Consider the following 144,179-nt stretch of genomic DNA (forward strand, 5'->3'; position numbering starts at 1 on the left):
ACTATAGCTTGTTGAAAAGGTATTTTTGCGCGCTATAATATAGTCCTTGACAGTGTTTTGTTTGGTTAAGTCGTTCGTGAGTTATAGTGTCGCAAATATGGAGCAAAATAAAGAGTTAATCCGACATATTTTACAGTACTACTATGACAAAGGTAAAAATGCATCTCAAGCTGCCAACAAAATTTGTGCAGTTTATGGACCCAATACAGTTTCCATTTCCACCGCACAACGATGGTTTCAATGTTTTCGTTCTGGTGTAGCGGTCGTCGAAGATGCGCCACGCTCCGGAAGGCCTGTCGTCGAAAATTGCGACAAAATCGCTGAATTAGCCGAGAAAGACCGGCATAGCAGCAGCCGTAGCATCGGCCAAGAGCTGGGGATAAGTCATCAAACCGTTATTATCCATTTGAAGAAGCTTGGATTCACAAAGAAGCTCGATATATGGGTGCCACACACGTTGACGCAAAAAACATCTTTGACCGTATCGACGCATATTAATCGCTGCTGAATCGCAACAAAATCGACCCGTTTCTGAAGCGGATGGTGACTGGCGATGAAAAGTGGGTCACTTACGACAACGTGAAGCACAAACGGTCGTGGTCGAAGCCCTCATTAACGGCCAGGAAGGTTCTGCTGTGTGTTTGGTGGGATTGTCAAAGAATAATCTATTATGAGCTGCTTCCCTATGGCCAAACGCTCAATTCGGACCTGTACTGCCAACAACTGGACCGCTTGAAGGTAGCACTCATGAAGAAGAGGCCATCTTTGATAAACAGAGGCCGCATTGTCTTCCATCAGGACAACGGCAGGCCACACACTTCTTTGGTGACGCGCCAGAAGCTCCGGGAGCACGGATGGGAGGTTCTTTTGCATCCGCCGTACAGTCCGGACCTTGCACCAAGTGACTACCACCTGTTTTTGTCCATGGCGAACGAGCTAGGTAGTCAGAAGTTAGCCACAAAAGAGGCCTGTGAAAATTGGCTATCCGAGTTTTTTGCCAATAAGGAAGCGAGCTTCTATAACAGGGATATTATGAAGTTGGCATCTCGTTGGGAACAAGTCATCCAACAAAACGGCGCATATTTGACTTAGCTATAATATAAGCTATAATATAGTCCTTGACAGTGTTTTGTTTGGTTAAGTCGTTCGTGAGTTATAGTGTCGCAAATATGGAGCAAAATAAAGAGTTAATCCGACATATTTTACAGTACTACTATGACAAAGGTAAAAATGCATCTCAAGCTGCCAACAAAATTTGTGCAGTTTATGGACCCGATACTTTTTCCATTTCCACCGCACAACGATGGTTTCAATGTTTTCGTTCTGGTGTAGCGGTCGTCGAAGATGCGCCACGCTCCGGAAGGCCTGTCGTCGAAAATTGCGACAAAATCGCTGAATTAGCCGAGAAAGACCGGCATAGCAGCAGCCGTAGCATCGGCCAAGAGCTGGGGATAAGTCATCAAACCGTTATTATCCATTTGAAGAAGCTTGGATTCACAAAGAAGCTCGATATATGGGTGCCACACACGTTGACGCAAAAAACATCTTTGACCGTATCGACGCATATGAATCGCTGCTGAATCGCAACAAAATCGACCCGTTTCTGAAGCGGATGGTGACTGGCGATGAAAAGTGGGTCACTTACGACAACGTGAAGCACAAACGGTCGTGGTCGAAGCCCTCATTAACGGCCAGGAAGGTTCTGCTGTGTGTTTGGTGGGATTGTCAAAGAATAATCTATTATGAGCTGCTTCCCTATGGCCAAACGCTCAATTCGGACCTGTACTGCCAACAACTGGACCGCTTGAAGGTAGCACTCATGAAGAAGAGGCCATCTTTGATAAACAGAGGCCGCATTGTCTTCCATCAGGACAACGGCAGGCCACACACTTCTTTGGTGACGCGCCAGAAGCTCCGGGAGCACGGATGGGAGGTTCTTTTGCATCCGCCGTACAGTCCGGACCTTGCACCAAGTGACTACCACCTGTTTTTGTCCATGGCGAACGAGCTAGGTAGTCAGAAGTTAGCCACAAAAGAGGCCTGTGAAAATTGGCTATCCGAGTTTTTTGCCAATAAGGAAGCGAGCTTCTATAACAGGGATATTATGAAGTTGGCATCTCGTTGGGAACAAGTCATCCAACAAAACGGCGCATATTTGACTTAAAACAGATGATTGTAACTAATTTTATGAACAAATGAAAATTCAAAAAAAACAGGAAGTGGGTTATATCTATGGTATAACCGCAAGGATGACGTAGGACTATCGTTGATTTAGAGATCATTTGTTTGAAGTTGAATCTGAATTAATTCTGAATGAATGAATATTTAGGGGACTTCGAAAACGAGAGCGTTACGTTGGAGTCACAAGGTTTTATGCATCCAATATTGGATACGGAAATATCCTACTGATGGGGAAGAATAATCTTCAGAAGCTATCCTGTTAATTGCGATTGATTGAAAAATCACAAAACCAAATGTATTTGGTCACAGTGTTACATGGATAGAAAACATTCAAATAAACTCTTTCACATGAATGTATTTTTAAATTCCCAGAGGAACTAGCAGATTGTTTTCCGGAGCTTTCTCGATGCTGAATGGCATCCAAACGGAAAGAATTCCGTGCGTGTATGTGTGTGTGTAGCGGCTGCTTCGATGGTCACCTTCTCTTCTCCTGAAGGATCGGCTTCTCTGTGCTCCCTCACAGTTTCAAACAAACTGCTTGCGTTTCAGGGCAGATATCTCGATCCTTCGCCGTCCAGCACCCTCAGCAACGATGTTGTCTTGTCGATGTCCTCACGAAAAATGAATGCGTCTCACTACCAGAATATCGCTTAAGTATGCTTTTTGTGCGTGATTGAATCGAGAGAAGGCGTGGTTTACAATGGCAATTTGAAAGGCAAACTAGAGGGGTATGAACTCTCTGAACTCGGAACTTTCGGCGACTGAGCAATAATCGATTGCGGGCGCATACAATATTGGATACGGAAATATCCTAATGATGGGGAAGAATAATCTTCAGAAGCTATTCGGTTAATTGCGATTGATTGAAAAATCACAAAACCAAATGTATTTGGTCACAGTGTTACATGGATAGAAAACATTAAAATAAACTCTTTCACATGAATGTAATTTTAAATTCCCAGAGGAACTGGCAGATTATTTTCAGTAACGATTAGATATTTCCACATTTTCCTCGATACTGGAAGCCCACCAGTGGTTAATGCTAACTCGATAACCATCTATTAATAGCACTTGATTGAAACATACTTGGTCACATTGTTACATGGATAGAAAACATTCAAATAAACTCTTTCACATGAATGTATTTTTAAATTCCCAGAGGAACTGGCAGATTATTTTCAGTAACGATTAGATATTTCCACATTTTCCTCGATACTGGAAACCCACCAGTGGTTAATGCTAACTCGATAACCATCTGTTAATAGCACTTGATTGAAACATATTTGGTCACAGTGTTACATGGATAGAAAACATTCAAATAAACTCTTTCACATGAATGTATTTTTAAATTCCCAGAGGAACTGGCAGATTATTTTCCGGATCTTTCTCGATGCTGAATGGCATCCAAACGGAAAGAATTCCGCGCGTGTATGTATGTGTGTGTAGCGGCTGCTTCAAGATCTTCCCGGGGAACCGTTTGTGGCATCACTATCCTCCTGATGGATTCATGTCTGGCCTAAGGTGCACAAACAGGTTCTTGGTGACACCGTTCATTCGCGCTTTCATGATAAACGAAGAGCTTCACCACAACAGCGACAACATGCTCCAATCGATGTTCAATTAGAACTGAGTGGATTTCCGAGCGGCACTCGCTGATATACCGATTAGTGATTTCAGTAGCCTGTTTTGAAAGCAATTTTAGGACTATTGAAACAAGTTTTTGGATCAGAAAGTAACAAGTATAGAACGCGTAGACATTTTATCTTTCGAATGAAGTGTTTATCATACCATTTCGTTCAGTTGTTTAGGAGCTATTAACGCTCAAAATCTCGGTCTCCGGCGTAACGCTTTCGTTTTCGAAACTTTGATTTTACACCCCGGTATAGAAATGAAAGACGTAGTCCTACGTCAAAACAACCGCAGGACTTTTTTGACAGCCTAATATCATCTTGTGCTAAACCTATGTTTTTAAGATGGTATTTACTCGGGCAGTGTCTTGTTACAAAACCAGTGAATGTGCTGAAGTCTTTCTTACTAAGGCTTAGTAGCTGTTGAGTAATTTTAATACTCAGCGTTATAATTTTTTTCGCCTTTTGAGTTTTGCAGCCATCCAATTAGCTGTACAGAAACATAGCCTATATTGCTTTGTTGTGTTGCTATTTGGTTAAGGTTAATAAAAAATGATGAAAAAAATTTTGATAATGGATTCTAGCTTTTTTATTTATTTATTTGTTTATTACTTAGACTCGATTCATGCATGCATATATTTCAAAATGTTGTGTGCTCTTCCATATCCGCACTAGCACAAAAATTACCCGTATGCACCTTCTTTGTCGTAGCACCATTCGCTAGAGAAGGCTTCCTTTTTTTTGTATTGAGCTGTGTGTGTATATGTGTGTGAAATCAGAATTAGGCATGAATGATATCGTTTCGTTGTGCTAAGCTTGCTGACTCGCTCGCAACTGTGGTTTCATGGCATTCCATTTTTGTTTTTCGTCTCTAGCTCTGAGAAGATCCCTTGTGGAAAGAAACTCTACTCCATACTCCTTCTTCATCTGGCTTGAGAATGACAATCCGCTCTCGCTCGGCACTTTCCGACGATGTTGCTTTGATGACCACCAAACGAGAAGTGGTGTGGCTTCAGGTTAGGTTAGGTTTTGTATTATAGAGACTTTAAACTATTTCAGTTCATTCGTCTCTAGCCTTGAGAAAGGCCCTTGGAAAACTTCACTATACTCCTGCACTACACCTCCACCCTCATTGCCTTGAGAAAGGTACTCGATCCCTCGTCGTCCAGCTCGTCCAGCAACAATGTTGTCCAGTCAGTGTCCACACAAAGAATGGTGTGGCTTCAAATCGCGGATGATGATGATGATGATGTTGAATTAAAGAGGCTTTAAACTTTTCAGTTCAATTGCCTCTAAGGAATCGCGGATGGCTTATTTATACCAAATATGTTGAAAACGTACAGAAGCGAATGTTTCAGTTACTCGTTGTTGACGGTACGGGCAGACTGTGATTAGTGAATTGTAATGTATAACATATCAAACAAATCTAAGAAAATTTTCGATTCCATTGTCTATCCACAGCTGCAAGTCCCTTGCTAAATCAAAAACTTCCTGGCAAATTTATCAGCGAAAACGAACCTTAATTTGCTGGTAACGTCTCCTCCAGCAGTGGTTTTATAGCATTTCAGTCCTGGGAGCTGTCCAAAATCCATCTTCATCGTCGGTTCGTAATCTATCAACATGCATCCTTCGTACTTCGTCAAAACCTTGTGGTAAAATTTTCGAGCGCGTTTTTGGTCACCAGATTTTGTATCAGCGTTCTGTTTGGTTGCTTGCAGGCACATAAATTATAACTTCTCACATATGGATTCTCCGGATGTTATTTGGGTTAGAGTTGTGTTTGTGGCGACGTCGTACTCCGAGAGTCCCGAGTTTGCGTTAATCATCTCAATATCTTCTACCTCAGCTTTCGATCGGCATCCATTCTGCAACACTTTTTCAAAACAAAACGAATCAACTGAAATTTTCTCCGTTGAAAGATACAGGTTTTCCAAACAATTTTCTGTCAAAATATTTTAGATACGCCTACTACGACCGCTGCTATAGAATGAACAGTGATTGTGGATTTTAATCGAATCAAACCTTAAGGGTAAAAAGATAAAATGACCGCCTGTACATTTTTATTCAGTACCATTGTTCAAGCCATATTGCAAAGCATGTAATGCAAAGATGCAAATTTCATATGAAAGTCCTGGTTATGGCTATGGTTTCAGACATGAGATTATAAACAGCTTATTCGCTATGCCCAATACATATATATATATATATTGTTTTTATGGGATATTTACCTACTCAGTGACCTTTGTTGAACCTGTGAGATTGACATGACACTATCAGTACCTATTCCGAGAAGATTTTCTTTACCATTGAAAGTGTGTACGTTATATCGAAGTTCCCCAGTACTTTGAAGGGAAGAATATCAGTATTGATGTATACTCCTGAATAAATTCCAGGAACTTTTTGATCATGGTAGTATGTCTCCCTTCTAATCTCGAGTCGACCGCGAGTAATCGGTTTCCTACTAATGAGCTTAGAAAACTGATTATATATAGTTAATGAAATCTAGTTCAGAATTTGGCTCTTTTAAACTTATGTAACTGAGCCTGTAAAAATAAACGAATTATAAAAAATAAAAAATGCATCAAATATAAAATATTTTTAGCGTTGTGTATTTCTCACGTAAGGAAAATGACAGATTCTCTTTCTAATACGAACAAAAATCGAAATATCTAGAAGAAGCGTAATAGTTTATCAGTTGTTGAATATTATACTATTTTTTATATTAGTTACACTTCTCTCAAATTATGACAATTTTTATTTCGCAGATTTTACATACTATATGCGTCTATTTTTTTGTGTGCTCCCTTGGCCGAGTGGTTAGCGTCATAACTAACATGCCGCGTGTTCGGGTTCGATTCCCGTTCTGGTCGGGGGAATTTTTCGTCAAAGAAATTTCCTCCAACTTGCACTGTGATCACGCGTATTCTAGAGCTTGCCACTCAGAATGCATTCAAGGCGTGTTATTTGGCATAGAAATCTCAACTAAGTACAAATAAAAATGACGCAAGTAATACTACGTTGAGACGGCGAAGTTCCTCTAGGAACGTTAGTGCCATTGAAGAAGAAGAAGAAGAAGATGCGTCTATTTTTATCACATGAATATCATATGAAAGAACATAGAATAATGTTCTTATTGACACCATCATAACGATTGGATAATGGGATGATCTTCGATACTATTTCCTAACGAATACTTGGGATGACCCTTATAATGATACGGGGTTCTGCGGTACAGTCCATTGTATACTTTATTATTTAGATTACCATAATTATGTGTTGTGGTTGGTTGCTGCTCTTCAACGCTATGACTGCGAATTTCGATGATATAGATTGGATAGTGTATTTCCGAAGTGCCCTGAAGCGTATCCGAGGCGAAAATATAACGCACTGGTTCTACTCGAGCAGTGTTAATCATGGCGACGAGAACAGCTAGGATGGGTACGAACTGTAATTTAGAAAAAAACATGTTCAATTCAATATTTTCACATGGCAATTATAACTAAGAACTATGTTCTGAACTTATGAACTATTATTACCTTCAACATATTGCTATGCCTAATATTTTTTTAAGAACAGATCTTGTCACTTCATTCAATTTTCAAACGAATGCATCGATGCTTGTTATCTGCGGGCCATCAGTTTGATATCTGACACGGTAATGAATTCCCGTTATATTATTTATAGAACGATGCTCACGGTGTATCAGATCATCATGGTCACCACAGATAAATTTGCCCCATTCGCAGATATTGAAAATGATTGACATAAACTCAACAATGTCAATGTCTCCGAGGAATTATCTTAGATTTTGCTTTCTGTACCACATATAATAAATGAAGCGCCATTACAACCCGTACGAACATGGTGAGGTGATTCGAAGAAGTAAGTTATTGGGGTGATATAATAATTACCTTATAAATTATTTGAACTTGAAACGGTGCACATATTTGTGCACCATGAGTTGTCTCTGCAATTGGTTTCATCAACAATATGTATCGCTTTTTTTCAAGGACGGCTATTTTGACGGAATCAAAATTGAAATTATTCAAAATAAGTAATTATTTATTTATGATGATGAAGCATTCACCTATCATTACTAAATGTATTCAATTTCATCAAGTTTATTATCTAGTAGCTCATAATTAGGTACATATTCAGTTCTCTTTCACACGTTTGTCTGTTTGATCCATCTTGATTGATTTACGGTGAATTCTTTCTGGACTATACAAGCACTACTCACCTGTTTTCTTGTTCCGTTACAAGAACAGGCCACATCCCCTCCTTTTCCTGAAGAAAATATGTCACCCTTCTCAACTCGAGTCGACCGCGAATAATCGGTTTCCTATATTATTAACATTAGAATTAAGGAAAAATGTATAACGGGTGTTAAATAAAAAATGAGAATTTTTTCAATACCTTTCAGTAACTCAAATAAAGAGCGTAAAATTTTCTTTCTCCAAGAAAATTGCTCTTTGGGCTCCCTAGAAACAGTAGGCGTGTTTGGTTTTGCTAGTTTGAATTTAGTCAAAGCAAAGATGGCGTCGAAACAGCACGTGCTCCGCGAACGCATTGTACGGTTCTACGAAACGCATTTCCAGCAAGGAAAAAAGTTCACGGTGGCACATTTGAAGGAAGAAAATGTACCTGTCAGTACGGTATATCGTATCCTGGGTTCCCTGAACGTAGAGCGGAAGGTCGGAAGTGGTCGTCCGGTGACGATAATGACGAAGCAGAGGAAGACATCGTTAAAGAAGCTGTTTGACAACCAGGACGCAACCAGCCTTCGTGACGCCGGTCGGAAATATGGCTGCTACCACGTATTGATCCATCGGACCCTCAAGATGGAAGGAATCGTCTGCAGGAAGAAGACGAGGTCGCCGGAGTACACGGAGGAACAGATTGAGACGGTTAAATCACAGTGTCGGTGGATGACCAAAAAATACCGCGAGACGTCTTTCGTTCTGGACGACGAAAGCTATTTTCCGCTGTCCAAAACGCATATTCCAGGAAATGATAATTACTACTCCAGCGACAAGTCATCCACACCGCCTGAAGTGAAATACAAGTTCAAGCACAAGTTTGAAAAAAAGGTTATGTTGTACATCGCCATTTCCGACCGGGGCATTTCAAAGCCTTGGTTTACGCCGAGCGGTCTGGCAAACAACCAATAAATCTATCGAGAAGAGTGCCTCGATAAAATCCTGCTGCCGTTCCTGAACGAGCATCACGCGGATGGTAAGTACGTCTTCCCATTACGCCAAGAAAACGCTGGCGTATCTTGAGGAGAAAAAGATACCGTTCGTGCCGAAAGATCGTAACCCAACAAACTTTCCCCAGTGCCGCCCAATAGAGGATTTCTTTGGCTCACTCAGTGCCCTAGTGTATAAAAACAATTGGAGGGCCAAGGACACGAAGCAACTGACTACAAGAATCCGGAATTGTATACGGAAAATGGACGTAAGTTCCGTACAACGTTCTTGTGAGAGCATCGCGACAAAGTTGCGTCGAACAGCAGACCACGGCCCTTACTCAAACATTCACTGACATTTTTTTGAAGAAAATACATTATGTTATTAATAAAAAATACTGAAACCGATGAAAAAAAAATTTTTTTATATGTGTTCAAACCATATTGGTGAATTTTACTTCCGGTATACGGTGCACGTGTTGCACACGCAAAAGATAAGTAGCGGACTGCCTCGTTGGATTGTCGTTGTCGAGAGATCATCGCACTCAAAAACCAGGTTGGTTCGTTCTGTGTTAGCTTAACAGGGCAATTGCAATGGAAAAATCAGAGATAGATAGAAAGTCGGGCGGAAAATCCGCCATTGAAAAAGGGTCAGATGAAAGGACCTCCATTGTCCAGAGTTGGGGAACCATGATAAGACGATCGATTTATAGAAGTAGCGAGTTTGTAGAAAATTTTGAATCGGAAAATAATGCGGGACAGGTTATGGTAAGGTTGGCTCGATTAGAGGAATTATTCATGGAATATCGCAATACGATTTTGGAGCTTCTACAATTAGTGCCGAATGCTAGGAAAGAACATGAGAAATCTCTCGATGAAATTGTGGAAATTTATTATAATTGCAAAACGTTTTTGAATGCAAACCTACCGACGCCAGCTGCAAGTGTACAACGAATAAATCAACCCACGACCCAAATTAATCACATTAAGTAGTTGTTGAAAGAGTTGAAATTACCTGATTTCAGTGGAAGGTTAGAAGAATGGCCGTTGTTTCGCGATTCATTGGACGCAGCTGTTCATTCGTGTGGGCAGTTGTTCTGAATAGGTTGCCTGAAAGGTTGCCTGAAAGGTGATGCGTCTCGAGTAATCGATTCGATAACTGTTACTTCCGAAAACTATGCATTGGCCTGGAAGACATTGATCAATCGGTACAACAATAAAATACTGTTAATTAAATGTCACATCAAAGGAATTTTTGACACCCCTGCGATGCGTCGAGAGTCTTCAGAGTCACTTCTCGTTCTGGTTGATAGTTTCGAGAGAAATATATTCGTGTTGAAACGACTTGGTGAACCAGCAGATCGCTGGAGTTCCATTATTGTGTACCAGCTTAGCCTTCGTTTGGATAATCGAACTCTCCGAGAATGGGAGAACTTTTCCTCGCAAAATACTGTCCGTGAAGATGCAGTTGTCATCGACAGAATGCCATCGTATGTTGAAATGATAAACTTCTTGCAGAATCATGCTCGGGTTCTCCAATCACTCGCACCGCAAATTGAGCCACGTGATACATCCCAACCTGTTGAATCGAAGAATAAATCGAAACCAATAACCTATCATGTAGTTGAGTCTAACCTCTCCGCCTCTCGCAAGTGTCAGCATTGTAGTCAAGATCACTTCCTCGGAAATTGCGGACAATTTCGCAAACTAACTCCACGTGGAAGTTTAGAATTTGCAATTCAAATCGATTGTGTCTAAACTGTCTAAAAACGGCATCCCATAGTTGCAAGGTGTGTCCGTCATCAAATTGTCGTGAATGTAATCGCAAGCACCACACACTTCTACATTTGCCACCTCTCGAGCGACCACATCCGTTGTCTCAGTCGTCGACTTACGTCAGTCAACAGCATCAACAATCAGCGTCGTCATCTCAAGAACTATCTCCAAACCACCTTGCCATTCCTGACCCTCGAACGTCATCACTTTCTCCTCCGATGAGATCATTGTTAACTGATCCCAACTCGTTTCGATCTGCGCACTTTGCAAACCCTGCTTCCAGTGACGAACTAACAAACAACCCACCTGAGACACTCACAACTCAATATTGTACCAACAAGGGTATTGTGTTCCTATGGACAGCGCTGGTCATCTTCGAAAATAAAAATGGAAATCCATTTCCCGTTCGCATCCTGCTGGATTGTGACTCACAATGCAGTATTATGAGCGAATCGTTACGTCGTCAACTGAAACTCGATACTATTATCTCGCCGATGAATGTAGCTGGAATTGGTTCCAGTACCACTAAGATCGAACATTCTGTAGTTACTGTCATCTCATCACGAACCTGTGCTTTGTATCGGAAGAAAATGTCGTTCTTCGTCCTGCCGTCGATATCTAGTGTAATGCCATCTCGTGTCGTCGATTGTTCTCAGTGAAATCTTCCCACCCACGCAACACTAGCGGATCCTACATTTAACATGCCAGGTCCTATTGATGCTATCCTCGGCAATGAAATCTTCTCCGAAATACTACGATACGGTAGAATAGTAGTCGGAAACGCATACCCAACTTTACAAAAAACTGTATTTGGATGGGTTGTGTCGGGGAAATGCGAAGAGAATATTGACTCCGTTCCTCATCACACATATCATATCAGTCGTCTCGATAATATCGACAATTAGTGAAAAATTCTGGGAAATTGAATCTTGCTCAACGGAAAACGCTTAGTCGCCATCAGAGCAGCAATGTGAAACACATTTCAAAAATAATTTCTCGCGGGACTCTAAAGGAAAATATGTTGTGAATCTTCCAAAAAGAAACGATTTATTACCACAACTGACTGATAACAAATTCAATGCTCGGCGTCGCTTTCTAGCACTAGAGCGGAAATTTGATTCAAAATTCTGAAATGAAACAACTATATAGTGGATTTATTCATGAATATGTCAACCTTGGGCATATGAGGGAAATTTTCCCCGAAGAAATCGATGATTCACCTCAATATTTCTTGCCGCACCATGCAATATTACGCCCGGAAAGCTCTACGACAAAATTGCGGACGGTATTCGATGCGTCCTGCAAATCTCAGTCAGGTGTTTCACTAAACGACGTTCTTCTTGCTGGACCGACTATCCAGAATACACTGATTGCGCTTGTCATGCGCTTTCGTATGCACGCCTATGTCATAAGCGCAGACATAGAAAAAATGTACCGCCAAATTTGGGTACACTACACAGATCAGCCTCTGCAGAGGATTTATTGGCGGGATGACAAAGAATCTCTGTTGAAAATGTTCCAGCTTCAAACAGTAACATATGGAACAAACAGTGCTCCGTTTCTCGCAACTCGGGTGCTACAGCAGCTCGCCGAAGATGAAGCTGAAAACTATCCTCTAGCTGCTCCTGTAGTTCGAACGAGTTTCTATATGGATGACTTGTTATTCGGCTGCAACAACATAGATACGCTGAAGAGTACATGCACACAAATCGTCGCTATGCTGCATTCGGCAGGATTCACGCTACGCAAATTTTCATCTAACTCGCAAAATGTTCTCGAAATATTCCCTGAGCAACTAAGGGAAACAAGAACCCTTCTCAATCTCGACGCTGACCAAACAGTTAAAACGCTGGGTCTGTTGTGGGAACCTTCTACAGATGTTCTCAGTTATAAAATACCAACTTGGTCTCCAGTTAGTAGATACACCAAAAGAATTATCGTGTCACAAATGTCAAGTCTGTTCGACCCACTTGGCTTATTGAGTCCAGTGATCGTCCTAGCAAAGATGGTTGTTCAAACATTATGGAAGCAAGATTACCCATGGGACTATTGTTTACCGCCTACTGTCCACCAAATGTGGCTAGATTATCAGCAGCATATTGCCTTCCTCAAGGATCTCCGTATTCCTCGTTTCATCTCATCGCTAAATAGTTTCGACAACATCGAGCTGCATGGTTTCAGCGACGCCTCCGAAAGAGCATATGGAGCTTGTATATACATGCGATCCATCGCTGAAAACGGTTCTTGTGTGGTTCATTTGATTGCGGCCAAATCTCGTATCGCTCCTCTCGAAGTAAAATCAATAGCTCGTCTGGAACTCTGCGCAGCTCTTCTTCTTTCACACCTCTTACAAATGGTGATAGAAAGCATCGGTCAGCATTTTATGGACAGATTGAACCATTGTCCTGCACTGGCTGGCCGCCACACCTTCGACTTGGCAGACGTTCGTGGCAAACAGGGTCGCGGAAATCCAGCGACTCACCTCGTGCGCAATATGGAGACACGTTCCTAGCGCAGAAAACCCTGCCGATTTAATTTCTAGAGGAGTTCAAGCATATGGCATCGTGGAAACTATCTGGCTATCGAATACCAATCAACGTTGGCCGGACAACATAATACCGTCGTATCCTCAAACAGATACAATTCTAGAAGCACGTAAAATTGCTCTACATCTCACCGTTTCAAACTGTAATCTTATTGAACGTTACTCCTCTTTTTCTAAATTACTACGCATCACTTCTCTCTGCCGGCGTTTCGTGCACAATTGCTCGTCGAAGGACTCTCCACGTATAGGTTCGATTACTAACGACGAAATCCATGGAGCAACATTATCACTAGTTCGTGTCGCTCAGCAAGAATATTTTCATCGCGAATTGGAAGCTTTAGCTAAAGGAAACCCAGTATCTCGTTCCTCACGCCTTCGTTATCTCAATCCGAAGTCAAGACGGCTTTACACGTGTTGGAGGGCGTCTACAACATGCTGACATACCGTATGATACAAAATATCCTCTAGTGTTACCTGACAAACACCCACTATCGCTTCTAATTGCTACCTCTTGCCCGGAAGGTCGTCCATAACTGTGTTATTTGTGCTAAAGCAAAACCTAGAAGTATTGAACAGCTAATGGGTCAACTGCCCCCTGCAAGAATATCACAAGCACATCCATTCAAATTTGTGGGAATCGACTATGCAGGTCCGATTTATTTAAAACCAAACAAGCGCAAAGGAGCCCCAGTGAAGGCTTACGTGGCAATATTTGTATGCCTAGTTGTCAAGGCGGCACACCTCGAGCTCGTATCTGACCTCAGTTCAGCGGCCTTCATAGCAGCACTACGTCGATTCGTCGCCCGCAGGGGAATCCCCAGCACCATTTATTGCGACAACGCAACAAATTTCACTGCAGATCAGCGTGAACTCCGAGATCTACGTCGATTATTTCTATCACAACAATATAAGCAAGCAGTGTACATGGAAGCTGCTGCTCTCAAGATTGAATTCCATTTCATCCCACATTCGGTGGTCTTTGGGAAGCGTGCGTCAAATCCTTCAAGCACCATATGCGCAGAATTGTGGGCAACAACCATTTGTCAGCCGAATCATTTACCACCGTTTTAGCCCAAATAGAGGTCTGTTCAAATTCACGTCCTATAACTCCGCTATCATCAGACCCAAATGATCTGCAAGCCTTAACGCCGGGACATTTCCTGATTTCCTGAAATTCCTGAGAATCGTCTCGACAACTGGCTGAAAATTCAGCGCATAACACAACATTTTTGGAAACGTTGGCACGAGGAGTATTTGTCCACCCTTCAAACTCGATATAAATGGACAACTTGTGCTGATACGCGGTCGGTGGGAAGAGTGATGGCCTTTCACCCAGGACAAGATGGACTAATACGTGTTGCTACCGTGAAGTTGCCAAACAGCACTCAACTCATTAGTAAAAAAAAAAATTGAATAAAAAATGAATTCTTGTAAACTAGATTGTAAATATTGAAAACACTTTTCAATATTTAGCGCACCACCCTAAAAAATTATTGCCTCAAATTGAACATACAATACGATAATCGATATCCAATCAATAGCCTTTGTCCAGCACTATCGAAATCTATAGTTCTTTGCCGCACTTGACCACCAGCCACAAAAGAAACAGGAAATATACGTTCACTTTGAACAAACCAGTTGAACCTATAACACGTTCTTTTTGCTTCTCGTCATATTTGGAAGAATACTGTCGGAATACGTGTCATTCTCGGTGTCGAATTTAGCCGCGAATTTTAGGCGCTTTTACGCAAACGTTGTCGCGATTAAGCTCACCGTAATCTCGTCTCGAACAATATGTGATTGAAAAAATTCTCATTTTTTATTTAACACCCGTTATATACTAGTAACAATACAGTAAGGAGTTCGGCTCCTTTATTACTTATGTAACTGAGCCTGTAAAAATAAACGATTTAAATAAGAACAGGCCAGGACTCGTGAAAATGGAGGATTCAGTGCTCTGGTTGTATTTCGGGCGAAGATATGAATATGCATCGTATCCTATTCTGGAAGTTTTACTAGCAAAGAATCGTTCAAATTGATAGATTACTTCCGGTGGTGATGTCCATTGAGGGTTTTATTGTGATCATCTATTAAAACAAACAAAGTGTGTCTACAACAAAACAACGATTCGCTACATGATGCAAAAGTGTTGAAATTCTACCTGGAAAGTGTTTACAGTACATTTAAATTTTTTATTTAAACGATTTTTTACCTTGCGTTTTTAGGTTTAAAAGTTAAGAATCTAGTGAACAGCTGCTCTGAAATGTTAACATAAAATTAATAGTTAAGAAGCATCCGGCTATACATCCTGTCAAATATATACCGGGGGAAAAATGCCACACCCATGTCCTGTCGCCAGTAACTATATTGGGCTGCTCGAAAAGAAATTGCCGATTTTTCCATAACAAATAAAATACATTTTTTGTACATAGAATGCACGCATAAAGATGAGATGTACATCATGTTAAAGCTCTCATGTTTTGGAATATTTAACGATTTTTTTCTTGGTGTGTGTAGATGTAGTGGACAAAAATATCGGTAAAAATTTAAAAAAAATGTTTTTCTCTGTTTTTTCAAAGATTTTGTGGACTAAAATATTTTTTTTACCAAATAATTCAAAAGCAAATCTAATTAGTCAGCGTCCAACGTTTTTTTCCCATAATATATATTTTATTAAGGCACATGTGACCATAGCCGGGAGCCGGGAGTCCAATATTTTGACAATTTTTGTCTTACAACTATGTTAGTAATATGTAACCGATTACTCGCGGTTGGCTCGAGGTTAGTATTACAAAGATTCTCATAATTGGGATGTTGCAGTCTCCAGTACTATGTATGTGTGGCCGACACGGGATACTTCCTATTGGGGTGCAACTGACCTTTGATCAACGACGCCTCCCTAGTCTGTACCTCATATCAATCGTGGTGCATCTCTCTTGACTCGAGGAATCCAGGGTAGAATGGTCACTGGGCGATACAATCTTCAGCTCGTGTAGAGTTGTCATGAGCGGTACAGCCTTTGGCTCTTGTTGAATGATCAACCTTCGACCTGTGTATCTGTAGAGAGTATGTGTATTTATTGCCGCGACTAAGTAAAAGTTTATCGATTGGATAGGAGGGATATTATACAGGGATACAACGGAAGCTTCCAAAGTTCCCGTAGGTTATTTCAATACAGATATGTTTTTGTTTGACTGAAAACTGTCCCCTTATCGCATCACAAATCGAAAGTCAGTTTTGAAAACTTTTTTGAAATCGATGTAACAAATTATCCTTGTACAGAGTTTATTGGAGGCTTGCCGGGGGGTTCGGGTTTGATTCCCGTTCTGGTCGGAGATTTTTCTTCAAATAAATTTCTTCCAATTTGCACTGTGTTTCCGTTTCCGTTTCCGGCTGCCTTACAAATGAAACATACATTTCTGCATAATTCAAGAACTATTCAAGCAAACTGAACCAAATTTTTAATGTGGAGGTTTTAGAGTGCAAGTAACATTTCTAAAGTGTTTCAACACTCCTCCCAGCCTTCCACGCCTCCCACTCCTATATCTTCTTCTATACCAATCAAAAAGTATCGCCGAATGTGTTGATAAGAGCAGAACTCGAGGAAGGGATTGTCCGATTTAGGGCTGCCTTTATTCTATAATATTTTCTGTATTCCAGGTAACGGAGAAACATGTTATTTGCAAGTGGTTGAAAAATCTTGAACGAGAATTGTGGGCCAATTTCCCCTATTCTGGTGTTATCAGGCATAAGAAATCTCAACTAGTATCACTAAATGACACAAGTTAATATCTACGTAGAGAGGACAATAAATTAATTGAAAATTATTAGAAATTCAACAACTGATATTCTGATATTATTTTAAAAGTCCGCTAGTAATATTCCTTGCATTTAGTCGAAATATTGGTAGTGGTCCCAGTTATAGGAAACAACGCCTCAACTAGATCTGATGTCACCATCCCATCTCATCACAATTTTAACTGTCAGTCTAGTGAATGTATAGAATGTATGTAAATATAACTTGTGACTTCTGCTTATCCTAAGTTTACAACCACTAATATGATAACCTTGAAAGGGATTCAATGTTTATGAAATTTGTCAAGTGGTTTTTGATGAGATCAGGATCAATGATTACTGAAAAACAAATACAATTATATACGATATACAATTTTTTTCTACGATGAAAATGATTGGAAAGATGTGAAAGAAAAGATCTATTTCGATCTAGATTTATCGGAGAGGAAAAGATCGAGCTTCTAAATATAGATCCAACCCGGACGCATTGCAAATGTTGACTGTGGCATATGGTGAAGCTACCTTGGACCGATGCAGCGTTTTTCTAACACGAAATTTTGTTCATCATTCATCACCAACAGATGAAAACATTGATGAAGTCAAGAAAATAATACAATCGTCGAATTACATAGAAAAGTGACTAAGACCCTAAACATATCGATTGGCTCGCGCCACTCGATTTTTGTGAATGATATGGACAAGAGACAGGTCTGCGCGATATACTTACCAAAATGACTTATTTTCGACCAAAAACTATCGTATTAACATTTCAAAGTAGCTTTGTACAACCAACTTACATATACGTAACCAGCGTGAATTCAACATTTGCGATTCTTTTTGATTCGATACCAGGTGTACTTATTTGGAGCCGGGGACACGTTTACTGTTCTTGAATGATTGAACATATTTTATTTAAAATAAGGTCCATTGGAAGATGCACATTTTTCCATATGTTTTATTAAACCCCATATACATTGTAATTTGTCGAGAGCATGCTCGTCATAAGATTCCATTAGAACTCTATCAATCAGAACCAGAAAAAGCTTTTTGTTTATTGTAAAAAATCCACCAATTTCAGTACAAACTAATTTGTGGCTACATGATTTTTCTGATATTTTGAATTGAATATTGTTGACAGATTTCAAAAACATGAAATATGACGATCAATATGACTTTAAACCTTTTACATCAGTTCGTGTAACTATTAGTATGTGAATAACGGCTCCAAATCTAGAGAAAATGGGAAAATTATCGACGGCTCACTTTTTGATGATAAATTTATATTAACAAAATAGAAACACATATATTATCAAAAATCACTTTATTGCCATCTACTTGTTCTCTGCATTACATATCTAGTGAAGAAACAATATGACCAACACTTTTCGGTGTCATCGAGCTAACAAGAACATATCGCAAATTTAATAACAAACACGACTTTAGGAATATCTTGAAAATCATCAGTGTTTCCACACCTTCGAGTGGCTTAAGGCATCATTGTCGTAGTAATCACCGCTGACATAAGCTCCAGCGTAGTTTCCGGAATGACCGTGAATGTTGTGCACTTCTGGATGATGAGCATGACCAACATTCTTAACCACAGCGTTGAATCCGTTGTGATCATCAGCAGTGTATTCTACGATACGAGTAGTTCCATCAGCTTCCTTGAACATGTATCCACCTGTGGAAAGGTGGAAAGATTCAATAATGAGAAATGTTTCGTTCGATAGTGGTACACAACATACCCTTGACAACATCACCATCGCGGGTTTCCCATTGCTTCTTGTGATCTCCGGTGTGATGATCATTTACTCCATATTCGAAGCTGTATTTAGGATAAGCGTAGTAATCGTGGTGATCCTTGGCGTATTCTCCTTTGTATCCTGTGTTGTATAAGTGGCCATGGTTTTCACCACCGTACAAAGCACTATGTCCGGAGTAAGCGAGCTCAGCTCCATGGTGGTTACCATGCAAATTGTGAGCCGCTACGTAAGTTGGATAGTGGACCTCTGGAACAGCATGGTGAGCATGTTCAACATGTGGATGCTGGGCCACGATGGAAAAATGCACTGGGTCTACATGACCGGCCTTGGCGGTCGCAGCGAGGATGGCGAGCACGGGCACAAACTGAAATTTTACGGCGATGAATTTATAAAATTACTTCACACTTGGTTCACATTTTCGTATCGATTAAACTCAAATATTACGGCTATTTCATCGTTTTCATTCACCAATTTAATAAAAGTCCTTCCAAATAACACAGAAAAGAAATTCTTTAGAAACCATTCGATGACACTCACTCTCAACATGTTGTTATTTCCACGTGTATTGCGATAGCACTGAAAATCTCCGTGAACACTCGAAACTATTAGTCAACACTGGAAACTCTTCACTAGATCGTGCCCCGTAAAGCAACAACGGATATCTGATGTCAATTAGTGCTTCTACCATGGTTTTTATACCACACCGCTCGAAACTTTTCCAGTTCCAATGACAGCATCATAATTGCTTGTCAACTTTTCTGTACACACAATAAACGAGTGACTATTCGTGGAGAAGTAAATGAATCATAGATTATTATCTTAAGGATATCAGACTTTTCTTGAAAGTATGAATAGGTAGAATTCGTTAGATTGATTTTTGTGACCGGGTGGCTAACGGCTCCTATCACGATCGTTTTTATCTTGGTGGAAGCTTCGAATTGGATTCTAGTTTATATCGAAGAATTTTTTCATAAATGATTATTCCTCCAATATGCGCTGATACCTGTGTGAGTGGGCCAATCAAAAATAAAACAAAACGTGTTATTACGTAATGGAATTTTAAAAAACACACTGGTCAACTATGTGAATAAAATTACGTTGACAATGTCAAATACCTTCAGAAAGTTGAATACCATTGATATATATGACGAATTTCATGTCAACTCGTCTTAGGAGTTGACAGCATCACCTTAGATAGCAGTGCAACGTTTTGGGTGCAAAGACATTGGTCATTTAACACGTTGAGTGCCACGCGGTTTTACAGCCACCGGTGACTGACGCGACCTGAATGGAAAGCTCGGTGTCAGTCACCGATGACTGACGTGGCAGTCAACACGTTAACCAATTTTGCATACTAAAAATATTCAAAGAAGGATTAAACTACTTTTTGAAGCAGACCAAAGTTTTTTTTTCTTTATTTTTTACAAAACCTACAAAATGTTGGTCAAATAATGAAATATAGGAAAAATATTTTTTTATTTTTTTATTTAAATGCAGTTTTCTCAAAAACGTATCTTTTTGCAATTCTCAAAAAAAAATATGGACAACACTTACAATTTTCATATTGACATATATCCATACATTGGAAGATGGGTATTTTTACAGGGGAAAAGTTTTTCTTACAACAACTTTCTCATGTTTTCTTTGAAAAAATACAACTAATTTCAATTTTCTTCAAAGTCAAGATAGCGTTATAGTGTGTTCGACAAAGTTTTAGATCTTCTTAAAATATGAACTTTTGATGTAGACGCCAACTTTCTATGTTTTATAGTTTTTGAAATATACGGCATTTTTATTGAGACTCCTGGAAACCTCCTCGTAATATTATTGTGTGTAAATTCTCGCGTTTGACATGTTGCATAATAGAATAAAACTAGCAGAATATGTCCATCGCGATAAGTGATTTTCTAAGAAATCATAAAAAAAAAGTTGTTGTTAAGAAAACATTTTCCCTATAGCAGTTCTCGTCTGCCGATGTGTAGGTGGCTTGTCGGTAATTATATAGGCTATTCATATAATTGTTATTTAGGATTTTAAAAAAAACATGTTCTTGAGAAAAAAAATATATTCAAAATAATGTTGTTTCAATTTAATTTCGTTTTTTTTTCATTTGTTCGATCTTTTTTTATTGATAACTTGAATAGCTCCCTACATTTCATTCTCTAACCGACAGAGTTAAGACTTTCATTCATTAAATCTCACTCAAAAGCTATTAGAGCTACAAAATGTTGGTTTAAGATTGAAATGTAGGAAATTATTTGTGTTTTATTAAAACATATCAAACAAATTTACCAAAAAAAAAAAATCATTGAACAGAAAAAAAAATTAAAGCTACAAACCAATTTTTCTTAAAAACAACTTTTTTTTTAAAATCTGAATAAAAATCACATGAATAGAATACAGGCAAACCTGTTTTTGTTCGGACGGTTTTTGCGCGATTCCCCATTTGTGTGACTCTTTTTGTGTGAGTTCATTATTTGTGCAAAGGGTTTGTTTGATTTAAGTACCGATTTGATAATAAAATCGCACAAACCATAAAACCATAAAAACCATCGGAAGAAAGTCACAACTACAGGGAAAGAGTTTTCCCAGCAACATCTTTTTCATGTTTTGTTTGAAAAAATACTACTAATATTTAAATCTAACTTTCTTATGTGTAAATTAAAGCAATTGACATGTTCCACTTTGCCAAATATGTCAATAACATGTTAAATGCGATAATTTGCACACAAAAATCTTACGAGTCAAAAATTTTTTTTCCAGGACTATCGATACGAAAATGCCATATATTCCTTTTAACAAGTGGTAGAATTGTTCTTTATCGCAAATATTAGACCTTTTTTTATTTTTGGAGACTATTTCCATTTTAAGGTGGTCCGAAAAATCTTTTTTTTTTCTCATTTTATTCAAAAACGATTTTTATCAAAAATTTATAACTTTTATACTACAGTACTTTATTTTTGAGTCATGATTTTTCAAAGTTGGTTGGTCGATGGTCTTTTTTCCACCACAAAAATTCATTACTCTTGATCTACTGCACCGATTCCAATCATCGATATAATAATTAAAGCCAATAAGTCTTTCTTGAAAATATTACGCGAAAAATACTGTATTTTGCTTTCGTAATTTTTGAATGTATTTGTTTTTTATAGTTTACATGGTTTGAAAACAGATATGCTATATTTTTTTTGTTTGAGTTATGTTTTTTTCAATGTCAACATGTTTTCAATCTTCGTTCAATATTAATATGCCACTAGATCTATGCAACCAGAATCCAAATTTTTATTTATTTAATTTTTTTTTTTTCAAGGAAGACTAGCCAATTGATTTAAATTTGATGTGTCGGTCATCTGAAAAAAAGTTCAAAGTTCTAAAGTTATGAATTTCTTAAAAATGACATTTTTAAAGAAATAGAGAAAAAAAGGATTTTCGTACCACCCTAAAATGGATTTGGTCACCCTAACGAATAAATAAAAAAAAAAATGGATCTTGTATTTTGCGATAAGAAACAAAACTAACACTTTTCACGAAAATACGAGAACCAGTATATGGGTTTGGCATAGAATGGCTGTAATAGAAGATAGAATGTTAACGTCTTCGATAAAAGTTCATATTTTATTTAAGATCCAAAGTTTTGTCGCATACACTATATCGCTATCTTGACATTTAATTTGAATTTGTTGGGATATTTTTCGAAGAAAACATGATTTTTTTTTTTCAGTTTTATTCCAACAAAAAATATTGGCGTTTTTCATAATACAGTGTATACGATTTCCTACATTGCATTCTTTGATCATCGTTTTGTAGATATAATAATATTTGAGAAATAAAATTAGGAAAAAAAACTTTGGCTCTTTTTCGAAAGTAGTCTATTTTTTAATATTTCAAGCATGCAAAGTTGCTTAAATGATCAATGTCTTTACACCCACAACGTTTCACTGTAATTTGAGATAATGCTGCCAATGGCCAGTCGAGTTGGTATGTCATTTGAATTCAGACCAATATCAAACCGCTTATCAAATCAAATTTTCATCACGGAGAATCACCATGTATTTCGAAAAACTATTTGGTTAGTGATAATCTCATTTGCAATAAGGATGCCGCTTAATATAACCGTTGATTCAAAAATAGGATCAAATCACATATTACATGTTCTTAGAAACTTAAATTCCAAAGTTTGTATTTTCACCACTAAACTCAGGTTTCTCTTTTGGTGAGCAAAACAATGAGCTTCGTTGGGATTTTTAGTATAAAAATGAATTTTATACAAAAATTCACGAAGAGTTTATTTTTCATATGCTAATCGTGATTTATTGATATTCATTTCACAATGTTCGTTGTTCGTTAAAAGATGGTTTTAATTTGTTGGTGAATTTCTTTCTTATGAGCCACATAATGCAACTCAATGAAATTCCTGACGATAAGAAGTCAAAAATATGCGGTACTTGTCAATTACAATGCAGATTTTTACCAAGGAGAAGATAATCGAGATCAATTAAGTTGAAAAATGCTTCACTTTGCTTTGAATTCGTATTATTGGATTATAAAAACAATTTATGGTCGAACATCGGGCATATAACTGCTACTTCCAACATAAACAATTATAAATGGTGTTATTTGAATGAATAATATTATACGCTTTAACGCTCCCAAACATCGGCTTTTCATTTGCAGGAAACAGAAGTGGTTGTAATTAAATGAAAATATCCTTTAATTTGGTGGCAACAGTTATTGTCCGTTTATGTATCGTCACCTGTCTATCGTATGTACAGGAAAGCGGCAAAGCAATAATTGGCGTTGACACTAACGTCGAAATGTTTTGATCATTGAAGTATAAAAACGATGGTGGAACCCCTGTTTGACATCAGATATCATTTGTTGCTTCTCGGCTCATGATCTTGTGAAGAATCAGTATCGACTAATAGTTTCGAGTGTTTTCGAGAGTTTCAGTGCTATCGTTGTACCAGTAAAAAAACAATATGTTGAAAGTAGGCGAAAGAATGTTTCACTAAAACAAATACAGCAATAGAAAAATGAATACATATATATTAAAACAAATTTTTCAGTTCGTGTCCGCCCTCGCCATATTCGCTGCCACCGCCAAGGCCGGTCATGTTCAGCCTGTGCAATATTCGATCGTAGCCCAGCATCCACATGCCGGTATTGTTCACCATGCTGTTCCAGAGGTGCACTATCCATCTCACGTTGATGTCTCCTACGATAGCCACCACCACCACCACCAAGTTGGACATGCCGTAGCATCTCACAGCCTGCTGAATAACCACCATGAACTCGCTTACTCCGGACACAGTGCTTTGTACGGTGGCGAGAACCATGGCCACTTGTACAACAAAGGTTATAAGGGAGAGTACGCCAAGGATCATCATGATTACTATGCGTATCCTAAATACAGCTTCGAATATGGCGTAAATGATCACCACACCGGAGATCACAAGAAGCAGTGGGAAACTCGCGATGGTGATGTTGTTAAGGGTATGCTGTGCGTTCTTGTCAAACGAAACGAATCTTAAAAGTAATTCTTTTCCTACAGGTGGATACATGTTCAAGGAAGCTGATGGAACTACTCGTATCGTAGAATACACCGCTGATGATCACAACGGATTCAATGCTGTGGTTAAGAATGTTGGTCATGCTCATCACCCAGAAGTCCACAACATTCACGGTCATTCCGGAAACTACGCTGGAGCTTATGCCAGCGGAGCTTATTACGATACAGATGCCTCCAGCTTCTCGAAGGTTTGGAAACACTGAGAATTTTCTAAATGTCAGCGAGAACATGTTTGGTTTTTTTTAAATTTGCGATAAGTTCTTGTTAGCTCGAAGACGGCGAAAAGTTTTAGTCATATTATTTCTTCACTAGATCACCAAACAGAATAAGTTGAATACAATAAATTGTTGTTTTGATAAACCAATATACTATTTATTTTACTTTGTTCTTATAATCATTCAAACTAGTTGGGAATGACAGTAGTGAACGTATTCACTTCGATTAATTTGTTCGCAGAGTTTTATTTTCACTTGAAACCTTTTCGACTCAGTATTAAATGTTCCTCATTCCATCAATCAAGTGTCTTATCGAATTAATAAAGGGTTAGTATGAAATTAATGCAAAACAATTGAATCCCTCTAAATTTTAATATATTGAATAAAATCGAACCAATTGTACAGGGAAATTATGGGAATGTTCTAGGCCATGTTTACATTAAATGAACTAAATGTGGGAATTTTTACGTAAAAGACTCAAGAGTTTTTTCCTCACCTTCTGTGAGAGTTTGTATATCCATATACTGTATAATTTTCTCATTTTTCTCCACTTCCTGTCAATTACATTATTCATATAACAGTTCGGCTGAAAAGTTCATACGGTTGTCGTCTAGGTGGCGCCTCTTGTAAAAATCTACTTGACTATCACAAAGCACCATCTTCCAATGGATACGTGTTAAAATTTGACAGCAATCGGTCGATTGGTTCGTGAGTCACAGCATTGAGGGTGAAGCAACTTTTGTTATTGTGAAAACAAAATGGAAAAATCCGAATTTCGTGTATTGATGGCAAAATTGCATGAATTGGGCTTCTAATTGCTTCCGCATCCACCGTATTCTCCAGATCTGGCCCCCAGCGACTGTTTTCTGTTCGCAGATCTGAAAAGAATGCTCGCTGGCAAGAAATTTAAAACCGATGGTGAAGTGATTACCGAAACTGAGGCCTATTTTGAGGAAAAACCGAAAGAGTACTATAAAAATGGTATCGAAAAGTGGCATGATCGCTATAATCGCTGTATCGCCCTCGAAGGCAATTATGTCGAATAATAAAATTGAATTTTGCAAAAATAGTTTTGCTGTGTTATCTTATAAACTTTTCGGCCGAACTGTTATGCTCCATTAGAAGCTTCACTTTTTTTTCATATATCATAAATGCATCGCAAAAAAATCGTGTTTTGTGCCAAACTAAACTTTGCGCCATTTTCCTACATTTTCACATGAATTAAGCGCTGTACAACGAGTGCGTATCCCATCGCATTTATCTCAATAGAGTAGCTCAACCGTTTTTCTGGCTCGTCTTGCTCGGTGTGACGGGGCATTGTCATCAATAAAACTCTCCCTGCGTTGCCTTTGGGAAGTTTCGGTCGTTTTTGGAGCAGAGCTCGGTTCAATTCGATCAATTGTTTTCCGTAACATTCACTTTTAACAGTTTGATCGGTTTTCGGTGTTTTCAAATACTTAAAACACATCAATGTTCCCACTATTAAACTTTTTAAACTAGCTCTGCTTTCAAGGAAAAATATAAAAAATATAGCGCCCTTAATTCGTTGACCAAATAAACTATGAAAAGCAAATACAATCATTAATAACGAAGGCAAAATCCTTTTTTTGCAAGTGTAATATTTTTTAAAGAAAACTAGTAAAGTGCATTAGTTATGAATTATTGGTAAAAGTAATTTTTGGGAAAAAAAAGAAAAAAAAAGATTTTTGAAGAAAACGGAAAAAACACCTCTCTGATTTTCGGGTATGCTATGCAAAAAAAAACCCAGCTTTCAATAAAAAATATTTAAAATGTAGCTCGCTTGATCCCTAAACTATGTAAACTACAGAAAGCAAATACAAACAATGATTACGAAAACAAAATCCATATTTTTTCATATCACGGTCATATTTTTGTAATATGTTTTCAAAGATTCCTAGCAAACTGGCTTTAATTTGATATGTTTATCATCCAGTTTATCATAATTTAAAATGAACCGATTAATCCAGTAATTTAAAAGTTATGAATTGTTGGAAGAAGTCATTTTTGAAAAACAAGGGGAAAAATGATTTTTCGGGCCACCCTAAATTGGGAATGGGTAATAGTAGTAGTAAATAGCAATAGCAATATAATTATCAAGTACCGCTAAGTTATTAGTAATAATAATAATAATACCGTCCAACGTATGCAACGTATGCAAACAGGGAAGGGGGACTAGTGTAGCGTCTGTTCTCCATGTTAGGAGCGGCCCACAACAGCGTCTGTATTCCAGGTTAGGAACGGCTGAGATACCGTCCTTCAGGCAGGTTGAGGACTCTAAGAAGCAACCTGTGCCAACCCGTGTTTTCCCGGGAAAAGGAAAACTACCAATAATGCAATTGAGAAATCGGAGAATTATAGTAATGCGATCGCCTGAGGAGGGCCCCCGGACTGGAGCTGGTCCTGGAACGGGCGTACATGCGAGCGGCCAGCGGCTAGAGGAAGTGGTGCAAGAGCGGACCCCTAGTCATCGGGCTCAGCCCGTAAACCGAACGCTAAACAGAACCCGCAGCACAAGAAATCACAATGGCAATGCTGCACCTGCAAATGATGCTGCGATTGGACGACGTCAGTCGCTCACATTGACAGGCCGCCAACGGCAACGAATCATGTGGACGAGAGAGATGAATGAATTCGTGATTCGTTGCTATTATGTCTGCACAAGATTGGAGACGGACATGTCCGGCAGACCAAGAATGCTGGAAATGTTCAACGAGCAGTTCCCACGATTTGCCGGCCAACTAGATCGGAATAAGCTCTACACACGGAGACGAGCGATTTTGTCACACAACATGCTGTCCTCGGCTGAAATAGAGGCCATCAAGTTGGAAGTGCAACGAGAACTGCGTAGAGAGAGTGGAAGATCGAGCGATATGTCGAGAAGGAGCTCTGCTAGGCTGAGTGCATCGTTCGCTAGTGAAAGGCGCGAATCTATTGCACCACCACCGGATCCAGTGGATGAGCCTAGAGGACAAGAGCCGGCAGAGGATCAACAACGAGGTCAATTAAAGAACGAATTGGCTTTCCACATGGATGCAGCAGTGACCCAGTTTTACGGAACGGACCCCTTAACCCGACACAAGATTCCGAAGTTGCAGTATTCCCACCGACTAACGAGTGCCGTCCAAGTACTCGACCAGGAAGTACTACCTGTGTACCTGGAAGTGGTAGAGAATCTAGAGGAGCTGCAATTTATCGTTTATTGTGGAACTGTAGCTGTTGTACGGACGTTAGGAATGCGCACCTTTCACCAAGACGATAGACAGAACCGCGTACTCTCCAAAAAACCGAAACCTGCTTGGATGAGACGCCTGGAAGGTCGTATCCAAACGCTCCGAGTAAAAATCGGTCGACTAACGCAGTACAAGAGGGGAAGTCGATCGCGAAAGCTGATTCGTGGAGTTGCTGAAATTGTGAAGCCGGCAGAGCTCTCTGATCTTAATGAAAACCGCATCATTGAGATCCTCGACACCCATGTACAACGGTTGAATGCTCTATCAAAAAGGTTAAGACGTTATACGGAATGTACGAAAAGGCATGCGGATAATCGTATGTTCAGTATGAACGAAAGGGAGTTCTACAGCCGCATCAAAAAGAAACGCAATAATTACGATGGTGGTCTTCCTGAGATTGACGAAGTTACCCAGTTTTGGTCAGGCTTATGGGAGAACCCTATTCAACACCGAAGTAACAGGATGTGGCTGGCAGAAGAAGAGGAATATGGAAACGGACTTGAAGCAATGCCTGCCGTTATGGTAACCGCCCATGATATCAACGAAGCCATTCGATATTCCAGGAATTGGGCTGCGCCAGGACCAGATTTCGTGCACAATTTCTGGTACAAAAAGTTTTCTTCAACTCATGGGCGAATGGCAGAGTGCTTCAATAAGGTATTAGAAAATCCCCAAACAACACCGGAGTTCGTGACCAGGGGAATTACTCATCTGATGCCAAAGGATCAAGACACAGCGAATGCGGCGAAGTACAGGCCAATAACATGTCTAACGAGCCTGTACAAGCTACTTACGTCGGTGATTAATAAAAAGATACAAAACCATTGCGAAGTTAACGAAATATTAACAGAAGAACAGAAAGGCTGTAAACAGAACACGCGGGGCTGCAAAGATCAAGTCGTTATCGATGCAGTCATCGTCGGACAAGCAAGCCGAAACAGAAGGAACCTGAGTATGGCGTACATTGACTATAAAAAAGCATACGACTCAGTACCGCATACGTACCTGATAAAGGTACTAAAAATGTACAAGATACATGATGGCGTCATCAGGTTTATGGAACACGCAATGGTAAACTGGAGTACCTCGCTTAGTATCACCGACGGAACAACTATGTTTAGATCCAGAACTCTCAATATTCGCAGGGGAATATTCCAAGGTGACACATTCAGTCCTTTGTGGTTTTGCCTTGCGATGAACCCCTTGAGCAGAGCACTCAACCGAAGCAGCCATGGCTACCATATCAACAGAACAACGACAATAAACCATACCTTCTATATGGACGACTTGAAACTGTTTGCGGAATCAACAGAAGCGCTACATAGTCTTCTACAGTGTGTTAGCGACTTTAGTTCCGATGTGCGGATGGAACTCGGAATCGAAAAGTGTAAGGCAGTACAGCTCCACCGTGGACGATTGGTGGAGACTGAAGGATTCCGCATTAACGAGAGTGAAGTGATTCAAGATTTGGTGGAAGGCGAATCCTATAAGTACCTGGGATTTCTGCAATTGAAAGGGATTTGTCACACAAAAATCAAGAAGGAACTCCAGGAACAATTCTTGATCAGAATCAACCAGGTTTTGAAAACAAACCTCTGCGGCGGCAAAAAAATCAAAGCCGTCAATACGTTTGCCGTTCCTTTACTCACGTACAGTTTCGGGGTGCTGAAGTGGACGAAAACCGATTTAGAAACAATAGAAAGAGCAATGAGAGTGACGTTCACAAAGCACCGTATGCACCATCCAAAGTCGTCCATAGAAAGATTCACCTTGCCACGTGTTGAAGGAGGAAGAGGTGTCACTGACATTAGAGCGCTTTGCAGTTCCCAGATCCAGCAGTTGCGGAGTTACTTCGTGGAAAGTCAGACCCGTCACGATATCTATCGCGCTGTCTGTGAAGCGGACCGTGGATTCAGTGCCCTGCATCTGGCGCAGGAGCAGTACGAACTTAGCTGCAATTTGCAGACCATAGAAGAAAAAACAACATCATGGAAGCAAAAGGAACTTCATGGGACACACCCCCATCGTTTAGAGCAAGCGCATATCGACAAAGTATTATCGAACACGTGGCTGGTGCGAGGTGAACTCTTTTCTGAAACAGAAGGGTTTATGGTAGCCATCCAGGACCGGATAATAGCGACCAAAAACTACCGGAAGTACATCTTGCACGAAAACGTTGTTGACTGTTGCAGAAAGTGCAATAAAGTAGGAGAGACGATAGAACACGTCATAGCCGGCTGTGGAGCGCTAGCCGAATCAGCTTATCTCAATCGTCACAACTCGGTTGCCAAGATTGTTCATCAACAGCTAGCATCAAAACGCAACTTGGTAAATCAGTTGGTACCCTACTACAAGTATATTCCGGATCCGGTTTTGGAAAATAGCTGCTACAAGTTGTACTGGGATCGCGAGATTATTACGGATGTCCGAATACCAGCTAATCGCCCTGATATTGTGGTCTACGATAAAAATAAGAAAGAAGTGCTGATAATAGACATTGCAGTACCGTTAGACCACAATCTACAATCTACGTTTGCTGCCAAGATAACCAAGTATCACGACTTGACAGAAGAACTAAAACAAATGTGGCATTTGAAAGGCATCCGTATTATACCAGTAGTGATCTCTGCTACTGGTTTAGTTCCACACTCTCTCACGCAGTCATTGGAGGAGCTGCAAGTAACAGAGCAGCTTGCGGTTATGCAGAAAGCGGTGATTCTTGGAACGTGTAACATAGTGCGACGGTTCCTGAATCACCATAATTAGAACACGATGATTGTGCAGACACTATTATAAAGAGAAAAAAAGAATAAAAAAAAAAAAAAAAAAAAAAAAAGGAGGTCCCAAGAATTGTTCCAGTCGTTCTCTCTGGAACTGGAATTGTCCCGAAGACACTTCTGGAAGCGCTAAAGGTGTTGAACATGGAGAAGGAATTGGCCGGCATCCAAAAGTCGGTCATCCTTAGCACCTGCGCGATTGTCCGACAATTTCTCGGTCAGGACTGAAACAGCACGAGCATGCAGATACGTGCATTCCGCAGAGCCTAGTCCCCCTTTGGCATTCAGAAGCCCGGGGGCAGGTGAAAATTCTGGCTAGGTTCGCCTAGTTAAGAAGTGAGATAAGTCTGCCAAAAAAAAATATATATATGCATATGGTTCTCATATGCATATGGTTCTCAAATGGGGATCAACACTAGGGTAGGAGCCTGCCCGTTGGTCTCAAATGTTCCTATCTCACGCCTCCACGAAGATCATATGACGACATTTTTAGATCGGGCGTGAACTGGAAACACACACCTGGTCTTGGCTCCGAGAACGGGTGTCGAAAGTGGCTAAGTGAGGGGGTGCGAGCGAGTCAGAGCGCTATATCTCTCCCGGGGAAGGCCTCCCGGGTCATGGAGGCCTTGCCAACCCGCTGTCTCCCGGGCAAAGGAGATACACCCAGAAAATGGAGCTACGTTCACGAAGAATACTTAGAATGCGATCGCCCGAGGAGGGTCCCCGAACTGGAGCTGGTCCTGGAACGGGAGTAAGAGCGAGCGGCCAGCGGCTGGAGGGCGAGGTGCAAGAGCGGGCCACCAGCCGGGTTCAACCCGAAGAGCTACCGCCACACGGAAACAGCAGCCATCGACATCACCAACGAAACGCTGCGCCTACGAGGCGTGTTGCGACTGCCAGACGACAGTCGTCCACACTTGTGGGTACCACTAGGCGCCGGATCATGTGGACACACGAAATGAATGAATTCGTGATCCGCGCCTATTACATCTGCACTGCTTTGGAGACGGACATGAGCGGTCGCCCTCGAATACTAACAATGTTCGAGGAAGCGTATCCAGAGTTCGTCGGGAGGCTTGATCAGAACGCGATGAACGCGAGGCGTAGAGCGATAGTACGCAACAACATGCTCTCCCAAACGCAAGTCGACGAGATCAAGCAGCAGGTGCAGAGAGAACTAAGCTCCAGAACAAGCAGAGCAAGCGATGTGTCGAGACGAAGTTCAGTACGGCTGAGCAATTCATTCGCGAGTGGGGCACGCGAATCAGCACCAGTGGAGGCCACAGTACAACAACCCCCTGAGCCGGAAGACCCACAGCCAGATCAACAACTACTACGCGATCTGGTCTTCCATTACGACGAGGCGATCTCACAGTTCCGCGACACGGACCCTTTGTCGCGCCCCAGGATCCCGAAGTTGCAGCATTCCCGCAGGCTGACAAGTGCAGTAAAGCTCATGAACGAGCACGTTCTTCCGCTGCACTTGGTTGATGCTGAGAACATGGAGGAGCTGCAACTGAAAGTTTACTGTGCTGCTGTGGCGACCGCCAAAAGTTTAGGATACCGTATTAGGCCAAGAGGCAGACTGCTCCAACATCTCCGTGAAAGGCGTGAGCCTCCATGGCGAAGGAGATTGGAGCAACGGATCCTAAACAAGCGCGCCGCAATTGGAAGACTGATGGCGTACAAAAGAGGCAGCAGATCGGCGAAATTATGTCGCCAAGTTGCTGTGATCGTGCGGCCTACTGAACTTCGCCAGCTGGGAGCTCACCAGCTGACGGAAAAACTCGACACACTGGTACAGCAATTGAGCGTCCTTACAAAACGGCTGAAACGTTACTCTGACTCTGCAAAGCGCCAGGAACAAAATCGGATGTTCAGAGATAACGAGAAAGCGTTCTACGACCACATTAGCGACGAGAAGCCCGACTACCGCGAAGGTTTGCCAGATATTAGCGATGTGACGAACTTCTGGGCTGGTATCTGGGAGACCCCAGTAGAACATCGCGACGGGCAAATGTGGTTAAGACGGGAGGAGGAGAGTTGTGGTGAAATTGGAGAGATGCCAGCTATCATCGTCGGAGAGAACGATGTCCGCGAAGCCTCGCGGTACCTGAGGAACTGGGCAGCACCGGGCCCCGATGGTGTCCAAAACTTTTGGCACAAGAAGCTGACCGTCGCACATCCAAAGATAGCTGAGTGCTTCAACAAGGTGCTACGTGACCCACACAACCTTCCTGAATTCGCCACCCGTGGCGTCACATTCCTCCTCCCGAAAGACAGCAACACATTGAACCCATCAAAGTACAGACCGATATCGTGCCTATCGAGTCTGTACAAAATACTGAGCAGCATAATTACCGCCAAAGTTTCTGCTCACTGCGAACAGCATCACATCATCGCAGAAGAGCAGAAAGGATGCAGGAAAAATACGCATGGCTGCACAGACCAGGCCATCATCGACGCAGCCATAGTCGGCCAGGCGGTATATAACCAGCGGAACCTAAGTATGGCCTACATCGATTACAGGAAGGCTTATGACTCCATACCTCACTCGTTTCTCGTCCGGGTATTGGAGCTATACAAGATTGATCCCGTCGTCGTTAGGTTCCTGCAGCATGCGATGAGGCAGTGGAGCACGTCTCTGCACCTCAGTGATGGGGAAAATGTGTTGCAGTCTAGAACGCTGCAGATAAAGAGGGGGATATTCCAAGGCGACTCTTTCAGCCCGCTTTGGTTTTGTCTGGCACTGAACCCCCTCAGTAGGACGCTCAATAGAAACGGTCATGGCTATAAAATAAGGTATGGCGACGGCGCCCACGAAGAAGTGACCCATACCTTCTACATGGATGATCTCAAGGTCTACGCTGATTCACGTCATCGTCTAGGTGTAGCTATCCGGGTTGTCGAAGACATAAGCAGGGACATCTGCATGGAGTTCGGCCTCGACAAGTGCCGCTGTGTCCATCTGCTGAAAGGGCAGCTTACCGAATCCGGAGGTTACGAGGTCTATGACGGCGAGTTCATAAGAGACATGGTTCGTGGCGAATCCTATAAATATCTTGGATTCCGACAGCTCACCGGGATTCGCCACTCCGACATCAAGACGGAGCTGCGAGACAAGTTCTTGAGTCGAGTGAACTGTGTCCTGAGGACTTTCCTCAACGCGGGGAACAAGGTACGCGCGATCAACACATTCGCGGTTCCCCTGCTGACCTTCAGTTTTGGTGTAGTCAAATGGAGCAAAACTGACCTAGAGGACCTTGAGAGGAGGATGAGGAAAGCATTCAAAGAGGCCGGAATGCACCATCCTCAATCGGCACTGGAGAGAGTTTCACTGCCACGCAAAGAAGGGGGACTTGGAATAGTCGACATATCTGCACTATGTGTTGCCCAGGTACGACAACTGCGCGAGTACTTCGCAGAACGCGCCAACCAAAACGCGCTATACCGGGCTGTCTGCGCCGCCGACAGAGGATACAGCGCTCTGCACTTGGCGCAAGCGGAGTACCAACTCAACTGCAATCTGCAGACAGTGGAGGAGAAGATTGCAGCTTGGAAGCAGAAGGCAGTGCATGGTGCCCACCCCCATCAACTGGACCGGCCACACGTCGACAAGGCCGCATCTAATCTGTGGCTAACGCGTGGTGAACTCTCTTCAGTAGTAGAAGCCGACATGATAGCCATCCAGGACAGGATAATGCCGACGAGAAACTGCAGGCGGTACGTCTGGCATCAAGACGTTGATGACATTTGCCGGATGTGCCATCAACCAGGTGAAAACATAGAGCACATTATGGGAGGCTGTCCCGTTTTGGCCAACGCAGCCTACACCGAGCGCCACAACAACGTGGCCCGTATTGTTCATCGACAACTGGCGCTCCAATGTGCTCTACTGGAAGACAACGTACCAAACTACCGGTACCTGCCTGCACCTGTCCTGGAAAATGACCGTTTCAAGCTATACTGGGATCGCACTGTTCTGACCGACCTCTCGATCCACCACAACCGCCCAGATATAATGGTTTACGACAAGAGCGACCGCAAAGTCACCATCATCGATGTCGCTATTCCACTGAACCAGAATCTGGAGGAGACCCACGGTCGCAAAATCTGCAAGTACCGACCATTGGCCGTGGAGCTCAAGGAACTGTGGGGGCTAAGGGAGGTCCCAAGAATTGTTCCAGTCGTTCTCTCTGGAACTGGAATTGTCCCGAAGACACTTCTGGAAGCGCTAAAGGTGTTGAACATGGAGAAGGAATTGGCCGGCATCCAAAAGTCGGTCATCCTTAGCACCTGCGCGATTGTCCGACAATTTCTCGGTCAGGACTGAAACAGCACGAGCATGCAGATACGTGCATTCCGCAGAGCCTAGTCCCCCTTTGGCATTCAGAAGCCCGGGGGCAGGTGAAAATTCTGGCTAGGTTCGCCTAGTTAAGAAGTGAGATAAGTCTGCCAAAAAAAAAAAGATACCACAGAGCCTAATCCCCCTTTGGCATTTAAGAAGCCCGGGGGTAGGTGAATATTCCAGCTCAATGCTGAGAAGTGCCATAACTCTATATAATAATATATATATATATATATATATATATATATATATATATATATATATATATATATATATATATATATATATATATATATATTATATTAAAAATTATCGGCCCTGCTATGTTGACTTTTTGCTTTGATCGGTTCTCTTCATCTGCTTTTTCATTCGATTATCACTCTCTTGCAGACAGATTTTGCGATTTTGCGTTTAGCCACATAGTTTGATAAACGAGGTTCTCTTTTACATCAGCGAGGTTCTCTCTCGCTGATCTACAATGCTAATTTGTCGCTGAGTTATTAACCACAGAGAATGTCGATGAAGAAGTTCGATCGATGCTGAAAGGTTCTATTGATAAATTATGCTAGATTACATTCTTTTGTATGGAATGCGTGAAGGTGGTAACGAATATTCTATTCAATACGGTACTATTTACGTTTGTATAATCCAATTCATACACGAAAACACACGTTCAGGATTAAGGTGACCAAATTGTATGAAATACTTTGTTTCTCTACTTACGTATTAATGCCACCGCAGCGCAATTTTTATTATAAGTTTATTTTTTGCATTCCATGTCAAACCGATATTGTGGTTCTCAGATTTTAGCAGAAAGTGGAAGTATTGTTCTTTATCGCAAAGTATTAGATCCAAATTTCTTTATTTTTTGATAAGAGTGCCCATTTCCATTCGAAAAATCAACTTTTTCCCCCTTATTTCAAGAAATAACTTTTTTTCATAACTATTGAACTACTGAAACGCTTTTATCGTAAGTCATAAATGTTATTTGTAAACTGTAAAATGTTAAGCGTTATCTAAACGCCCTAACTACCTCGTTTTGATTGGCCCGATTTACGGTTTTCCCAACACAGCAATCAAAACCAAGCAGCGTTGAAGAAATCGGCATTGCAAATACATGAAGGTTGGGGGCATTTTGTTCCGACTGAAATATGTTTCCCTAACAAAAACTTCTAATCCGTGGAGCGTGGGGAAATTAGCATTGCAAATTCATGCAAGTCGGAGGCATTGCAAATTATTGCAGGTCGGATGTATTTTTGTTCCGGCTGAAATGTGTTCCCCCAACACAGACTTTAAATCCATGGAGCGTGGGGAAATTGGAATTGCAAAAACATACAAACCGGGGGCATTTTTGTTCCGGCTGAAATGTGATTCCCTAACACAGACTTCAGAACCAAGGTGTCTGAGGAAATTGGCATTGCAAATTCATGCAGGTCGGGGATATTTTTGTTCCGACTGAAATGTGTTTCGCTAACACAGACTTTAAATCCATGGAGCGTGGGTAAATTGGCTTTGCAAATACATGTAAGTCGGGGGTATTTTTGTTCCGACTGAAATGTGTTTGCCTAACACAGACTTCAAAAACAAGATGAAATCGACTTAGCAAATAATTGCAAACTGCGAGTACTTCTGTAGACTACAATATGTTCCTTCAACACGGTCTCCTTAACTTAGAAATCTTAAATAACCGTGCAGACACTAGAGGCAAATGAACTTTCAAGTTTAAAGCTTCTATAGTATAAAAAGTAGAAGTTGAAGTTTTTGATTCATGCAAGCCAGAGGTACGTCTGTACCCGCAATTTTTTTTTGCACTCCGAAAAGTGCTTTTCATATCTTCAGCTCACTGAATTTCTACGCATACCATTTCATGATTAGGAAAAATGTTGATAACCATTTGCTGCGATAACGCCCATTGATTAAACAATATGCGTTCGACGTACATGTCAAAATCGAAATCGGGTGCCTGAAGTTCACCAAAACAAGTGAATTCGCGGTTCGAGATATAACACTATATATACACTTGAGATATGCAAACTTCAGAGGGAAATGTAAAATAAAATAAGTTTGATAATTCTTCCGTTCACATATTTTGTCCTAGGCATCATACCAAACGTAAAAGGATTGTCATTAAATTTACAATCAAAAATTTAATCAATACAAACAAATGATTGCTAAGCTAAGGTAGTCCTACATCAGCCTTGCGGTTATATCATTGATATAAGCCACCCATTTTTTATATTTCATCTTGCATGCTAAAATCAATTTACAGAATATATCCAAAAATCAGAGAGCGTTATTTTTTTGTTTTTGAGTTATGATTTTTCCAAAGTTAACCGGTCCTAGAAATAAATTTTTGAATAAAAAGAGAAAAGGTTGATTTTTCGAATCACCCTAGAACGAAAATGGACACCCTAATGAAAAAAAAAAATAAAAAATACGGGTTCAATATTTTGCAACAAGGAACAAAACTACTACTTTTCATGGAAATCTGAGAACCACTATATCTGTTTCGCATGGAATGGCTGGTATAGTCTAATTTGTGGATTATTGCTTTGGGAATAATGTTTTTGGGAAATATAATGTTGCTAGGAGGCCCTGAAAAACAACTTGGATATGCAGAATGTTGCGTGTTTAGATGTCGTTCTCAACAACGAGCAATTAACAGCGCATTTTAATCCTGAGTTAACAGCCCTTGGTCTCCTTCGGTTATCTTCGGTTATATTCCCGGTTATTCATCAATCTTTTTTTGTTCTTTTTTTTTTTGCTAATATTCATATTAAAAGCCACTAACTTGATATGTTTGAATATTATAGCTTGCCCTGTTTGTATGTTTGTATGTTTGTAACATGTCTGTAGCGCTGTCCCACAATAAAAGAAATTGAACCCCCTTCCTGTTGACCGATTGATCTGAAATTTGGAACACACCTTTATCTCTACAGTCGTTTTAAAACTACGTATTCCATGATTTTGAAAATCCAAGTTGGTGGCCGTTACAAAATGGCGGATCACATATTTCCTTAAAATCTCATCAATATTAATTTTACCAAAATCCCATCAATATGGCTATCAAAAAAAGAGCTTGACTAGTAGAACATAGCAGATCATGAAAAATCGAAATCCAAGATGGCCGAAGTCCCCAAATAACCAATTACTTTTTTAAATAGTTTCATTCAGCTTGACCTGTTTGTATGTATATTTGAATGTCATTAGGGTAGGTAGTATGTATTTTTCGCAATCTCCTCAATAAGTGTACTAAAAACTAGAAAATAAAATAAGTAAAAAAACTTTTTGAGCTACCGTTTAAAGCTTTGCGATTAAACATAATTATAATACAGATAATGTACTAAAAGCTAGAAAATAATTAGGCAAGTATCAGCTAGCAGTTATCATATCCCTTCCTTCATTAATCAAGGACATTGTTGCGACTAAATAAAATCATGGGGCACGTTGTATTTGCATTATCCACAGTTAATGGTCTCATCATATGCCCCGCGATTTTATTCTAGTCTCAACAATGTCCTTGATCAATGAAGGATAGGTTATAATAACTGCTCGCTGCTACTTGCCTAATTATTTTCTATTATTTTCTATTTTCTAAATTATCTGTATTATTATTATGTTTAATCACAAAGAAACCGTTTAACTTAAAAAGTTTTTTTTTCTTATTTTATTAATCGATGTTTTGAAAATAATCCCAATATTAAAAAAAAAACAACTCGAAAAAGGTTGTAGATTTGTGTCCGAGACATTAGGTGACATGATCGCCGTTAGTTGTTGACGTAGGATTACGTTACTATATTCATTGCATGTCGATTTTTAAAATATTTCAACAAGATGTACTGCAGTCGCAGTCGTCCACTTTTTGGGCAAACACGTTGCGGTCCACGCATATGTTTGGGAAAATGGGAGAATATTAGTTTGAGATTGATTGATTTTTTCTTTTCTCATAGAGGCTTCAAGTTACCAAATTCATTCGAATCCATCCTTGAAAAAAAAATCAATCAACAGAGGATCCTGCGATTGACCACGGTCGTTTGCTTTGTAGGCGAACGCTTATCCATTTAGGTTAACGAAATGAGAATGCTTTTTGTCATTTTAAATTACTTTAAAATTAGGAACAAAACCCGTTCGCAGCAAAAACAGGGATCAATAGTAAAACAATCTTATAAAAGCGCGTTTTCTGATTTGGTACCCTAAACTGAAGACGAAGTTCTACGTCAAAAAAGTAACATGGCATAGAGTGAAAATCGCGTTGTTCTTTTCTTAAATACTTTTTCAGTTTAACTAGAAAAGCGGTCAGTGGCATCGTAATTATTTGACGATCGTCCGATTTTGGCGAATCTACGGAATAATTGAGAATTGGACTCTATCACTTTCTAGGTGTATTATCAAATATATCAGAATCGATTAAGGCGAAATAGCTTTTCTCGTTTCACTTTTGTTTTGTGTGTTTCGTTAATTAGGCCCACAACGCAACATTATTTTTACTATACAGAATTGAATTGACCTCAAAAACAGTTAGTCCTAGGATAAAATGGGGATGGACCTTTTATACAACTGGCATGGCATAATGCAATAGAGAATTCATCAAAAAATATACAGACATAAAACATGACGAAGAACATCCAATAGAATAGTTCGTTGATGTAAATTAGATTAGACACAATGACCTATAAGAGTTTAATTAGCCATTTAAACCGTCTGATTTCGAACATTTTCCAACCAAGCTGTCAATAATAATTATTGATTGCATCCGACCAGGTGTTCCAATGAACTCAGCGAACATGTTATGTTTTTTTTTCTTTTTATTTTCCCGGGGCGGAATTCATTAACTGTTTCAAGTTCAACCAATCATTTTTTTATAACCCCAATTGGGTTATGGGTTGTCTTTTAGAGCAACCACGCGACTACCGTGAAGTAGTCGATCGTAATACACACACACACGCGTCTGGTGTGTATCGCTGTTTTCGCGGTGAAAACATCGTTTTTGAAAATCAGTTTTCATGGCTCTTCGCGTCGGTCTCTTTGTTAAATGACGGAAAACACAGGTGAAACCTATACGAGGATCACATAAGACAGCCCAAGTAACTATGTGCTGGCGATGAGTTCGGTGACGTATGTTACGGTATGGTACGGTTGGAAATTTAATTAAGAGGAAAAAAATTCTGCCTCTAATTCGTCACATATTTTTCGTGCGTACGAAAGACGAAGCAATCGCGTCATTGCTACATCTTGAAATTATTGGTCATTGGTGGTATAAAAACCATGGGCTGTGCCCAGATTGGCATCAGATATCCGTTGTCGTTTTACGGTTACCGATCTAGTGAAAAGATTCCAGTGTTGACTAATAGTTTCGAGCTTTTCGGAGATTTTCAGTGCTATCGCAGAACACGTGGAATAAGACAACATGTTGAAAGTGAGTGTCGCCAATAAGTGATACGAATATTTGGCTTTGTGCAAAATCGTTAACTGAATCCTATAAGGAATTCATAGAATTCAATTTGAATTGTTTCGGAAGTGTACAGAGGTTACCAATAGTTGGAGTTTCCATAAAAAATAAAAATATGTTATGTTGAAATTAAAACAGACAACTGATCATCAACGCCACATTTCAGTTTGTGTCCGCCATCGCCATTTTCGCCGCGACTGCCAAGGCCGGCCATGTGGAACCAGTACATTTTTCCATCGTATCTCAGCATCCACATGTCGGACATGGTCACCATGCTATTCATGCTGTTCCAGAGGTGCACTATCCAGCCTTCGTAGCAGCTCATGATCTGATTGAAAACCATCATGGAGCAGAGCTCGCTTACTCCGGACATAGTGCCCTGTACGGTGGCCAAAATCATGGTCACTTGTACAACTCTGGTTACAAAGGAGAATACGCCAAGGATCACCATGATTACTACGCTTATCCCAAATATAGCTTCGAGTATGGTGTTAATGATCATCATACCGGAGATCACAAGAAGCAGTGGGAAACCCGCGATGGTGATGTTGTCAAGGGTATGTTGTGTACCACTATCGAACGAAACATTTCTCATTAGTGAATCTTTCCACAGGTGGATACATGTTCAAGGAAGCCGATGGAACTACTCGTATCGTAGAATATACCGCTGATGACCACAACGGATTCAATGCCATCGTTAAGAATGTTGGTCATGCTCATCACTCAGAGGCCCACGACAACCATGGTTATACCGGAAACTATGCCGGAGCTTACTCCAGCGGTGATTACTACGGCAAAGGTGCCACCAGCTACTCAAAAGTGTTGAAACACTAAAGTGTCTGAAAGAGATGAGCGGCGGAATTCCAATAGCTCCGACATGTTTGTTAATGATTATGCGATAAGTACTTGTTAGGTCGACGAAGTCGAAAAGTTTTAGTCAGTTTGTCTCTTTTCATGGGTACAACTTTGTGCCTGTATGTTGACAGCAATAAAATGGATTTTGATCGAATGAAAAATTCATCTTTGTTTCACTACAGTGTCATTATGCTCACGAGGTGGGGCCATTTTATTCTAGGTATTGAGTTGTTTCTTGATAACTGGCAACTCTGCAGATTTACGTGTCTCTAGGAAAAAAGAATCTTTAGTTCTATGTAAGTTTAGTTTTGGACGTGGGCTACGTCTAACCAGAATATGTAAAATGAAAACCTAAACACAGAACATGAAGGAAAAACATTAAAGATTTTGAATGCTTATAACTCGAAAATTTCTCAATAGATCGGAAAGATGTTTGCATCAATTGATAGGAAATATTTCTACGCATCCATCACAATTAATAAAAAATTAATAAAATTTTTCCTGAGATAAGCAATTGAATAACAGTAAAATGGCAAACGCTACATAAACGCCCTAACTGCCCCGTTTTGATTGGCATGATTTACGGTTTCCCCAACACAGCTGTTTCATCAGGTTACAAATTATTACGGGCTTAAGAATTCGCATAATCACGACAGTTTGTAATTCAATAATTTAATTCACTAGTATATTTCCTTCAACAATTCCAAATTTATTTAAATAGGCGACCGGTTCGTCCACCATAATTCCTTTCACGAAGTAAAAGCTACGTGTACTTCCTTCGATTGTTCAAAGCCAAGAGAGCCTTTTTTATATTCAATGCTATAACAACTCTTTCTAAACTCAACTATAATCATACTCTTTTTCGATCATTACACGGTTTAACGTAAGACAGGCATAATATTCAGCGTTGCCAGACTTCTACCTTCCTACTTCTAACTATAACAACAGCCATCAAAACCAAGGAACCTGTGGAAATTGGCATTGCAAATACATGCAAGTGGAGGAACTTTTGCTCACACTGACATGTGCCCCCTAATACAACCATCAAAATCAAGGTGATTTACATTACAGGACGTTTGTTCAAAATCTTTACTTACACAGCAAATATGTTGAATACAATTGAATTCGAAAATCGTTTCGTTCAATCAATAATTTAATTAATACAAACGAATGATTCCTAAGCCAACGGTAGTCCCACGTCAACCTTGCGGTTATACCATATATATAACCCACCCATTTTTTTTTGACGTAGGATTACGTCTTTCGGGAACATATTGGGGTACAAATAGGAACATATTGGGGAAAATAGGAAGAAAAATCGAGCACATGTTGAAAATTGTCCAATTTCAAACGCGTATTTCTCAGTCATGGATTGATGGATTGATAAAGTTTTTGCGTCAATCGTTTTCGGCACTCCATAACAATTTTTTATATTGAATGAATAATATATGTCATGAAACTAACTATCGAACAATTGAAAAATCTCAACCCCTATTCTAACGGAAGTTCCCACATCTGATTGGTTGAAATTGACGACACATGCTGCTTCCTAACAGAGACATTAAAACCAAGCTGCCTGGGAGAAACTGGCATTGCAAATAAAGAAAAGTAGGGGAAGCTTTTGTTCCCACCGAAATGTGTTCACTAACAGAGACATCAAAATCAAGCTGCCTGCCGGAAATTGGCATTACGGTATATGCAAGTTGCGGGTATTTTTAATATTGCAAGGAAGGTTTGCTGTGATACGATTAATCACAGCAAATTAAATTTAAATTTGAAACATTAATGTTGGTTGCTTCGTGAAATTTCATATCGATGACCGATCGTGTATTGTTAAAAATTTAGCACAAGTGTAAGTGTAAAATTGTATATGGTGGCATTTGTGTTAAAAATGACTTGATATATGGAACGATTTCTTTCAATTTTCACAAATAGAAAGCTCGAGAACTTGTCGTTCGGTTGAAGCTGTCTGTTTTGTTGTGTTCATTTCCACCCAAGGAAAGTTCATACAGTGAGAAAAGTTGGAAAAGTGAAGAAATATTCGAAAAGTGATTTCCCATATGTTTTACATATAGTATTAGATGTTGTTAGTCCAATTAAAATTCACATTGGGTAGAATAAACAGTCAGAAAGTAAAAATTATAAAAGAAACGCAAACGAGTACAGGGTACTTTTGTACTCCCCAACACAGATTTTAAAACCATGGAGCCTGAGGAAATCGGTATTGGAAAATAAATGCAAGCTGCGGGTACTTTTGTGCTTGCTTGCGTTTCTGTAAATCGGAATGTTTCTCTAACACAGACTTCTAAACCATGGAGCCTGTGTAAATCGGCATAACAAATTAGATGCAAACCACGGGTACTTTTGTACTCGCTTGCATTTTTGCAAACCGGAATATGTTTTCCCAATACAGATTCCCAAACAAAGGAGTTGGGAAAATCGGAATTGCAGATACATTCAAGTCGGTAATATTTTTATACCCCTAAGCATTTTTACACTCCGGAATTCGTTTTGCAATCACGGTCTACAAAAATGGGGCTCGATTATTCAAGACTGCATTGGAAGTCATCTCTTCATGTTGCCATCTCACCGAACTTTTACGCATACCGATTGATGATTAGGCAAAATGTTGGTAACTATTTGCTGCGATAACCACTACCATAAAGCTTAAATTGGGATTTGTTTGCAATTGAATTCGTAAATAGTTTCATCCATTCACTAGTTTTTTCAATAATTTAATCAATACATACAAAATATAGCTTTGCGCAGCATATCGTACCCAATGAGGAATATCCGAGGTGGGATTATTGCTAATTGAAGTACAATTGATTACTAAGCCAACGGCAGTCCCACGTCAACCTTGCGGTTATATCATATATACATATATAACCCACCCATTTTTTTTTTTGTTGTGATTTCGAAAAAAAGTAGAAATCGATCTGTGGGGATTTGTTATCCTGTATTCAGGGCGAAGGCAAAGGCTGGATGAGAAGTGCATATTTGAGAATAATTCAGAAACTCGTAAATGATCTCACCAGTGGGAGGAAATTGATATAAAAGGAAGGATGCCAGAGTCGCAACTGAAACCAGTGTTGGTCTTTTTTATATTAGGTTTATATTAGAGGAAAAAGAAATCCATTATTTTTGCGTGAAATTCAAAACTTTATTTAAGATGCTTCGGATTTTCCGGTTTTGGTCAAATATGCACCGTTTTGTTTTATAATTTGTTGTCATTTTGAGGGTAGCCTCAAAATGCCTCTCTTAATGCCGAACTATACGGTGAATGCATTAAGACCTCCCAACTAAGCTCCTGAAGTTTCTGGTGAGTCGCTATAGATGTGTGTGGCCTTGCGTTGTCCTGATGGAACATAACACCTTTTCTGTTTGGCCAATCGCTATTTACGTATGGTCCAGTTGTTGACAGTAGAGATTCGAATTTAGTGTTCAGCCATACGGAAGCAACTCATAATAAAATATTCCTTTCAAGTTCAAATACACAGTAAAACCATCCTGGCTGGTCGTTTGTGCTGCTCCACCGCGTTTTGACAATGATCGCTTTCGCACAATATTGTCGTACGTGATCCATTTCTCATCCCCAGTCACCATCCGTCTAAGAAATGTGTCGATTTCATTCCGTTTGGCTAAGACTTCGCAGACGGAAATCTGATACAATCGACCCCTAAGCCAAATTTCTTTTAAAATTTTAGCTTTTTTTTATTCATACAAAATATTTACCAATTTAAATACTTTGGTAAAATTGACATCATTTTCTCATATAAAAATAGATATAAAATGCATTAAATAATGATTAGGGGCTGTCCACATATCGCATGTGCACCCGTGGCCGAGTGGTTAGCGTCTCACATTATCATGCCGGGTGTTCGGGTTCGATTCCCGTTCTGGCCGAGGGATTTTTCGTCAAACAAATTTCCTTCGACTTGAACTGTGGTCACGCGTATTGAAGAGCTTGCCCCTCTGAATACATTCAAGGCGTGTTATTTGGCTTAAGAAATCTCAAACATGTATTGATAAATGACGCTAGTTAATGCATACGTTGAGACGGCAAAAGTTCCACAAGGGAACGTTAACGCCATTCAAGAAGAAGACATATCACGTGGACAACTTTAGGGGGAGGGTAGGGGATATAAAATGTCCACGCTTGTCCACGATGAGGGAGAATGGGGTATAGATAATGTCCATTAAATAGAACAATTCCAAAAAATCACAACTATATTAAAAAATGAAAGACATTTGTTCTACATTTCTAATAATTTTTAAACTTTCCGCCCATTTTGAGTATGTATTCCGTGTTTATGATTGAAAAGATTAGAGTGCTGTCCAGTCGAAGATCCATATTTTTTTCACATCGTTGAACTTTACTGAAATATGTATTCCTAAAGGAATGCACATAAATTGAGAGCGATCGATTTCATTAGCAGTAGAGCATCATTCATTCCGCCAGGGTAAAGACACCAATAAAAAATGTTGATCAGCTAGTTTTGTGAAAATAAACGAATTGAAGTCGGGTTTTGATTTAGCTCAATCTGTGGAGAAGTGTTTGTAGAGATTCCTTTTTTTCTCATTGGAATGTTTTTTTTTGTAAAATTATACTTCCCATGAATTTAGAAATTGTACAGAAAGATAATCGGTAGACGGAACCTCAATCCCGTTGATACTGTAGGTAAATTGTTTCACCAGGTTCCTTGTAGCCGCCAGATACTACCCAAACAAGTTTTGCGTTCTGTAGAGACCGGAGACCATAATCAATGCTCAGTTGAACTGTTTTCGGTGGTAGTATTAAATATGCTTTGATCTTACTATCTGCGCTGATATTACGAGACATCCTGTCATTCATTCGTTCTAGAAGGCGCATTTGGCCCTCATACAAAGTCTTAGAAATATTTGCGATCGAAATGATATTCAGGGTGTCGATAATGAATTGAGGGAGGTCCGAAACCTGGATTTTACTGATCTCACTGTAACAAGGGGCTTCTGGTGTAAAATTGTATTACGAAAAGTTGTGACAATTATTTCTCTTGACTCTAATTGAGAAAAATTATTTTAACAATTCTGATTCTGCCGCATTTCTTAGCAACCGTTGAACAGTTGTTTCCAGAATACAAACTGAAAAGTATAACGAGAACACAACCTATGCGAGGAATTTTAGCTTTCAAAAATTATGGAAACATGCATAAAGAAAAGTCAAAATTTAAAACAAAAGCATAATATTTCAATGTATGATCAAAAAACAGGATAAACAAAATTAACAATGCTACTTACAGACACTGTCACTTTATATGGTTTTTTTTTGCTAATATAAACAATATTGAAAAAAAAGAAAAATCGATCCTCCAGCTTTTTCCAGTTTTTTTTAATTTGTCCAGCTATTTCAAAAATTTCGTTGGTATCTCTGGTTGTCAAAATCGTATTCTAGAAAGTACCAAAGACAGGATTGTTTGTAGTGTAGCGCAATTTTACAAATGTTGCAATAAGTATTAATGTTAGTAGACAAATTTTAAATATGGTGGATACCAAAAACTCCAGCGAAAATTTATCCATTTTTCTTAGCTGATCCGTCAAAGTTTCTAGTTAATTAGAGGAGTACTTCAACGCAAACTTTATCAGAGGTACAAGCGCCATGCGTATCCTTGGATTAGATGATTCGTAACTTTGGTTTTCATGCGTTTATTGGTATGGGAATTGCAAGCAGTGAAGACACTCACACATATACATACGTACACCCGCGTATACACATACTATCTAAATTTTCTGAAACAATGAAAAACCAGTTTTTGACTATTTAAAAAAATCGGAGAAGAAAAATTCCTTTTTTTTCGCGTTTCGTTTTGCGGTGTTGAAATATTCATCAACAAAAAAAATTAAAAAATATTCATCAACAAAGACGAAAGGTTAGTTATTTATTCCATCAAAATTTCTCTGCTGTGAAAGAGGTTACTAGATCATTCTAAAAATCTTAACTGACTTGACTTGGTTAGAACATTATTCTGTTAGTTCACAAAAGCTAAGGAAACATAGAAAGAAATCGATTTTTCTATTCCTTTCCGATATTTTTTTCCACTACACCTACACACATCGAGATGAGAATGTGTACTTAAGTGTATCAAAATTTGACAGTTGAAAGTTTAAAAATATGTGTATCCCATATTCATACAATGATTTTTTATAAAGTTACATCATTCCAAAAATCAACCGAAAATTTTGACTTTCTACTCTGTTCCTCTAGTTTTGTTGTCGGGTGTACAATGATTAACAAGGTGGACACATGAATTTTAGTACCTACTGCTTATAAGATTTAAGAATTATTTTCTTGAATTTCTTTTATTATTTTGAATTGACATATGTTGTGCTTTTTCGGTCCACGTGGTATATGGACAACCCCTTGTAATTAATAATTATTAATACGAATTACAAATATAATACTTCTATCTTATATTAGTCAAGTTAGTTCACGTAAGACAACTTATACAGCATCTTAAAAGTTCTAAATAAGAATTTGTGTTAATTAATAGAGGTCGATTTTTAGATCTCGTCAACCCCCAAAATCAGTTGTTGTTTTCGTCGACCCCTGGGAAACCAATATCGACCCCAAGGGGTCGATATCGACCACTTTCAGAACCCTTGATCTAGAACATAAAAAAAAATGAATGGAATCGACAAAATCAAAATTGCACGTAATCAACTGTTACAGAATCGGCACCATAAACACCATTCACAATTTCAACGGCCTGGCTTGCATTTTCACCTTTATCAAAGAAAAACTGTTAACTGTACCAAATTTTCTCCTTGTTGACTTCCATTGCTAACACCCTTTAACTCACAACTGAATGGAACAAACATAAACAGCAAGAGATTTTTTTTAGTATGAAATATCACCTTTACAACGAGCATAAATTTGACATCGTGTGATCGATACTATACGAGATATCGATCACTACAGTCATCTACCGAGAAAATAATATATTTTTCATTTTCCCAAATCATCCTGATTTCTTTTTTACGCGATTTTTTTCACGCGATTTTTTTTTGATAATTTTCTTGAAATTACGCGGTTTTCCTCGTTCCTCGTTGGAAAAGGAAATCCTGCGAGTGCGTGTGCGAATGTGGTTGTGACTAGGGCGCGTCGATAAATCTGTTTTTTCGTGATTCATTCGAAATATCGCGATTTGTTCAAAAATATTCATGTGTATTCATAGCCTAGAGTGTCTTCGTTTACGCATTTTCTGTGTGTGTCCTGAACTCATCGAAAACGGTTCGCATAAAGAAAACGCACCTGCCCCTGTATCATTGGGTGCGGGTGTTTGGCTAAAAAATTGATCCCAACATTATTCCAACCATCCTATAGTTCTGTATTTGCCAACTTTTTTATGTTCTTGGTAATACATAAATAACAATAAATAATCGAGGTGCGGAGGATTGGCGAAGCTTCAGCCATGCCTGAAAATATTACATGAGCTTAAAAGTCCCCGGATTTTGAATTAAAACAATCGGATTTTGGGCAAAGCTGTATATATATATATATATATATATATATATATATATATATATATATATATCCTCAACATAGTAGCAATATACTTGGAATAGCGAGTTTCCAACATATCGATTCCCTTTCTGTAGAAACGAAACGAAACGAAACTTCGAAATATACCTCAGTGCCACTCTGCAGCCTGCCTATTGGACTCAGAAGTGTGGTAATGGATCCATGTTTCATCCATTGTCACAAAACGTCGAAAGAAATCAACTCAATTACGCTTCAACAACGCCAAACCGGCTGTTGAATCATCATCGCGTCACTGTTTTTGGTCGATGGTCAGCAAACGCGGCGCGCGTTGCATCTGCAGTGCTTGTACGGTCCATTATAAATTCACTAAACCACCGAAAAACTGTTGTTCTCGAAGGAGCAGAAGTGGAATAACATCTCGTCAACCATTGCAGTGATTGTTCAGGACTTTTTCCCATCAAAAATTATGTTTGATCGAAATACGATATTTCTCTTTTTCCATTTTCTAGACGAATGCTCAGGTAGTGACACTTAAACGACTGTAGTTTGTGAACAAATAAACGAAATGGTATGAAACATCACTCATAAGCTAGAGACAGATGAACCTCTCGAAAAGAATCATGTTCATTTTTTAGTGGCGCCATTTGTTGAAAAGCTTGAAGAAGAAATTTATGTTATTATAGGTTGGATGGATCCTATACTTTAAGCTTGTACATATTTATTGTTGTACTCTTTAATTGACTACAAATTAACTAAATCATTTCTTATTATTAACTAGGAATTACTTCCAATCTGCATTTGGCACGCTTCGTCCACAGCCTATTGACACGCTAAGAAGCGCTTAATTTTTCTTCCAAATTTTCGAATAACTTGTCGCACCATTCTTGTAGTAATCACCACTGGCATAGGCTCCAGCATAGTTCTTCAAATCTCCATAGCCACCACTTTGTTCGTTCGTTCGTGCCTCCAGCTTGTGTCCGCCCGTATGGTGCGCGTGTCCGATGTTCTTGACAACCGCATTGAAACCGTGTTCATCATCCGCAGTGTACTCCACGATCCGGATGGTACCGTCGGCCTCCTTCATCGTGTATCCACCTGTATGAAGGAATATACTATATTCTATTTGCAGAGAAGGAAATCTGTGTTGGACCCTTACCCTTTACCACATCACCGTTACGCGTTTCCCACTGCTGCTTGTGATCACCGGTGTGGAAATCGTTCACACCGTATTCAAAGTTATACTTGGGATGATTAGAGTAGTCTTTATAAGCATTGGCATACCCCCTGTGATGGGCGTCATCGTATAATCCATGATCGTATTTATCGTTGTATACATTGCTATGTCCACCATGATGGGTTTCTTCGTATAGTCCATGGTTTTCGTGCCCATGATGCGCGGAGTTTCCTGTATGTCCATGGGAAAAAGCCAGATTATCGGTATGAGGTTCAGCGAACTTTCCAAAATAGACTTGTTCACCCAGCTGATCGGGCAAGTGATTGGGCAGCGGGTGATATTGGTTGGTGTTAAAGTCATCATGTGTGTACACGATTCTTTGTCTTCCGAAATATCCATCATCGCCATGATATGAATTATGATCGCCATTTCGCTCATTACGATCGACGAAGTACACTGATTCATGATTGTTATTCAACTGAAGATATTTTGGCAACCTATCCAAGAAATGTTCGTCATAGTTCTCGAGCACGTAGATCGGATAGTACTCGTCCGGTGCAATCTGTCGTGCCCGTTTGGGATACGAATGTTGAACAACATTTGAATAGTGCATGGATGTGGCAGCAGCTGTCGCAGCGAGGATAGCAAACGCTGATACAAACTACGAAAAAAAGATAGTTGAATAATCAGTAACATTGGGTCAAATTGATAGTTTTGTTCATCTCAATTTTACTATCAGTTCATATGCAAGATACTCACTTGAATCATTTTTCGTACAAACTGAACTGCGACAGGGCCACCGATGTTGGATACAACCTTCACGTATAAGTCAAGCTGAATAATGCTCGCTAATGTGTTAACCGTAGAATTTCAAATCGATATCTGATGCCGTTATGGATGATGATTTCAGTTTTTATACAATAACCAAAACCCGTTGCTTTCAAAGTTGTTCGCAGCTATCATGGTTCCCTCGAATTAGAACTGTCATTGAGCACCACAATGTCAGGCATGGACCCGACGGAAAATTTGTCATTTTGATTTTCCGTTCTATGTCGTTTACTCAGTTATTTCTTCCTCAGTGCCACGGTTTAATTTTACTTTTTCTCGGACACACAAAACAGTTCAAGAGAAAGACTTGCGGAAAAATGGGTGGAATGACAACGTGATTATAATTGCTTCATACAGCGAGAATGATGCATTTTTTAGCGCCAGTCCCGAACGGTGTTCTCGTAATGGAATATCGGAATTTCATGGTTACAATCGAAATGGTTAAAGTAACAATGTCAAAATGAGGAATAACTGGTTCCCAAACAGTTCTGTGCAGCTTTTGTGTAGGCTGTGTTAACTTTTTGTTAAGAATAACATACAAGAGATTATAGAGTCCATAGGGTTATAGTTTTCATTGAGAGTCACATCATTCTACAATCGATTAACTACCATTTTGTATTTCGAAGAAACTCATTTAATAATAAAAAATAGAATATAAATGATTATTGTAGTTTTAACCCTTTGAGGTCGTATTGAATTTGGGCATGGGTGTAGAACTGGTCGCATTTATTTTTCCTTGAAAAAGCAGTGATACATGCAAGATTTTGAAAAATAAACATTTTTTTATTTATATTATTTTTTGTGAGCTATATACAGCCATTCCATGTTGAACCGATATAATGGTTCTCAGATTTTCGTCGAAATTGGTGATTTTGTTCTTTATCGGACACAAGACCCGTATTTTATATTTTTTCGTTAGGGTGACCATTTCCATTCTAGGGTGGCCCGAAAAATTTTTTTTTTGTTTTTTTCCAAAAATTACTTTTTTTTAAAAATTCTCAACTTTTGAACCACTGAACCGATTCAGATAATCAACATATCACATTTGAAGGCAATGAGTAAGCCTTTTGTTAAAATATATTGAACTTGCAAAAAAATGGATTCCATTTTTGTTATTATGTAAATAATGATGTCTTTGGACTATAGGGGGTTATATATTTTTATATTTTTTCTTGAAAGCTGAGGATTTTTTAAATAACATATCTCGATACCAGAGATGCTTTTTTTCGTTTTGAGATATGATTTTGTAAAGTTAGCCGATAGTTCAAAAAAACAATGTTTTCCCATTTTTTCCACTACAAAAATTCATAACTTTTTAACTACTGCACCGGTTCAGATGATCGATATATCAAATTGAAGCTTATGAGTTAATTTTCTTTGAAAAAATATTACTTCTGCGAAAAATATGGATTTTCGTTTTTGTATTTATTGATTGAGTTAGTTTTTCATAGTTTTCTCGATTAAAGATAAAAGTCGCTATATATTTTTTATATTTTTCGTGGAAAGCTAATGTTTTTTTACATAATATATCCGGAAATCATAGATGTATTAATTTTGTTTTTTTTGCAAATTTAACATGTTTTAAGTCTTCGTTAAATATTCATTTGTGACTAGACTAGACCTATGCGACTAGATTCCGGTCTTCCCGCAAGTGTATTATTTAAAAGAAGGTTAGCTTATTGGGTTCAATTTAAAATCTCGATCATCTAAATCGCTTCAGTAGTTCAAATATTATGATTTTTTGCAAAGTCATTATTGGATGAAAAGGCAAAAATAATTTTTCGGACCACCCATCAACTTTGAAAAATCATATCTTAAAAAAGAAAAAATAGTATCTCTGATATCGAGATATGTTATGTAAAATATCCTCAGCTTTCCAGAATAATATAAAAAATATAGACCCCTGAAAACCAGCCCAAAGCCATGAAAACAAAACAAAAAGGTTACATTCAATAATTACGAGCTCATTGGCTTCAATTTGATATGTCGATCATCTAAATCGGTTCAATGGTACAAAGGTTATGATTTTTTGAAAAAAGTCATTTTTGGAAAAAAGAGGAAAAAGTTGATTTTTTGGACCACCCTAAAATGGAAATGGGCACCCTAACGAAAAAAATAAAAAAATAAGGGTCTAATGTTTTACGATAAAGAACAACCGATTCAGATAATCGACATATCAAATTATAGCCAATCATCTGGTCTTTTTTGAAAAAATACTACACCTGAAGAAAATTCGAATTCTGTTCTCGTTATTATTGATTGTATTCGTTTTTGATTGTTTTCATAGTCTCGGGACCAAGGGCGCTATATTTTTTTATATTTTTTCTGAAAAGCTGAGGATTTTTTACATAACGTATCTCGAAACCAGAGAGGCGTTTTTTTTTGTTTTTGAATTATGATTTTTCAAAGTTAACCGATGGTCCAAAAAATCATTTCTCACTTTTTTCAAAAATGACTTTGTTCAAAAACTTATTACTTTTGAACTACTGAACCGATTCAGATGATCGATGTATCAAATTAAAGCCAATTAGCTAGCTTTTTTTGAAAAAAATAAACATTTGCCAAAATTTAGTCGCATAGAAATATTGAACGAAGACTGAAAACATGTTAACTTTGAAAAATCATGACTTAAAAACGAAAAATAACACATCTGTGATTTTTGGATATGTTATGTTAAAAACCCTCAGCTTTCAAGAAAAATATAGCTTCCTTGGTCCCGAAACCATGTAAACTATAAAAAGCTATTGCAATAAATAATTACTAAATCAAAATCCTTTTCTTTTTTCGGAAGTCTAATATTTAAAAAAAAAGACTATCTAATTGGCTTTAATTTTATGTGTCGATCATCTGAATCGGTTCAGTAGATCAAAAGTTATGAATGTTTGTGTTGGAAAAAATAGGAAAAAAATTATTTTCCGAACCATCCGTTAATTTTGAAAAACCATAACTCAGAAATGAAGAAAAAACACCTCTCTGGTTTCGCCATATGTTATGTGAAAAATCCTCAGCTTTCCAGGAAAAATATAAAAAAATATAGCGACTTCGGTCCCGAGACTATGAAAACAATAAAAAACGAATACAATCAATAATAACGAGAGCAGAATTCAAATTTTCTGCAGGTATAGTATTTTTTAAAGGCCTAGCGATTGGCTTTAATTTGATATGTCGATCATCAGAATCGGTCTAGTAGTTCGAAAGTTATTAATTTAAAAAAAAAAGTCATTTTTGGAAAAAAGAGAAAAAAAGTTGATTTGATGATGAAAATGATCTAATGTTTTGCGATATAGAACAAAACTACCAATTTTCACGAAAGTCTGAGAACCACTATATCGGTTTGGCATGGAATGGTCGTATATAGGTATTAACTTAATAATGTATTTTAATGTGATGTTTTTATTTTAAAAATATTTTGTAATTTGAGACACTTATGCTATTATTCCAATAACATGAGACATTTATGCAATCAGTAGTTCTTAGTATACTTATGAACAATCTTTTTCATCACACCAAAATGTTACAATGGCTGAAATCTGCTGTTATGATTGTTGTCCCACGTTCCTATGCATTCAACGCACTATGTATTGTATTGTGTGGATGACTACTTTGTTTGATACTAAGTACCGTTATTTTTCACTCATAAGAGCAACATGTCTAGTGAACCTGTTCACGAATCAAAACAGGTTCACTAGACATCAAGCTTCGTTTAGGAAAAGCTTAAACTGATACTTGGTTGAATAAAATATGAGATCAGCAAGAAAAAATATATTGCATATCATATTTTTTAGCTCTAGCTGACCCGGCAAACGTTGTTCAGTCATATAAATTACATCTAGTAAATAATAATTTTATTATTATTCCACATATGATATTTATATATGTTTCGATTCTATGCAATTTCGGACTCGATTATCTTCTTCTTCTTCAATGGCACTAACGTTCCTAGAGGAACTTCGCCGTCTCAACGTAGTATTACTTGCGTCATTTTTATTAGTACTTAGTTGAGATTTCTATGCCAAATAACACGCCTTGAATGCATTCTGAGTGGCAAGCTCTAGAATACGCGTGATCACAGTGCAAGTCGGAGGAAATTTCTTTGACGAAAAATTCCCCCGACCAGAACGGGAATCGAACCCGAACACCCGGCATGTTAGTTATGACGCTAACCACTCGGCCAAGGGAGCACATCGGACTCGATTATACACAATTTGAAGAAAAAAAAAAACCTGACCTATTTTCTGATTTGGCAAACAACTTGTCATTTCAAGAAAAAATGTATTATTTCAACGTTGAGGTGAAATTTAATTGGCTATTATAAATATAGTGGAGCATTTTTTTATGATTTTGATTGAATTCTCACCAGGAATCTTTATAACGATATTACAATGAAATTAAGAAAGATAGCAGTTGGGTGTCGAAGAACAAATTGTAGAGCGGTTAGAGAGCTTCAATTTGGTGGATAGAAACAATCAAATTTATTATGAAGTTTTGGGACAAAATTAAGAATAACACCTTCAAAACCAGAAACTAATCAGTAAATCACTTCCAGAATGTTATATAAATCCACCAATTCAGATGTTTCACAACTATATCCTGTACTAAATTTTCTTATCTTTCAAGTGGAAGCAACAGAATCGTCCTTCATAGAGTACTTTTTGAAGTAGAGCCTATTAAAGTCTGACAGATCCCGGATCATTAAAGAAGTTCAACAACTCTGTCATTGTTGGAATTCGACCATATGCGTAGAAGGATTTTTTTCATCATATATGATCCTCTATCATCTCCAGAAAGACTCTGGATATTTTTTTTCACGTGAGAAAGGCATTTTCTGACTTTAAAGGGATGAATTAAAAATCAAATTCTTCTTTCATATTAAAAAAACAAGAAGTATATGTAGAGGCAAACCTGTTTTTGTGCGATGGCATTTTATGCAATTCATCATTTGTGTGACTGTTAACGTGCAATATTATTGTTTGTGCTTTTGGTTTGTGTGTACAAAAACAGATTTGCCTGCATAAATACAAATATTTTTTTTTTCGACTTGACTATCTACAGGATACGGCGAAAGGAAATCGGAGACTGTATATAATGAAGGCCATCCTGTATTTTATATTTTTATTTTGAGATGCGCTTTTTTGGAACGTGGTGACGAAAGTGTTAATAGAAATTTGACTCCCTTCCTGTTGACCGATTGATCTGAAATTTGCAGCACACCTTTATGTCTGCCAGCATCATAAAACTGCGCATTTCATGATGTTGAAAATCGAAAACATTGTCAAAAAATGGATTTTTTTCTCATGCTACTCCCACATATGGGTATCAAATGAAAAAACCTCTTTCTTTTGATTATTTGCTCTTATATTCAGTACACAACTTTTTTATATTGTCATTATAATTATGCGTATACCATAATATAAAAAAATCTCAAAACAATTTATTTAATGAATGGACTTGACTTAGTGAGCACACTATTTTATGAACAACATAGATCCAAAAAGGTAACCGACACAAAATGTTTGACTTTGTATATTTTGAAACCCCCTCAATATTGGTATCAAATGAATTGATTTGACTAATACAGTAATACAGTACGCTTTGGAAACAGTACGCCATAAAAAATCGTTTCGTTGTAGAGAAATATAAATCTAAGCAATAATTAGGCAAGTAGCAGTTAACAGGTATCACAACCCTTCCTTCAATAATCTAGGGCATTGATTAGTTCTAATTTCAAAAGCAAAGTGTGATCGGTTTTCAACACCAACTGGGGAACGGCTATTTTTTATTTATCATAATTTATCCCTTTTGAATACTGATAATGAATTAATGTTATGAGTTAATATTAATTTAATTTAGAAAAAAAAATCTGGCATAATAGTAGACAAACTTCATTTTTAGGTTTGAGAGAATGATATTAATGAACTATTTTGTTATATTTATCTGGTGTTAATAAGAAAATTTTGTGGTGTTAATAAGTATATTTTTCTACAATGAAGCCATTCAAAAATTTATAAGATATTAGAAAGTAATTTCGCAATAATCAATCACTAATTCACTGTGTACGTATCTTCCGATGAAAATTATTTCTACATACATTCTAAGTCACGGAATTAACACAATTGTCATTTTCTTTTTTTTTTTCGTTTTTACGAATGCTTTTTCCCTCTATTTTCCAAACAGCATATTTTTAGATAATTTCTAATAACGATTCTTCTGTTGTGAGAGAGAAATAATGTTGAACGGTTTGCATTCGAAATAACTTCCGCTGTTGGGCGTGAAAAGAGGTACGACATATGGAAAGGCTGTTTGCAAGAACCTTGAAAACGCATATATTTACAAGCGAGCCGTCCAGTCTGTTCGATTTCCGCAATTAGGTAATTAACTGTCAAGAGAGAAAATCTTTGTTGAAATAGGTGAGACAATAACTTTCTCATTTGATACACACGTTTATTAATTGATTTTCATGTACTGATAATATCAGGGATGCAGCAATCGCATTCTATTATTTACGAATATTACAGTATAAATTTATGTTTCCATCTCAGCATGATATCAGATGTTTGAAGGAAGCGACAGTGTTAAAACATCTTGATATCGGTCGCACACGCATTACTCCTAATTTTAGGGAAAATGATGAGTGTAAGTATTTATAAAGTACTAATATGTTGTCTCCAACAATTTAACCAAACATATTTAACAGATTTTGCCAGCTTTCGTCATACTGGCGGTGGCAGTTTATTTGATCCCAGTCACTTATTCCACCGAAATTCACCACACTCAACAGCAACACAGCCAACGTAATCTACCTCATCCAATTGGAAGCATAAAACCTCGAGTTAGCAAACAACAATTAAATCACTATAAAAGAGCGCACATGCATGGAAGGACCCCTTCATGGAACTCAACGATAAAGGGCAACCAGAAGCGACATGGTTATACCCATAATAAGATCAATCACAACAGAGACAGGAATAAGGATAAACAATTCTACTCTCGGACCAAAAGCAAAAGTCACATCCGACGCTTTGGAAATAATGCCACTAAACCTATTTTTTCCAAGTTGTGGCAATAACATTGGTGTATTCAAATTTTGCATTCTGTAATAATAAATTGTATTTTATTAAAAATTATTAGAAACATAAGTTTTATTTATTCCCTCCAAATTTTTATATGTCTCGTTTTCCGATAGGTGAATATTTCTTCGAATCTCGCAGAATTTTGTATAGAGACATAAAATTTGGAATATTTGATCAAGCTCTGTATAAACAAAACAAAGAATTTCACACTTCATATAATCCATTGTGTCATTATTTGTTTATCAACCTTTTAAAAGTATATAAATACAGTCATTCCATGCCAAACCGATATAGTGGTTCTTTGGTTCGTGGTTAGATTTTCGTGGAAAGTGTTAATTTTGTTCTTTATCGCAAAACATTTGAACCTTTTTTTTGAATTTTTTTCTTTAGGTGCATTCTCATTTTAGGGTGGACCGAAAAATCATTTTTTTCCACATTTTTCCAAGAAAGACTTTTTTTACAAATTCATAACTTTTGAACCTCTGAACCGATTTAAATGATCGACTTATCAAATTGAAGCCAATGAGCTAGCTTATTAGGCTCAATTCAATATGTCGACCATCTAAATCGGTTCAGTTCAAATGTTATCAATTTTTGCAAAAAGTAATTTTTGGATAAAAGTGGGAAAATTTGTTTTTTCGGACCATTGGTTAACCTTGAAATATCATATCTCAAAAACGAAAAAAATCCTCTGTGATATCGAACTATGTTATGTAAAAATCCTCAGCTTTAAAGAAAATATATTTTAAAACATATAGCACCCTTTTGTCCAAAGCCATGAAAACAATAATAAAACAACTACAGGTCAGACTCGATTATCCGGGATTCGATTATCCCGAATTTTAGACTCGATTATCCGGAGTATTTTATTTTTGATTTTCGGAAATTTTGAATAATTTGTATAATAATTCTATATTGAATGGCTAATATGGGTATCAAAAGAAAGGGCTTGACTAGTAGAACACAGTTATTTATGAAAAATGCAAACCTAAGATGGCGGCCACTACAAAATGGTGGATTACTTATTTTCTCAGAACCCCATCAATATGGGTATCAAATGAAAAAGCTTGACTAGTAGAACACAGTTATTTATGAAAAATGCCCAAAAATGTATCAAAAGAAAGTTCTCGACTTGTAGAACATAGTAGATAAAGAAAAATCAAATTTCAAGATGGCCGCAGTCCCCAAACAACTAATTACTTTTTGAATGGTTTCATTCAGCTTGACCTGTTACAATGTATGTTTGAATGTTTGTTGGGTGGTCCCACATTAATAGAAAATTGACCCCGTTCCTGTTGAATGATTGATCTGAAATTTGGAACATACATTTAATTCTACTGTCATTATAAAACTGCGTATTCCATGATCTTGAAAAATTTGGCCGCAGAAAAATGGCTGAATGGCTTGATTTGGAGAATACACTACTCTATGAACAACATTAAATCGAAAAGGTCGCCGCCACAAAATGGTCGACTATGTATTTTTTGCAATCCCCTCAATATTGGTATCAAATGAAATGAGTTGACTAATAGAATACAGTACAGGTCGGACTCGATTATATACAGACTCGATAATATGTGATTCGATTATATACAATTTTGGACTCGATTATATTCAGTTTGGACAGAAATATTTTTTTTATATTTCAAATATGACTTATTTCAGAAGAAATGTACCCTTTCAACATTAAGGTGAAGTTCAAGTGCCTACTACATGTACAGTGGGGAAACAATCGTGATTTTTGCTTGAATTTTCACCAGGAATTGTTTATATCGATATTGCAGTCAAATTAAGAATGATAGAAGTTGTGTGTCAAAGAACAACTTGTGGAGCGGTTAACGAACTTCATTTTAATTGATAGGAACAATCTAGTTTAATATAAATTTTTAGGATAAAATTAATAATAACACATTGAAAATTATTAACTTTTAAGTGTTTCACTTCAAAATGTTATTAAAATTTACTAAATTAGTTGTTCCACTACTATTTCCAGTACTAAATTTTCTCATCTTTCAAATGAAAGCATCAGAGTCGTCTTCCGTAGCGTACTTTTTAATGTAGAGCCAGTTTGAAACAACAGACTCCGAAACGAAATAAAAGTTCTGTAACTCTGTCATTGTTGAAATTCGAACATATGCGTAAGAGGATTTTTTTTCTTCAAATATGATCGGCTATCATCTCCTGAGAGAATCTGGATAAATTATTTTTTTCATGTGAGAAAGGTGTTTTCTGACTTTAAGGGAATTAATCAAAAATCAAGTTCCTCTTTTATTTTCAATAAACGAAAAACACATGCAAAAAACAAATAAAGAAAAAAAAGTGTTTTGACTCGATTATCCGGAGTGAGAAAAAAATCAATACTCCGGATAATCGAGTTCGACCTGTACAATCAATAATTACGATCCATTTTTTTTGCAGGTTCAATATTTTTTTTAATAAAAGACTAGCTCATTGGCTTCAATCTTTTTATGTCAATCAGTGGTTCAAAAGTTATGAATTTTTGAAAAAAACTCGTTGATGGTAAAATTTGATTTTTCGGACCACCCTAATAAAACAATTAAAAAATGCGGGTCCAATGTTTTGCGATAAAGTACAAATTACCCCTTCTGACGAAAATCTGAGAATCACTATCTCAGTTTGGCATGGGATGGCTGATAATCAAACGAAAATTAAAATTAAAAATTGAATAATGATCAAGCTGTTAAAGAAAAGGTTCCAAGAAACAATACCATGGCGTACCAGATTCCAACTCTGCTGAAAATCTAAAACTTATTCTTACTTAGTAAGGATTCCGCGGCGGTATGAATCTTGGACAAAAAAAAAGTTCATACAAAATGGTGGCCGCCTTAAAAATATAAATATATATTTTTTTCTAAATAGTTAAATTAGATAAATAGATTTAGGTTATTTTAGGCTATAGAGAGTTGTGTAAAGTTGTGTTTATATTATGTTTTAAATAAATCGGCTCATTTAAAATTGAGGTATTGCTTCTTTCTTCAGTCAGAGCCATTTTCGATTGGTTCAGAATATCGGTTATTCAGATTCGTCAACACGTTAAGCCCCAAAATTTTCTTGACTTTGACAAATCATAAGTTAAATACCAAAAAAAAATTACATCTCTGATTTTTGGATATGTTGTGAAAAAAAACCTCAACTTTCAAGAAAAAATATAAACAATATAGCGCCTTCTAGTTCAAAGCCATGAAAACAACAGAAAACAAATACAATCGATAATAACAAACAAAACCCAAATTATTAGCCAACGTAATATTTTCCAGAAAAGACTAAGTAATTGACTATATTAATTTGATATATAGATCATCTGAATCGGTTCAGTAGTTCAAAAGTTATGAATTTTCGAAAAAAAAACCATATTAAAGAAAAAGGCGTAAAATGGATTTTTCGGACCACCTTAAAATGAAAATGGGCACCCTAATGAAAAAATGAAAAAATACGGGTCTAATATTTTACTATAAAGAACAAAACTACAATTTTTCACGAAAATCGGAGAACAACTATATCGGTTTGGCATGGAATGGTTGTATATATAGATACAGATATGCTGAAATAATAATTTAGGACGACCATTGTACTATATAGACCCCACTCACATGAACTACGTATAATGTTCACTTTTTCCTATAAAACTGACTCTGACAGTTACTTTATGGTATTATGTTCACTACTGTCACACCGTTCTCCTCGTTGTGGCTTAATTCCAAGTATGGCAGTGAATGTTATTTTTTTCGGATTTTTTGTTAATTTAAAAAAAAATCTTCCGACTAGCACTGCGGTCACGTGTATTCCAGAGCTTGCCACCTAGAATATATTCAAGTCGTATTATTTTCAAACAAATACTTAGCAAACATGAAATCGTAGAGATGTTTAAGAAATTGATGAAAGCAATGATGTTAATTATGTTATTTATGGAGACAAAAAACCGTCGCCCTAGCTCGAAAATTGTTATAAAAAGGGAAAGGTTATTTTGTTTTAGGATAATTTGAGGCTTGTAGTTAAAAATTTCCATAGCTTCTAATGAAGGTATCAGGAACGATTCAACATAGCGGATTTTGAAGTAAAAATTAGTTTAAAACAACAATTCCTCAAAACTTGATCATATGCGTAAAGGAAATATGATCTCCTATTAAGTTTTAAGAGATTTTCAATAAACTACGTCAAACTATAACCACTAAAACACTAGAAGAATTAATGAACAAACAATTCAATCATAAAATACAAAATGAATCAATTTACAACAAATTACAATGATGCGAGCTAAACGTCAAACGAATCGAAGAATGACGACCCGGCCCGTTTGAAGACAAAAAGGAACTTTTAAGTAGCTGGGTTACATAGTAGTAGCATCAAAAATTTTCAGAATTTTACTATTTGACAAAAAATAATAAAACGTCATAAAATCGTGCTAATTTTTTTTTTCATACTTTACAACTGCCACCAGTTTTGCTAAAAACATGTTTTGGTTTGTTCGATGCTCGTACTGCCCATGTTTGCATAGAGGACGTAATCACCAACACCATTAGTGTTGGGAAAACGCGATTTTGTTGTTTTTTTGCCTACAAGCGTAACCATGCAAATTTCCAATGAAATAATCTGGCCAGTTGATGAATATTATCGACAAAACGAGGGCCTAGGAGATTTTACGGATGAAAACCTTTTTTTTTTCCATTTGGAAAACGCTTACGTCTATTTATACGGACAATCAATCTTTTCAATGAACATTTGTTCGCATAGCTAGACGTAATCACCAGGTTGCTCTGTCTGTAGCGTTAGTATTCACATTTCCGATAATAGTCAAAACCGCTCCGTTGGCAGTTTCAGTTGTTATCGGAAAAAATCAAAAAGGTTTGGAAGAAATTTAGTGAAATGTCTGGAAAAGGTGCTCTTGGTTTGTTGCGTGTCTATGATAGTACTTTTTTCCTGATTACTCTGCGATATGATAAGAATAGCAGGTTTCAATTAATTGAATTTGTAAAGGCAATCTGCAATGTTGGTAATGTTAGCAACATGATTTACCGCCATCATGATCAATCGCATAAAGATAGTGGAGTGACTTATTATGCTAAGAACCAATATTATTTTAATTTTACCACTGATCTGATTGTTTCATTATCTACTTGAAGATTCAAATGAAGAAATTTATGTAATTATAACATTCAAAAACACAATTACTTCTCTTTGTTCATCACAGTGCAGTGTACCGAAAATAGTAATTGTATGAGCAGCGTTTCAATAGTTTCTTATATTCATCTATTAGGAAACACTAAGTGATAAGACGCTATCGTGACAGTTATGTTTGGACTCTACAGAGAATGTGATTCAAATGTAGATTTAGCTTATAGCACATAATACTTACAATTGTTGATTTTCGAACGATATATGAAAACTGTATGGAACTACGTCTGTTATGCGAACAAACAGTGATTTTTCGGAAAGGTATTTTCAAAATTGCTCAAATGTTTTCGAACAAAAAATGTTTGTTTGCATGTTGAGCAAACGTATTACATTGCGTAGAATGCATAACGGCGAAAAAGTCGATTTTGTTCATTTTGTCGTTTACGTCTCCTATACAAACATGGGCAGCATACCATAGTGGCGTTTTTGCTGATTTTTTTTTCTATTGTTTTTTTCTCCGGATAACTAGATGGACAAATATCGTATACACCATGGTACCGGCTTTTTGAACCTCTCCACTCCCCACATTTTTCCCGTCTAATTATGTTGGTGTTCTTAAAAGATGAATGAACACAAAAATGAAAATTAAAAATACCATTTGTTTTATTTGTTCAAAACTTGAAAAAAGCCATATTCTACTGTGAGACATCGAGGTTGATGTAATGAAATGCACAGAGCATTCATTCTACCCTATTAGAAGTCATATGAGTTTACTTTCTTTATCGAAGTATCACCATCACATACTCCCATTCTCATTTCTTATATGTTTTTTGTTCTATTTTCAAATCATTATCTTTATTTATTTTATTTATTCTATTCTCAAATCTTTCCACGGATACACAGAATGCATTGATATTCACTAGGTTCATATAGTTCAATCAATATTAGTAGTGCTGATGAATGTTGGCATAACTTTCTCCGTGATGAGGATGATGGGCATGTCCTTTGCGCTCAACGTGCGATTGGAATCCGTCCTTGTAATCTGAAGTATAATCAACAATACGATGTGTTCCATCGGCCTCATCCAGTGTGTACTGTCCCTTCACATGATCTCCATCACGATGCTCCCATTGGCTCTTATGATCGTGGGTATGGGAATCCTTGACCCCATATTCGAACTTGTACTTAGGATAACTATGATAATCCTCGTAAGCGGCTACAGCCATAACAAGGCAGACAGCGAAAACTATTATCTGTAAATGGAGTGGTCAAATTATATGCTGCTGTCGATTTTGTTTTGTGACAAACCTTAAACATTCTGGATTTGATTGGAAATATTCAGATAGAACACTGCAACTCAACTGATATCGAGCAAGTGCACAAGTAGAATATTTATACTAATCAATTTTAAACCAAGCTAACACGCTATCTGTGAAGGGTACTTTCGATTGTTATTGCAGCATGAGCTCGGAGAAAAATTTACCATAATTGTTTGTCAAGAAATAATTCTATGGGCACACGCATGAGCTCATTAATGGATTAAAATTGATCGATCAGAAGTGATATGCGTTCTTCGTTCATACCACAGAGACTGATAAACGAACCGCGAAAATAACTTAACACGACATGCAGCAATGCATATATTCAGAAATGCACTTCTAACTATTTTATTCGGCACCTAACAAAAAGTAAAACTGTTATAATTACTAATTGACAAGCTGAAGGCGGCGATTGTAAGTGTCGTTTAGTATAAATATTTTGAATTACTATCAAGTTCATCAGTCTCGGAACAGCATTGGTTTACTACTGTTTGTGGTTCAACACTTTACAACAATGATCAAGGTAAGTTAAAGCAAAGCAAACTGAAAACATTTTGTTAATTCGTTGTTATATTCCAACAGATTATCGCGCTTGTTGCTTGTTTCTTAGTTCTGTCTTCGGCTTACGAAGATTATCACAGTTATCCTAAGTATAAGTTCGAATATGGAGTCAAGGATTCCCATACCCATGACCATAAGGGTCAATGGGAGCATCGTGATGGAGACCATGTGAAGGGACAATACACTCTGGATGAGGCCGATGGTACACATCGTATTGTTGATTATACTTCCGATCATAAGGGCGGATTCCAACCTCTCGTTGAGCGCAAAGGACATGCTCATCATCCTCACCATGGAGAAAGTTATGCCAATATTCATCAGTATTACTGAAGCTAATTTTATGCTAGAAATGTTGTCCATGGTTCAGAATAAACAAAAATACTCATTTTGGAAAGTTATTTGAATTTATTTAGTTTTATGATGTTGTTAATTTTAGTTATACAGGTCGAACTAGATTATCCGGAGTATTGATTTTTTTTTACACTCCGGTTAATCGAGTCGAAACATTTTTTTATTTGTTTTTTTTCCATGTATTTTTCGTTTTTTGAAAATAAAAGAGGAATTTGATTTTTGATTCATCCCCTTAAAAAAATAAGGGGATATATTCGACATATAATCGAATCACATATAATCGAATCTTAATATAATCGAGTCCGACCTGTACTGTATTCTATTAGTCAAATCATTTCATTTGATACCAATATTGAGGGGATTGCAAAAATACATAGTCGACCATTTTGTGGAGGCGACCTTATCGAATTTATGTTGTTCATAGAGTAGTGTATTCTCCAAATCAAGCCATTCAGCCATTTTTTTGCGGCGGCCAAATCGAATTTTTCATGATCATGGAATACGCAGTTTTATGATGACAGTAGAATTAAATGTATGTTCCAAATTTTAGATTAATCATTCAACAGGAACGGGGTCAATTTTCTATTAATGTGGGACCACCCAACAAACATTCAAACATACATTGTAACAGGTCAAGCTGAATGAAACCATTCAAAAAGTAATAAGTTGTTTGGAAACTGCGGCCATCTTGAAATTGGATTTTCTAATATCTACTATATTCTACTAGTCGAGAACTTCCTTTTGATACATTTTTGTGCATTTTGCATAAATAACTGTGTTCTACTAGTCAAGCCTTTTCATTTGATACCCATATTGATGGAGTTCTGAGAAAATAGGTAATCTGCCATTTTGTAGTGGCCGCCATCTTAGATTTGCATTTTTAATAAATAACTGTATTATATTAGTCAAGCCCTTTCATTTGATACCCATATTGATGGGGTTCTGAGAAAATATGTAATCCGCCATTTTGTAATGGCCGCCATCTTAGATATGCATTTTTCATGAATAACTGTTTTCTACTAGCCAATCCCTTTCATTTGATATCCATATTGATGGGATTGTGAAAAAATATATATGGCGCCATCTTGCGCTGGTGGCCATCTTGGATTTGCATTTTTCATAAATAACTGTGTTCTACTAGTCAAGCCCTTTCATTTGATACCCATATTGATGGGATTCTGAGAATATATGTAATTCGCCATTTTGTAGTGGCCGTCATCTTGGATATGCATTTTTCATAAATAAATGCATTCTACTAGTCAAGCCCTTTCTTTTGATACCCATATTAGCTAGTCAATATAGAATTATAATAATTTTTATTAAATAAATTATTAAATAAAATACTCCGCTTTGAACTCATCGATAATTCGTGTTCTGGGAAGCAATAAGAAAGTCAACAGTGGCGAGTGGCTAGCGTCACAGCACATCATGCCGGGGGTTACGAGTTCAATTCTCGTTCTGCACTGGAACACGCGTATTCTCGAATTTTGTCACTCTAAATACATAAATACAATCAAGGTGTGTTGTTTGACATAGAAATCTCAACTAAATACTAATAGAAATGACGTTAGTAATACATTGTATGTTGAGGCCTCTAGAAAAGTTACTGTGACCGAAGAAAAAGAAGAAGAAGAAGCAAAATGTCAATAAAATTCCATACCGAGGAAAATACTGAAAATGTTTCCCTGGATATACAGAACATGACCGATTATCACCCGAAATTAGGCAATAGGTTAATAAAACAATTTAAATATGTCAAATGCCACCGGTTGCATCTGAATAAGCTCAGTTTTCATTGCCTATCTCGGACTTTTCCGAACGTGCATATAATAAATCTGCTTAACCTCCTTTTGTCGCATTTGCGAGTGGGATCGACGAACTTTCTCGATATGACGAAGATATTAATCAATCACACATGCTGTTCTAAAAAAATAAATTTATTTTACCAATACTTTCCTATTATTCATAACAAAATTGTGAATCATTTAGTGTTGCTGCCAGATTTTTGAATAGCTAGTTGCTCCTTCGCTCCGATGATTCTCCGAGGGATTCCATTGACTTGCATAATGATGATGATGATGATGATGACTCTGTACAATTGCGCCAGTCTGATGTCTCGACTTATGGTTATAAACCGGATTATGACCCAGTGGGTGGTGATAAGGCTGACCGATTTTCTTGACCACAGCATTGAATCCTTTATGTTTATCTGCTGTATATTCTACAACGCGAATCGTACCGTCGGCTTCCTTCAACGAATATCCTCCTGGGTAGAAAGAAAAACAGTTTTATCTAATAACAGATTAACTAAAAATGAATTCCATACCTTTCACAACATCACCATCTCGGGTTTCCCACTGCTTCTTATGGTCTCCAGTATGAGGATTTTCTACACCGTACTTGAAGTCGTATTTGGGGTAAGCGTAGTAATTTTTATAATTCTTAGCATACCCTCCATGGTTTTCTCCACCATATAAATGGCTTTGTTTGACTGGAGCACTATAAACGAGCTTTTGATGGGTGTTTAGCTTAGGGAAAACAACTTTCGTCAGACTTTGAGGTTGTTTGTAGACATGATTTATATGATGGGTTTTGATTGCATATACGGGCTGCTCGTGAATTATATTCTGAGAGTATCTGGAATACGGATGCTGGTCTACGGTGGAATAAGTATTCGGTGTAGCTTCGATGATCATCACCAGAAATGCAAGCGCTGATACAAACTGAAACAAAGTTTTAGAAGTGATTTCATCTTAGCTAATCTACATTCAACTAACTTTCAACATTTTGTTGCACGAACTAGGTTTGCCACTGCCTTTTTATAAACTGTTGTTTCTAACACTGATTGATGTTTGATACTACTCCACATATCGCTTGCTGCTTTTATATCATTCTGTTTCGAAAATGAAAATAATGTTTGACATTTTCCTATCCATTTTCATTATTTCTAGAACGTACTATGTAAAAGACAAAATGAATCTAATTTCAATGTCAATCTGATCGATTGAAAGCACAAATTGGTGTCCTTCGGACAACTTCAATCTTCTACTTCCACTAGGCCGGAGAAAAGCGGAGAGAGGACGACTGACGAATGTCAGTAAACTAATCATATTCATAATTTCAATTTAATCGTTGATCGTATAGTTATCGTTAACGTTCCCTATATTTTTAAAGACACACATTTTTAATTGGAATTCTGCGAAGATAATTCTGTTGAACAACAAATATATTTCACGGATTTTTTTTAATCCCACTCACTAAGCATCAATTTTATTTGATTCTGCCACTGGGTCATAATCCGGTTTATAACCATAACTCACGGCATCAGAATGGGCCAATTATATCATCACTCTAACAATCAATGGAATCCCTCGAAGAATCATCACAGCAAAGGAGCAACTAGCTATTCAAACAATTAGCAGCAACACTAAATGGTTCCCAACTTCGTTCCTTTTGGTATGTAGGGGTTTTTGGGATCGGGGAAGGTTCTTATGATAGTTCGAGACCTCTCCCCCCTCTCTAAGGAGGGACTTCCATACAAATGAAACACAAATTTCTGCATTCCTCGAGAATTAATCAAGCAAATGCAACCAAATTAAATGGCCCTAACGTTCCTAGGGGAACTTCGCCGTCTCAACGTAAGTAGTATTACTTGCGTCATTTCATAAGTATTTAGTTGAGATTTCTATGCCAAATAACACGCCTTGAATGTATTCTGAGTGGCAAGTTCTAGAATACGCGTGACCACAGTGCAAGACGGAGGAAATTTCTTTTGCCATACAAATCAAGCATACATTTCTGCATAATTCAAGAACTAACTAAGCAAACGGAACCAAATTTGACATGTGGAGGTTTTAGAAGGCAAGAAACATTTCTAAGGTGGTTCAACACTCCTCCCACTTTTCTAAGAAGGGACTGCCATAGAAATGCAAAACTAATTTCTGCATAACTCGAGAACTAATCAAGCAAACGGAACCAAATTTGGCAAATGGGGGTTTCAGGGAGCAATAAATGTTTTTATGGTGGTTTGACGCTCTTTTCCCCGCTCTTCATATAGAGGTGAACGAGAATTGTGTCTGAAAATAATCTGATATTATAATGACGAGTTTTGGTAGAAGTACTAAAATTTTATAGTAAAAGGTCATTTTAAAGGGTACATTGGTACTCTGCGATTGGACCCATGAACGTGCGCTTAGTAAGAAAACGTGAATGTGATAACGAAAAATAAATTTTGGGCGGGACGAAGTTTGCCGGGTCAGCTAGTTACATACAAACAAAAGGGTTTAGTACACGTGAGATGTGGGGGAGTAGTCTGATACACGCAAAATGGACTCTACATACTAGGTACGAAACAATAACATCAAGAATACTATTTAAGACGCTTTCATGTCGGAGTAGAGCCAGTCGAAACAGCCACTAATGAGGTTTATGGGATCATTCAAATATTCAAATAATACGGAACGCACTCAAGAATGGAGGAGGGATGGCTTGTGGAAACATGTTTAGAAATAAGTCCAACAAAATCTAAACATTTTTATTCGAATGACCATTTGTTACATATTAAAGGGTGTGTCACATCAAATTGCATCACGGAAAAAACGCTGTAGAAATTTAATTTTTAGGAATTATATCTTCAGCTTTCGCTTATAATCAGATAAGAGTGTACAGATCACGTTGGCCATGCTTCACTGTCAATTTTTCGTAAATTTGGAAAAATGTCGTCGAACGAAAAAGAGCGTCGTGAATTAATCCTGTGCACTCATTTCGAGAATCCGGAGTTGTCACATCGGGACATCGGTAAGATGCTGGGAATCGTCCAATCCACGGTCAGCAGAGTACTAAAACGATACTTCGAGAACCTAAGCATCGACCGGAAGGTGAGGAACGGCAAAAATGGATGCTCCGTCAGTGAAAAAGATCACAAGCGCGTAGTTAAGCAGTTTAGACGTAATACGAGAAGTTCGGTCCGGGATGTCGCCAATAAGCTGAATGTGTCAAGTTCATTCGTCCAACGGACCAATCAGCGGGAGGGCCTGCGTACATACAAGGTTCAGAAGGCTCCTAACCGCGACGAAAGGCAAAACATGGTGGGGAAGACGCGAGCCCGGAAGCTGTACACCGAAATGCTGACGAAGCCGCATTGCCTGGTAATGGACGACGAAACCTACGTCAAAGCGGACTTTCGTCAGCTGCCGGGCCTGTTGTTCTTCTCCGCAGAGGACAAATTCAGCGTTCCGGAGGAGATTCGCAAGCAGAAACTATCCAGGTTTGCCAAAAAGTACATGGTGTGGCAAGCGATCTGCTCTTGCGGAAAGCGGAGCGCCCCCTTCGTGATGACCGGCACGGTAAACGGGCAGGTTTACCTTAAGGAGTGCCTACAGAAGCGCTTACTACCACTATTGAAGCAGCACAAGGTCCCGACCATCTTCTGGTCGGATCTCGCTTCGTGCCACTATTCAAAGGACGTGTTGGAGTGGTACGAAGCCAACGGGGTCACCTTCGTGCCAAAGGAAATGAACCCGCCCAACGCGCCGGAGCTTCGCCCAATAGAGAAATATTGGGCGATTATGAAGCAGGCCCTCCGGAAGAACCCAAAAGTTGTCATTCTAGAGGCGAATGAACTGAAAAGTTTAAACCCTCTTAAAGCCAAAAAGAAGAAGAAGAAGAAAAGTTGTCAAATCGGAGGCGGACTTCAAGAGAAAATGGATTTCTGTTCAAAAAAAACTACAACCTGACGTTGTACAGAACCTTATGGACGGGGTAAAGAGGAAGGTGCGAGCATACGGGCTTGGGCTCGAAGTATGAATAAAAAGAAAATGCCAAAAGTTGTTTAAGGGGGTATTCTAGTGTAGAGACACGAATTTCGGACGTTTTTTCGAACTCCGTAAAAATAAAACAAAGAATATTTTTACCATCCATTATATCATTATTCGTTTATCTATCTTTCAACAATAAAACAAAAATAGGACGGAAAAAAAATATTCATAATTAGAATAGTTACATGCTGGTGAAGTGAGGGTGTTCAAAAAAAAGTTGTGCCATGGCGTACACGATTCCAGTCCTTCTGGTTATCTGAAACAAAAAAATCGAACAGATTCTGAATCAGTAAAGATGTCGCTATGGCATGAACCTCGGACAAGTCAAAAACATGGGTTTTAACAAAATGGCGGCCGTTTGAAAACAAAAATGCTGTTTAAAACGTTTTTTTTTTTGCGTTTACCGATTTTTTAAAAATAGTAAAATTAAAAAGTTATAATTTTTTATGTTCATGCGATAGAGAGATGTATGCAGATTATTTTCATATAAATTTGACATAAATCGGTTCAGTAGAACTTGAGATATCGTGTACGCCAGTTAGAAAAAAACTAGTTCCGAGAGAAACGCGTTTGAAGTTCATTGTGATGGCCGTAACAGGTTAGATACCACATCACTAAGATGGCTCTAACTAGGTAAATAATAGGATTTTCGATAAGTCCTTTCTAGAGTATATTCTTGAATGCCTAAACTACAGAAATATTGTAAAAAAAAATTTCGATTTTTTCAGATTTCTAGACTAGAATACCCCCTTAATAGTTTTTATTTTACTGTCTAAAATTTTCAAAAGGATCGGTCTACTGGGCGAATTTCTACAGCGTTTTTTTCCGTGATGCAATTTGTTGTGACACACCCTTTATGTAGAGAAGAGGGAGTCTAATATAGTAAAAAAAAATTGCGTTACGTAATATTAGGTTGGGGAAAAAGTAATCCGTTATATTTGGGTGAAATTCAAACCTAGTTATAATATGCTTCGAATTGTTCGATTTGGGTCAAATATACACCGTTTTGTTGGAAAATTTGTTGTCATTCTAAAGGTAGCTTTATGATTTCTCTATCATAGAGGTTTCGGTTCCTATTATCGAAAAACCATAGCAATAGATTTTTACAATCTTCTTTGATCCCAATTTCTTATCACTCTGGAAATTTTCCAATGTGAGACAAAGGTGATAATCGTTTGATGCCAGATCCGAACTATAAGGTGGATGCATTAAAACATCCCAATCAAGCTCTCGGAATGGTGTGGCCTAGCGTTGTCCTGATGGAACAGAACACCTTTTCTGTTGGACAATTCTGAACGTTCCTGATCAATCTCTAGCTTCAAACGGTCCATTTGTTGACAGTAGAGATCATAATTTAGTGTATTTCAACGAATAAAAAATATGTTTTAAACTTAGAAATTAAAAAAAATTAAAATTTGAAAATAAATAAATTTGCGCATATTTTACTGTTGCAGTATCGGTATTATGAACATCAATCACAATTTCAGCGGCCTTGCATTTTCACATTTATAAAATAAAAAGTGTAAAATGTACCGAATTTTCTCAATGGAGATCAATCTCCATTGTTAACATCCTGTAACTCACAACTGAATGAAACAAACAAAAAACAACAAAAGATTTTTTTAATGTAAAATGTCACCTTTACAACGAGCCTTAAATTGTATGGTCAATATTACGCGAGATATTGATCACTAAAGCCACCCAACGAGAAAATAATGGATAAATTTTTCCCAACCTAATATTTGAACGACCCCTAGTTGCAAAATTAATAAATTTGACTTGTGTCGTGTCTGTGTATTCATAAATTAAGTAGAATATACTGAGAAACGAAATATAAATGATTCTTTTGAAGTAGGACTACGTCTAACCTTTCAATATAGGGGCCCATATCAATATTTCGGTGTGAAAAAGTGTTCAGTTTTTGAACGCTAATACCTCCTCAATTAATGAATGGATTTTGGTTCCAAATACACACATTGATAGGAAATATCCTCAGCAATTGTTTATATGCTACACATTACGGGTTTTCAGCTCATATAAAGTTCAAATTGATGAAAAATTGGAAGAAACAATTCCCTACTTTCCCATACATTTTGTCTGCGCCCCGCAGCAAACAGCTATTCATTACAAGCAACCACGGGTACGAGCGAAACGTATGAACAAGGTGAAGAAGGGAGACAAAAAAGAGATTAGAAATAAATATAGGCGATCGCTACAACCTTAACTATATGGCTATATAAAGTGAGCGATGGCGGTGCTTGGCCACATTCTGTCATCGGACGCCAAGCAGGAAAGACGCTATCTTGAAATTGAGTTTCAGCATAAGAGATATCGCTGCATTCGCCGGGGATGTATGCGGTGCGATACCGCAAGAGTGAAATACAGGAGTTTCATTGGGATGTGGAGCAGGAGAGCCTATCGAAGTGTGTTAAAAGCGGTGGAAGCGTCGCGCCGGGTGAATGAGTGGCTAATCGCGCTCGATTTGATAGAATGCTGGAGTTTTTAAACGGTTTTATTTAGCTGTGACATATTTCTATGTTTGTATGTAACATGTTTGTCTATAGCGCTGTACCACATCAATTGAAATTTGACCCCTTTCCTGTTGACCGGTTGATCTGAAATTTGGGACACACCTATATCTCTGCAGTCATTATAAAACTGCGTATTTCATGATCTTGAAAATCCATGATGGCGACCGCTACAAAATGGCGGTTTACATATTTTCTCAAAGTCCCATCAATATGGGTATCAAATGAAAGGGATTGACTAGTAGAACACAGTTGTTTATGAAACATGTAAATCCAAAATGGCCGCCACCACAATTGGCGGGTTACATATTTTCTCTAAACCCCTTCAATATGGGTATCAAACTAAGGACTTTACTAGTAGCATACAGTTATTCATGAGGAGTGCAAAGCCCAATTATATCACGATTCGTTGCCGGCTGACAACATTTGCACCGCACGACAAATTTTGATATTTTCGTATTTGAATCTAAATGTTTAAGTGTTTGCTGAGTGCTGAGGTTTTATTTTATCCTTTGATTTTTTTCTGTAATTTTGTACATGAAAAGTTGGTCATTCTGGGATCTGTGCTCCATGATATTCGAAAAATGGACACCCCTTGGTGTAGTCCTACGTCTCTCCGGTTATATCCCCGACATTACCCACCCGTCTATTTTTTTTCAATTTATCATCATTCATTCATACTCACCGACAAATAACGTCCGGCATCTGCAGCAATGTTTATAAAATAGTCGATTTTTACTGGTTTCAGCTTACCTCAGGGTTGAAAAAAAACATGGAGTGAGTTTAAATGCCCAGAGCAATACGGAAAAAGATTTTCCAGTTTAGTTTTTAAAATCACTACACTTGATTATCCCTTTTTGATTACCTGATGTGCAATTCTGGCGATATTTTTGAAAAAAATCAGTGTTTTCGGACCGATTCTGTCAGCGCGCAAAAATGTTTGTTTTGCTTTCACGGAACAAGCAAAAGTAAACAATGGTGCGTATTGCGATAAAGCATTCCAATATTCTGGTAATGGATGTCATGAGGTGAGTTGAAAGATAAGGTTTACTATATATACATTTTTATCACATCAATTCACCATCATATGTAAAAGTTGTGATTTCCGTTTTAACTTACCCCGAATTTCAACTTGCCCCGGTATACCTTACAATTTTCTTCGTCTTTTCTTTCGGAGGCACTAACGTTCCTAGTGAAACTGCTCCGCCTCAACGTGGAATTAATTATTAGCGTCATTTTTATTAGAACTTAGTTGAGATTTATATGCCAAATAATATGCCTGACAGTATTTTGAGTAGTAAATTCGAGAATATGAGTGTTTCAGTGCAGATGGGAAGAGATTCAACGAAAAATTCCCCGGTCAGAACGGGAATTGAACCCGTAACCCCTGGCAATATGTGTTATGATGCTCACCCGTGTTCCAGTGGTGCCACTATTGACATTCAGATTGGTTAAAAAACAACTAGAATGATCTACGAGTTCAAAGCTGGCCGAAGAGTACGATGTCTGTAAAGATATTTTTGTTAGAATGAATAATAAAATCTCAAGACGGGTCATACTGAGTGGCCATCCTATTTTTATGGAAGTGCAGTTCATTTCGTAGTCAATTATAGCAATTGTCATAATATCTCCTCATCGATGCATTCAATAGCTATAACTACACTATCAACTAATGTTTCAAATAGCTTTCCTATATGAGTACTATTGTTTATTCAATAACATGGACAAAATTTCTTGTATAAAATTAGTTTTAGTAGTACTGATGAATGTTGGCATAACTTTCTCCGTGATGAGGATGATGGGCATGTCCCTTGCGTTCAACGTGAGGTTGGAATCCGCCCTTATGATCTGAAGCATAGTCAACGATACGATGCGTTCCATCAGCCTCATCTAAAGTATATTTTCCCTTCACATGGTCTCCATCGCGCTGCTCCCATTGGCTCTTATGATCGTGGGTATGGGAATCCTTGACTCCATATTCGAACTTGTATTTAGGATAACTGTGATAATCTTCGTATGCCGAAGCCAGAACTAAGAAACAAGTAACAAGTGCGATAATCTGTTGGAACAACAACGACTTAACAAAATGTTTTCAGTTTGCTTTGCTTCAACTTACCTTGATCATTGTTGTAAAGTGTAGTAGTTTTGAACCACAAACAGGTTTAAACCAATGCTGTTCCGAGACTGATGAACTTGATAGTAATTCAAAATATTTATACTAAACAACAATTACATCCACTGCCTAACACACATTCATCTTGTCAATCAGCAATTATCACAGGTTTACTTCTTGTCAGGTGCCGAAAAAAAATAGTTAGAAGTACATTTCTCAATACATGCATTGCTGCATGTCGTGTCCGGTATCTAAAATTTCACGGTTCGTTTATCAACCTCTGTGGTACGAGCGAAGAATGCATATCACTTCGGATCGATTAATTTTTAATCGATTAATGAGCCGTAAGCTCATGCGTGCAACCATAGAACTATTGCTTGACAAACAATCATGGTAAATTTTTCGCCGGATTACTGTAATAACAATCGAAAGTACCATTCACAGATAGCGTGTTCATTTGGTTTGATTTGTATAAATATTCTACTTGTGCATATGCTCGATATCAGTTGAGTTGCAGTGTTCTGTGTGAACGGTTCCAATCAAATCCAGAATGTTTAAGGTTTGTTAGAAACAAAAATCGACAGCAGCATATAATTTGACCATTCCATTTTCAGATAATAGCTCTTGCTGTCTACCTTCTTATGGTTGTGGCCGCTTACGAGGATTATCACAGTTATCCTAAGTACAAGTTCGAATATGGCGTCAAAGATTCCCACACCCACGATCATAAGAGCCAATGGGAGCACCGTGATGGGGACCATGTGAAGGGACAATATACTCTGGATGAGGCTGATGGAACGCATCGAATTGTTGATTATACTTCAGATCATAAGGGCGGATTCCAACCTCACGTTGAGCGCAAAGGACATGCCCATCATCCTCATCACGGAGAAAGTTTTGCCAACATTCATCAGTACTACTAAGTTAGAATCGACTGCTTGATCCTAAGTGATCATCAATGCACTTTGTGTATCTGTGGAAAAAATTATAAATAAAATAAAAAGTATCAAACAAATAAGAATGGGAGTATGTAATTTTATAACAATCGTCATTTAACTTGGTGTGGTGATTCAAAATAAGGTTTGTATCTGCAGTTATTTGGACACTCACAAATTGTGATAAAACAGCCATGAAGCATTACATGTCTTTCAGCAGAACTCTCTACATCAGAACCTGATATCTTTGGATTGGACGCAGCTAAGAACATTTGGGAGAGTAGACGATTCTATGTTCGACATAAAAAAATTAGAGGAACAGAGTGCGAAGTCGAAATTTTTAGGTGATTTTTGAAATGCTGTAACTTCGTGAAAAATAATCGCACGAAGACGGGATGTATATTATTTCTGTTTCTGTTTCTGCTTCACCTTTCAAGTTTTGGAATATTTCACAAGCACATTTTCATCTCGGTGTGTGTAGATATAGTGGATAAACATATGAGGAAACATATCGCATCGTGAATAATATTCAATTTCAAACACTTATTGCTCAGTCATTTCATAAGCGATTAATGATATTTTTGCGTCAATCGATTCCGACACTCCATAACAATTCATTCCATTGAATAAAATAATATATGTCATGGAACTAAATATCGAACAAATGAAAAATCTCAACCGTTAACCAAATGGAAATAACGCATTCTGATTGGTCGAAATCGAAGATACAAGCTTCCTCTCGTACTCACAATTATTGCCCAGTCATTTTCTGATAGATTAATGAGAATTTTGCATCAATCATTTTGGGCACTCCATAACGATTCATTGCAGTGAAAATGAATGAAATAAAATATAGGGTTGGGGAAAAAGAAATGTCGTATTTCTGATCGAAATTTGACGCTTTATTCAACATACTTAAAATTATCCAATTTAAGTCAAATATGCCCTGTTTTGTTCGCAAACTTGTTGCCATTTAGAAGGCAACTTCATTATCCCCCCTCCTTTTAAAACCCCCCTCCTTATTTTCAAAAAACTCAGACAGCCAGGAGCCTTGGAGGACTTGGAGCCAGGTCCGGACTATACGGTGGGTGCAATAGGACATCCCATCCGAGCTCCCGTAGCTTCTGGCGGATCATCAAAGATGTGTGAGTCCGAGCGTTGTCCTGGTGGAAAACAACACCATTCCTATTGATCATTTCTGGCCGCTTCTGGTCAGTCGTCTGCTTCAAACGGTTCAAGTTGCTCACAGTAGAGAACCGAGTTGAGGGTCTGGCCTTAGTTGAGCAGCTCATAGTGGATGATTCCCTTCCAATCTCACCAAACACACAGCAAAACCTTCCTGGCCGTCAATCCGAGCTTGGCGATGGTTTGGGCCGGCTCACCGCGCTTCGACCACGACTTTAGGTTGTCGTACGTGATCCACTTTTCATCACCAGTCACCATCTTTTTCAGGCGTCAGACGTTCATTCGGTCTAAAAGATTTTTTTGCGTCAACTCGTGTGGCACCCATACATAGAGCTTTTTTGGAATCCAATCTTCTGCAAATGGTTCCAAACGGTTTTATGGTCTATGCCCAATGTACTGGAAAAAAGGTAATGAAGATGGTAGAGTTTCGAGCGACATAGCATGCGCTGCCATAACTATTTCTCAAATAGTGACGTCAGTCGTTGTGTTTATCTTTGATTGCCCACCGTAATTCATCAATTAAAAACGTCAATTTTTCTAGTGTTTCCGCTGAATATAAGGCTAATGTGATAGCGTGCAGTAAACATTTGTGAAATCACGTCGGAAAAGACGGATAAAAGTGATATTTCCTTGCGGCATTTTCACTCCCCCACGTTCATAGAAACAAACGAAGTTTCATTATTTTACCGTTATGAAGTTGATTTTTCGAAGGCTCTCAGTGTCGGTGTGTATGTTGTGAGATAATAATCGCTAATTAATCAAAACTTCACCGAAAATGTTACTGTTTTCGAGAACTAAGCATAGCAGTCGTATGGACCTTTATACCATATGAATAATTGAAATAAGCCACGATATAGTTGTCATCTGTTAAAAAACAACCAGTTGAATGATTTCATGAGAATTTTGGCTCAAATTATCATGCAACCGTGAGTAGTTTCAACATTGTTTTGTATCTTCCATATAAATTTCATATTGAATGCAAACAATTACGACACGATATTTTGCTTGCGAATACAGAATATATGACATTTCTTTTTCCTCAACCCAATATTTTATGAAACTACAAACTTCAAAGCCCAGGTACCTGGGGAAATCGGCATTGCCAATATATGTAAGTCAAGGGCATTTTTCTATTGCAAATAAAATTTGAATTTGGAGTTTTAACTATTTATGGTCGTTTGTCTGCGCTCAGCCACCACAGCAAGAAACCATGCTAATTTTCTATTTTACTCAACCAAGTATCAGTTTATGCTTTTCCTAAACGAAGTTCGATGTCTAGTGAATCTGTTCACGAATCAAAACGACGTTCCTATGAGTAATACATAACGGTACTCACTATCAAACAAAGTAGTCACCCACACAAGACAACACAAAGTGCGTTGAATGCATAGAAATGTGGATCATAACAGCAGAATTTAGCCATTGTAACACTTTGGTGTGATGAATAAGATTCTTCATCGGAACCACTGTTTGCATAAATGTCTCATGTTATTTGAATAATCACACAAGCGTCTCGGAGGCGATCTGGCGTAGTGGTAACATCCATACCTCTCACGCTGAAGGTCACGAGTTCAATTCTCACTCCCGACATTCTTCCAAAAATGGAAGCAAAGTGACGAACCAGCCAAATGAGTTTGAAAGTCACTAAAATACAGATAAAAAAATATGTTGTGGTGAAGCTCTTCGTTTATCATGAAAGCGCGGATGAACGGTGTCACCTGTTTGTGCACCCTAGGCCAGAAGGGAATCCATCAGGAGGAGAGTGATGCCAAAACGGTTTCTCGGGAAGACATCGCTACACACACATACACGCGCGGAATTCTTTCCGTTTGGCTTTCCATTCAGCATCGAGAAAGTTCCGGAAAGATCTAATCATTTCTGGAAAATAATCTGCCAGTTCCTCTGGGAATTTAAAAATACATTCACGTGAAAGAGTTTATTTTAATGCTTTCTAACCATATAACACAGCGATCAAATACATTTAATTTTGTAATTTTTCAACCAAGTGTAATTAGCAGGAAAGCTGCTGAAGATTATTCTTCCCCATCAGTAGGATATTTCCGTATCCAATATTGTATGCGTACGCAATCGATTATTGCTCAGTCGCCGAAAGTTTCGAGCTCAGAGAGTTCACAACATCGTTGCCTAACGTGCTGGAGGAGGTGGACGGCGAAGGATCGACACATACACGCGCAGAATTCATTCCGTTTGGATGCCATGCAGCATCGAGAAAGTTCCGGAAAGATCTAATCATTGCTGGAAAATAATCTGCCAGTTCCTCTGGGAATTTAAAAATACATTCATGTGAAAGAGTTTATTTGAATGTTTGCTATCCATGTAACACTGTGACCAAATATGTTTCAATCAAGTGCTATTAACAGATGGTTATCGAATTAGCATTAACCACTGGTAGGCTTCCAGTATCGAGGAAAATGTGGAAATATCTAATCGTTACTGAAAATAATCTGCCAGTTCCCCTTGGAATTGAAAATTACATTCAAGCGAAAGAGTTTATTTTAATGTTTTCTATCCATAAAATATCCATATAATACATTTGGGTTTGTGATTTGTCAATCAAGTACAGTTAGCAGGAAAGCTTCTGAAGATTATTCTTCAGAACAAGGTTTTTCGTATCCTATATTGGATGCATAAAACCTTGTGCCTCCAACGTAACGCTCTTGTTTTCGAAGTCCCCCAAATATTCATTTATTCAATCATTCAGAATGGATTTAGATTAAACTTCAAACAAATGATCTCTAAATCAACGATAGTCCTACGTCACCCTTGCGGTTATACCATAGATATAACCCACTTCCTGTTTTATTTATTTATTTTGGTTTAACGTCTTTACAACATGATTCACAATTTTTCTCCCACTAACTCGGTTCGTGGCTATCTCTCTCCAATTCCGCGGGCACCCCGTGCTCACCATGTCACGCTCCACTTGGGCTAACCACCTTGCTCGTTGCGCTCGTCGTCGTCTCGTACCAGCCGGATTCCCGATGAACACCATTTTTGCAGGATTATTGTCAGACAATATTGCCACATGTCCTGTCCAGCGTATCCTTCCAGCTTTGATCACTTTCTGGATACTGGGTTCGCCGGTGAGTTGCGTGAGCTCGTGGTTCATCCTTCGCCGACATACGCCGTTCTCCTGTACACTGCCGAAGATGGTTCTTAACACCCGTCGTCATTCCCTGTCACCCTGTCACCCTGTCCCATTATAATTACAACTAAATGTATTTCCGGACAGGCACCGACAATAGTCTGATTTCAAAGTAATTTTTATGCTATCGAAACAATTTGTCGGTTCAATAACTAGCAAACATATAACGTTGGGGGTCGCCGTAGCCACATTGGTTGCGCGTTCGCTTAGAAAGCGATCGACCGTGAGTTCAAAACTCAGGGCCCTCATTGACCATCTTTGTGTTGTTACAGAATAACTAAGTCCACGCAACAATCATCAGCGATGGTGATCGACCCACGGTCGAAATAAGATCGATTCATTCATACAACTGCTCTGCTCTGCAAGACACATCGGGCTGTTGTTCTATAAATAACTCAACAATGATCAATTAACTGTCTTCGCTGTCCGGAAGTTGTTAAGAGTTTTCCTTCTGTTCTTCCATTATCCAGTTATAATGGAAGAACAGAAGGAAAACTCTTACGCCTAAATGGCTACTGTGTAAATGTGTACCATATGCAATGGTGTAGAAGGGAATACTCTAACGCCGAAAAATGGCAACTGTGTAATGTGCTAATTATAGATATCATAAACATGTGACATGTACACGATTAAAATTCGGCTCTGTTACAGCTAAAATGCTAATGAGCCTAAAATAAACAAAAAGGGATAAAAAAACATATAACGTTTTATCGTTCGAATAAAATGAACACCACACCACTTCATTAAGCCGGAAAAGAACTATTAACGCTCAAAAGAGGAATCGATTCCTTCCCGGGAATACCAAATCATCCGTTTAGCTGACGAAGTGGTATTAATGTCCAAAACCGTGCACTCCAAGCGTAACGCTCTCGTTTTCGAAATTTTTTACACCCCGGCACAGAAATGAAAGGAGCAGTCCTACGTCAAAAACGGTTTCATGTGCATATAGCTGGTAGATGCATTGCATGTTATTTGTGTCTCGAAACAATGGTGTAGAAAATTGTGAAAATTGTCATACATCACATCAGAAATTCACTTAATAGTAATGAGTCGAATTCAAAAAATCATGTTTTGCATGGCTCTCTTCCAATAATAATTAGTGTTTATTCTATTGCTCTGATAAAAACTTCAGACATCGAATCAATTTCAGTAGTACTGATGGATGTTAGCGTAACTCTCGCCATGATGAGGATGATGAGCATGTCCCTTGCGCTCAACGTGAGGTTGGAATCCACCCTTATGATCTGAGATATAGTCAACAATACGATGTGTTCCATCGGCCTCATCCAGGGTATATTGTCCCTTCACATGATCTCCATCACGATGTTCCCATTGACTCTTATGATCGTGGGTATGGGAATCCTTGACCCCATATTCGAACTTGTACTTAGGATAACTGTGATAATCTTCGTAAGCCGAAGCCAGAACTAAGAAACAAGAGACAAGTACGATAATCTGTTGAAATATAATTATGAGTGAATAAATCGTTTGCACTTTGCTTCTGTTTAAAGTTACCTTAAACATTGTTTTAGTGGCGAAGTTGTTATGATTCGCAAACATTAGTGAATCAACGCTGTTCCTATACTGATGTGAGTTTAATGTTGATTCAAAATATTTATACTAAACGGCAGTTACATTCGCCGTTAACATGCACCTTGCTACTTAGCTATTTTAACTAATTTACTCCTCGTCAGGTGCCAAACAGAATGATTGGAAGTACTTTTCCCAATACTAACCTTGCTGTTCTTTGCGTTGGGCGGTTTGAGTTTCACGGTTCATTTGGTCAACGATTTGGCTATAAGTGAATAAGTCATATCACCATCCCCGATCGATCAATGCTAATCAATGAAACCGCTAGCTCATGAGTGTAACCGGACAATTATTGCATGACAAACGACCGAAGTAATTTTTTCTCTGGCGGTGTGGTCATACTTTTATAAAAATCGAAAGCACCCTTCGCAGGGTGCATGTTAAATTGTTTTGCTTTGTATAAATATCCTACCGCTGCATTAGCTCCATATCAGTTCTGTTTTAGTTTTCCATCTTAACAGATCCTGTACAAAATGATTAAGGTTTGTTAGGAGCAAAAATTTATTCTACAAAAATAAACATTCAGATCTTTCCTTTCACAGACAATAGTGTTTGTTGTTTGCCTCGCTGTGGCGGTGGCAGCTTTCGAAGATTATCATAGCCATCCCAAGTATAAGTTCGAGTATGGCGTCAAAGATTCTCATACCCACGATCATAAGAGTCAATGGGAGCACCGTGATGGGGATCATGTGAAGGGACAATACACACTGGATGAGGCCGATGGAACGCATCGTATTGTTGATTATACTTCAGATCATAAGGGCGGATTCCAACCTCACGTCGAACGCAAGGGACATGCTCATCATCCACACCACGGAGAAAGTTATGCCAACATTCATCAGTACTACTAGATTTGAAACGGCTATATGAACTTAGGGTGTACTAATTCATCACGTGTATTGTTGGAAAAAAATTAAAATAAAACAAAAAGCTAAATTTGAACAATAATGATGCGATACGATGGAAAATGTATATGCCATTCTGTGGTTTCTACTAAGTTATAGCTGCCTCTGGAAAAAAATCCTCGTGTGTTTTAACATATCGTGTTGGCATGGAAGTTTGTGGAGCGCCGATTCGGTAGAGTTACCCTATAGAGCGAAGAATACAGCTCGCAATTTAGTCTAGAATCAGAAGAACTTATTAATAAACGGAAATCCAAAAATTGCAACTTTTTGGAACTGTTTGATAAGGAAAATTTACTTTTCGGGAAAATCCATCTTAGTTTAAATATGAGAGACAGTATTTCTGGAGTGAACAAGTTATGATTCGTAACAAAAGTTTCAGTTTAAAAGTTTCAAAAATCTCAAAATGGCCATGGAGTTATTTTTTTCAGTTGTGTTTCGAAGGCAGACATTGCGTTCAACTGATTCCGGTAATCCAATCGATGTTCCACACGTTTATTGTTTTCCATTTTGATTGACGAACTTCAATGTAACCAATTTAACAAAATTCTCTCTCGCGTATTTCTCCGGGCTAGTGAAAGCGGAAGAACAAAATTGTCTGAAGGATACATTTTTATGTACTCAATCGATCACAATGACATTGAAATTTGATTCATTCTGTCTTCTTATATGGTACGCTATTGAAGCGGAAATGAATGAAAGAGAATCAGAAAGTGTCAAATATTATTTTCACTTTCGAAACAGGGTGATATAAAAGCAGCATCCGATATACGAAGCAGTATCAAACACAAGCCATAATCTGAAAAAGCAGTTTAAAAACCGCAGCGGCAACACTAACTCGTGTAACAAAATGTTGGAAGTAAGTTCAGCGTTTATAATCTGTGATAAAAGTTTATTTGAAAATTGATTTTTTAGTTTGTTTCAGTGCTCGCGTTCCTGTTGGTGACCATTGAAGCTACGCGGGATACTTATCCCGTCGTAGTTCAGCTTGCGCATCCGAATACAGTGCACAAGGATTCCGTATATGCAATTAAAACCTACCATATAAATCAAGTCAACAAACAACCCCAAAATCAAAATAAAGTTGTTTTCCACAACTCAAATACCCATCAAACGCAGAGCGGTCTCGTGCACAGTACCCCAATCAAACAGATTAATATATATGATGCAGCAACTCACGGAGGGTATGCTAAGAACTATAAAGATTACTACGCTTACCCCAAATATGACTTCAAGTACGGTGTGGATAATCCTCACACTGGAGATCATAAGAAACAGTGGGAAACCCGCGATGGTGATGTTGTGAAAGGTTCGGTATTATATACGAGTATTAATTTATCTTCAACTAAAAGAACTTTTTTTCCTATCCAGGAGGATATTCGTTGAAAGAAGCTGACGGTACGATTCGCGTTGTAGAATATACAGCAGATAAGCACAGGGGATTCAACGCTGTGGTTAAGAAAATCGGTCAGGCTCATCACCACTCACTGGGTTATAATCCGGTTTATAACCATATCTCAAGGCATCAAACTGGCGCACATATCCAGCAACATCATTATAGTAATCAAAACTATTACCTTGGAAATCCCTCGTCGAATTATCACAGCAAAGGAGCAACTAGCTATTCAAAAATCTGGCAGCAAAACTGAACGAATTACAATTGTAGTATGGTTCGAAGTAATATTACTAAAATAAATTTGTTGAAATATTAATATACAATTTGAAAATAGATATTTTTGTAATATTGAGTTCATACATCCGTGTTTTCGACATAATTGAGTCACCAAGTGTATTCTGCAACATTTTAAACGTTTCGGCACATGAAATTTTGTTTGCAACACAAAATTTCACACAATATCTTTAACTAATAGATTTTTTATTATCCCATTTGTTTATTTATTTAGGCTCATTAGCATTTTAGCTGTAACAGAGCCGGATTTTATTCGTTTACATGTTACATATTTTAGAATATCTATTCATTGTACATTACACAGTAGCCATTTCTAGGCGTTAGAATGTTCCTTCTGTTCTTCCATTGTTCAGTTAGACCACCAAACATTATCCATATCGAAAAAAGCAGAGCAGAGAAAATATTTTACTTCTTCTTAATGACGCAGATCGCATTCAAAATTTACATTAAGACAACTGACCAACTTAAAAATATTGAAAAATATTCAGCACGAAGATTTAAAATTACAAATTCCGGTATATGATTGTATAACACCAAGAATAAACTTAACGCTTGCGATGCTTACTCATTAGTTTCGTGCTTGTCGTTTTATACTCATGAAATAAAGAATGAATTGTGGCTTGAGGGGGTATTCTAGTGTAGAAACATGAATTTCAGACATTTTTTCGAACTCCGTAAAAATAAAACAAAGAGTATTTTTACCATCCATTATATCATTATATGTTCATCTATCTTTAACGGAGAACAAATATTCATAACTAGAATAGTTAAGAGCTGAAGTGAGAGGATTGAAAAAAAGTTCTGCAATGGCGTACACGATTCCAACCCTTCTGGTTATCTGAAGCAAAAAAATCGTACAGATTCTGAATCAATAAAGATGCCGCTATCGCATGAACTTCGAACAAGTCAAAAACATCTTTTTGACAAAATGGCGGCCGTTTGAAGAAAAAAAAGCGGTTTAAATTTTTTTTCACTTCTCCCCATTTAAAAAAAGTAGAAATAAAAAATATCATTTTTTTATTGGTTCATGCGATAGAGAGATGCATGTAGATTGTGTTCATATCAATTCGACATAAATCGGTTCAGTAGAACTTGAGATATCGTGTACACCTGTTTGAAAAAACTTGTTTCGAGAAAAACGCGTTTGAAGTTCATTGTAATGGCCGTACCAGGATAGATACCACATCACTAAAATGGCTTTGGCTCGGTGAATAATAGGATTTTCGAAAAGTCCTTTCTAGGATATATCCTTAAATGCCTAAGCTTCAGAAATATGGAGATTATGTTTTTGTAAATTTTTTTTTCAAATATCTAGACTAGAGTACAATTTTAACAATCTTCAGTTGATTCTACAAAAACATGATTCTTTCCACACCATTAAAACCTTCTACTAAAGAGTTACACATGATTCTTTTTCACGCAATTGATACGCCCGTGCAGAAATCGTTTAATTTTGAACAAATCGTTTAAAAAAGTATTTTATTATTTAGGTAAAAATTTAACCCATCATCCGCTGATCTAGCTAATCGCAAAAATATCCATATTTTGGGGTTATAGTTGGATACGTCATGTCATATCTTGGTTCCATACAAAATACTTCTCATATAACAAATCTCATTATTCATTCAAATCGCCTATCAAAAATCGTATGAAACAATCACGCGAAAAAGTCGCGTATCTAGTTTATTTCGAAAATTTCATAATATGTAAAGAAAAGAGAGGAATAGATAAAATAACTTCGTAGTCCTACGGAACGGATCTACGAGCGATCCAAACATTACAAAAATATCTATGTTCAAATTGTATGTTAATATTTTAACAAATTTATTTTAGTAATATTACTTCGAACCATACTACAATTGTAATTCGTTCAGTGTTGCTGCCGGATTTTTGATTAGCTAGTTGCTCCTTTGCTGTGATAATTCGACGAGGGATTTCCAAGGTAATAGTTTTGATTACTATAATGATGTTGCTGGATATGTGCGCCAGTTTGATGCCTTGAGATATGGTTATAAACCGGATTATAACCCAGTGAGTGGTGATGAGCCTGACCGATTTTCTTAACCACAGCGTTGAATCCCCTGTGCTTATCTGCTGTATATTCTACAACGCGAATCGTACCGTCAGCTTCTTTCAGCGAATATCCTCCTGGATAGGAAAAAAAAGTTCTTTTAGTTGAAGATAAATTAATACTCGTATATAATACCGAACCTTTCACAACATCACCATCGCGGGTTTCCCACTGTTTCTTATGATCTCCAGTGTGAGGATTATCCACACCGTACTTGAAGTCATATTTGGGGTAAGCGTAGTAATCTTTATAGTTCTTAGCATACCCTCCGTGAGTTGCTGCATCATATATATTAATCTGTTTGATTGGGGTACTGTGCACGAGACCGCTCTGCGTTTGATGGGTATTTGAGTTGTGGAAAACAACTATATTTTGATTTTGGGGTTGTTTGTTGACTTGATTTTTATGAAGGGTTTTGATTGCATATACGGGATCCTTGTGCACTGTATTTGGATGCGCAAGCTGAACTACGACGGGATAAGTATTCCGCGTAGCTTCAATGATCACCAACAGGAACGCGAGCACTGAAACAAACTAAAAAATCAATTTTCAAATAAACTTTTATCACAGATTATAAATGTTGAACTTACTTTCAACATTTTGTTACACGAGTAAGAATCGCCGCTGCGGTTTTTAAACTGCTTTTTCAGATTATGGCTTGTGTTTGATTCTACTACGCATATCGGATGCTGCTTTTATATCATCCTGTTTCGAAAGTGAAAATAATATTTGACACTTTCTGATTCTCTTTCATTCATTTCCGCGTACCATATAAGAAGACAGAATGAATCAAATTTCAATGTCATTGTGATCGATTGAGTACATAAAAATGTATCCTTCAGACACTTTTGTTCTTCCGCTTTCACTAGACCGAAGAAATACGCGAGAGAGAATTGGTTACATTGAAATTCGTCAATCAAAATGGAAAACAATAAACGTGTGGAACATCGATTGGATTACCGGAATCAGTTGAACGCAATGTCTGCCTTCGAAACGCAACTGAAAAAAATAACTCCATGGCCATTTTGAGATTTTTGAAACTTTTAAACTTAAACTTTGATGAAACTTTTGGAACGAATCATAACTTGTTCACTCCAGAAATACTGTCTCTCAAATTTAAAATAAGATGGATTTTGAGAAAAATGATTACGATTTTCGTAACAATCCTGAAAAGTAAATTTGCTCACTGAATTTCGACGCATACCATTTGATGATTAGGCAAAATGTTGATAACCATTTGCTGTGATAACGCCTAGTGATTAAACAATATGCGTTCGAAATATATGGCAAAATCGAGATGGAGTGCCTGAAGTTCATCAAATCAAGCAAATTCGCGGTTCGAGAAGTACGTACACTTGAGAAATGCAAACTTCAGAGGGAAATGTAGAATAAAATAATCGTTTGATAATTCTTCCGTTCACATATTTTGTCCTAGGCATCATACTAAACATAAAAGGACTGTTATTAAATTTACTTGTTACGAAGAAAATAATCTATCACAATGCATGAATTGACCTCACATGGCATTTGTGCAATCTCACAAAGTAAATATATTAAATTCAATTGAATTCGGGAGCTGTTTCATTCAATCCAAAATTTAATCAATACAAACAAATGATTGCTTAGCTAAAGTAGTTCCAAGTCAACCTTGCGGTTATATCATAGATATAATTCACCCATTTTTTCCTTTCCAGAGGCAGCTATAACTTAATAGAAACCACAGAATGACATATACATTTTCCATCGTATCTCATCATTATTGTTCTAATTTAGCTCTTTGTTTTATTTTAATTTTTTTCCAACAATACACGTGACGAATTAGTACACCCTAAGTTCATATAGCCGTTTCAAATCTAGTAGTACTGATGAATGTTGGCATAACTTTCTCCGTGGTGTGGATGATGAGCATGTCCCTTGCGTTCGACGTGAGGTTGGAATCCGCCCTTATGATCTGAAGTATAATCAACAATACGATGCGTTCCATCGGCCTCATCCAGTGTGTATTGTCCCTTCACATGATCCCCATCACGGTGCTCCCATTGACTCTTATGATCGTGGGTATGAGAATCTTTGACGCCATACTCGAACTTATACTTGGGATGGCTATGATAATCTTCGAAAGCTGCCACCGCCACAGCGAGGCAAACAACAAACACTATTGTCTGTAAAAGGAAAGATCTGAATGTTTATTTTTGTCGAATCAATTTTTGCTCCTAACAAACCTTAATCATTTTGCACAGAATCTGTTAAGATGGAAAACTAAAACTGAACTGATATGGAGCTAAAGCAGCGGTAGGATATTTATACAAAGCAAAACAATTTAACATGCACCCTGCGAAGGGTGCTTTCGATTTTTATAAAAGTATGACCACACAGCCAAAGAAAAAATTCCTTCGGTCGTTTGTCATGCAATAATTGTCCGGTTACACTCATGAGCTAGCGGTTTCATTGATTAGCATTGATCGATCGGGGATGGTGATATTACTTATTCACTTATAGCCCAATCGTTGACCAAATGAACCGTGAAACTTAAACCGCCCAGCGCAAAGAACAGCAAGGTTAGTATTGGGAAAAGTACTTCCAATCATTCTGTGTGGCACCTGACTAGGAGTAAATTAGTAAAAATTGCTAAGTAGCAAGGTACATGTTAACGGCGAATGTAACTGCCATTCAGTATAAATATTTTGAATCAACATCAAACTCATATCAGTACCAGAACAGCGTTGATTTACTAATGTTTTCGAATCATAACAACTTCGCCACTAAAACAATGTTCAAGGTAACTTTAAACAGAAGCAAAGTGCAAACGATTTATTCACTCTTAATTATACTTCAACAGATTATCGTACTTGTCGCTTGTTCCTTAGTTCTGGCTTCGGCTTACGAAGATTATCACAGTTATCCTAAGTACAAGTTCGAATATGGGGTCAAGGATTCCCATACCCACGATCATAAGAGTCAATGGGAACATCGTGATGGAGATCATGTGAAGGGACAATATACCCTGGATGAGGCCGATGGAACACATCGTATTGTTGACTATATCTCAGATCATAAGGGTGGATTCCAACCTCACGTTGAGCGCAAGGGACATGCTCATCACCCTCATCATGGCGAGAGTTACGCAAACATTCATCAGTACTACTGAGATTGATTCGATGCTTGGAGTTTTTATCAGAGTAATAGAATAAATACAAATTATTCTTAGAAGAGAGCCATGCAAAACATGAATTTATTAATTTGACTCATTACTATTAAGTGAATTTATGATGTGATGTAATGCCAATACTATTAACTAACATCTTCCTTCACCATTGGCTTGAGACACAAATTACAGGCACTGCATCTACCAGATATATGTACATGCAACCGTTTTATTGACGTAGGACTAAGTCTTTGATTTCTGTACCGGAGAGTAAGTTCAAAGTTTCGAAAACGAGATTGTTACACTTGGAGTGCAAGGTTATGAACGTTAATACCTCTTCGCCAGCTGAACGGATGATTTGGTTTTTCCGAGCAGGAATCTATTCCTCTTTTAAACGTTAATAATTCTCTTCCGGCTCAATGAAATGATAATCAATCAATGATCAATAGCATACGAATAACTTTGAAGACAAGCTGTTGAAATCACACCAATCTGTATATAAGCCAGAGTCCGTTCGGAAATCCATTTAGTTGTAATTGCAGACGAACTGAAAAATGGTCTCGCTCGTTCGTTTGCCTTAACACCTAAACACTAAACAGACAGCTGAAATCGGGCGATTCGTTCGTGAGCGAAAAAAAATTTAAAAAAATACCTTCATATTTCTGTAGTTTAGGCACTCTAGAAAGAATTAATCGAAAATCCTATTATTTACCGAGTTGGAGCCATTTTAGTGATGCGGTATCTAACATGTTACGGCCACAACAATGAACTTCGAACTCGTTTTTCTCAAAACTAGTTTTTTCAAACTGGCGTACACGATATCTCAAGTTCTACTAAACCGAATAATGTCGAAATTATATGGATACAATTTGCAGGCATATCTCTATCGCATGAAAATAGTATAATATTTCTAAAAAAATTACTATTTTTAAAAATCGGGAAACCTAAGAAAAAACTTTTTTTTACTGCATTTTGTTTTTCAAACGGCCGTCATTTTGCGAAAAAAAAACATATTTTTGACTTGTCCGATGTTCATGCGATAGCGACATCTTCACTGATTCAGAATCTGTTCGATTTTTTTTTCAAATAACCAGAAGGGCTGGAATCGTGTACGCCATGGCACAACTTTTTTTTGAACCCTCTCACTTCATCAGCTCTTAACTATTAAAGTTATGAATATTTTTTCTCCGTTCAATTTTTGTTTTATTGTTAAAAGATAGATGAACAAATAATGATTTAATGGATACTAAAAATATTCTTTGTTTAATTTTTGCGGAGCTCGAAAAAACGTCTGAAATTCGTGTCCCTACACTAGAATACCCCCTTAAGGAGAGCTGTGCAAAGAGGTCAAAGTTTGAGCTTTTTGAAAATCGAAAAATTAAAAAAATCGAATTTCCCCCTAGTGGGGAATTTGGTCATTAAAAGGGGGGAATTGTGCAAGGGAATATTGCATATTTATTTCGCTTTGAAGATGACAATGATTAGCAAAAATTGACACAAAAACATTACTGGATACGCTTAAATTTGCGATCTAAATCAGACATGTAATGTTCATTCTGTTCAATTTTTTTTTTTCGAAAACAGTGGCTGTATCCTGGATACCACTCCCTATATTTTTCCTATACCAACACCAAAACGTTTCCGGATCATTTTTGTTTTATTAAATTTATCCTAAAATACTCTGAATTAATATAATCCAACCATCTGTGTAGGAAATTCAGCTTTTATACCGAGAGTATATGTAATGTTTCATTCAGATAGAAGTTGGTCGAGTGGGATTCCGGTTGCTCTCAGGTTGGAATCTCTTAGTAATAATGAACACCATTACTAGACTTATGTTTCAAATAGTTTTGTTTATTCATTCCATGATTCAGATCAAAATTTCGTGCATGAGATCAGTTTCAATAGTGCTGATGGATGTTAGCATAGCTTTCTCCGTGATGGGGAGCATGTCCCTTGCGCTGAACGTGAGGTTGGAATCCACCCTTATGATCTGAGATATAGTCGACAATTCGATGAGTTCCATCGGCCTCATCCAGACTGTATTGTCCCTTCACATGGTCTCCATCACGATGCTCCCATTGATCCTTGTGATCGTGTGTATGGGAATCCTTCACCCCATATTAGAATTTGTACTTAGGATAACTATGATAATCATCGTAAGCCGAAACTACCACAGCAAGACAAACCGCAACAGCTATAATCTGCAAAAGGAATGTTTAGATTGTATGCTTCTATCGAAGCAATTTTTTCCGTAACAAACCTTAAACATTTTTGATTGAAAAGGATGTTTTCGGATAGAACACTGAAACTGAACTGATATCGATCTCGGAACAGCATTTGCTTACCACTGTTTGCGGATCAAAATTACTACGTCACTACAAAAATGTTCAAGGTAAATTTGAACCGGAGCAAAGTGTAAACGATTTGTTCCCTCTTTATTAAAGGGTATGTCACATCAAATTGCATCACGGAAAAAACGCTGTAGAAATTCGCCCAGTAGACCGATCCTTTTGAAAATTTTAGACAGTAAAATAAAAACTATTAAACAACTTTTGGCATTTTCTTTTTATTCATACTTCGAGCCCAAGCCCGTATGCTCGCACCTTCCTTTTTAACCCGTCCATAAGGTTCTGTACAACGTCAGGTTGTAGTTTTTTTTGAACAGAAATCCATTTTTTCTTGAAGTCTGCCTCCGATTTCACAACTTTTGGGTTCTTCCGGAGGGCCTGCTTCATAATCGCTCAATATTTCTCTATTGGGCGAAGCTCCGGCGCGTTGGGCGGGTTAATTTCCTTTGGCACGAAGGTGACCCCGTTGGCTTCGTACCACTCCAACACGTCCTTTGAATAGTGGCACGAAGCGAGATCCGGCCAGAAGATGGTCGGGCTCTCGTGCTGCTTCAATAGTGGTAGTAAGCGCTTCTGTAGACACTCCTTAAGGTGCCCGTTTACCGTGCCGGTCATCACGAAGGGGGCGCTCCGCTTTCCGCAAGAGCAGATAGCTTGCCACACCATGTACTTTTTGGCAAACTTGGATAGTTTCTGCTTGCGAATCTCCTCCGGAACGCTGAATTTGTCCTCTGCGGAGAAGAACAACAGGCCCGGCAGCTGACGAAAGTCCGCTTTGACGTAGGTTTCGTCGTCCATTACCAGGCAATGCGGCTTCGTCAGCATTTCGGTGTACAGCTTCCGGGCTCGCGTCTTCTCCACCATGTTTTGCCTTTCGTCGCGGTTAGAAGCCTTCTGAACCTTGTATGTACGCAGGCCCTCCCGCTGTTTGGTCCGCTGGACGAATGAACTTGACAAATTCAGCTTATTGGCGACATCCCGGACCGAACTTCTAGGATCACGTCTAAACTGCTTAACTACGCGCTTGTGATCTTTTTCACTGACGGAGCATCCATTTTTGCCGTTCTTCACCTTCCGGTCGATGGTTAGGTCCTCGAAGTATAGTTTTAGTACTCTGCTGACCGTGGATTGGACGATTCCCAGCATCTTACCGATGTCCCGATGTGACAACTCCGGATTCTCGAAATGAGTGCACAGGATTAATTCACGACGCTCTTTTTCGTTCGACGACATTTTTCCAAATTTACGAAAAATTGACAGTGAAGCATGGCCAACGTGATCTATACACTCTTATCTGATTATCTGATTATAAGCTGAAGATATAATTCCTAAAAATTAAATTTCTACAGCGTTTTTTCCGTGATGCAATTTGATGTGACACACCCTTTATGTGCCAACAGATTTTTGCGTTCGTTGCGTGTTCCTTAGTGGTGGCTTCGGCTTACGAGGATTATCACAGTTATCCTAAGTACAAGTCCGAATATGGAGTTAAGGATTCCCATACCCATGATCACAAGAGTCAATGGGAGCATCGTGATGGGGACTATGTGAAGGGACAATACACTCTGGACGAGACTGATGGAACACATCGAATTGTCGACTATATCTCAGATCATAAGGGTGGATTCCAACCTCATGTTCAGCGCAAGGGACATGCTCACCATCCCCATCAAGGAGAAAGTTATGATAACATTCATCAGTACTATTAAAATTGATACCGTGCCCGAAATTTTTATCAGAGTTATTGAATAAACAAAATTACTCAAAGAGAAAAGTCATACTAATCATTGCTTGGAAAAATCGTTGTTGCTGAATTCATAATTTGATGTGATGAAAATTGTATTTGCCATCTGAACCGAATACGAATCAAACTGTTACACATCTTTTAAAATACAATGAACAGTCGACTACTAGATGTCACCTCCTCGCCATCTTGTTTCACTACTGGACACGGTAAAATCCATGGGTGGATACTTCTTTAGCATAAACATGTGGATTGCATCTAGTCGCTTTGTATAAGTCAACATACATAAATTTTAATTCTTTAATTTCGAATATTTTTGAACAAAAGACGCCGCAGTCGCAGCCAACCATGTGTTAGGGAAACGTCTTGCGATCTACACAAATGAATGGGAAATTAGTAGCTCTCATGTTCCTTTATTGCTTGAAAAACACATTCATTACAATAATGAAATGTATAAATACCTTATTCAAAGCATTGACCATCGCTAATCACCACTTTTCCCCATCTTCCTGGAAATTCACGAATTTCATCGCGAATTGCTCATCTTTTGAAACCAAGAATGAATCCAGCAAATTTCGGATACCGTGTTCTGAAGTAAAACGATACCGTGTTCCACACAAAGCGTTCTACATGGATCGCACCAAATGGTAATCATAAGGGACAAGGTCAGGGTTATAGGATGGGTGAAATATGATGAAATAATATCGACTCATGTTTGGTCGCATAATCTGTACGTTTTTCGGCAATAGCTCGCTTTGAACGGATCAACTGTTGCCGGTAGAAGTTTGATCGTTTGACCAGGTTTAAGCAGCCTACCAAATACAGATATTCGGCTTTATGTTTATGTTCCTGTTTGGCCAGACTTCACAAGCGTTTTTTTTGCGTTTTGAATTGTCGCAATGCATCCATTTTCCGTTCCCAGTAAAGATTGAATGCAATAAAAGACTTTTTTGTGCCGTCCAAATATTTCAGACACGCGAAATCGCCGTTTGACATCTCTCGCTTTCAATTCGTGTGGACCATAATTTCTATGCTTTTGGAGATATTCTGCGGCTTTAGGTCATGTAGAAATATTATGTCGTGTTATTCCGAGCGATTATGCAAGTTTGCGTTTGACACGACTTTTGATCGCGTAATGTCTCTAATTCTTCGTCTTTTTCGGTTGACCAGAACGCTTTTTGGTCCTCAACACTAAAACCACCACCTTTAAATCGTCCAAACCAGGGAACGGAAAAATTCAGCCGCACTTTTCTTCCGATGGAAACAGAAAATCAACGCTTTCAACGCAGTAAAAACTGAACTTGTTGTGCAAAACTCAAAACTTTATGATTCAACAAAAATCAGCTAAAATTGGACAACTTTTGGGACGCGTCCGATATTTCAGTTTTTCAGTTTTTATTCTAAATATGTTTTCGAAAGACGTAATTCTACACGAAAAAAGAAGCACGGTATTCAAGATACGACCGCATTCCTCAAGTAGGGCCGATATAATAAATGCTTCCACTGAACGGGCGCGAACGATTAACGCAAAGCACCAAATCAATCATAGACCTATTCGTAATTGTAAAATCAACTACAGTATTCGATCGCTAGCTTGGTCTACTTCAAATGGTCTACTTTTCAACAGGGCTTCCTTAAACTAGGCTGCAGTCCATTCATGTATCAATAACAGGCGTCATAATCAATTTGTAGTTTCGCTTTAAGGTGTCGTGCAGAAATTACGTAACGCTAAAAATCCAGATTTTGGACCTCCTCCCTCCCCCTACGTAACGCAATTTTCTATCTCTAATACACAGAAAGTAACGCAAACCACCTCCCCCCCCCCCTTTATCACGTTACGTAATTTGAGCATGACGCCTAACGAGCGGAATTCGATAACTGTGTTGAATTTTCAGCCCAGCTAGCGAACCAGTACTGTATCAACATTAACGTTGTGTTCTCGCTGTCTTGAGCGACACTGGAGGACTGAAATCACGGAAAAAAGCTATGTTACTTGCTCGTTTTGGACGGCAAAACTAAAGAATCAAAGATTGGACCAATAGAAACGTGGGATTTAGCACGTATGGATATTTCTTGACTTTTTATAATTATTCAATAATTTATTTCAAAATTCAAAATATATTTTTTTATTGCGATAGACGCGTAAAAATATTATCAATCGACAATCGGTTGCAGATCTAAATATTCTATGATTTGGACATCTTTAAAAACATTTTCATCGGATTTATACCACAGTGACTAAAATACAGAATAGTTTCAGTTGACTTGTTATTAACTTATCATCGTGCATAGTTGTTACCTTAATTTCGAAGAGCACAGTCAAGATTATGTTGAAATTAATGTTATAAATCTCAACAGATTACTTGAAATTTATTGTCATTCTTAGGGAACTTCTCTAGTTTCAACAACTTCTCTAGTTTGACTAGCCAATTTCAAACATTGAGGTGACTAGCGGATACTGGAGATGTTCCGCATTTTCAAGGGACATGTTTAATGATACATTTCTCTATCGCTTGTAATTTTCCTATTATCAGATTATTACATTATTGTTGTTTCCAGCACATAAAATTTATGTCACGTTTTCCGCCATACGCACTAGAGAGAGAGAGAGAGAGACAAACTGCTGTGTGTGGTTTTGCTCGCCTCTTTGTGGGCGTTGTTCATGCTAAGTGTGTTTTCGTTTGCTAACGATGAAGGTCGCGGAACGGAGTTTTCTCCGAGAGCGCGTCTTTTGGATGCTTGGATCCGAACTCGGAGGTTGTCATCATTGATAATCGTGTAAGGGACGCTGAGCACCGTGTCGGTCCCTACGGACCGACAATGAGTTTTTCGTTAGAAAAATGTTGATCACTGGGACTGACAGATTCAAAAAAAGGAAATATAAAGAAACATTGTTTGTTTTCGGATGTTTTACGATATGACTACTTTCTATTCGAATTTCTGAATTTCTTATACAAAAAATATCTTTGGGAGCGAGGATCGACACTGATATTACAATGCTCCAATCCTCTTGATGCAGGCTGAATGAAAAGCGTAAACAATATTTTCATCATCATATCATCAAAGACTCAGATACAGATTTCAGATAGAGAATCTGTATATAGAATAACAGATTTTCAGCAAAAATACAGAATTTACAGATTTTTTTTAGTGCAATATTTAAAATATTGAATTTATTGCAGCGCATACATAGATAGATTGATTTATAAAAAAGTTGAACGCAACGAAACGAGATGGCTTTTGTTGGAGGCTTAAGCTGTTAAGCGAAATCCTGAGCGATTTGAAGAGCTTAAACTATTCCTTTCGTTCCAAGTTGAAGGAATGTTGGGAGTGAGAATTGAACTCGTGACCTTTAGCGTGAGAGGTACGGAAGTGTACCACAACGTCAGATTGCCACCTACGAAGAACAAAGTTTAGGAACAGCATAATCGGTTTAGTCACAGGATCGTTCAAATGAGTCAACCTACGATTGGCGAATTGATTATGATTCCCCCTCTTAGAGAGGGGGAGGAGTGTCTAACCACCATAGAAACATTTATTGCACCCTAAAACCTCCATATGCCTAATTTGGTTTCATTTGCTTGAATAATTCTCGAGTAATGCAGAAATTTGTGTTTAATTTGTATGACAGCAACCCCCCCCCCCCCTAAAGAGGGGGGAGGAGTGTCTAACCATCATAGAAAGATTTATTGCACCTCAAAACCTTCATATGCCTAAATTGGTTTCATTTGCTTGATTAATTCTCTAGCAATGCAGAAATTTGTGTTTCATTTTTATAGCAGTCCCCTCTTAAAGAGGAGGGAGGAGTATCTAACCACCATAGAAACATTTATTACATCCCGAAACCTCCATATGCCTAATTTGGTTTCATTTGCTTCATTAATTCTCGAGTAATGCAGAAATTTGTGTTTCATTTGCAGCTTAGTCTGGTTGGGATCACTTATTAGTAAGAGAAACCAAACTTATGTTCGAAATATATCAATTTATTCATTCATTCCATAAATCTGATCAAAAGTTCGTGCATGATATCAGTTTCAGTAGTGCTGATGAATATTAGCATAGCTTTCTCCGTGATGGGGATGATGAGCATGTCCTTTGCGCTGAACATGAGGTTGGAATCCACCCTTATGATCTGAGATATAGTCGACAATACGATGCGTTCCATCGGCCTCATCCAGAGAGTATTGTCCCTTCACGTGGTCTCCATCACGATGTTCCCATTGGTCCTTGTGATCATGTGTATGAGAATCCTTGACCCCATATTCGAACTTGTACTTGGGATAACTGTCATAGTCCTCATAAGCTGAAACTACTATGGCAAGGCAAACCGCAAAAGCTATTATCTGCAAAATGAGTGTTCAGATTATTTGCTGGTCTCGACGCAGTCTTTGCTTTATACAAACCTTAAACATTTTTGATTTATTGGAATCTATCCGGACGGAACACTAAAACTTGACTGATGTCGATCAAATGCAACTGAAGAATATTTATACACGCCAAACCAACCTCTTTTAGTTTGAAGGGTACTTTCAATTGTTAGAACGGTGTGACCACACAATCCGCAGAAAATTTTCCTCGGCTGTTTGTCAAGCAATAATTTTTTTTTTTGGGAAACTCAAGTTGCACTCATGTGATCATGTAACGAACCATTCATAATTAATTATCAGTTTTCGACCACAGGTGATATGTGAATTTTCCGTTCGTAGCATAAACATTGTTAAATGAACCGTGTAATTTTAGCTGCTTAACACGACACACAGCATAGTTGGTGTTGGAAAATGTAGTTATAGTTGAACTGTTTGGTACTTGGCCAGGCGGAAAATGGTTAATTGACAAAGTAAATTTCTAATTGACGCGTTCTAGACAGTGGAAGCTTCTTCCGTTTAGTATAAATATTCTGATTTCAATCTAGGTCTCGAAACAGTGTTTGTCTTACAACTGTTTGTCTTTCAAAGACTTTCCACACAACGACAATGTTCAAGCTAATTATAGGATCAGCAAAGTGCATACATTCTTTTACCAACATGTTGGCTGACCAGACGTACCGTTTTTTCGACCAATTCTGATTGTCTCGTCTTTTTGTCAATCTGTACCGTATTTGAGTATAAAATATAGAATAAAAATATTTATTACAATGTCATTATTTTCAACACTTTTTTTCGAATGAAAATATGATTATAATTTAGATTTAAAATTATCTTCAGTGTTTTCGTATTCATGTAGAACAATTGAAAAGTTTTTGTGATTTCATCGGCGAATATTATACAAAACTGGCTGAGCATAATAACACAAGATTTTTTCTCTCTCTGACCTTCTATCGAGAGGCTTAATATTTTTGACGGATGGCAATTCATTTTTATTTTCACAGGATAAATGTGTTGTCGTACTACGCGATCTATTTGGAAACCCGTGGCTTTTTTAACAAGAAACCTTTCGATTATTTATTGGCATTGTTGAGGGAGAATGTTGCTGGAGTTGCGGTTAATTTTTCATTAATGTGTTAGAATTCTAAGCATAGGGAGGATGAAGTATTTTTGACCAGCGAGGAGTAAACTATTTTTAAAATACTAGTTAGTGCAAGTAAATATAGGAGACAAAATTTCTTGAAACTGAGGATTTTTACGTTTTACGTTACGTTACACTGAAAAATTATTTTTATGCTATTTTAAGAGAAACAGTAGAATACACTGGATTTTTTTTTACGCGAAAGATGCGTGCACGCAAAAAAACGCGTAAATAATAGCGTAATTTCGAGCAAATCGCTTTAAATCGTAATTTTCGTAATTTCGAGCAAATCGCTTTAAAAAGAAATTTTCGTAAAAAGAATCACGCAAATGTTAATGGATTTTATTCAAGTCCATTCCGGAATGGTCTGAGATTCAAAGTAACGTTAGTAAAAAACTTACTGTTATAGATGTAAACATTGGATGCAAACATTTCGTTTGGTGAGTGAAAAATGATAGAGGAATTAAATTTGATTAGATAAACAGGTGGAGTAAAGATGCCGTGCCAATTATGAGTCATCAGGCGCAAATATTTTCAGAACTGGAAAACAAATTTCTAGAGTGTCAGAAATTCGTGAAACTGACTGATTATATTTTGTGTCTTCCTGGTGATACCGCACCAGTTAAAATGATTTTTTCTATGAGAAACAACACGTGGACAACGAAAAAGTAACGATTCAATATTGGAGCCGTTAAAGCTATGATAACTGTCATACGGAAAATGGATCTGGAATGTGACAAATTCTATGAAAATATTTCCAAAAATCATAATCTTCTTTACACAGTCGCTTCGTCATCGAAAGAATCTTCATTATAGAGAACAAAATTAGTACATATAAGAATGCCTAATTGTTTGGTTTTATTCTTGATATCATTTACTCAATAAAATTCTTCAAAAATATTATAATCAATATACATAAAAATAAATCACCAAATAAGTTCAAATCTCGAGAACGGTTTGTCCGATTAAATTTGTTTCATTTTGTTGTGTTCGTCTCTGCCCGTAGGTGCTAAGGCGAAAAGATTGGAAAACTTTGAAGGAAAATGGAAAAATTTTGAAAAAAAAAATTATATGATGTTTTTAGTTCAATTGAAATTCGCGGAATTTAAATTCCTGTAACGTTGCTATGAGACGGATATATTAATGCATCATCAAGTGGAATAACACATTCCTTTCTATTTACTTTTATAGAGACTTTAAATACAACGTTCATTCGTTGAATTCCAGAACTATTCAATGACTGACGAACAATCGCTTAGCGGGAAACGTAAATGTTCAAATATATGCATATAAAAAATCATGTTTGGGCGGGACGAAGTTCGCCGTAACCGTAATTAACATTTTTTTTTTGGCTAACGTGTCCCGTTTTCAGTCATGAACTATTTGGTCAGTCTCCCAATATGTTTTGCTTTGTCTGCGTCATATTTGAAAAACACTAAAGCTCCCGCAATGTGCATTATTGATTACATGTAGGGGAAGAGGTGAAAAAATTAACATCCTAAGGAATATGCCTTTTTACTGCGTCAACATACCGCTACAATACCCATTTTTCGAAGAACATTATAGTCTAACCAATTGTTGTTCAAGATATCGAAGATATTTTTACTAAAAAAAATTGTACATTTTTCATTAAAAGAAAAAAAGTCGTCAAATCAATCATATTTTAAGAACAAATATAAAATAATTTCGAATGCAAATTAATCAAAGAAGTCAAAGAAAATATACGTTTACCTCGTCTAGAATATGTGAGCTGTTCAAACTGATGATTTGTCGAATAAATCAGGTCGAATAAAATAAATCTCAAGTTTATAGTTTGGGTGAAGTTCAAAACTATTTTAATATGCTTCGGATTGTCCGGTTTGGGTCAAATATACAACGTTTTGTTGGAAAATTTGTTGCCATTCTAAAGGTAGCTTCATAATGTCTCTATCATAGAGGTCTAGGTCATTATTAGCGAAAAACCATAGCAATAGATTCTTACAACTTTCTCTTGATCCCAATTTATTATCAATCTGGAAATTTTCCAATACGAGAAAAATATGATAATCGTTTGGGGGCAGGTACGAACTATATGGTGGATGCATTAAGGCATCCCAATCAAGCTCTTGAAATTGTGTGGCCTTGCGTTGTCCTGATGGAACACAACGCTTCTTCCTTTGGCCAATTCTGAACGTTTCTGGTCATTCGCTAGCTTCAAACGGTCCGTTTGTTGACAGTAAAGTCCATTTTTTTCCAAAATATATATTTTTATCAAGGCTCATATGGCGATAGCGTCACGGGGCCGGGAGTCCAATACTTTGTCAAATTATATTATTATCAATGTTAGTAATATGTAACCGATTACTCGCGGTTGGCTCGAGGTTAGTATTACAAGTGTTCTCGTGATTAGGATGTTGATGTCTCCAATGCTCTGTACCTGTGCCCGTCACGGGATACTTCCTATTGGGATGCAGCTGACCATTAATCAGCAACGCCCCCCTAGTCTGTAACCCATATCTAGCGTGGTGCATCTTTCTCGACTCGAGGAATCCAGGATAGAATGGTCACTAGCCGGCGCAATCATCAGTTCGTGTAGAGTTGTCATGAGCGGTACAACCTTTGGCTCTTGTTGAATGATCAGTGGACTGCACAACCTTTGGCCCGTGTATCTGTAAAGAGTGTGTGTGTGTATTGCCGCGACTAAGTAAAAGTTTATCGATCGGATAGGAGGGATATGAAACGGGGACACAACGAAGGAAACATCATTAAACGTTGACTTCGGCGTTTCTGAGGAACAGGTATAGATGAAGCAGAAGATCAGGATCACGGCTACCTAAGATATCCCGGGCGGGGATATCCGATTGTCTGCCTTGTGCTCTCAGTGCTCTAGAGAGCTGAGAGCGAGCAGCATGGAACCGGATACACGACCAGACAACATGCTCGATGTCGTGGTAGCCATCGCCACAATCACAAAGCTGCGAGCCCAATGCGATAGAGATGCGCGTTTAGGTTGTAGTGATTGGACATAAGCCGAGATATCACGCGAATGAAATCACGACCTACATTCAATCCCTTGAACCATGCACTCGTCGAGACCTTAGGGATAATCGTGTGTAACCAACGACCGAACTCATCTTCACTCCACATGCGCTGCCAACTTATGAGTGTGTGCTGACGAGGAATTTGAAAAAATTCGTTATAAACAATTTGCCATTCAAAAAATGTGCCTTCTGAAGCACCCACCCAAAGATCATAATGTAGTGTATTATACTGAAAAACTAATTTAAAAAAATTTTTTAAAAATTTAAAAAAATAGAAAATTCATTAATTTGATAATAAATTTAATTGCACGTATGCCACCATAAACATCAATCACAAATCCAGCGGCCTGGCTTGCATTTTCGCACTTATAAAAAAAGTGTAAAATGTACCGAATTTTTTCTTGGTGGACATCCATTGTTGATACCCTGTAACTCACAACTGAATAGCATTAACAAAAATAACAAAAGATTTTTTTTAGTGTGAAATGCCACCTTAACCGTTGTCGTTGTTTAGGCTCGTTAGCCTAAACGAAATTTTATGGTCGATATTACGCGAGATATTGATCACTAAAGCCAGCCGACGAGAAAATAATGGATAACCTAATATATCCGAATGGATACCTAGAGAGCAATATCTGTTTTCATTTATTATCATTTATTATCAATCTCGACAGATTCATGCATAACAGGGAGTCTCGAATAGCATCATATGTTCTACGAATAGGGTGGTCAAATGTATCATTGGTTTTTAGTTAATTTATTGAAATTCAAACACTGGTTCATTTTACCATCCCTGTTCATTATATTTGAACTCCCTCAAATGTACAATTCAACGCATAATTTTCGCTAGAAGTTTAAAAAAAGCAATTCCACATCAAATTATTTTGACTATGACTGATTTTTCATAACACCGTATCCACGGTCATTGACCTTGTATATAAAACCCGTAATACGAGTACGGTAAATGATCTTGGTTTGTCCGATTTGGGGTATTTTTACGCTACTAGTGAATGTAAATCGATTTTTCTTCATGAAAATCACACATAATCGATACGAGTTTGGGTTTGTTGAAAAGCCCCAAGTCTGTAGTTGCTAATACTACCATAAGGTGTTGAAATTATTCAAATTTTTACGTTTTTAACGATTTTCCTTAAAGAGGAATTATGATCATGGTTTGCCCAAAATATAATCATGATTTGTCCGGTTTTAAAAATCGTCATTTTTGAATGGAAACATTCCATTTCACAAGTAGATGTTGCATTTATCATTGCTTGAGTTTACTGTCATCATATTGATCCATTCATAATTTAGGCTTTCTTCAGAATATTCAGAATATTCAGAATATTCTACTTGGGCATTTTAAAAGTGTTACCCTCAACATAACGTGAGGTTGTTAGTTTTTTTTACTGAAAATATATGTAAACATTTATATGATATCAGAAAGATTTGTATGTGTGGTTATGATAAAAAAAACATTGCATAAAACATTGTTGCTATTGCTTTCTATATTTTGTTGTATTTTCGAATGAATAGTGAAAGATTAGAATAAACCAGTAACCATTCCAAGCTACTGTGCTATTTTGCGTGTCAAAAATTGTAATTTCATAATTGAAATAAATTTAAATTTAACTAATAATTGTTATACTAAAAATTTCGAAATATACAGGAGAAATATGGAATGCCACGTTTCTCAACAAAACTATATAAATCGAGTCGTTGTTCACTTACTATTCATAAAGGGTCACTTGATCCGCTGTGGTAGGAATAGGTATACATGAAACATCGGTAGGTTTAGTGTTAAATAAAACATAAAAAATAAATTTGAGGGAGATGTTTTTGAGATATAAAAGTTTTTGATATTGAATTTAATTTTAGCACGATTTTTTAACAGTGTATTTAAAGTGCTATTTTGTTATTATCTTTGACTTTCCTATTTTAGCAATTTCGATTACGGAAAAAGCCACTCAGATAACTAATCCAGAAGTACAGATGTTTCATACCATTTGTAGCTTTTTGGGGGCTGTATGTATAGTTTATGTTTATGATTCTGATTGTCCAATGTTCCATTTGAAGTTTACATTGAAAAAAAAAAATTAAGGCGGTTGAACTTTGCTCTACAAATTGAAGTATTTCTCATTGTGGCTCATTTTAGTGGTATATACGAGGTATGGCTATTAACACATTAAGGACCTCACGTTTTGGGGCAAACTTGAACGCTTCATTTGTTCGGATTCCACGAATGAGATCGTTTCCTTCGATGTGGATGAGACGAAGACAAGGCATCGGTAGGCCTCGTTTGATTCTTGGGGAACCAAGGTTTTAACCATTATGTGTAGAAAACACTGGTTATTTCGTGATCCATCCGTAACAGACGGAACGCGAAACACGAGAAATCTCGTGAGCGGTCCGCAATATGTTAAATAACGAGACTGCGCGCCTGGAGGGCGCCCTAGAGGGGTGGGGGAAAACGAATAGTGCATTCGGTAGCTTGAAATGTCTGCTATAAACGTACGAAAACACGTTTTCGTCACCATAGTAGTTTGCGAGCAGCAGTGGTTTGAATGGAACGTGATTTGTAGTGCGCGTCGGAAACCATGTGTGACGAAAAACACGAATAACATAGCATCTGCTCATAACGCACTGTCGGTGAAGCAATTTTTAGCCGATAAGGGCATTCCAGTGCTCAAACATGCCCCGTACACGCCAGCCCCATGCGACTTTTTTTTATTCTCCAAGATCACTTCTCTGGGGGTCTCCGTAGCCACATTTGTTGCGCGTTCGCCTAGTAAGCGATCGATCGTGAGTTCAAAATTCAGGGCCCTCATTGACCATCTTTGTGTTGTTACAAAATAGCTATGTCCACGCAACAATCATCAGCGATGGAGATCGATCCACGGTCGAATAAAGATCGATTCGTCCATACAACTGCTCTGCTCTGCAAGAAACATCGGGCTGCTGTTCCTATAAATAACTCAACAATGATTAACAACTGTCCCCGCTGTCCGGTCTAACTGGATAATGGAAGAACAGATAGAAAACTCTTACGCCTAAATGGCTACTGTGTAATGTGTACCATATGCAATGGTATAGTAGGGAATAGTCTAACGCCGAAAAATGGCAACTGTGCTAATCATAGATATGATAAACATGTGACATGTACACGATTAAAATTCGACTCTGTTACAGCTAAAATGCTAATGAGCCTAAAATAAACAAAAGGGATAAAAAAAGATCAATTCTGTGTTGAAAGGTACCCGATTTCAGTCCGTATAAGAGGCGAAGGAAAAAGCGACGCGGTTTTTGAACGCCATCACAAAAGAAGAGTTTCAGCACTGCTTCGAACAATGGAAAAAATGTATGAAAAGGTGTGTGAGGAGCCAATGGGAGTATATTTTTCGCAACCAGTCTCGTTATTAAATAGCCTCGCAAAATTTAGAACAAACCATTCAACTGCTTCACTGAAGCAAAAAAATAAATATTCATTCACCTTACTAAATTAGGCTGAAAATTTCCCAAATGTAATGAGCATGATTTTTAAACTGATGTCGGCATATCTTTATTCCATTTGTAAGTTTTTATTCCATAACTCTGACAAAAATTTCGGTAATACGATTCAGTAGTGTTGATGAATGTTAGCGTAGCTTTCTCCGTGATGGGGATGATGAGCATGTCCCTTGCGTTCGACGTGAGGTTGGAATCCGCCCTTATGATCAGAAGTATAATCAACAATACGATGCGTTCCATCGGCCTCATCCAGAGTGTATTGTCCCTTCACATGGTCTCCATCACGATGTTCCCACTGGCTCTTGTGATCATGGGTATGGTAATCTTTGACCCCATATTCGAACTTGTACTTAGGATAACTGTGATAATCTTCGTAAGCCGAAGCCAGCACTAAGCTGCAAGCAATAATCGTGATAATCTGCTGGAATAACGAAAAAAATATAAAAATATATTTGCACTCTTATTTTGTTCAAAGCTACCTTAAACATTGTCCGTTGTGATGTTGACTGCAGATAATGTAATGAACCTAAAGCTGGTCCGAGACTGATATGAACACAGGAGCGATTCAAAATATTTATATTAAACGGTCGTTGTACCCGCCGACCAATACACACAAGTTCACATTGTCAGCAAAAAATTCTTACCATGTTGCACTTAGTCGAATACCGAACATTCTAATTAGATGTACATTTTCCAACACCAACCTTGCTGGCGTCGTGTTAAGCAGTTGAAAATTTCACGGTTCATTAACCAATGGCTGTGCTGCGGGTGGAAAACACTTATCACATCCGATCGACCATTGTCAATCCATTATGATTGGGCGGTCAACGGTTTAATGCAACTTGGGTTTCGGAATATCGCCTGACAAACTCTGATAAACTTTTATCGGAATGTGTGCAGAAATAAATGAAAGTATCTTTCATAGATAGCCACTTTATTTGGTTTTGGTTGTATAAATACTGTACTATTGCGTTTGCCTGGTACCAGTTAAGTTTCTGTATTCCAGTTGAAAAAAAGTTAATCGATACAAAATGTTAAAGGTTTGTTTGAAACTTTATACATTCCGTAACATTCGAATCGTCATATAGCTTACCTTTTACAGATAATAGCTTTTGCAGTTTGCCTTGCTGTGGTAGTTTCAGCTTACGAGGATTATCATAGTTATCCTAAGTACAAGTTCGAATATGGAGTCAAGGATCATCACACCCATGATCACAAGAGCCAGTGGGAACATCGTGATGGGGACCATGTGAAGGGACAGTACACTCTGGATGAAGCCGATGGAACACATCGTATTGTCGATTACACTTCAGATCATAAGGGCGGATTCCAACCCCACGTCGAACGCAAGGGACATGCTCATCATCCCCATCACGGAGAAAGCTATGCCAACATTCACCAGCACTACTAAAACTGATTGCGGGATCGAAATTCTAATCAGATTTATATAGTGAATAAAATTACTGATGCAAACAGAGGAGTGTATCATATTTTTAATTACCCTAATAAGATTTTTAAACAGCTCTTCTCGGTCAAATGTGGTACTTTTCCATGTACCATGTCTCCATATCACATGATTCCATGTGAAAATTTTTGTTTTGTTGAAAAATCTAGTTTCAGATTAATATGTCCTATTAATGCTTGCTTCTAAGCATTTTTGCTGAGGATTGCGTGACCATAATAATGAGATTTTCATACTATAAAGCGGCTGTTTTGATGCGCTCAGCAATGTAGTGAAATAGCACTATGCGTGACCGACCGAAGCATATTTGTTTGGTCCACACTATTAAAAATTGGAATTGGAAAATTGGATTGGATTTGCTATCCGGCCGGATGCCCGATATTTGAAAAAACAGCAGTTTCTCATTAACATTTTCGTCGCCTAGAGCGATTCGGTCGAGTTTCTTGCGGGGCCCAAATTCAACTCTCGGTGCGCTCAAGAAATAAGCGGACAACGATAGTAATGAATTCGGGATAGATTCCGGACTACTTTTCTGTTGAATCCGAATGAAATCAACTGACTGATGATTAGAAAACCTATAAAAGTAATAATAATAAAAAATGAAATTCAACAGAACGTACTTGCTCTATATACTATATTCGATGATGATGAATAACTGCATTTTTATTGTAAAATATGGAATATTCCATTCAATCGATTGCGAAGATTCTGTGAATATATCATACCAAGAACATATGTCACTTTTGTGGGAAAATAATCATCACAAACTGTATCACATTCGGCAACTCAGACTCTTCACGTGAATCGTTTTCATTGTTCTTTGCGATTGGCAGATAAAAACCTGAAAGAAGCAAGCAAGTTGTAAGTTTTTTTTTTTTTTTTGAGAATGAGAATAATAATTTCACAACTCGGATAGGCCCAAAACATTTTTTTTTAGACGCACATGTGTGGGCGTAATAGTAAATCTGAAGGCGAGGAAAGTAGTAACGACGAAATAATGCGAAGCGTTAGAAGAAAAGTTTCGAGTATTATTTCATCGAGTTCCGATTAGGATATAGAGGAACTATACGCAAGTGAAGACCTGGACGACATGTTAAAAGAATTTAATATAGACGACATAAAGATATTGATGTTTCAACAGTACATTTGAAATGTGACTTTTCACAAATAAGAATGCTCTACTAGTCAAGCCCTTTCGTTTGATACCCATATTGATGAATTAAAAAAAAATCCCATTTTGTGATGGCGGTCATTTTGGATTTACATTTTTCATAAATAACTGTGTTCTACTAATCAAGCCCTTTCATTTGATACCGATATTGATAGGGTTTTGATAAAATATGTAGTCCGCCATTTTGTAGCGGCCGCCATTTTGGATTTTCAAGATCATGGAATACGCAGTTTTATAACAATAGGAGAGATAAAGGCGTGCTCCAAATTTCAGATCAATCGGTCAACAGGAAGGAGGTTAAATTTTAATGTGGGACAACCCTGCAGATAAACATACAAACATATTTACAGTAGGTAATGCTTTATAATACCGTTTGAAAGTATAGTATAAAAACTATATTTTTATGTTTTTGATTTTTCGATTATTCTACATAACCCTACATAACCCTATCAAATTCCGTTTAAAAATCCTATTTAAATTGAACGAGAAAAGTGTTACCCACATCTGAGTGACGGGGCCTCCCAGGAAATACACCCGTCATCCAGATCTGGGTGTTAACAGAAGATAAATCATAACAAAAAAGCTTTTCTGTTGCTGTATACACTACTGCTAGGAGCTGAAAGATAAGCAAAACTTGCCACTTGAGGGTACTGTTTGCGATTGATTCGAAATATTATTATTTTTTTTATTTGTAGTGGAGTGAGTGTGCACCCTCTCAAATTATCATTCCTGAAGTTCTTAGTTTTTTTCTCGACTACAAATAATTTGTTGATTCGAAGATCTGTACATATTTAAATTCGAAGTCCTTACTCTTATACGTCCAGTATTAAAATTATCCCAATATATTCAAAAAAAAACTCATAATTGAAGTAGATTATCCTTATCAGAAAAAAACAATTCAAGATCATTTGAAGAAAAACTTTGCGTTCGTATTAAATTTGGACATGGGTGTCGTACTGGTCGGAATTATTTTTATTTGAAAAAGTAGTGATAAATGCAAGATTATGAAAAATAAACTTTTTTAAATTTACCCATATATTAACTTAACAATGTATTTCATTGTGATTTAATTCCAAATATATTTGTAATGTTTTTATTTAAAAAAAAAGTCGCTTGAGACATCTATGCAAACTGTAGTTCTGATAGTTATGAACAATCATTTTCATCACACCAAAGTGTTACAATGGCTAAATTCTTCTGTTATGATATTTTTTCCCACATCCCTATGCATTCAACGCACTGTGCGTTATCTGTTGTGGGTGACTACATTGTTTGATACTAAGTACCGTTATCTATTACTAATAGGAGCACTGTATCGATTCGTGAACATGTTCACTAGACATCAAGCATGCTAAGATTAGCATGGTTTCTTGCTGTGGTGGCTGAGAGCAGACAAACGACCACAAAGCGTTAAAAGATATTGATTCTAAAAAGAAACTTCAATCATCGTACATTATTTTTATGTAAAAATGTGTTTATTTCTCCCTAAAATGTAATCCTTGCAATTTTCCCGGTTTCGTATTCGCAAATAAAGAACCGAATATGCGGCTGTGACCTATCTGCATTGATCAATTTTCACCAACAACGTTCTCTTTTGATAAAAAGTCACAGGAGGGTTGTGTCCGAGACACGGCCGCATAGTTGACGTAGCATTCCGTTAGGCTATCTGTTGATTTTGGATATAATAATGATTGGGTGGCCCTTTTGTTTAGTTGTTCGGTATTGTTTGTTCATTCCATCAGTGTTTACCGAGTGATGATGATAGAAGGATGGTAAATAGTCGTTGTATAATGCATATCAGATAAAAGATGCCGAAGTGAAACGAGATATAATGAAAACCGTCTTCTGTGATCCTAGGCGAGATGCCTCCTGTGTTATATATGGATGGAATGAAGAAAAAAAAAAAACTCACCAATGTAATATAAGATAATTACCAATACCGTACACAATTATCAATTTTTCTCATCAGTAAAAACTTAATACTTTAATATAGAGAAAACATATTTAAAATGGGAAAGGTGATTTTCTTTTATAATTACTTTCTGAGTGTTTATTCAACCCAATGCGCATTTTAAAAAAACTAGCAATAACACAACATACTATACTATATGTAAAGCATATGGGAAATCACTTTTTCCAATATTTCTTCACTTTTCCAATTTTCTCGCCGTATAAACTTTCCTTGGGTGAAAATGAACACAACCAAACAGACAGTTTAAACCGAACGACCCGTTGTGTTCCCACCTCAGTTTTTGTTTACGAAAATTGAAATAAATTGTTATATATCAAGTAATTTTTTACACAACTGCTACCATATACAATTTTACACCTGCACTTGTGCTAAATTTCTCACAATACACGATCGGTCATTGATATGAAATTTCACGAAGCAACCAACGTTAAAGTTCCAAATTTAAATTTTCTTTGTTAGAATTAATCGTATCACTCTCCTTACTTGCAATATAAAAATGCCCCCGACTTGCATATATTTGCCATACCGATTTTACCCGGGCACCTTGGTTTCGAAGATCCACCTACACGTATTCACACTGCCGATTTCCTTCAGGCAGCTTGGTTTTCATGTCTCTGTTAGGGAACACATTTCGGTAGGAACAAAAGCTCCCCCTTCTTTTATGTCGATTTCCCCCAGGCTGCTTGGTATTGATGTCTCTGTTAGGGAACCGCCGCATGTGTCGTCAATTTCGACCAATCAAATGAGGGTTTTTCCGTTAGGATAGGGGTTGAGATTTTTCAATTGTTCGATAGTTAGTTCCATGACATACATTATTTTCTTCAATATAAAAAAAAGTTATGGAGTGCCGAAATCGATTGACGCAAAAATTTCATCAATCCATCATGAAATGACTGAGTAATAAGCGTTTGAAATTGGACAATTTTCACGATTTGCTCGATTTTTGATTTTCAATTTGTACCCCAATATGTTCCCAAAAGACGTAATCCTACGTCAAAACTCAGCATATAGGTTATGGATATAGGTCAGTTGTGCTAGGATCAGCAATTAGATTTCGTCGCGGTTTAATCTAACCAGCGACTGGAAGAGAACATACTGTATAAAAAGTATAGCATGGACACATATTCCCGATTCGAAAGGGATACCGAATTTGAACGCCCTTTGCTTCCCGGGTGGCAAAATATTATTGAATTAAATTGTAACTCCTTTCACACTGGGAAGCAAGGGGCATCAAAATTGCTGACAATCCATTATCTTAGTATTTAAGAACCCACAAAGCATGTAAATAATCAGTATCAATAAAGTATCCAAAGAATATTCAAGTAGTACGTTCGGGTCCTCTACATCCGAAAAAGGTTTTCCTCCGGCGTGAGGAAGTTTACTAAGTTGCATCTTTCACTTCGCTACAAATCCTGAGTTACTCTGTTTCACTTGTGCTGCAAGTGGAACATAGAAACTTACAAACAAACTTGGAATTAGAATTGGCCTGTACTGCAGGACGGTTCTAACCAAACCTCTCCCTTGCAAGGAAGTTATCATTGGAGTTCTCGTTACGCGGGATTTTCATTGTCTAACTTCTGGTTATGTCTTGGACGGTCTGTTCAGCAGAACGTCGAATACTGACCGGCAACCCAACTCGCGTCGTAAGGTCGGCGTGTATCGATCTCCGACAATTACTATCAATTTTTCTTCAAAAGTTCGGTCGAAAATTTAAACATTTGGGACGCAGTTCACTATTTTCCTGATAAGTTAATCTAAACACCTATCATTTGATGTTAAAGGATCGAAAATCGCTCAGAAGGTGTGGAAGTCAGAAATTTTAATAAATGAGTCTATTGTTCAAAATCAGAATAAAAATGGGGAAATATTATATATTTCAGGAGCAAAAAATGGAATGTTCCCGAGATTTTTACCATTGATCTAAAAATTATACAAAAACAAGGATCTCAACACCTCCAAAACAACAAAAAAACCAAAATTTTCAAACTATTCGCATGTATATGTTCCATATTTTGTGTTTATCTGTGGTATCATTCGCTGACCCGGCAAACGTTGTTCTGTCATATAAATTGTTCCAAACAAATATGTTGGGTGTTAAATAAAAAATAACTGATGTATTAAGTAAGTGTGTTTGAATGTTTTAACGATCTATGAAATTAATCGAATGTGATCGATAAAGAAGAACGAATGAAACGATTTGAACGGATGTTTATATGTTTAATGTATTTCATTAACCCATTTTGTGCCAAGCGTTCGAAGAATCGAACTTTGATAATTTTTAATGCCTTTGGAAAGCAACCAAATGATAATGTTTTGCACCAAAAAGAAGTTTAATTTATTAGCTACCACTTACCATCAATTTCGTTTAATTTTGCATAACTTTATTGGGCAGTAAATTTGATTTAAAGCAAGTATGTTTGGAAGGTGTTTTCAAATTCAATAAAAATAACCGATAAAATACAAAAATACGTGAACTTTTCTACAGTATAACTGCGATAGAAGAACATACATAATAGCCGGGGAAATTGAGTGTTTAAAAAATCGAACGTTAACCATAACGGACATTTCTGTTCTGTTGAATCAATACCAATACATCTGACCTCCGCAGCGCATTCTAGTTTGTTTACTTTGGAAGACGGATGGTTTTTTCATTTTTTTCAGAAATTTCAATTGTGAATATTTGTTAGTATCAATTAACTCAGCAAATATTATCGAAAAATTGCATTTCTGTCCGTGATAACCTTAGGTGATGGCAGTCCGTAGAATTTCGTGTGTGGATGAGTTGGAGGAAATCAGTGCGTGGAAGAATGGTTCTAATGAGATTGCTGGGTGAATATTCTCCCGCTGGATTGGGTGGATGATCTCATCGATGAAGAAAACCTAAATGATGATTCTATTCAACAGGATAATAACCTCCCAACCCTCTAGCCATTAATTTTTCGCAGCGTATTTGTACTTTGCAGATTTTGAAAAATGTTCGATTTTTCGGGAAATGGATAATCGGAACTAAATACTTGTTGAGCATTAACATTTTTCCACGGACAACAATCTAAATGAAAGCAATAGCATTCGTTTGAAAAAAAAGTCGGCCGGTAATAAATTAAAACTATATGAAAGAAGAAAGGTCACATCTCACCATGGGTGGATCAATTCAGGTTTATACTTGGAAGCTTTCATTCCTCTGTGCTTGTTAGTCCCGAAATGTAAAATTAATGCTTTTATTAATGCCGTATATTAGCTTACTGAAGTGACCTTCAGTTTGTAATTGCAAGAAAAAGTGCAGGCTTCGGCCAATACTCGATTTCCCGCAAAATGGAAGTTGGGAAAAAATAATTCTTGAACATTGGGGTTCAAATTCTGTCTCGTTGATGGTAAATACGTCCTTGTCATTTTCAAGATAAACGGCTATAAGCTATAAATTTAAGCTGCTGGGTTATGTTCATGAATTGGGAAACCAAAGATACGCCAGGCAACTTCAATGGAGCTGATACAGAGCTAATTTTAGTTTGAAATTTTTGTTTTAAAAGCGTTTTTTTCCACCCTAATATCCATTTTGCATATTTGCTCCACAGAAATGGAACACAGAGCTCAATGTTGTCTATGTCGAATTGCATCGCAAGGTTGACACATTTGCATAACTTGATTGGACTTGAGTGGAACGGATTTCAGAATGCAAAATTGCAATCCGTACGGATAGCAATAGACTCTGACGCTGTTACGGCGTTGCTCACGATAGCGTTTTTCAAATGAATGTATTCTTCATCAAGCCACTTATGTTGATTAGATCTATGAATCGCAGTCGTTCACTCTCTACCTTCGCTTACATGTCGATCATGATTTGTTGGTACAGCTCGCGACATCATATAATGACATCATACGCTATACTTAAAATCCATCGAACGCACTCCTTTATTTTATTCGTCTGATATAGCTATTCATAAATATTATTTCAAAATAAGTAATGATGTTCATAATGAATGGAGTACCTGTAGCAGTAACATGTTTCTAGTGTTTCTTGTTCATCTTGTTCTTTCAAGACGGTCGGGCATTTTTCGTCAAAGATATTTCTTCTGACTTGCATTGTGGTCACATACATTCTAGAGCTTGCCACTCAGAATAAATTCAAGGCTTGTTGTTTGGTAGAGGAATCTCAACTAAGTACTACTAAAAATGATGCAAGTAATACTACGATGAGAAGGCGAACGTTGAGAACGTTTGTGCTATTGAAGAAGAACATGGAGAAAGTCGTATGAAAGATGTGCGTTAGCGATGGATTCAAGATTATTGTTTTTTCTTCGAATCACAATTTCTCGCGTCATTGTGCAGACACCTTCTATGATTTTAGTAACGCTTGCGCACTGAATTTAGACACGTGCTCTCCAGCAGATGTTTTATCAGAATTGGTGACAATAACGTGATTGCCATTTTGTAAACCGAGCAAGTGTGATTTGAAGTATTTCAATAATTCGTTGTGCCCATTCAAAAATACTTCTAGCTCGCGGGCGATATGCCTGGCTTTAGACGAAGTGAAGTTACTTGCGAATGTGTGGATGAAAGTGCGATCTAGCGCCATCTGTTATTTAACAACATAAATAAATTCGTTCTGTTTGAAAAACGACCAACGGTTAAATTTTTTGAATATTGTTTATACAAAACTACTAAAATCGCGATTAAAAATAGGGTATGGGGTTTAAATTTCTGGTTATATGTATTGTTTGAAGCAAAATTTAAGAAAAAAAAATAAAAAAAAAAATTTCTGCATAGAGGCACTCTAATCGGTATTAAATATTTAGTAATCGGTATCCTAGCGGTATCGTATATAGTTTACAACCTATTCTCATGCTTACCAAGTTTTTTGTGCATAATTTCATCAAAATCGGTCGAGCCGTTTCGGAGGAGTTCGGTAACAAACACCGTGACACGAGATTTATATATATATATAGATTTTTTTTTTAAAGTTTACTAAATATCCTTCATTTTTTAGTTTCGAAATAATAATAATGATCAACAAAACGCAGATCGGTTGAGTGTTTAAAAAATTACAAATTTGCATAAAAGGGTCAATTGTCAAACACCGATTTTTCCATCCAAATTTGGAATTTAACCCTAAGGACGGTATAAAGATACGCCCAATTTGAGTAGATTTGAATCACTTTTCGCACTTTCCTAAATTTTATGATAATAAGAACACATATTTGCTCAGAGTTATTTCCGAAATTTATTAAATTTTAATACTCTGATTAAAAATTCATACATGAAATCAATTTCAGTAGTGCTGATGAATGTTGGCATAGCTTTCTCCGTGATGGGGATGATGAGCATGTCCCTTGCGCTCAACGTGAGGCTGGAATCCGGTCTTATGGTCCGAAGTATACTCAACAATACGATGCGTTCCGTCAGCTTCATCCAGAGTGTATTCTCCCTTCACATGGTCCCCATCACGATGTTCCCATTGACTCTTATGGTCGTGGGTATGATAATCCTTAACTCCATATTCGAACTTGTACTTAGGATAACTGTGATAATCTTCGTAAGCCGAAGCCAGCACTAAGAGATAAGCGGTGAGTACGATAATCTGTTGGAATTAAATAAAATATACTAACAACATGTCTGAACTTCGCTTTACTTTGAAATTACCTTGAACATTGTCGATGTTTAGCGGCTTTGATTTACAAACGGTAGTAGCAGCAAACGCTGTTCCGGGACTAATATGAACCAAGCAGCAATTCAAAATATTTATACTAAACGACTAACACACCAGCTCACATTCACCTTGCCAACTTGCAATTCTAACCATGTTGCACTTCGTCAGCTGCAGGACAACATAATTAAAAGTACATTTTCCAACACCAACCTTGCTGTATGTCGTGTTAAGCTGCGCAAATTTCACGGTTCAATGATCAATCGATGTTCTACGATCGAAAAATTCATATCTGCTCTGATTGAACAGTGCTATTCAATTAGGGCCGTCAGCACATGAGTGCAGTTTGCGTTTTTCAGAGAATTGTTGACAAACAACGGAGGGAAATTGTGTTTAATGTGTGGAATGTGTGGTCACAGCGTTATTACAATCGAAAGTGCCCTTCAAAACCAAACGGTTTAAGTTGGTTAAGTATAAATATTCCACAGCAGCATTTGCACGGTATCAGTTAAGCTTGAGTGTTCCTTCCGAATAGAACCCTTTCAATCCAGAATGTTTAATGTTTGCTTCCAAGCAGAAGTTCATTTGAGAGCAACAATAATCTAATCATTCTTTTTCGTAGATAATCGCTTTTGCTGCTTGTCTTGCTGTGGTAGTTTCGGCTTACGAGGATTATCATAGTTATCCCAAGTATAAGTTCGAGTATGGGGTCAAGGATTACCATACGCACGATCATAAGAGCCAGTGGGAACATCGTGATGGGGACCATGTGAAGGGACAATACACACTGGATGAGGCCGATGGAACGCATCGTATCGTCGATTATACCTCAGATCATAAGAGTGGATTCCAACCTCACGTCGAACGCAAGGGACATGCTCATCATCCCCATCACGGAGAAAGCTACGCTAACATCCATCAACACTACTAGATTTGATTCGGCTATATAAAAATAGTGAGCGTCAGAACAACAGTGAACATTAAAAAAGCATCAAGAAGAAAACAAAAAATTAAAATAAAATTTGTTGATTACACTTGAATTATTTTATTTATTAAGCATTTATATTTCGTAACTTAAGACTTCTGTCTTTTAATGTTACATTGTTAAATTGAAGTAGAATAAGTGCTGCACAAAAACAAAACAAAATAATCAAACTATTTGAACAACTAATAATAACTCCTAATTAAAATGCTCTATACAACCTCTCTCAAATGCTGTGAACGACTCTACATTAGATAGACTTGTGGGTGAAGAATTCCAATGAGCTACACCTCGCACGAAAAATGAATTATATTTTTATTTTTACGATTACTTTGTGTGGTTTGTAATTTTCCATATATATACTCTGGTTTTTTCGTTTTCGAAATTCTATGTAAAATTTAGCAACAACGAAGCTTACTAAAGTTAATTAATGGACATCCTATGAGGACATGTTGCAAGTAAGAAACATAGCACAATCTTTTCAGGTTAAGCACATACCGCACACAGGAATTTAGAGCAACCTTGAGCTTATTGAAGGATACATCATCAAGTATAAATTCACATGCTAAAAAATGGGGAAAATAAGGCTTTTGAAAAGTTTTAATTTGGTATCAGTTGCTAAAAATGATGATGTCATATAGAGAGATCGTAAACCAGCGTAAACTTTTCCACATTGTGATGACACATATCTATCCCATCCGATTGAATGCGAATACCAAGGCTGGTAGTATTATCGACAAACTGGACGGTTTTAGAATGCTATGAAATGATCGGTTGAAGATAGAGATTGCATTTGTTTTGGATAAATTCAACGAAAGCATATTAATAGCAGACCAATTGAGGACCCTACTCAAGTCCTCACCTTTTGAGAGATTTCAGTATTTGAATTACTGTAACAAACAAAATAAAGCTGTACATCATATGCGAAAAGATGAATTTTACAATTTTGTATTATATCAGGTAGATCATTGATGTACAACGAAAATAAAACTGAACCTAGAATAGAGCCCTGAAGAACCCCAGATGATACTAGAAGAAATTGAGATAAAATTCCATCACTGAAAACAGTCTGTGTTCGCCCATTCAAATAAAATTTAATCAAATTTGAAGCATGGTTTGAGAACTCAAAAGTAGATCTGAGCTTCTGGCATAAAATTTTATGTGACACTGTATCAAACGCTTTTGAAAAGTTTAACAGAATAAGAATGACAGGACGACCCCTGTCGAGCACTAGTCCTATATCGTTAACAATTTTAACCATACTATGTTTTTGTACTATGCTTCATGCGGTAACCAGATTTAATGTGGTGTAACATGTTTTTTCTGTTTAGATACTCACAAATATTTCTTTTAATAATTTTCTCAAAAACTTTTGATAAAGCGCAAAGGATGTTGATAGGTCGTAAATTTTCAATAGTGTTCAAATTAGATTTTTTCTTAATGGGTATAATTTTAGATTTCTTCAACGCATCCGGGAAAACGCTTGTTATTACAATTGTGTTGAATAAGTGAGTTATATGTTCGACCAAAAGCGGACAAATAGCTTTTATGAATCTCATTGGTAACATGTCAAGTCCGAGAACGTTAGAAGTGTAAAGCTTTGATTACGTCATATTGATGAATCCTGTCGATGTAAAATGTGTCATTGTTCCATTCGTTTGATCTTGAGAAGTCATTAGTATGAACATGATTTTGAGAAAAAATAGTACAGAATTTTAGGTTGATTTCGTCAGCAGAGAAATTATTTGAAGTTTAAAATGTTGATCGACGAATTCCTAGTGTTTTTAATTTCTTCCACAGCTCCTTAGGCGCTACATTCGCGGTAAGCCGAGAAGCAAAATAATTTTGTTTAGCTTTACGAATTAGCTAATTTACCCTATTACGGATACTTTTAGATGCAAGGTGATCATTTCAATTTTTGCTCTTTTTCCATTTCTTGTATAGTAAATCCCGACTAACGATAGCTCTACATATGCTTGAATTAAACCAAGGATTATGCCTTCTGTAGCAAGAAACAGTACGAATTGGAACAAACGCATCATGTAGATAGCCCAAAATATTGTTGAAAAAATCCAACTGTAAAATAGAATCATCAATTTGATAAAAGGGGGTCCAATCAACTGAATTGAACGCCTCCACAAACGAATCAAATTGTATGATATTGTAATCTCGATACTCGATAGTCTTAGGAACTGATATGACACTAAAATCAAGAGATGCAAAAATTAGATCATGGTTGGATAACACAGGTACTTCCATTTGGTTAAATCTTAACACTCTAGAAGGATCATTAATAAGGATTAAATCCAATTGTGATGCTCCGTTATTATGAAAGAACGTCGGTTCATTACCCAAACAGTGCAAGGAATGAGTGGTCATAAAACCACAGAACCTATCATGCTTGGGTGAACGACTACCTAACAAGTTTACGTTGAAAACACCTAAAAATAAAATATGCTTATAAGCAACACCATACAACGATAAGAAGTTCTCCATTGCTTCTGAGCAGTCTATCTCAGGAGGGTTATACACTGCAGTTATTAGAATTTTATCATTTCGTACGATTATCTCTACACTAATGAATTCTGTGCAGGCGATTCCTGTCTGATTGCTAGACCTAGAAATTATATGAAAAGCAATCCCTTTTTTAATGTACAAAAGCACATCTCCGCCCAACCGTCCAACACGATCATGTCTTACTATATTATAATCATTCATGACAATAACAGAATCATTAACACTCTCATTCAACCGTGTTTCACACACGCAAACAATGTCAACACAACTAACTGACGCAATCTGACGAAGTTCCTCAACTTTACATAGTCCACGAGCACAGATTCTTTGACTATTGACACAACAAATAGAAAGCTTTTCATTATATAACGCAGATTTCATCACTGTACCAGGAACAGGGATGGTAAAAAATCACATTCAACGATCAATGAATAAGTATATCCCTCTAGTCGGATATTTTTAAATCACCCCCAGCAGGCGATGCTCTTTTATTCTTCATATGTACACAGAGAGAAAACTTGGAACGGTGAGCTACCAAGATCTCAAAAAAGCAATATGAAAGCGGAATCCCCACTGCTTGCACTCTCGAAGCATTACTTCTACTACTCAAGTTTTATCGTGAGTGCAAGCCACAAATGGTTAATCCCATTCCATAGAGCAGATGATGAGTTCTTGATCGGAAAGTGTAACAAGAGACGATCAACTGAAATCTTACGACACTCGTCGAGGGATTTTTAATTCTCTATTGCATTGTCCGCAGTGAGTGGCTGACTCAGTCTCGTGTCGATTTTATTTTGCTGTCGTCTTCCGCCCGATGAACAGCAGACGGGTAATGGATGCAATTGATTAATTTTATTACCAGCAGATTTGGGCGAATCTCATCCCGCCCAAAATCGTTTTCTAAATACCAATAATTCTGAACATTCACAGTTCTCTCCAAATAATTTTTCCAATAGTAATTCAATTAGTGACTTCACGAAACACCTTTCGGATTCTATTGAATTTCAGACCCTTTTTTATTTTGTAGATAAACGTATCACATATTTGATTAATTCAATTCTGTGTGGTTACGTTCTTCGTTGCGAATAAATGTAATGAATTAGTATGGACGTATTTTATTCATATATCGTGGACTTCCGACATATCTGGCAGTAGATTTATCGAACGACTAATGTTTTTTTATATCCCTTCAAACTTGTTGCATCTCTCAAGTGTACATATTGCTTTGACCGCAGATTTGGCATGGTTAAATCTGTTTAATTTCAGGTATTCAGTCTTCATTTTGTCGAATGAATACTGTTGGAACAATAGGTATCGCAGCAAATGATTATCAACATCCTACCTTATCATCAAACGGTATGCGAAGAATTTCAGTGAACTGACGGCATTGGAATATATGCTCTGTGAGGACCACACAATTATTATCAGAGCTGATAAACTGGAAGTCATGAACATCAATTCAATGTGCCCAAGATAAATTTATCCTTTGAAGGTCATTAACCTTTCTAAAGATGATCAGATGGAATATGTCGTCTGGAATAACCTGTCCAACACCTTATGATCGTAATATTGTTTTTGCTATTATTCTGATGTTTCATAACACGGCACTCTATTGATTATTCGCCGAAAATTAATAAAAAATATCCTTGAAGTTAGCCTACGGTTTTAGTAGCAGTGCAATATGGTGAGCCAGTCTCAGGATAAGAAAACATTTAAAAATAAAGCTTTTTTTTTGAATGAATCAATAGTAAAACAAAACGTCAAAAAATTTCTCAGCTTTGTGATAGCAGAGAATCATTATCCATTTGAGTTGTATGAGTATTCCCCCCCCCCCCCCACAAACTGTGGATAGTCTATCTGCATACAAATTATCAAGGATGGAAAACAAGGGAGCATGATGTGATTTACGATTAATCGCAAACTGCACAGATCGCAATCTGTGCAAACTGCGACTAACTAATAATCCTCACCCATCATAACCAAATGATTTTCACTTGGTAACTCTGAGTTGACCAAAGCATTGCTAGACTGAAACTAGTTCGAATAATTGAGTTACTCTCCGTCCTCGTTTTGTTTACAACTCCTAACAAGAATTTGCTCCATGGGAATGAGTGTCTCTATGACGTACGCTTTACTATTCTCGCTCTCTCGTCCGGGCGTTCAATTTTCCTTTCCGAGTGCGTTTACTTCGATGAAACTGGGTAAAATAAAAAAAATGCGCTACAGCAGATAGGACGACTTTCATGTTTAATGTTTCACAGAGGATTTCTCAGATGGTGTTTAAATTAATCTACAAGAGACTACAAACAATAATCCCCCTCAAATCACTAATTTTATGAGTTAATGTAAATGCGTTATTGGCCAAGGCTATTACGACATCGAACACGTGGTCTTGCGAGATATATTTTTCCGCCAGCCTAAATACAGACCTCTTTTTTCGGGCCCGAGTAAACTGGTGGCTAGAAAAGACCTTGATTACCTTGAATTAATCAAAAAACATAAATTAGCGCAAATATGTCAACATGTGTTTTTTTGTGTAAGCACGTAAATATTTGCTCATAAAATTTTTGGATTGTGGAACTCTACATAATTTGCAGGGATGGTAAAAAATCACATTCAACGATCAATGAATAAGTATATCCCTCTAGTCGGATATTTTTAAATCACCCCCAGCAGGCGATGCTCTTTTATTCTTCATATGTACACAGAGAGAAAACTTGGAACGGTGAGCTACCAAGATCTCAAAAAAGCAATATGAAAGCGGAATCCCCACTGCTTGCACTCTCGAAGCATTACTTCTACTACTCAAGTTTTATCGTGAGTGCAAGCCACAAATGGTTAATCCCATTCCATAGAGCAGATGATGAGTTCTTGATCGGAAAGTGTAACAAGAGACGATCAACTGAAATCTTACGACACTCGTCGAGGGATTTTTAATTCTCTATTGCATTGTCCGCAGTGAGTGGCTGACTCAGTCTCGTGTCGATTTTATTTTGCTGTCGTCTTCCGCCCGATGAACAGCAGACGGGTAATGGATGCAATTGATTAATTTTATTACCAGCAGATTTGGGCGAATCTCATCCCGCCCAAAATCGTTTTCTAAATACCAATAATTCTGAACATTCACAGTTCTCTCCAAATAATTTTTCCAATAGTAATTCAATTAGTGACTTCACGAAACACCTTTCGGATTCTATTGAATTTCAGACCCTTTTTTATTTTGTAGATAAACGTATCACATATTTGATTAATTCAATTCTGTGTGGTTACGTTCTTCGTTGCGAATAAATGTAATGAATTAGTATGGACGTATTTTATTCATATATCGTGGACTTCCGACATATCTGGCAGTAGATTTATCGAACGACTAATGTTTTTTTATATCCCTTCAAACTTGTTGCATCTCTCAAGTGTACATATTGCTTTGACCGCAGATTTGGCATGGTTAAATCTGTTTAATTTCAGGTATTCAGTCTTCATTTTGTCGAATGAATACTGTTGGAACAATAGGTATCGCAGCAAATGATTATCAACATCCTACCTTATCATCAAACGGTATGCGAAGAATTTCAGTGAACTGACGGCATTGGAATATATGCTCTGTGAGGACCACACAATTATTATCAGAGCTGATAAACTGGAAGTCATGAACATCAATTCAATGTGCCCAAGATAAATTTATCCTTTGAAGGTCATTAACCTTTCTAAAGATGATCAGATGGAATATGTCGTCTGGAATAACCTGTCCAACACCTTATGATCGTAATATTGTTTTTGCTATTATTCTGATGTTTCATAACACGGCACTCTATTGATTATTCGCCGAAAATTAATAAAAAATATCCTTGAAGTTAGCCTACGGTTTTAGTAGCAGTGCAATATGGTGAGCCAGTCTCAGGATAAGAAAACATTTAAAAATAAAGCTTTTTTTTTTGAATGAATCAATAGTAAAACAAAACGTCAAAAAATTTCTCAGCTTTGTGATAGCAGAGAATCATTATCCATTTGAGTTGTATGAGTATTCCCCCCCCCCCCCCCACAAACTGTGGATAGTCTATCTGCATACAAATTATCAAGGATGGAAAACAAGGGAGCATGATGTGATTTACGATTAATCGCAAACTGCACAGATCGCAATCTGTGCAAACTGCGACTAACTAATAATCCTCACCCATCATAACCAAATGATTTTCACTTGGTAACTCTGAGTTGACCAAAGCATTGCTAGACTGAAACTAGTTCGAATAATTGAGTTACTCTCCGTCCTCGTTTTGTTTACAACTCCTAACAAGAATTTGCTCCATGGGAATGAGTGTCTCTATGACGTACGCTTTACTATTCTCGCTCTCTCGTCCGGGCGTTCAATTTTCCTTTCCGAGTGCGTTTACTTCGATGAAACTGGGTAAAATAAAAAAAATGCGCTACAGCAGATAGGACGACTTTCATGTTTAATGTTTCACAGAGGATTTCTCAGATGGTGTTTAAATTAATCTACAAGAGACTACAAACAATAATCCCCCTCAAATCACTAATTTTATGAGTTAATGTAAATGCGTTATTGGCCAAGGCTATTACGACATCGAACACGTGGTCTTGCGAGATATATTTTTCCGCCAGCCTAAATACAGACCTCTTTTTTCGGGCCCGAGTAAACTGGTGGCTAGAAAAGACCTTGATTACCTTGAATTAATCAAAAAACATAAATTAGCGCAAATATGTCAACATGTGTTTTTTTGTGTAAGCACGTAAATATTTGCTCATAAATTTTTTGGATTGTGGAACTCTACATAATTTGTATGCAGATAGACTATCCACAGTTTGGGGGGGGGGGGGGTAATACTCATACAACTCAAATGGATAATGATTCTCTGCTATCACAAAGCTGAGAAATTTTTTTGACGTTTTGTTTTACTATTGATTCATTCAAAAAAAAAGCTTTATTTTTAAATGTTTTCTTATCCTGAGACTGGCTCACCATATTGCACTGCTACTAAAACCGTAGGCTAACTTCAAGGATATTTTTTATTAATTTTCGGCGAATAATCAATAGAGTGCCGTGTTATGGAACATCAGAATAATAGCAAAAACAATATTACGATCATAAGGTGTTGGACAGGTTATTCCAGACGACATATTCCATCTGATCATCTTTAGAAAGGTTAATGACCTTCAAAGGATAAATTTATCTTGGGCACATTGAATTGATGTTCATGACTTCCAGTTTATCAGCTCTGATAATAATTGTGTGGTCCTCACAGAGCATATATTCCAATGCCGTCAGTTCACTGAAATTCTTCGCATACCGTTTGACGATAAGGTAGGATGTTGATAATCATTTGCTGCGATACCTATTGTTCCAACAGTATTCATTCGACAAAATGAAGACTGATTACCTGAAATTAAACAGATTTAACCATGCCAAATCTGCGGTCAAAGCAATATGTACACTTGAGAGATGCAACAAGTTTGAAGGGATATAAAAAAACATTAGTCGTTCGATAAATCTACTGCCAGATATGTCGGAAGTCCACGATATATGAATAAAATACGTCCATACTAATTCATTACATTTATTCGCAACGAAGAACGTAACCACACAGAATTGAATTAATCAAATATGTGATACGTTTATCTACAAAATAAAAAAGGGTCTGAAATTCAATAGAATCCGAAAGGTGTTTCGTGAAGTCACTAATTGAATTACTATTGGAAAAATTATTTGGAGAGAACTGTGAATGTTCAGAATTATTGGTATTTAGAAAACAATTTTGGGCGGGATGAGATTCGCCCAAATCTGCTGGTAATAAAATTAATCAATTGCATCCATTACCCGTCTGCTGTTCATCGGGCGGAAGACGACAGCAAAATAAAATCGACACGAGACTGAGTCAGCCACTCACTGCGGACAATGCAATAGAGAATTAAAAATCCCTCGACGAGTGTCGTAAGATTTCAGTTGATCGTCTCTTGTTACACTTTCCGATCAAGAACTCATCATCTGCTCTATGGAATGGGATTAACCATTTGTGGCTTGCACTCACGATAAAACTTGAGTAGTAGAAGTAATGCTTCGAGAGTGCAAGCAGTGGGGATTCCGCTTTCATATTGCTTTTTTGAGATCTTGGTAGCTCACCGTTCCAAGTTTTCTCTCTGTGTACATATGAAGAATAAAAGAGCATCGCCTGCTGGGGGTGATTTAAAAATATCCGACTAGAGGGATATACTTATTCATTGATCGTTGAATGTGATTTTTTACCATCCCTGCAAATTATGTAGAGTTCCACAATCCAAAAATTTTATGAGCAAATATTTACGTGCTTACACAAAAAAACACATGTTGACATATTTGCGCTAATTTATGTTTTTTGATTAATTCAAGGTAATCAAGGTCTTTTCTAGCCACCAGTTTACTCGGGCCCGAAAAAAGAGGTCTGTATTTAGGCTGGCGGAAAAATATATCTCGCAAGACCACGTGTTCGATGTCGTAATAGCCTTGGCCAATAACGCATTTACATTAACTCATAAAATTAGTGATTTGAGGGGGATTATTGTTTGTAGTCTCTTGTAGATTAATTTAAACACCATCTGAGAAATCCTCTGTGAAACATTAAACATGAAAGTCGTCCTATCTGCTGTAGCGCATTTTTTTTATTTTACCCAGTTTCATCGAAGTAAACGCACTCGGAAAGGAAAATTGAACGCCCGGACGAGAGAGCGAGAATAGTAAAGCGTACGTCATAGAGACACTCATTCCCATGGAGCAAATTCTTGTTAGGAGTTGTAAACAAAACGAGGACGGAGAGTAACTCAATTATTCGAACTAGTTTCAGTCTAGCAATGCTTTGGTCAACTCAGAGTTACCAAGTGAAAATCATTTGGTTATGATGGGTGAGGATTATTAGTTAGTCGCAGTTTGCACAGATTGCGATCTGTGCAGTTTGCGATTAATCGTAAATCACATCATGCTCCCTTGTTTTCCATCCTTGACCAGGAATGCACCAGTTCGTCGAGGTGTAAAAACTAGAACTACCACCCATTTGGTAAAAAACGAAACGACACAGCAATATAGAGAGGATTGTAAACGAGCATTTCTACAAAAATATATTTTACGTGAATCATGACTTTTAACATATTCTATTACTTTAAGTGCAACGCAAAACAGTATCAACAGTTCTCTTCAAATAGAATCCGCAGCATCCAGATTACAGTCCTTTATACAGTCCTTTATAATTCTTTATTAATGAATGTGTCTTCCATGTTATTATTTAAATTTCGATCAAAAAAAAATTATAGGAGGTTGTGTCCAAGATACGACCGCATTGTTGACGTAGAACTACGCTGTTATTGTATATAAGTCACTTGTTTATACCTTCGGATATTATTCTATAATGCTGTGAAATTTTAGAAACAACTGTTTAGTAGAATAATCTCTGAAATGATTTTTTCATTGTAGAATGAGTTGACGATAATTGATTGATGATTCATTCTTGCCCTCGCAAAACAATCGTATGTCGCAATTTAATTCATGTCAATGCATTGAAAATTTACCTCGAAGGCTATGTCACCCTTAGTGGAGGAAGTTTTGCTACTGGTAAGCGAAACCTTATCACATACAAAATTCCAGAACATTTACTCTCTTGATGACTAAACAAGAGAAATAAACTTTTTTTGTTAATAACAACCTCGAAAACAGTAGCAATGCTTCATTATGATCAATATTAGCGCAAATGCAGTCCTAATTGAAGGCAGTTTTACGGCTGGCACGCGAACCCAAATAACTTAAAACATTCCAGTAAGACATTCAAGATGCTTGGTATTCCCAAATAATTTTTTGGTGCACAACCTTAACGTCTGCTTCGCCATAACGTCAGTTTAATGCATTGATGCATTCTCAAAGGCACCAACGAAGCGCTTATGAAGACGGAAAATAAACAAGGAAAAAGACTGAATTATGCCACACAGCTTGTACTCTGCTGTAACACCCATCGATGCGAATTCGCTGATGAGTTTGTCAAGAGCGACCGCCTTCACCACCAGCGGGGGGAGCTTGATTTTGGTTGCTGCCTGGGCGTTTACATTTTCGACCTACGCGCCGAAATCGCCTACTTCGCTGTTGTTCGGTGCGGTATCACATTTGCGAAGGCTCGGATCAGTGCGAGCGCTTTTCACTGCATCAACACCGCGTGCATCATTAGATGACGCTTACCTCGAAATTTTATTGCCCCTGGCAATGCGTTCGTTTTCTGCAGGGCTCGAGCCTGCCTTCCTCTTCTTCTTGCTCATCGCACACTACGCGAAGCGTCCAATTTATGACGCGGAAAGAAGAACACACGATACGAATAACGCGAAAAACGAACAGAAAAAGCCACACGACGATATCCAAGTTGGATTACCACTGGTGGGGTCCAATCTTAGATCGAAGCGCAGCGAAAGCAAAGTGAACTGGATTACTCAACAGTCCGATGCCGAATGAAAGTTTGCCTCAGCTAGATCCACTGTTTATGCTCTAGGCAAGTGTTCCCCTTCATTCTTCTTCTTTTCCTTTGTTCACGGAGACTTTAAATCCTACGATTTCCGTTCCGTTGGTCGTTGATAAGTTGCTTGTTATTGACAGCTCTGTTCGGGAAAGCACACAAATGAACAGAACAAATGTATGGAAAAATGGAAACGCCTAAAGTTTTCATGAATTTTAACCATTTACAAACCAGGGGATTCTATTGTATGGCATATTAAACACATCTTACGGAATTTCCGATTCGTTTAGTATGTAAATCGCCAAAATCCGTTCGCGGCAAAAATAGTTATTAACGTTAACTTTATTTCATAAAAACGTGACCTGTTTTCTGATTTGGCACCCTTAATGAAAGACGTAGTTCTACGTCAAAAAATTGCCTCTCATTTTTTTAATTGCGAACATGATTCTATTGCTTCAGTACACTTTCTACGCCGATTTAATGGCGATTGTGCTCCAACAAATTTTGAGAATTTTCGCTCCACGCTTCTATCTGCCACATAGCGTCAATTTTTCAAATGCCTTCAATCTGTAATTTATGTTGTTTTTACATTACGAAGTTTAGAGTGATACGAGTTGTTATGGTTTGGGCTAAAAGCGCGAAGGCCCCGACGCGATAGCGGGTTCATTTTACAATTTGCATCGCGCGTCTCGCAGCTGGCAGCAGCCTCCCAGAATTCATTTAAACTTTGTGAATGTGGAGTCAATTAACCATTTCCGACTTGGAGGACCAACAAAGTACGGAAAATCGCTGCCTGTATTTGGGTTCATTTCAGTCACATACAAGAGTCACAGTCACATTCAATTATATACACCTGAACAAGAAAGTAATAAATATTCATGCAGTGCTCACACTCGCAATCAGTCATCGTAAACCATTCTGGCGGTTCCATCAACGCAAGCTGAATTTCGAAACCGTTTCGCGATGCACACACAGGTGAGCCAAATTGTCAATACTGAACATTTTTCATTGTTTAATTTGATTATTGTTTTCACTTCAAATTGTTCCAGCTCATTATGGTTATTGTTTACATGATTGCGGCTGCCGCAGCACTTCCCGTTGAGAGACCGAATCATCTTTCCGACCACAAAGTGCATTATCCACTATACACTCATGTCCATGATGGAGCTCGTCTTCAGGAAGTGGTAATTGGCAGTCATCGAATTGTAAACCGTCGCTCGATCGACGAGAGTGGAGACGGACATAAAGATTTGCCCATCTATCATGAATATTACTTGAGTCGCCATTCTTAGCAATTCGATATAACATCATAACAATCAAGGATGAATCTTGACGATTAGGATGCTAATCATTGTTGTATTCGTCGCATCCGGTTGAAGGGGATGTTCAGTAGTAGATGTGCAGAACCAATAACATGTACTGTCAATTAAATAAATATTTGGAAACCTTTTTTTTCTCAAGCTCAAGTTTTTTATTGGTGAGATAATCAGAGCAATAATTTAAAATAAACAGGCGCAATACAAAACAACTAGAGCGATAAAAAGTAGAACATTTTTTCAAGCATAATTAAAAAAAATGTATTACACCCTGACTCTACACCCAAACTAGCGTTGCCAGAAAGCATTTCATTTTCGGCAGAAACCTTGCCTTTTCGTGTCTTGAAGCGTCAAATGAGCAAATAAAATCATCTGTCTCAAAAGCTTTAAAATGTATGTATGTATGAAAGCAGACATCTCATCTTTTTTTCTTTTGAGATTTCATAAAAAAAAATCCAAAACTAATATAGTACCAGTCCAAACTAATACGAGTACCGGTAAGTTTCTTCGTTTTTTTTTTAAATAAATGTTCTATTCTGCAAAAATGGTTACAAATTTAATATTCATAGTATTGCCCATCGCTAGTCACAACTTGTTCTCATCTTTCTGGCATTTCACGGATTCCTTCGCGGAAATAATCGGCCGGTTTGTCGGTTAACCACGAATCGATCCAATTTCGAAAACCGGACGGAGCAATGTCTGGGGAATACGGCGGGTGGGATAGGACCTCCCATTTCAGCGTTTCCAAGTATGTTTTGACCGGCTCGCGACATGCGGCCGAGCATTGTTGTGCTGCAAAATAACTTTATCGTGTCTTTGCTCGTATTGTTGCCGTTTTTCCTTCAGTGCACGGCTCAAACACATCAATTGTCGTCGTTAGAGGTCCCCCGTAATGGTTTCATTCGGTATTAGCAGTTTTAGCATAGTACACCACACACAGCTGGTCCCACCAAATAGACAGCATAACCTTCTGGCCATGAATATTCCGCGCGGCCGTCGATGTTGATGCATGACCGGGGTATCCATACGTTGCCCGATGTTTAAGATTATCGTAATGGACCCACTTCTAATCACCAGTAATGATTCGATGCAAAAAACCCTTTCTCTTATGCCGTTAGAGCAGTTGTTCGCACCTGAAAAACGTCTCGTGGCTTCAATTCATACGACACCCAATGTCCTATCTTTCGGATCATTCCCATTGCTTTTAAACGATCGGATATGATTTACTGAGCTACTTCAAGTGTATCTGCAAGTTCTTGTTGCGTTTGTGACGGATCTTGATCGAGTAAAGCGTCCAATTCTACATCTTCAAACTTTTTTGGCGGTCCGGAACGTTCTTCGTCTTCCAAGTCAAAATTACCACTTTTAAACCGTGCAAACCACGTCTGACCCGCTCGCTCAGGTAGAGCATGATCACCATAAACTTCCACCAAAATGCGATGACTTTCCGCTGCTTTTTGACGTAGGATTACGTCTTTCGGGAACATATTGGGGTACAAATTGAACAGCACATCAAGCACATCGTGAAAATTGTCCAATTTCAAACGGTTATTGATCAGCCATTTCATGATGGATGGATGATATTTTTTCGTCAATCGATTTCGGAACTCCATAACAATTTTTTACATTGAATAAAATGACATATGTCATAAAACTAACTATCGAACAATTGAGAAATCTCAACCCCTATCCTAACGTTAATACCTACTTCTGATTGGTCGAAATTGTCTACACATGCGGCGGTTTCCTAACAGACACATCTAAACCAAGCTGCCTGAGGGGAAATGGCATTGCAAATACATGAAAGTAGGTGGAACTTTTGTTCCTACCGAAATGTGTTCCCTAACAGAGACATCAAAATCAAGGTGCCCGAGGAAATCGGCATTGCGAATGTATGCAAGTTGGGGGCATTTTTATATTGCAAGTAAGTAAATAAAATTTAAATGTGGAACTTTAATATTGGTTGTTTCGTGAAATGTAAAATTGAATGAATGTGTAAAATTGTATATGGTAGCAGTTGTGTTAAAAATAATTTGAAATTAGAAACGATTCATTCCAATTTTCATAAATAAAAACCAAGGTGTGCTCCCACTCGAGAAAGGGTCGTTCGGTTTGAGCTGTCTGTTTTGTTGTGTTCATTTCCACCCAAGCAATGTTCATGCGGCGATAAAAATTGGATAAGTGAAGAAATATTCGAAAAAGTTATTTCCCATATGCTCTACATATAGTATTAGGTGTTGTAAGTCCAATTAAAATTCGCATTAGGTTGAATAAAAGGTTGAATAAACACTCAGAAAGTAAAAATTATAAAATAAAATTAGCTTTACCATATCTCATTCGACATCTTCTATCTGATACGCACCATCCAACGACTATTTACCATCTTTCTATCATCGTCACTAGGTAACCACTGGGGGAGTGAACTAACAATACCCAACAACCAAACAAAACGAGTATTTTCGGGGCCACCAAACCCCTCTACAGCCCAACCCCGCCTTTAGACGGGCTTCACGGATTTTTTTTCCAAATTATTCTGTCATTATTTTCAATGTTCACCCCCACTAGAACGTCTTTAGAATATTTTTCCTCTATCACACATACACATTGGTTTTATGCTGGCAGCTTTCTGCTAGAAGTATTTTATGTTGAAAGTCGGAAATTCGAAATAAAAGTGGAATGGTTTTTTTAGACGAATGAAAAAATTGGGTCTTAGAGGGTTAAAGAGCTTAACGGTGTAATTCTTCAAGCATATCAAAACCCAACAGATAGCTTAACGGAATCCTACGTCAGCTATGCGGTCGTGTCTCGCACACAACCCTCCTGTGACTTTTTATTCATATTGAAGTAATGAAGTAACACTCTCCGCAAAAAACACTCTCGTTGGTACGAAATCCGACATATTCGAAATGGCAAAAACTATGTTGTTTACGCTTCAACTTTTTGACATATACTGGAAAAGACGCGCAATGACAGTAGCTTTCCATCGAATGTCTCGAAATTTGATTCACTGGAATATACAGTCAATCCTTTTTTTGTGCGGGGGATAGGGACCGCATAAAAAAATCGAGCAAAACTTCACCAGTAGCTTTAAAAAATCTTGTTCGGTACACACAGAGACCGCATAAAAAAAGTTTCCCGCAAGAAAATAACTCAAATCCACGCCGTTCACTGTTCAATTTCCCTTTGTTTCCCTGCTTTGCGATGGGACAGTTTGCCCTTTCGGTTGTGCATGGCTATTTTGTGCTTTTAGTTACATGTCGAAACGCGTTGCTGTTAGAAATCATGTCATTCAAAAACTTAGAAAAACTTAGAGCATTTGATAGGAGGAGGGAAATGATTCAGAAGTGGATAATTGAGACGCAAATATGCTTTTTTCGCACTGAAATGCATATAAACCATCGAAAAAACTAAATGGACTATAACTTCGTCAAATATGCTTCTTTTCATATACCGCACAAAAAAAATCGCATAAAAAAACGCACAAGAACAGAAAATCGCACAAAAAAAAAATTTGCACAAAAAAAAAAGGTTTTACTGTAATTAAGTTTCGGTACCGGTACAGATAAAAGATAAAGTGGAAGGGAAAATTTCACCATGCAAAAGGTATGTGAAAATTTTGCCAGGAACTCAAACACACACGAAAAGGTTCTACCCTTAGAACCTTCTGACGAAAACGATCCTGCTGATCAGTTGAAGGAGGACTATGACTTGATGGGAAAAAAACATTCATTATAGATAACTTGATATAGAGTAGAACCTCAATTATCCGCGCAAACAAGTTCTAAAGAATTTATATAGATCTTCCCGAAATTTGTCAGTGAGTGGTAGGCTCTTGCTCTTTTGTTTTGGTCATGACATTCACATTATCTGACCACTGATGTACACAACCTTTCAGATGGATGGTTTGATGATTTCTGTATTGACGAAACATGGTTTGGCATGGAATAGCTGAGCTACACCGCTTGGCGTTATACACAGAATCGGTGTGTCAAACAAAACATTTAGAAAACATATACAAGAAAAAAAGAAACACTATATAACAATTTATTCGGGGGTACTCAACGTACACTGGAAGCGAAGAAATTGGGATAAGTGCATCGACCACAATTTTGGTTTTTCTCATTTTCTCATAAAGTACGATGGCGGTCCAAAATTCACCACCAGTCATATTTCAGCTTTTTCGAGAGACAGTCACTCGCGCAAATTGAATTCAATATGGACAAGGTAAGTGGGAGCACTTCCATGCGCCAATAGTAATAATGTTAATAGTGTGGGCCATTGCAGCTCATCGCAATTGTCGCGTGCTGGATCGCTGTGGTCTCTGCGCTGCCATTCAGAGAGCACGCGCATCCGGCCGGACATCATCTGCAATACGAGCTTGAGTATGGTGTTAAGGATGTCCTCAGTGGCGATGATAGGACCCGTTGGGAACAGCGTGACGGGCATCATATGAAGGGATCCTACTCTGTGAAAAAAGCGGACGGAAGTCGCCCCGACGCTGATCATCACACCAATGCTAACGGAGGAATCCAGATTCTGGTCAAGCATGTTGGCGACCAAACTATAGCACCAGAAACTACGACGCATGGTTATCCTGGCTGGGCGTTGTGGTGGTAGATATTTGGAACAGAATTAAACAATACATTAAATAATAAGATAAGTAGAACAATTGAGTTAATATTTATAGTAAATTATCAGAATGTAATATAATAAATTATTTCATGGCGTGGATTAGAATTCAAGCACGGTGGAATTACATTTTAGAACCAAATTAGAAATTTCATTCGACGGCGCCAGTGGTTGTATGGTTAGCGTAACAGCCTCACAATCCGATCGGCCTGGGTTCAATCCCAGCTGGCGTCGTTGGGATTTTCTGAGGCGAAAAATCTCTGGTTACGTCTTCCTTCGGAGCGGAAGTAAAAGAAGTTGGCCCGGCTCATGAGTTGTTGAGTCTGATAGGTAGGAACAGGTGGAGTCGCCTCCCTGATGTCGGTGATTGGCACTAAAGTGGCGGAAATAGGCCGACGAAAAATAAGCGAAGATAAAAAAAAAAAAAAAGAAATTTCATACTGTATAAAATCATCATCCCACATCCATCCATTATCCCATTTCGTATTATTATTGATAATGTGCTCCCGTGGTCGAGTGGTTAGCGTCACACCTAACATGCCGGGATTCGGGTTCGATTCCAGTTCTGGCCGGGGGAATTTTTCGTTAAAGAAATTTCCTCCGACTGGCACTGTGATCACGCGTATTTTAGAGCTTGCCACTCAGAATGCATTCAAGGCGTGTTATTTGGCATAGAAATCTCAACTAAGTACTAATAAAAATGACGCAAGTAATACTACGTTGAGACGGCGAAGTTCCTCTAGGAACGTTAGTACCATTGAAGAAGAAGAAGAAGAAGCGTCAAATGAGCAAATAAAATCATCTGTCCCCCAACGCTTTAAAATGTTTGTATGCATGGAAGCAAACATCTCTTTCTTCATCTCATCAAACATCTTCATCTTTTTTGGGATTGCACCAAAAAAAAGTCCAAACGACGTCAACGGGGATCGAACCAAGGCCGGCTGGAATGCAAGACTGTTTTACACGACCACGTTATCCATATAGCTCATGATGCTGTTGCGTAAACACGTGATAATATTACATCTCATCACAAATTGAAGTGGGAAAGTGATTTCTAATTTTACTCTTAGAAATCACTTTCCAGCATAAAGAAGATCTATATCCATCTCGGTCTGGGCCGTATACATATGTGGCGAAGTAATGCGTACTTATTTGAAACGTGTCTCTTGTTTCGCTCGCTCGTATTAATCTTATATTGCCGTACCATATATATTATACAAATGCTTACCAGTTTTCTGTTATTTTTACGCTCATTTAATGTAATAAATCGGGATGACAAAACATGAGCTAAAATCAATTTTGGGTGTAAGAACGTTAGTGCCATTTAAGCAGAAGAATGAGAAGAAGATTACTATCGATACCTCTTTCTAATAACTTTCAAAAGATCATTCAAAAATGAGTCGTTATTATGCATCATAACATTGTTCTATGGGCAGAATACAACAAATACAACAAAATGAAGACAGCTCAAAAAGGGTCAAAAAAGTTTAGAAATTTGTTCTAAAGAATTCATATCAGAACAATAATATTGGGCGGGACGAAGTTCGCCGGGTTAGCCAGTCCTGAATATATTTCAAACGATATAGAATACAGAGGTTAGGGAAAAGTAATAACCTTAATCAGAACATAATACGGTTTGGGGCAGATAAAGTAGTATATTTAAAAATTCAATGAAAAAAGATGATTTCTGATGTAGGAGAAATCAGGGTTGAATCGATATCCTAAAAGTTTCCGAATAGTTTCAAGACCTCCAATATTTTTGATGTAGGATTACGTCTTTCGGGAGCATATTGAGGTACAAATTGAAAATCTAAAATCGAGCACATCGTGAAAACTGTCCAATTTCAAACACTTGTTGCTCAGTCATGATGGAGTAATGAGATTTTTGCGTCAATCGAATTCGGCACTCCAGAACCTTTTTTTACGAATGAATTTAGCGAACAATTGAAAAATCTCATCCCGCATCCTAACGGAAATACCCACTTCTGATCGGTCGAAATTGAAGATACGGAGAAATCAGCATTGCACACACATCAAAGTAGAGGGAACTTTTTTCTCCACCGAAATGTGTTCCCTAACAGAGGCATCAGCATTTTTTTTGCTTGAAGCATGAACAGTGAATATAGTTTCAAAAAAGTTAACAATTTGACGATTAAAATGAGTAGGGGAAAGGGAGGCAGGTTTGGACGGGGGCAGTTCCGGACAACGCTTGTAAAAATTAAGTGGTACAACTTTCAACCAAATGAAAAATATAAGTAAGTTAACAGCCCTTCCACCAGGGCTGTCATATGGTTCGACATCTCCTGGTCGTTTATTGCTTATGAAAACAACACAGTGCCCTATTTCATACACGTTTCGAAACTTTTGAGCTTGAAGTTGTAAGTATATCCCTAACTCCTTTGTGAACGATTTGGAAATTTAAGTACATCACCTCAGTTAGTAACTAATATGAAATGAAAAAACGTGCACACAACGCGGAAAGGTCTATTTATTAGATAAAATTATGATTTGTCCTCGGATGGTTGTGGGGCACATTCGGACAATGTTTAATCTATATATATATATATATATATATATATATATATATATATATATATATATATATATATATATATATATATATATATATATATATATATATATATATATATATATATATATATATATATATATATATATATATATATATATATATTAGGCTGTCAAAAAAGTCCTTCGGTATTTCCGCGAGGTGTCGTTGTAAGCGCGTAGTTCCAGATGTATTCATCCTATCGAGTCATACTATAGCTTGTTGGAAAGGTATTTTTGCTATAATATAGTCCTTGACAGTGTTTTGTTTGGTTAAGTCGTTCGTGAGTTATAGTGTCGCAAATATGGAGCAAAATAAAGAGAAAATCCGACATATTTTACAGTACTACTATGACAAAGGCAAAAATGCATCTCAAGCTGCCAATAAAATTTGTGCAGTTTATGGACCCGATACAGTTTCCATTTCCACCGCACAACGATGGTTTCAACGTTTTCGTTCTGGTGTAGAGGTCGTCGAAGATGCGCCACGCTCCGGAAGGCCTGTCGTCGAAAATTGCGACAAAATCGCTGAATTAGCCGAGAAAGACCGGCATAGTAGCAGCCGTAGCATCGGCCAAGAGCTGGGGATAAGTCATCATTAACCATTTGAATAAGCTTGGATTCACAAAGAAGCTCGATGTATGGGTGCCACACACGTTGACGCAAAAAAACCTCTTTGACCGTATCGACGCATGTGAATCGATGCTGAATCGCAACAAAATCGACCCGTTTCTGAAGCGGATGGTGACTGGCGATGAAAAGTGGGTCACTTACGACAACGTGAAGCGCAAACGGTCGTGGTCGAAGCCCGCTGAAGCGGCTCAGACGGTGGCCAAGCCCTCATTAACGGCCAGGAAGGTTCTGCTGTGTGTTTGGTGGGATTGTCAAGGAATAATCTATTATGAGCTGCTTCCCTATGGCCAAACGCTCAATTCGGACCTGTACTGCCAACAACTGGACCGCTTGAAGGTAGCACTAATGAAGAATAGGCCATCTTTGATAAACAGAGGCCGCATTGTCTTCCATCAGGACAACGCCAGGCCACACACTTCTTTGGGGACGCGCCAGAAGCTCCGGGAGCTCGGATGGGAGGTTCTTTTGCATCTGCCGAACAGTCCGGACCTTGCACCAAGTGACTACCACCTGTTTTTGTCCATGGCGAACTAGCTAGGTAGTCAGAAGTTAGCCACAAAAGAGGCCTGTGAAAATTGGCTATCCGAGTTTTTTTGCCAGCCAAATATATATATATATATATATATATATATATATATATATATATATATATATATATATATATATATATATATATATATATATATATATATATATATATATATATATATATATATATATATATGTATATATATGTATATATATATATATATATATATATATATATATATATATATATATATATATATATAACACACGACTATACAAGCGACACAACAGAAACCTAGTCTATGGTCCCTAGCTATAATATGCATTGCAGTATCGAGGTTGTGTCGAGTGTTAACTACTCCCTCCCTAACGAAGATTCGTCTCGAATGTTGGCCTTGATAAACATTACTAACAATTATTAATTATACAATAGAATGTGGCCTTCCAGTTCTATTATTTATAACTTCGATAATATCCTTTTATCGGGAGACAATATTTTACACCTGTTAAGCATATTTCAACATACTTTTGATTTGCCTTAAGAACAGTTTATAGCTACACTTGTTATCTTGAGATGCCTTAATCCTGATCCGCCACATGATGTTCACCATTTGAATGCCAACTATAATAGGATGGTTTATCTGAAATTAATATAATTTTAGTACTGATTGAATAAAATTACTTCTTTTCATTAGTCTTATCTCTGCTCTGGCGAAACTTCTGCTCTCGATTATCCACGAAGTCTCTGTTTATTTTTGCGCTTTGCGCCCGTGCCAGTCGGTAAAAAGGTACCTTCGCGTATTCCAATTGTCTTCGTGATGGCTGCTTGATATGTTCTCGATTGTAAATTTTAAATATTCGCTCCATCAATGTTGTTAAGCAGAGGCGATTAGATGGCAGTTGTCTTTCATCATACGATGTCCTATTAAATAAAATGAAATGTTTTACACATATTATTTAGAAAGGTTCTTCATAAGCTCTCATTCTATTTGTTTTGATCACGGCTGCTACAGATGCTGACCCTGTTACGTGGTCAGTTTATAGTGTTCAGTTAATAACTTTTGAACTTCTCACGTATGTCGCAGATATGCATTCTGCTACGTGGAGTTGGAAATGTGATAAAATTAAATATTTTTATTTGTTGAGTAATTTATACACCAATTCACCGTTGGAGATTACGCAAATGGTGTCCTTATTTACTCACGCATGTGGCAGATATTCGCTCTGCTGCGTGGATTTATAGTTATTGTAATGTTATTTATGATTTGTTTTATGAATAATTTTGTTTTTAATATAAAAAACATGAGAAGCGATGTCGTTGTATCTAAATAAATTCCGAATAAATCCCCATATTTTAGTACAAACGAGATCTATGCAGAAAAAAAAACAACATACTATTTCTGCTAACCATGAAACAAAATGTTAGTAACAGAACTAGTCAGCAAATGAAACACAAATTTCTGCATTACTCGAGAATTAATCATGCAAATGAAAACAAATTTGCCATATTGAGGTTTTAAGGTGCAATAAACGTTTCTATGATGGTTAGACTCTCCACCCCCTTCTCTAAGGGGGGTGAATGTTTGAAGGTATTGATAACAAAAAACAATTTTGGGCGGGACGAAGTTTGCCGTGTCAGCTAGTACCTCATACAATTTGTGTTTGATTTTTGTTTACCGAAAAACATCAATTTAGTCTGATTCTCAGACCTAATGATGGTTCGAAACTACAAAAAGAAATCCGATAGAATCAGCATTAACGAACATGAGATGGAAAGAGCTATCAAACTAGCTTCGAATAGAACGTTTTCATGATTCTAGCTCACAGGTGGTCCAACTGTGTCCATTGTTTTGCTAATTTCCCAACTAACGGTTGCATATCGGGAGAACTGTTGCTCAATGTTCTGGAACATTTGAAAAAAGTAGCAAAAAGCAACGTAAAGGAATCAATTTCAAAAAATCAAAAAGTCATTGCACTTTTGAAACAATTAAATATTGGCGAGAAAATTGCGCAATTCGTGTATCTTTTCCACCTTATGAATTCTTATGGACTCGGAAACTACTGAACCGATTAACATGAAAGTTGGTATGTAGGGGTTTTTGGGGCCGGAGAAGGTTTTCGTGATAGTTTGAGACCCCTCCCCCCTCTCTAAGGGGGGGCTGCTGTACAAATTAAACACAAATTTCTACATTACTCGAGAATTATTCAAGCAAATGAAACCAAATAGGGCACATTGAGGTATTAGGGTGCAATAAATGTTTCTATGATGGTTAGACTCTCCACCCCCCTCCCTATGGGGGGCTGCCATACGAATGAAACACACATTTCTGCATTACTCGAGAATTTATCAAGCAAATGAAACCAAATTTGGCATGTGGAAGTTTTTGGGTGCAATAAATGTTTATACTCCTCCCCCTCTCTAAGGGGGAGCTGCCAAACAAATGAAACAAAGATTTCTGCATTACACGAAAATTAATTAAGCAAATGAAACCGAATTAGGCATACTAAGGTTTTAGGGTGCAATAAATTTTTCTATGGTGGTTAGACTCTCCACCCCCCTCTCTAAGAAGGAGCTGCTATACAAATGAAACACAAATTACAGGGGGCACACAAACACAAACTTCTGCATAACTCGAGAACTAATCAAGCGAATGAGTCAAATTTGGGATGGAATGGAATGGAGAGGGGGTCCCATAAAAATACAAAATACACATATTTCAACCAAAAATATTCCAATCAAACATGACAATTGAAAATTTTCAGAAAACTGTGAAGGAAAAAGGGAAAATTTGGAAAATTCAATTCTCATATGTTCTACAATTACATAGTGACTAGTGCTGTTAGTCTATTTGATGTTTGCGCTAGCGAAATTTATCTTTGTTAACTGGAAATGGTTTTTAATGTGATGAAACGCACTCCTATATCTTCTTCTGTCTATACCAATAAAAAAGTATCGCCGAATGTGTTGATAAGAGCAGAACTCGAGGAAGGAATTGTTCGATTTAGGGTTCTGTTTTTTTGCAAGTGGTTGAAAAGTTTTGAACGAGAATTGTGTCTGAAAATAACCTGATATTATGATGATGAGTTTTGGTAGAAATACTAGGAATTTTATAGTAGAAGGTAAATTCAACGGAGTCGATTAGAGGATCAATCAGTGAACAGTTCTTCGATTGGACTCATGAACTTGCACTTAGTAAGAAAACGTGAATGTTTGAAGGTATTGATAACAAAAAACAAATTTTAGGCGGGATGAAGTTTGCCGGGTCAGCTAGTTATGATAATAAATCTTCTGTCAAATCGCTTCAAATACGAAGTTCGAAGCTTTTGTTTGTTCTTGCTTGTGTTTTTCTCTCTTTTCAATTATTTACTTTTTGCTAATAAAATAGAACAAATTGTGCACCCATGGCCGAGTGGTTAGCGTCTCACATTGTCATGCCGGGTGTTCGGGTTCGATTCTCGTTCTGGCCGGAGGATTTTTCGTCAAAGAAATTTCCTTCGACTTGCACTGTGGTCACGCGTATTCAAGAGCTTGCCCCTCGGAATACATTCAAGGCGTGTTATTTGGCTTAAGAAATCTCAACTAAGTATTAAAAAATGACGCTAATTAATGCATACGTTGAGACGGCAAAAGTTCCACAGGAAACGTTAACGCCATTCAAGAAGAAGAAATTGCTCTCAGATTATTGTTTGATTCAACAATTAGGTGGGTGGACATGAACACCTAGTTCTACAATAACTACAATGAATACCTTTTTTTCTATATTTTACGGTATTCTATGAAAATGTTCATCAATTCATTTTTAATCTGTTTTTTCTTGTGTGCAATGCCGGTGTTTTTTTTTTTGAATAAATGAAGTGTTATCGCTGTATTTCTAACGAAAATCGCTCATTGTGGTGTGGTTATTATCTTAAATTAAGTCAACAATCAAATAACAAACAGTACATAATCAGTTTTAGAACCAATCCGAAGAAATGCGCCAAAACTGTGACTTACAGAAACACATCGAATAACCGTTATTGTTATAATCAGACGCGAATACATCTAGTTACAAATAGAAATCGTCTTCGTCCCACGTGACATGTGGTAAACAAATTTCAACTGGTCTTAAATAAACGTGCATGTAACACAATGTGCTCCAATTAAAAGTGATAGCCAGTCTTCATCTCCCCCATCACTGTTTCCTTGACTGAACCGCGCAAGTTTTGAAGCAAATAATGGGTTAAGAAACAGTACTTGTCAATAATTAAAGCAAACCACCACATAACCCACAAGAAGACCAGAATTGAATACGAAGCTAACAGCAACTAGTGTTGATCAACAGCGCATTCCTGTTTATTGACGTTTATGTGACTTGTCTCACTTCAACGCGTGCCCACCTGAAATGACCACACGTTCTAACCATTCCAGCACTTCACTTCGAATCGATACTAGTACTGATAACTTAGAGAGCGATTACCCACAACAATTGCTTTCTTGTTAGTTTTATTATTTCAATTTTGTAATCAGTAGATACACTACTCTGGGAGTTTCAAATAAAGGGATATATTGCTTCCAAAAGAAACTGTAGGGAGTTTCAATTCGATTCGTATTTGAGACTTAATAAATGTTTTCAAATGATGCGTTTATCAATTCCAATCAATTAACTATAGCGTCAATGGAAAGATTTATACAAATTTGTACTACAAGATATGATTTTAATTATTGAAACGACAAAAAACACTTTTGCATTTAGAACAGAATTCATAAAAGCTAGACAAAAAGTAATGATAACGGAAGCAGTAAGCTGAGTGTTATTAATAGTAAACTCGTTTTCGATTTTAGCTAATGATTCGTTTGATTGCCACGTTCGCCGCTCTATTTCGAAAAGCTATATAAATGACTGGGAGCGTTCTGGTACGAGTGCCATTCTGATGTTTCCAACGCACGACACGAATTCCATCATTCTAACATGTATCAGGTAAGGAAAGGCGGCAACAACCATTTGATTCACTTCATTCGTCTATAATTGAATAATTTTCAGCTCATCGCACTCCTTCTTTGCTTGGTTATCGCCATCACAGCACTTCCTGTTAGCAAGCATGAGCAACACAGCCCCAAAAACGAGAACCAGTACGCAACCGAGGAAAGCAGAAAATCGCTGTGGGAAACCGACCATCACAATCAGCTGGATGAATTAAGCTCAGAGCCCAAATCTGATGATAACCTTCGCATTCTTGATAACCGAACCGAAGAACACGAGGAAATTGAGCTGGTTCGAATAGAGAAAATTAATAGTTCTGATAATATCAATATCCGTCGAGGTTTCTCTATATCTGGATATTATGGAAACAGAAAATTCGCGAGGTTGCATAAATATTCTCGTTTTTCAGCGCTAAGCGAATAAGTTGTTTGATGTAATTATGTTAAGAATTAAAAAATAAACGATTCAATGGTTGAAGATTATCGAATTCGTCCTTGATATCACGCAGAGGTTCCAAATTCTACTTGCATTCTACTCGACAATGTTTTGTATCTGCATCACTTGGAAACATTGCCCACGAGTCTTCAAATTCCGCTGATAATGTGATTTGAGTAACGATGTTTATCCATTATGTTCGCTTTGTTGCAAATAATAATTGCAAATTTGCGAAAATGAATCAACAGTCGTCACAATTTCTTTTATCTATAAATATTCATTGGCAACTGGAAAGCACCGTCAGTCGTTTCACAGCAACCAATCATA

The 144,179-nt window shown here is 37.6% G+C and overlaps 21 protein-coding genes across 22 annotated transcripts in view; 11 read left to right on the plus strand and 10 right to left on the minus strand.

Moving 5' to 3' along the window:
- Window positions 1–18,445: 18,445 nt before the first annotated feature.
- LOC129767442 (histidine-rich glycoprotein-like) lies at window positions 18,446–19,533 on the minus strand. Its single transcript, XM_055768344.1, has 3 exons — window positions 19,414–19,533; window positions 18,859–19,240; window positions 18,446–18,794 (listed from the first exon to the last, which is right to left on the minus strand). The coding sequence occupies exons 1-3, from the start codon at window positions 19,420–19,422 to the stop codon at window positions 18,574–18,576; spliced, it is 612 nt and encodes a 203-aa protein (XP_055624319.1). The 5' UTR covers window positions 19,423–19,533; the 3' UTR covers window positions 18,446–18,573.
- Window positions 19,534–23,748: 4,215 nt separating this feature from the next.
- Window positions 23,749–24,648, plus strand: LOC129767441 (histidine-rich glycoprotein-like). The gene is made up of 3 exons (XM_055768343.1): window positions 23,749–23,864; window positions 23,943–24,369; window positions 24,428–24,648. The coding sequence occupies exons 1-3, from the start codon at window positions 23,856–23,858 to the stop codon at window positions 24,646–24,648; spliced, it is 657 nt and encodes a 218-aa protein (XP_055624318.1). The 5' UTR covers window positions 23,749–23,855.
- A 15,685-nt stretch (window positions 24,649–40,333) lies between these two features.
- Window positions 40,334–41,464, plus strand: LOC129769345 (uncharacterized). The gene is made up of 3 exons (XM_055771560.1): window positions 40,334–40,452; window positions 40,652–41,042; window positions 41,099–41,464. Exons 1-3 carry the CDS (start codon window positions 40,444–40,446, stop codon window positions 41,317–41,319), a joined length of 621 nt encoding a protein of 206 aa, XP_055627535.1. The 5' UTR covers window positions 40,334–40,443; the 3' UTR covers window positions 41,320–41,464.
- Window positions 41,465–49,703: 8,239 nt separating this feature from the next.
- Window positions 49,704–50,804, minus strand: LOC129766762 (uncharacterized). Its single transcript, XM_055767359.1, has 4 exons — window positions 50,796–50,804; window positions 50,340–50,697; window positions 50,019–50,267; window positions 49,704–49,957 (listed from the first exon to the last, which is right to left on the minus strand). Exons 1-4 carry the CDS (start codon window positions 50,802–50,804, stop codon window positions 49,704–49,706), a joined length of 870 nt encoding a protein of 289 aa, XP_055623334.1.
- A 13,207-nt stretch (window positions 50,805–64,011) lies between these two features.
- Window positions 64,012–64,293, minus strand: LOC129766766 (cuticle protein 19-like). The gene has a single exon (XM_055767363.1). It carries the CDS (start codon window positions 64,291–64,293, stop codon window positions 64,012–64,014), a length of 282 nt encoding a protein of 93 aa, XP_055623338.1.
- A 607-nt stretch (window positions 64,294–64,900) lies between these two features.
- LOC129766767 (cuticle protein 19-like) lies at window positions 64,901–65,277 on the plus strand. The gene is made up of 2 exons (XM_055767364.1): window positions 64,901–64,909; window positions 64,969–65,277. The coding sequence occupies exons 1-2, from the start codon at window positions 64,901–64,903 to the stop codon at window positions 65,275–65,277; spliced, it is 318 nt and encodes a 105-aa protein (XP_055623339.1).
- Window positions 65,278–67,283: 2,006 nt separating this feature from the next.
- LOC129766768 (cuticle protein 8-like) lies at window positions 67,284–68,084 on the minus strand. The gene is made up of 3 exons (XM_055767365.1): window positions 68,076–68,084; window positions 67,625–68,021; window positions 67,284–67,564 (listed from the first exon to the last, which is right to left on the minus strand). The coding sequence occupies exons 1-3, from the start codon at window positions 68,082–68,084 to the stop codon at window positions 67,284–67,286; spliced, it is 687 nt and encodes a 228-aa protein (XP_055623340.1).
- Window positions 68,085–75,392: 7,308 nt separating this feature from the next.
- On the minus strand, window positions 75,393–75,813 carry LOC129769060 (cuticle protein 19-like). The gene is made up of 2 exons (XM_055771070.1): window positions 75,759–75,813; window positions 75,393–75,701 (listed from the first exon to the last, which is right to left on the minus strand). Exons 1-2 carry the CDS (start codon window positions 75,765–75,767, stop codon window positions 75,393–75,395), a joined length of 318 nt encoding a protein of 105 aa, XP_055627045.1. The 5' UTR covers window positions 75,768–75,813.
- A 453-nt stretch (window positions 75,814–76,266) lies between these two features.
- LOC129771466 (cuticle protein 19-like) lies at window positions 76,267–76,678 on the plus strand. Its single transcript, XM_055775131.1, has 2 exons — window positions 76,267–76,314; window positions 76,370–76,678. Exons 1-2 carry the CDS (start codon window positions 76,306–76,308, stop codon window positions 76,676–76,678), a joined length of 318 nt encoding a protein of 105 aa, XP_055631106.1. The 5' UTR covers window positions 76,267–76,305.
- A 5,509-nt stretch (window positions 76,679–82,187) lies between these two features.
- Window positions 82,188–82,612, minus strand: LOC129769496 (cuticle protein 19-like). Its single transcript, XM_055771802.1, has 2 exons — window positions 82,557–82,612; window positions 82,188–82,496 (listed from the first exon to the last, which is right to left on the minus strand). The coding sequence occupies exons 1-2, from the start codon at window positions 82,599–82,601 to the stop codon at window positions 82,188–82,190; spliced, it is 354 nt and encodes a 117-aa protein (XP_055627777.1). The 5' UTR covers window positions 82,602–82,612.
- A 462-nt stretch (window positions 82,613–83,074) lies between these two features.
- LOC129769497 (cuticle protein 19-like) lies at window positions 83,075–83,587 on the plus strand. Its single transcript, XM_055771803.1, has 2 exons — window positions 83,075–83,113; window positions 83,174–83,587. The coding sequence occupies exons 1-2, from the start codon at window positions 83,105–83,107 to the stop codon at window positions 83,480–83,482; spliced, it is 318 nt and encodes a 105-aa protein (XP_055627778.1). The 5' UTR covers window positions 83,075–83,104; the 3' UTR covers window positions 83,483–83,587.
- A 3,530-nt stretch (window positions 83,588–87,117) lies between these two features.
- Window positions 87,118–89,560, minus strand: LOC129766769 (uncharacterized). The gene is made up of 4 exons (XM_055767367.1): window positions 89,517–89,560; window positions 89,151–89,456; window positions 87,435–87,624; window positions 87,118–87,371 (listed from the first exon to the last, which is right to left on the minus strand). Exons 1-4 carry the CDS (start codon window positions 89,523–89,525, stop codon window positions 87,118–87,120), a joined length of 759 nt encoding a protein of 252 aa, XP_055623342.1. The 5' UTR covers window positions 89,526–89,560.
- A 458-nt stretch (window positions 89,561–90,018) lies between these two features.
- On the plus strand, window positions 90,019–90,442 carry LOC129768837 (cuticle protein 19-like). The gene is made up of 2 exons (XM_055770758.1): window positions 90,019–90,073; window positions 90,134–90,442. Exons 1-2 carry the CDS (start codon window positions 90,029–90,031, stop codon window positions 90,440–90,442), a joined length of 354 nt encoding a protein of 117 aa, XP_055626733.1. The 5' UTR covers window positions 90,019–90,028.
- Window positions 90,443–92,825: 2,383 nt separating this feature from the next.
- LOC129764838 (cuticle protein 19-like) lies at window positions 92,826–94,499 on the plus strand. Its single transcript, XM_055764360.1, has 2 exons — window positions 92,826–92,834; window positions 94,191–94,499. Exons 1-2 carry the CDS (start codon window positions 92,826–92,828, stop codon window positions 94,497–94,499), a joined length of 318 nt encoding a protein of 105 aa, XP_055620335.1.
- A 4,069-nt stretch (window positions 94,500–98,568) lies between these two features.
- Window positions 98,569–98,946, minus strand: LOC129766770 (cuticle protein 19-like). Its single transcript, XM_055767368.1, has 2 exons — window positions 98,938–98,946; window positions 98,569–98,877 (listed from the first exon to the last, which is right to left on the minus strand). The coding sequence occupies exons 1-2, from the start codon at window positions 98,944–98,946 to the stop codon at window positions 98,569–98,571; spliced, it is 318 nt and encodes a 105-aa protein (XP_055623343.1).
- Window positions 98,947–106,672: 7,726 nt separating this feature from the next.
- Window positions 106,673–107,093, minus strand: LOC129769527 (cuticle protein 19-like). Of its 2 annotated transcripts, none has more exons than XM_055771856.1 (2): window positions 107,043–107,093; window positions 106,673–106,981 (listed from the first exon to the last, which is right to left on the minus strand). In XM_055771856.1, exons 1-2 carry the CDS (start codon window positions 107,049–107,051, stop codon window positions 106,673–106,675), a joined length of 318 nt encoding a protein of 105 aa, XP_055627831.1. In that variant the 5' UTR covers window positions 107,052–107,093. The 2 variants fall into 2 exon arrangements, with proteins under 2 accessions (XP_055627831.1, XP_055627830.1); XM_055771855.1 differs by having other exon boundaries at window positions 106,673–106,984; window positions 107,043–107,090.
- A 501-nt stretch (window positions 107,094–107,594) lies between these two features.
- Window positions 107,595–107,974, plus strand: LOC129766771 (cuticle protein 19-like). The gene is made up of 2 exons (XM_055767369.1): window positions 107,595–107,603; window positions 107,666–107,974. The coding sequence occupies exons 1-2, from the start codon at window positions 107,595–107,597 to the stop codon at window positions 107,972–107,974; spliced, it is 318 nt and encodes a 105-aa protein (XP_055623344.1).
- Window positions 107,975–116,434: 8,460 nt separating this feature from the next.
- Window positions 116,435–116,869, minus strand: LOC129768357 (cuticle protein 19-like). Its single transcript, XM_055769953.1, has 2 exons — window positions 116,806–116,869; window positions 116,435–116,743 (listed from the first exon to the last, which is right to left on the minus strand). The coding sequence occupies exons 1-2, from the start codon at window positions 116,812–116,814 to the stop codon at window positions 116,435–116,437; spliced, it is 318 nt and encodes a 105-aa protein (XP_055625928.1). The 5' UTR covers window positions 116,815–116,869.
- A 437-nt stretch (window positions 116,870–117,306) lies between these two features.
- On the plus strand, window positions 117,307–117,807 carry LOC129768356 (cuticle protein 19-like). The gene is made up of 2 exons (XM_055769952.1): window positions 117,307–117,370; window positions 117,432–117,807. The coding sequence occupies exons 1-2, from the start codon at window positions 117,362–117,364 to the stop codon at window positions 117,738–117,740; spliced, it is 318 nt and encodes a 105-aa protein (XP_055625927.1). The 5' UTR covers window positions 117,307–117,361; the 3' UTR covers window positions 117,741–117,807.
- Window positions 117,808–134,313: 16,506 nt separating this feature from the next.
- Window positions 134,314–134,715, plus strand: LOC129766772 (cuticle protein 19.8-like). The gene is made up of 2 exons (XM_055767370.1): window positions 134,314–134,322; window positions 134,383–134,715. The coding sequence occupies exons 1-2, from the start codon at window positions 134,314–134,316 to the stop codon at window positions 134,713–134,715; spliced, it is 342 nt and encodes a 113-aa protein (XP_055623345.1).
- An 8,659-nt stretch (window positions 134,716–143,374) lies between these two features.
- LOC129766773 (uncharacterized) overlaps window positions 143,375–144,179 on the plus strand; it is a 1,287-nt gene continuing 482 nt past the window's right edge. The window contains exons 1-2 of the mRNA XM_055767371.1: window positions 143,375–143,414; window positions 143,478–143,757. Coding sequence (XP_055623346.1) covers window positions 143,406–143,414; window positions 143,478–143,757 — 289 coding nt within the window. The 5' untranslated portion in view covers window positions 143,375–143,405. The remainder of the gene's footprint in view (window positions 143,415–143,477; window positions 143,758–144,179) is intronic.

The sequence above is a fragment of the Toxorhynchites rutilus genome, chromosome 2 (genome assembly GCF_029784135.1).
Source record: "Toxorhynchites rutilus septentrionalis strain SRP chromosome 2, ASM2978413v1, whole genome shotgun sequence".
Classification (NCBI taxonomy): domain Eukaryota; kingdom Metazoa; phylum Arthropoda; class Insecta; order Diptera; family Culicidae; genus Toxorhynchites; species Toxorhynchites rutilus.

Coding starts and splice junctions, on each gene's coding strand:
- LOC129767442 (XM_055768344.1), bottom strand. Junction 18,795..18,858: donor CGATGGTGATGTTGTCAAGG/GTATGTTGTGTA, acceptor ACCTTTCCACAG/GTGGATACATGTTCAAGGAA.
- LOC129767441 (XM_055768343.1), top strand. Junction 24,370..24,427: donor CGATGGTGATGTTGTTAAGG/GTATGCTGTGCG, acceptor CTTTTCCTACAG/GTGGATACATGTTCAAGGAA.
- LOC129769345 (XM_055771560.1), top strand. Junction 41,043..41,098: donor CGATGGTGATGTTGTCAAGG/GTATGTTGTGTA, acceptor ATCTTTCCACAG/GTGGATACATGTTCAAGGAA.
- LOC129766762 (XM_055767359.1), bottom strand. Junction 50,268..50,339: donor TCACTTGCCCGATCAGCTGG/GTGAACAAGTCT, acceptor ATGGACATACAG/GAAACTCCGCGCATCATGGG. Junction 49,958..50,018: donor TAACGGTGATGTGGTAAAGG/GTAAGGGTCCAA, acceptor TCCTTCATACAG/GTGGATACACGATGAAGGAG.
- LOC129766766 (XM_055767363.1), bottom strand. CDS start 64,293: ATGGCTGTAGCCGCTTACGAGGATTATCATAGTTATCCTAAGTACAAG.
- LOC129766768 (XM_055767365.1), bottom strand. Junction 67,565..67,624: donor AGATGGTGATGTTGTGAAAG/GTATGGAATTCA, acceptor CTTTCTACCCAG/GAGGATATTCGTTGAAGGAA.
- LOC129769496 (XM_055771802.1), bottom strand. CDS start 82,601: ATGTTTGCGAATCATAACAACTTCGCCACTAAAACAATGTTTAAG. Junction 82,497..82,556: donor CCACTAAAACAATGTTTAAG/GTAACTTTAAAC, acceptor ATATTTCAACAG/ATTATCGTACTTGTCTCTTG.
- LOC129766769 (XM_055767367.1), bottom strand. Junction 87,625..89,150: donor CCAACATTCATCAGTACTAC/TAGATTTGAAAC, acceptor CATCAAACGCAG/AGCGGTCTCGTGCACAGTAC. Junction 87,372..87,434: donor CGATGGTGATGTTGTGAAAG/GTTCGGTATTAT, acceptor TTTCCTATCCAG/GAGGATATTCGCTGAAAGAA.
- LOC129768837 (XM_055770758.1), top strand. CDS start 90,029: ATGTTTTCGAATCATAACAACTTCGCCACTAAAACAATGTTCAAG. Junction 90,074..90,133: donor CCACTAAAACAATGTTCAAG/GTAACTTTAAAC, acceptor ATACTTCAACAG/ATTATCGTACTTGTCGCTTG.